Genomic DNA, 144,179 nt, shown 5'->3' with positions numbered 1-144,179 from the left:
GGCTGTGGCTACTCAGACATCACAAGTGCATTGCTCTGAGCAGGAAGAACATGACCCTATGCCTTTATGGTGATTTCTAAGAATTCCTGCATGTCTTCCCTAACATTTATCTGGCAAAACCTTGTCCATGGTCACAGAGGTATCAACTGAGTCTGGGAGAATGTGGGATTGATTTTGTACTAGCATAACACAACAGAAGAACGGATCACTGATAGAGGAGGCAGCTAGTGGTCAGTACCACATGATCAACTTAGCATATCACTTGGGTTATTTTCTTACAGGAATCTTGCTTTCTAGACTGTGAGGACCTTAAGGACACTATTTTTAGTGTCAGTGGAGTCTAATTCAATGCCTTGGCACCTAGGAGACACTCCATTTACTGAAGGAGTGATTAAGGATGAATAAATAATTTAATCAACAAACAGATGTTTGAAACTTAAAAAAAAAAACACTTTGCAAGTGTCCTTCAGTAGTCTCATAATACCTGAGATATTTTCAATTATTGAGTCCAATATTTATTACCATCAAAAGCTTAACAAAGTGTTTAACAGAAGATCTGAGACTCTTCTGACATTTCAAATGAGAGAGATTTTTTTTTTCTTTGCCACTATTACAGGGCTATAAATTTTCATTAGTTAAGTTTGCCCATTCCCTAATGTGAATGTGGCTTTTTTCATTTTCAAAGGTTAATTGTGTTTTCAAATATCTACTTTTTCCCTAACTCACAGAGTACAATATTTAAGCACAGTGACCTCATTCTTTTTCATATTTTACTAGCATTTATTCTAATCTTGTTACTGAGAGTTAAACATAATGTTCCCCAAATCTAACTCAGCTGCTTTCAAATGATATTGACTTAGATTTATTTTGAGATTCTAAAGCTTTGCAAGAATATGCTATTTCCCTTCTAATATAAACAGGTTCTCTTTGTTCAAATTCTCAGCTATAAATAAAATGGTAAAGGCAAGTTACAGACTCTTCTAAATCTTTAGGTTTCTGAAAAATGCAAGTGTAAATGCTAAATTTCAAACACATTTTTATTTGAAATTAATTGCTGACTTATATCCCAGTGCTTTTATCATCTGTGCATATTTAGCTGGAAATGCACTTGGAAATGTGACAAATTTCATGCATCATTAAGCACTTTAAATAATTAATAGTTGATTATTTTCTCTTTTAAGATGGCCTCATTTATAAATCTGCCTCAGCAATGAGATTGGCCTTTAGGTTAAAATGAAGCTGCATTTCTATTTAGAAAACCATCCTTTATTTAGAGAGGATAACGAATGACACTGTCAAGATTTATGCTTTGTCAAGGGCGAAAGGCTCGGCCAATGTTACACAAACATTAAGTGAAGAGATCAGTGATGATTGTATTAATGCAACATTGAAGTTGGTGTTTTTAGTGGCTGACCCCTGGGACTCACTGCTAAGCCACCGATTATCATTTATAAACAAGACGTACCCATTGTGCAGTGCTCTCCTCTGAGCAGGGTGATAGCAGTGGCCACTGAAACTGGAGGACCGCCCTTCCACCCCCTGTTCATCAACGGGAGGTTTGATTTCCTTTCTTTGTGCTGTCCTTCCTGGGAGTTGAGTCAGACCTGGGGAGCTTTTAGGGCAGGCTTTTGCTGGTGGTTCAGATGGTTAAGATTCTGCCTGCAATGCAGGAGACCCAGGTTTGATTCCTGGGTCTGGAAGATCCCCTGGAGGGAGGAATGGCTATTCCCTCCCACATTCTTGTCTAGAGAATCCCATGGACAGAGGAGGGCTGAGCGACTTTCACTTTTTTACTGAGAGGGGTTGACATTCTCCAGATTGTGAATATAATTCTCCAGTTTCATGATAAACTTTCCAAGTTGTATCCATCTTGAAAGGAGTTTTCAATAAAACACCATGTAAGCTTCTGTGATTAATCAGGTTCATACTTCAGAGGAAAGGACAAGAAAGTAAGTTGTTCTTAGAAAGAAGTCCTAATGTCACAGTGCACATGTAGCTAAATAAGATCTTAGGAAGCCCCAAACCCAGGCCCCTCTCCACAGTAAGGCATTAAACAAAGTTTCCATTTAAGCAAGACACTAACCTCAGAAGTCCCCAAGTTAGTAGGACAAAAGGTCAAAACCCAATTCAGAACAGCCAAACAAATCTTCCACTAGATTAACGAAAATAAAATGTTGCTTACTAGTCTGACTTCTAGTTCATTTCATAAGAACCTGCCCATCACCCTTTAAATGTATCTGAAAATGTAGAGTCCAGCTTCAGGGAACATTGTAGGTAATCAGCAGGGTGGTGGTGATTTAGGGTCCAGACAAAGAGCAGAAACTCCAGGCCTGGAATTGACACCCAGAGTTGTTGCACAGGCTTCCCCACAAGTGAAAGGAGAAAGAAACTGACTTGCAGATTTTGACAGTCCAAGCTCATTTGATCCTCTTAACAGTCCAATAGGGTAAATACAGTCCTTTCCAAATTGGAGTATAGTGGCTTAGAAACATTTTAAATTAACAATTGCAATATCTGTCTGAGTAAATGGCAACGGCTGTGTATTTCCAAGGATTTGGGAAAGATAGATGGAGAAGAAAGGGAAAAAATGTGACTTAAGAATTAAAACAACTACACAGACTGCATCGCTTGTAGTAAGCAGATGTTAAGATAGTGGAATAAAATATAGAAAGTCATGAAATGCCAACTTCAGCTTATGTTTCTTAGAGAAAATTTTTCAGTTTCGGAATCAGAAGTGGTCCCACCCACTTCTCAAAGAATTTGAAAGTGTACTTCAACTTGCAAATTATGAAACACTGTTCTAATAATGTAGATGTTTCACTTTATTATAGATTCTTCCTATAGAGATAGTTAGCTGAAAGGCTAATAAAAATGTAGCTTGTGCTTAAAACCTTGGCCCTTCTGGACTTGTTCTGCTCTGTGAGTGGGCTGACTCTCCTCCAGTTATGTAGGAAATATATAAATCTTGGAGCAGTGAAACTCTTCAGGGAGGTATTGACTTTTTATGTATGTAATTATTTTATGAATGATCACAATGTTTTAAGCCTTAGAGTGATATTTCACAGAGAGTTATGGTGTTTCACTGCATTTATATTTTCCTGGATCCTTCAGTGCCCAGAAAGTTCCAGAGCAGAGAGAGCAGGCTTCATAATTTCAGGACTGAGCCCAGGGAAACCTGATATTAAGTAAGTAGAGATGCCATTGGGAATGTGTATATGGACTCTTTCTTAACCCAACTAAGGCCTGGAAATGCAAAATGGATGGATTTATTATAACGGTAAGAATGTGTCTCAGAACACCAGCCGCTGAAAGGCCACAAGAACTCTAACAGCTTCCCCTGTCTTATCCTTACCTCCTCACCTCTGCTTCTTTCTGTGTATCTGATTATTCCATCCTTCTTGAGAATAGTTTTGGGTTTTTTTTTTTAGTGAATAATATTCTTTTGATCCACACCATTCAGTGGAAAATTTGAAGGCTACATTTTATGCATTTCTATGCAAACAATAAAAAATGCCAGCTCAGACTGAGGTTGCAAACTGCAGCCTACAGATCATGGTCCCAGGCAGGGATTCTGATGCGGCTACCTCCAGTGAGGAGTCCAGTCCTAAGCTTAACCCCCACTATGGACTTCGGAGGTGGAGGAGACTTGCACTATCACCCTGCATCCACTTATATCCCAGAAACAAACATTGTGACCACAAAGTGAGCTCATTACTCCAGAAGCTCACTTACAAAAATACAAATATAAATTGCCTCTGCAAAAGATGGAGACCTGTATGATGAGACTCAGTTTTTCTCTTCTCCTCTAACATAAAACAATTGAAATGAAGAATGAAAATCAGAAATAGGAGGAAGCTCACTAAGAACTGAAATGATGAAAGGATATGTTAAACATCAATATATAATTTCCTCTGGTGGTAATCACAGATGTGACCATGGGACTAAGTTTTTATAGTGAATTTTGAGAGGAAATCCTGGTGAAATCCCAAGTTTCAAAGACCAGGGTTGGAAACAGAAGACACGTTTAAAATGATTCCTTTACATGAACTCAATGTGTTCTCCAAAGATCATCAATAGTTAGAAATGGCTGTATGATGTCAAGGTGTGCCTGAACCAACAGAAAGCATGTGAGACTGGAAGATATTCTCGGATAGAACCTCACCAGCACAGGGAGGCTCTTCTCAATTGAAAAGTGTCAAATGTCATGACAGTCCACCTGACTCCTGTGGCCAGTGGCAGGAGCAGAAGCAGGCAGGTAAATAAAGATGATGTCCAAGAAGAACCCATCCATATGATAATGGGACCAGTGGGAGAGGGGACATGAAGAAAGAAGTACCTTTGTTTTAGAATTATTACACTCAAAAAATTTCTTTATGGTATCTATGAAACCTGGGAATCATAAAAGAAAGATAAATAGATCATTATTATTACTTAATGGAAGGCACAAAGAGCAGTAAAAAGAACTATGCCACATGTCACGGCTTAAACAGTAAGCATTTATTCAGCACATGAGTCTCGTGGGTCAATGAGAAAGACTAGACTCTGTCTCTACATTTAGAGGGTGCATTCGCTGATCTAGAAGTTGGTTGGCTGTCATTTGGGATGCCATATGCAACTTGCCGTGTATACCAAACCACCTGTGTGCTTAGTTGCTCAGCTGTGTCCTACTCTTTGCAACCCCATGGACTGTAGCCCACCAGGCTCCTCTGTCCATGAGAATTCTCCAGGCAAGAATACTGGAGTGGGTTGCCATGCCTTCCTCCAGGGGATCTTCCCAACCTAGGGATCAAACCCAGGTCTCCCTCCTTGCAGGTGGATTCCTTGTATCTGAGCCACCAAGGAACTACAGTGAGCCTTTACCCTGGAAGAAGCAGAACTTCTGGGGGAGAAGTCCAGGGCCTCTTGGAGCATAGACTTAGAACAACACAAGCTGCTTTTGCTTTCCCTTCTACTCAGGAATGCAATTGACAGACTCGATCCAGATTCAAAGGGTAGAATATATATCTTTTAATGGTAAGAGTTACAAGGTAATATTGCAAAGGGTGTGCACACAGGAAAAGGTGGAAAATTGAAATGAGTTTTGCAATTAGTATATCAGAACATACAAAAATTAAAATGAAATTTTAAAAATAATTATTTTAAGAATTAATTGATAGAAAGTATCTACTTGTTCTCTGAAGGAATATTTAAAAATGTGAGAGTAAAAATAGGTGAATGAGATTTTAAGTCAAGAGAAAAGAGGAGGTTAACTTAAGAAAAAATAGGTGTTACCACACCATAATTTAAGATGTCTGTAAAAATGATACAAATTATAATTGGTGATGCAAACAAGTGAATCTGAAGGAGTCATGTCTGAGAGTTTTTTACTGAATAGAGACGAAGAGCAGATATGAATATCAATTAGAAAAGAAATGATGAAAACAAGCCCTGAAGTCAGAGCTGTAAACTCCTCATGGCTTCTCTGAAAGTACATGACACAAATGGAGGGAAACACTAATAAAGATTTAATAAAAAGAAAATATTTTGAAGCTGAGGAAAGATCTAAACAGGCTAATCCAAACAAGTCACTGAGTGTCAAGAAAAATTTAATAAAAGCAACAGAAACAAACTACTATATAATATTTGGTTGTATGTATATGCAATTTTTTATCCATTCACCTGCTGACGGAAACTCCCATTGTGTCCATGTCTTGACAACTGTGAATAATGCTGCAGTGAATGTAGGGGAACAGGTATCTATTCCAAATATCGATTTCAATTCTATTGGATAAATAAAAGGAAGTGAGATTACAGGATCATATGGTAGTGCTATTTTTAATTTTTTAATCTCCATAATATTTTCCAAAGTGGCTGCGCCATTTTATGTTCCCATCAGCAGTGCACAGAGCTTCATTTTCTCTACACCCTCACCAAGACTTATCTTTTTATTCCTTTTTTAAACAAATAGTACCCATTCTAACAGATGAAATGGTATCCCAATGTGGTTTTGATGTGCATTTCTCTGATCATCAGTGGTCTTGAGCAGCATTTTGTGTATCCTTTGGCCATTTGTATGTCTATACAAGTTTTTTGCCCATTTTTAAATCAACCTATTTTTTTATTTTTACTTTTTGGTGTTGAATCCTATGAGTTCCCTGTATCAGAGAAGGCAATGGCACCCCATTCCAGTACTCTTGCCTGGAAAAATCCCATGGACAGAGGAGCCTGGTAGGCTGCAGTCCATGAGGTCGCTAGGAGTTGGACACGACTGAGAGACTTCACTTTCACTTTTCACTTTCCCTGTATATTTTGGAAATTAACCCCTTATGAAACATTTGATTTGCAAATACTTTTTTCCCTTTCTGTAGGTTTCCTTTTACTCTATGGATTGTTTCCTTTGCTCTAAGGAAATCCTGCAATTTGTGACAACATTGATGCATGTGGAGGAGGTTATGCTCAGTGCAATGTGAGTCACAAACGGATGAAGACTGTGTGATTCCACTGATATGAGATATTTAATGTAGCTAAACTTATAGAAACAGAACACAGAACGATGGCTGCTAGGGAAAGGGCTGGGGAGCTAGGGGGAGGCGAAGAAATGGAGAGTTGTTGTTCAGTGGGAACAGAGTTATAGTTACACCAGATAACTATAAGAATGACTCAAGAGGTCTGCTGTACAGCAGGGTGCCCAGAGTTAACTACAATATTGTGCACTTCAAAATGTGTTAAAATGATAGATACATGCTGTGTTCTTAGCAGAAAAAAGTAGCAAAGAGACACAGGAACTTTTCGGTCATGTGGGGGACATTTATTACCTTGATTGTGGAGATAATATCATGGGGGGATTGATTTATCCAGACTAACCAGACTTGTATATATTAAATATATGCAGTTTATCATATACCAATTATACTTCAATAAAACTGTGAAAAATATTTCAATAAAATAGAGCAACATGCAGCCATAAAAGACAAATTAGAGAAAATATGAAATTAATGACTTTAAAAATTTAGAACGTTCTAATTATCAACTTTCATTTATTTAAATAAACACTTTAATATAAAGGCCAGGCTCCCCAGGTGGTGCTAGTGGTAAGGAACCTGCCTGCCAATGCAGGTGACATAAGAGACACGGGTTTGATCCCTGGATCGGGAAGATTCCCTGAGGAGGGGATGGCAACCCACTCCAGTATTCCTGTCTAGAGAATCCCATGGGCAGAGGAGCCTGGTGGGTTACGATCCATAGAGTTGCAAAGAGGTGGACACACTGAGGCAACTTAGCACACACACACACTCTTAAAACAGTCACTAACAAAAAAAAATTGAACGCAAGTACATGAAAAGGCAGAAAATCTATAGTGAAGTTAAAGACAAGTCCTTTCAAACTTAAAAAGAATAGATGATTCTTATTCTAAGTCATGAAAGGGAATTAAAAAATAGAAAGTTGAATGTCCTCCATTTGCTTTTATAAATTCAGCATAAGGCTGGGATTGGACCTAGTCAAAGCAATTCAAAGAACACTGTATCTTCAAATGTACATGCTGACATCCTGACTATAATTTAAACAGATTTATTTTAACTTTATTTAAAAACTTTTTATTGTGACCATGATATAACAATTCAAGAACATTTAATATTAACAGAAAAGTAATACTATACACCATTAGACTGATAATGAGAGGGAGAAAAAAGTGTATTGATGTTTTGAGTAATTCTAAAACAGATCTCATGAAACTAGAAGTCTACTTGCAAATATTTACTAAATCAGTAATAAAATTATACAACCTGAACATAATAAATAAAACTCATGTAGAAACAATGGAAATTATAATAAATATAGGTGTCATGTACAAGTCTTAGAAAGCCCAAAAATATTTTTACCGTTTCTGTTGACCAACACTGTTTGGGACATCTATCTCTCTAGAAGGTAAAATGTAAATAAGAGACATAAATATTAAGAAAGATAAACAATAACCATTACTTATGGATTTTCGCACATCAAAAGAACAAACAGAGGGCTCTTGATATAATGGCAGCTCACTAATAAGGCAATATACAAAGCAAATGTTAAAGTAATTCTTCTTCTACAGCAAGATGCATTTTGCAAATACAAAAGTTGCTTTTCAAAGTTTCCAAAAATTATAAAGTACTTACCAATAGAATTCAGTTGGAAATGTAAGAGCTTATGCAAGCAAATTTATATAACATTGCTGAGGGAAATAAAAGTAGATTAGACGGAGAGACATATCGTGTTCCAAATTGGGATTTTTCCATAGAGTAAGGATTTTCAATGCTGTAATTTTAACAAAACTTTGACAAAATCATGTTAAGATCATTCTGGAATGTGTCAAGGTTGTTCTCAATGTCATCTGGAAGAAAGATTGAAGGGGATGGAATAAGAGTCAGGTTTTGTTTGTGTAGAATGAATCAGAGGTAGGCACAGAACTCCTTTGTTCCATAATAAAATTAACAACAACAATAGCAAGGACAAAGGGCAAGTGATTAAAGCACCTCAATCTTTCATTTAAATTGAAAGGAGGGCATTAATCTCACCTATTCACATGTTAATTTGTCACTTGAATATTAAAACTTAGATAAAACACTTTTCAAGAATACAGCAGCTCATCTCAAAAATGCTCATATAAAAAATCAGTTTTCAAAAACTGTATACATAAATTTTGGAACCATTCATGAAACTTCTTCTTTTAGGCTTGAAACACAACCTTCTACATTGATTTGGGACCTTGGATGAGTTACTGCACCTCTTTGCACATGTGCTAAGTTGCTTCAGTTATGTCTGACTGTTCACAACCCTGTGGTCTGTAGCCCACAAGGCTCCTCTGTCCACGGGATTCTCCAGACAGGAATACCTAAGTGGTGTGCCATGCCCTCCTCCAGGGTATCTTGCTGATCCAGGGATTGAACCCACGTGTCCCTCACCTCCTGCACTGGTAGTCATGTTCTTTACCACTAGCGCCATCTGGGAAGCTCAAATTTATTTATCAAAGAAAAAAACAATAATCCCAACTTCCTATGGTTAACATAGATGTTTAATGTGGCTAGGAGCTTCCTGTGTGGCTCAGCTGGTAAAGAATCTATCTGCAATGCGGGAGACCGTTCTATCCCTGGGTTGGGAAGATCTCCTAGAGAAGGGAAAGACTACCCATTCCAGTATTCTGGCCTAGAGAATTCCATGGACAGTCCATGGGGTTGCAGAGTCAGACACAACAGAGTGACTTTCACTTTCACTAATGTGGCTAGAATAGATTTTTTTTTAATTATGAATCTCTCATCTGAATTTGGAGGTAAACATATTAAATATCAAGGGGCTTCCCCAGTGACTCAGCGGTAATGAATCCTCCTGCAATGCAGGAGACACAGAAGACATGGGTTCAATAGGAGTCTGGAAGATGCCCTGAAGGAGGGCATGGCGACCCATTCCAGTATACTTAACTGGAGAATCTGGTGGATAGAGGAGCCCAGCAGGCCCCAGTTCACGGGATCACAAAGAGCTGGACACAACTGAAGCAACTTGAAAGCATGTGTGCATGCATATTAAATACCAGTGGCCTAAAATATTTCCATCATTTTTTAAAGTTTTACTGGAGTATAGTTAATTTAGAATGTTGTATTAATTTCAGGTGTATGGCAAAATGAATCAGTTATACATATGTACACACTGCTCTTTTTTTTCCCAAATAGGCCATTACAAGAGTATTGAGTAGAGTTCTCTGTGTGACAGAGTAGGTCCTTCAGTTCAGTTCAGTCGCTCAGTCGTGTCCGACTCTTTGTGACCCCATGGACTGAAGCGTTCCAATCCTCCCTGTCCATCACCAACTCCCGGAGTTTACTCACACTCATGTCCATTGAGTCAGTGATGCCATCCAACCATCTCATCCTCTGTTGTCCCCTTCTCACACCTTCAATCTTTCCCGGCATCAGGATGTTTTCGAATGAGTCAGTTCTTCGCATCAGGTGGCCAGAGTATTGGAGTTTCAGCTTCAGCATCAGTCCTTCCAGTGAATATTCAGGACTGATTTCCTTTAGAATGGACTGGTTGGATCTCCTTGCAGTCCAAGGGACTCTTGTTATCTATTTCATGTATAGTGGTGTGTATGTCTCAATCTCAATTTCCAGTTTATCCCTCACCTTGCCAGAGAATGTGACTGTAGCACATTTTTCTTCACATGTCTCTCACACGCCTACTGTGTAGGGTGAGGAACACTATCTGTGCAAGTAGTAAAAGAATAAGAATCTCTTTCCTTCTCCAAAGTTAAGATTTACTAAAAAGAGCCCACTATGCAATTGTGCCAACATAAGTAATTTGGAGAAAGTTAACAAGGTTTCTAAAGGGGAACATGGTGCATTAATCTACCTAGGATCTACCTGAAAATGAGTAAATAAGCATGGTGACAAAATTGTGTTTTCCCTTGGCAAAATTTCAACTGGAAAGCTATAAAATAAATTATCATTAAGGTTGGGAGCAATGTTTTATCATGAATAAGGAACTGGAAATTGAAATATGCCCCTGCCACTAGATTAATCTTCCTGTGGTATTTGATTTTATTCCTCTACTCAAAAATCAATGCATTCCCAACACCTATCAAATATTATGTGAATTACTTAGTCAGGTATTTAATGCCCATAATGTACTAACTCGAATTTCTCTCTGCTTAAAACCCCCTCTGCTCCCCTTGAGCACTGCTCAGTGGATATATAAGCCACATATGTCATTTTTAACATTCTAGTAGGCACATTAAAAAAGTAAAGAGAAACTGATTACATAGATTTTAAACACTTTTATTTAACCCAGTATATTCAAAATAGAATTGCTTCATCATTGGATTAGTATAAAAATTAATCACCTAACTTAAATTGCTTGTGGTGAATCTTCTATACCTCATATGTGCTTAACATTTACAACACAACTCAGTGTAGACCAGTCATGTTGTGAGTATTCTGTAGCACGTGTGGGCCAGTGGTTGCCGTGCTGAGCAATGGAAATCCGGTTGAACTGTTGCTGACAGTGGGTTCTGGCTGCTTGCCCCTCATAAACCAATAAAGCAGCAAGGTTGTTGGGGAAGACTCTTGTTCAATGGCCTACTCTCCCCACCTGTGGACAGTCAATGGGCAGTAACTGGGGGAGGGGCTACACATGGAAACAGCACTCAGCTCTGGTGGTCATCTTGAAACTGGTCATGTGGTAGTCTGACTGGAGTCATCTTGATTAAGTGCAGTCAGTCTTCAGTTGCAGGATCAGTTTGTTCCCATTTGCTGGAGGCCAGTTCTCGGAACTGTGGCAGGTTATGTCATGGCTATAGCCTGGTCATCCATCACACAGTTAACTTCTTCCACCTGGTGGCACTTTCAGTCTCTACAAAACATCTCAAATAATATAGCTTAGAATATTACCTATAGCTCTTGAGAAGGAAATACAGGCCCTTGGCTTTGCTTATCAACTATGACTATTTTGTCCTGTTTGACATCATTCCTTTGCTTCTATATTTTCTCACTTCTCTGATTAAAATTATTGGCTCAACTTTTTCTACTGACAAAAGGCAGATGGAGGATTTAAGAGAGGGAATCATAGGGAATTAAATCACTAATTTGATTCTTCATCTCTCCAATATATGGGCTTCCCTCATAGCTCAGGCAGTAAAGAATCTGCCTGCAATGCAGAAGACCCTGGTTTGATTCCTGGGTTGGGAAGATCCCCTGGAGAAGGGATAGGCTACACACTCCAGTGTTCTTGGGCTTCCCTTTTGGCTAAGCTGGTAAAGAAACTGCCTGTAATGAGGGAGACCTGGGTTCACCCTGGGTTGGGAAGATTCCCTGGAGAAGGGAAAGGCTACCCACTTCAGTATTCTGGCCTGGAGAATTCCATGGACTGTATAGTCCATGGGGTTGCAAAGAGTCAGACACGACTGAGCGACTTTCACTTTCACTCACGCTCAATATATTAGTTAATGCGATACATCCTGTGCCTTCAAGGCATATATTATCTATGGTAGACCAGCAACCAACATCTTCCACAGCCTCTTCGATAAGAATTCCCTTTGTATCATATTCAGTGGTCCCCCAACAAAAAGTCCTCGACATACAGTGTGAGAGGTAGGGAAGGGCCTTTTCAATGTTCTAGCTCATCTTGGCTCACAATCAGATGGATGATAACTGGCACAGCTGCCTCTGAGCTGTGCTCCCCGCTGGTCATGCTCATCACCCCAAGTAAAGCAGCCATCACAGACACTGTTGGTACCTTCTCTTTCAGAGGCAGGAACTCTGGATCCTTCATCTTTATAACAATAGCTGTCACCATCCTCTCCTCACCACACACTCATCTAACATACCATGCATTTTTCACATTTTTAATATTTTTTCTTGGAACATCAGATAAATAAAAGTGAATGGTTTGATCTCTCCCACAATGCTGCTAGACCTAGCTTTCACACCTTTATAAATGGTATAAAATGGAATATGCCATGAAATAGCCTATTTTGCAGATCTCAGAGGTAGTGAAATGCCAAGCAGACAGGGATAAATTGCAGGAAAAAGGAAACTCACAAGGCTCTGTGAGTGAGTGAAATCTCACAAATGATCTCCACTGGGAAGGAGGGGAAGAAAATGCATCTGTAAAGAAAATCTATGCTATTTATAAAATGATGTGCTCTGAACTCTCATTTTCAGGGCAATAATGGAAGTAGAAAGAGACAGGCTGAATCTTAAGCACCACAGGGCCATGAGTTGCTAAGTTAGCTTAAGAAACCCAGTAAAACTGACCCCAAATCAGCCAAGACTTGGAAAAGTGCTATTACACTGGCCAAAGTCTCAGTTTGAACTTAAGACCAGCCAGTTTCAAAGGGGTTAACAGATATAGTTCACAGGAGAGACTAGTAGTCGGAAATTCAGAAACAGATGTGTGTTCTGGGATGGGGTCAACCCTGGAGAATGGAAGAGTGAACACAGATCACGAAAAGGTGGCAAGTCCTGCAGAGAGAAAGCAGAAAAGCGGCCAGGAGCTGGGCTGATCTCCTGACAAGCAAAGTCATCAATGCTCAGAGAAGATTTGAATGCGTGACACCTTCCACAAGGCCCAGCAAAGTAGGTCTGGGGCTTGTTGGACTTTGTTTGGTGCCATGGAAAGAGTGGACAATGCCCTATTCTCTTAACCAGGTTATCATCCTAATTGTTGGTCTTCAGGAGAAAGACAAAAGTCCAAGGGAACAGAAGGAGCTCCAAAGTGGATGTTCAGACACAGGAATGAGAAGCCAAATCGTCAGGAAACAAGCCGAGCCAGAGCTCAGGGGCTCATGTGGAACCATCTCAGCCGATGGTGTACAGACTGACATCCACAGGAGTCTAGTGCCAGCACGTGTCTGAAGCTGCAGGTGGCAGCTGTGTGGGTTTGCTTGTGAAGACGCATGGTTTTTGAGACACAAGGGGTCAAACAATTTGGTAGTAAATGCCATCTATACCTAGACTACTTCAATTCTAACCAACTGAGTAATATAGTAGATACAGTTAGAGGAAAAGGCAGTAAAATACACGCAAATCATCCTTTGGAGTGAAATTGCATGTGGGCACAGCCAATTAACTCCTCCTTGTCTATTCCTCTTGCTAGTGGCAAAATCCCAATTCTCTACCCAGTTTTGAAGGCAAAATCAAAGCATAGTACATCTAAGTATAAGGTATCCAGAACTCTTCAAGCTTTCGGAATTGAAATAATCTGAAAGCAGCCATGCTGGAAGGCTCCACATCCCCTGACATAGCTGCCCCAAAAAGTCAGGTCGTAGGGCTTCTCACCATCACTTTAGGCATCTAGTATGCAAAAATGACCTTGGCTAGCTACACTGGAAGCGGCACATAAAAGCTAGTCTAAAGAGTGTTTTGCCTATGTTCTCCTCTAGGAGTTTTATAGTTTCTGGTCTTATGTTTAGATCTTTAATCCATTTTGAGTTTATTTTTGTGTATGGTGTTAGAAAGTGGTCCAGTTTCATTCTTTTACAAGTGGTTGACCAGATTTCCCAGCACCACTTGTTAAAGAGATTGTCTTTAATCCATTGTATATTCTTGCCTCCTTTGTCAAAGATAAGGTGTCCATATGTGCGTGGATTTATCTCTGGGCTTTCTATTTTATTCCATTGATCCATATTTCTGTCTTTGTGCCAGTACCATACTGTCTTGATAACTGTGGCTTTGTAGTAGAGCCTGAAGTCAGGTAGGTTGATTCCTCCAGTTCCATTCTTCTTTCTCAAGATTGCTTTGGTTATTCGAGGTTTTTTGTATTTCCATACAAATTGTGAAATTATTTGTTCTAGCTCTGTGAAGAATACTGTTGGTAGCTTGATAGGGATTGCGTTGAATCTATAAATTGCTTTGGGTAGTATACTCATTTTCACTATATTGATTCTTCCAATCCATGAACATGGTATATTTCTCCATCTATTAGTGTCCTCTTTGATTTCTTTCACCAGTGTTTTATAGTTTTCTATATATAGGTCTTTAGTTTCTTTAGGTAGATATATCCCTAAGTATTTTATTCTTTCCGTTGCAATGGTGAATGGAATTGTTTCCTTAATTTCTCTTTCTGTTTTCTCATTATTAGTGTATAGGAATGCAAGGGATTTCTGTGTGTTGATTTTATATCCTGCAACTTTACTATAGTCATTGATTATTTCTAGTAATTTTCTGGTGGAATCTTTAGGGTTTTCTATGTAGAGGATCATGTCATCTGCAAATAGTGAGAGTTTTACTTCTTCTTTTCCAATTTGGATTCCTTTTATTTCTTTTTCTGCTCTGATTGCTGTGGCCAAAACTTCCAAAACTATGTTGAATATTAATGGTGAAAGTGGGCACCCTTGTCTTGTTCCTGACTTTAGAGGAAATGCTTTCAATTTTTCACCATTGAGGATAATGTTTGCTGTGGGTTTGAGTTGCCAGTCCAGGTTCGATGCACGATGCTGGATGCTTGGGGCTGGTGCGCTGGGACGGCCCAGAGGGATGGTGTGGGGAGGGAGGAGGGAGGAGGGTTCGGGATGGGGAACACATGTATACCTGTGGCGGATTCATTTTGATATTTGGCAAAACTAATACAATTATGTAAAGTTTAAAAATAAAATAAAATTAGAAAAAAAAAAAAAAAAAGCTAGTCTAAATATAAACTATGAACAGAAATCTAGCTTCCTAGATGCCTTCCACCATACTTGTGACAAAGAATAAACTACAGTAGTCCCTTTGTATCCCTGAGGGATTAGTTCCAGGACATCAGCAGATAACAAAATATGTGGATGCTCAAATCATTTATATGAAACAGCATACTTTTACATATAACCGATGCACAACCTCCGATACATTTTAACTCATTTCTAGATTACTTATAATGTCTATTACAATGTCAGTGCTATGTAAATAATGGCCAGCAAGCAACAATTTTCTCAAATTTATTTTTCAAATATTTTGACCCATAGTTGGTTATACCCATGGATGCAGAACTTAAACATTGTACATAATGTTTAAGTTACCCACTAGGAAAACCATTGTTTCTATAATATATTCTTAATTCTGTAAGACTAGGAGAAGACTAAATAAATTACATAAACATAACTCATCTATCATTTTAACTGACATAGAATAAAAGGTATCAAATATAAATAAAGTTGATATGAAGAAATTCGAAAGAATGTGCCCTCTCTTTTCACGATCATACAGTCTTTTATTCAAGAATAATTAAAAATTTAGCTGTAACCAATTTCTTAATGTATTTGCAATATAAAATAGTTAAAACTCATACTCAATATATAACATTAAAATATGTTTCAGTCATCCAAATGTCCAGAATACAAACCAAAATTATTTCACATACAAAGAAAATCTCAACTTACATGGGATAGGATACCAGATCTCAAACTAAAATTAAGACACTGAAATTATCTAACAATCAATTTTCAGAACTCTTAAACAAATGGAAATATAGAAATGAAACAGAAGTTAGAAAGAAGAACCAAATGGAAAGATTGGAGCTGAAAAATATAATAATCAAGATAAGTCAATTAATTAAAATACATAAACAAGAGATATGAAAAATTATAATACAGATTGAAGAATCAAACTCTGATTTACTGTAAATCCACAATGTGTCATTGGAAAAGAGATAAAAATGGATCTGTGGAGCAGACTAGCACTCAGAAATTATGAGTAAAACCTGTACACAACTGCTTTTAATAACTTTATTTGTGAAAGCTAAAAACTGGAAACTATTCAAATTCCTTCATTATGTGAATGGATAAAATATCTGGGATATAACCATACAATGGAATAGTCAGCAATAAAAATGAACCAACTACTGAATGTTGAAATATCCTTTAGATGTGAAGGAAATCTAGTTGATTATTGGTATTGTTCAACTATCAATACTGATCTGCCCACTGGATCTATTATGGATGCAAGATGTTGAGATCTCCAACTGTATGAGTAGTTACAACTCCTTTATCACAGTGTCATGTCTCTCTATATCCTTGATAATTTTCCTTGGTCTTAATTCTGTTCTGTCTGAAATTAGTGTAACTCTCTTTCTATGAGTATTATCGTGCTATATTTTTCCCCAACCTTTTTCAGCTATCTGAGTCTTTATATTTCAAATTAGACTCTTGCAGACAACATATAGTTTAAACTTGTTTTCTGAATTTATTCTGACAACCCTTACTTTTTAATTGATGTATTTAGACTCTTGATCTTTAAAAGAATATTTGATAAGGCTGGATTAATATCTACATATTTATTACTATTTTTAAATTATTTGCTTTTGGCCTTTGTTTCCTTGTGTGTGTGTGTTTGTGTGTGTGTGTGTTTTGATCTTTTTCTATATTCTCTAATTTTAATTCAAAATTTTGTCTTTTTCCATCTTCTCTCCTATCTTAGCATATCAACTACTTAAAACAAAAACTTTTTAGTTTTAGTTGTTTCTGAGTTTGATATATACATTTAAAACTAATCCAAACCCCCTTTCAAATTACCTACCTCCTGGGCAGTTCAAGTACCTGATAAAAAAGTATTCCCAATTCCACCCTCTCCTTTTGTATAACATTACTATAATTCATTTTACTTATCCATAAGTTATAATCACAGAATATATTTTTGCTATTATTTTTAACAAAGTTATATTCAGCTTAGTTCAGTTCACTTGCTCAGTCATGTCCAACTATTTGCAAACCCATGGATTGCAGCACGCCCAGCTTCCCTGTCTGCCACTAACTCCTGGAACTTGCTCAAGCTCATGTCCATTGAGTCAGTGATGCCATCCAACCGTCTCATCCTCTGTCACCCCATTTTCCTCCTGCCTTCAAATTTTCCAAACATCAGGGTTTTTTCCAATGAGTCAGTTCTTCGCATCAGGTGGCCAAAGTATTGAAGCTTCAGCTTCAATGGTAGTCCTTCCAACGAACACCCAGAACTGATCTCCTTTAAGATGGACTGGTTGGATCTCCTTGCATTCCAAGGGACTCTCAAGAGTCTTCTCCAACACCACAGTTTAAAAGCATCAATTCTTCAGTGTCCAGCCTTCTTTATGGCCCAACTCGCACATTCATATGAAAGGTTGTTGTTGAATCACGCAAAGACACCAGGATTCTTGGCCTCCGGAGAAGAATTCAATCCGGGGCCAGAGACGAGGTTTGATCGCTCAGAGCTTTTGTGTAATAAAGTTTTACTAAAGTATAAAGGAGATAGAGAAAGCTTCTGACATAGACATCAGAAGAGGGTAGAAAGAGTACCCCCTTGCTAGTGTTAGCAATGGAGTTATATACTCTCCAATGAATCCAAAGAATGTCTGGAGGTTGTAAAGACCTCACCAGACCTACTCCCATAATTTACATTTTAAGATAACAGAATTAGCCAGAGACTGTCCTCAGGCAGGATACATTATTGTTATATAATCCTAAGGAAAGTAGAGTAAAAAAAGGTTTATCCTTTCTTCCTCCTTGAGAATTCCAGACCCCTCTCTCCTTGGGGAACCCTAGACTTCTTATCAACCTGCCTAGGAAATGACTCTCTCACATACATGAGTACTGGAAAACCATAGCTTCTACCATACAGACATTTGTTGGCAAAGTAATGTCTCTGCTTTTTAATATGCTGTCTAGGTTGGTCATAGCTTTTCTTCCAAGGAGCAAGTGTCTCAATTTCATGGCAGCAGTCACCATCTGCAGTGATTTTGGAGCCCCCCAAAAATAAAGACTGTCACAGTTTCCCTTGTTTCCTCATTTATTTGCCAGAAAGTGTAGGGACCAGATGCCATGATCTTAGTTTTTTGAATGTTGAGTTGTAAGCCAGCTTTCTCACTTTCCTCTCTCACTTTCATCAAGAGGCTCTTCACTTCCTCTTCGCTTTCACCCATAAGGGTGGTAACATCTGCATATCTGAGATGGTTGATATTTCTCCCGTCAATCTTGATTCCAGCTTGTGATTCATCCAGCCTGGCATTTCACATGATGAACTCTGCATATAAGTTAAATAAGCAGGGTGACATTATACAGCCTTGACATACTCCTTTCCCAATTTGGAACCAGACCATTGTTCCATGTACACTTCTAACTGTTGCTTCTTGACCTACATACAGATTTCTCAGGAGACAGGTAAGGTGGTCTGGTATTCCCATCTCTTGAAGAATTTTCCACAGTTTGTTGTGATGTGATCCACATAGTCAAAGGCTTTGGCATATTCAATAAATCAAAAGCAGATTTTTTTTGGAACTCTCTTGCCTTTTATATAATCCAACGGATGTTGAAATTGGATCTCTGGTTCCTCTGCTTTTTCTAAATTCAGCTTAAACATCTGGAAGCTCTCAGTTCATGTACTGTTGAAGCCTCACTTGGAGAATTTTGAGCATTACTTTGCTAGCTTGTGAGATGATGCAATTGTGTGGTGGTTTGAACATTCTTTGGCATTGCCTTTCTTTGGAATTGAAATGAAAACTGACTTTCTCCAGTCCTGTGGCTACTGTTGTGTTTTCCAAATTTGCTGGCATATTGAGTGCAACACTTTCAAGGCATCATCTTTTAGAATTTGAAACAGCTCAACTGGCATTCCATCACCTCCACTAGTTTTGTTCGTAGTAATGCTTCCTAAGGCCCATTTGACTTTGCATCCCAGGATGTCTGGCTCTAGGTGGGTGATCACACCATGGTGGTTATGTGGATCATGAAGATCTTTTTTGTATATTTCTTCTGTGTATTCTTACCACCTCTTCTTAATATTCTGCTTCTGTTAGGTCCATACCATTTCTGTTCTTTATTTAGCCCATCTTTGCATGAAATGTTCCCTTGGTATCTCTAATTTTCTTGAAGAGATCTCTAGTCTTTCCCATTCTATTATTTTCCTCTATTTCTTTGCACTGATCACTTAGGAAGGCTTTCTTATCTCCTTGCTATTCTTTGGAACTTTGCAATCAGATGGATATATCTTTCCTTTTCTCCTTTGCCTTTAGCTTCTCTTATTTTTCAGCTATTTGTAAGGCCTCCTCAGACAAACATTTTGCCATGTTGCATTTGTTTTTCTTGGGAATGGTCTTAATAACCAGCTCCCGAACAATGTCATGAACCTCCATCCATAGTTCTTCAGGCACTCTATCAGATCTAAACCTTTGAATATATTTGTCACTTTCACTGTATAATCTTAAGGGGTTTTATTTAGGTCATATCTGAATGGTCTAGTGGTTTTCCCTACTTTCTTCAATTTCAGTCTGAATTGTGTAATAAGGATTTCATGATCTGAGCCACAGGTCCTGGTCTTCTTTGTGCTAACTATATAGAGCTTCTCCATCTTTGGCTGAAGAGAATATAATCAATCTGATTTTGGTGTTGACCATCTAGTAATGTACATGTGCAGAGTCTTCTCTTATGTTCTTGGAAGAGGGTGTATGCTGTGACCAGTGTGTTCTCTTGGCAAAGCTCTGCTAGCCTTTGCCCTACTTCATTCTGTAGTCCAAGGCCAAACTTGCCTGTTACTTCAGGTATCTCTTGACTTCCTACTTTTGCATTCAAGTCCCCTGTGATGAAAAGGACCTCTTTTTTTGGTGTTAGTTCTAGAAGATCTTATGAGTCATAATAGAATCATTCAACCTCAGCTTTTTCACCATTAGTGGTTGGGGCATAGACTTAGATTACTGTGATAGTGAATGCTTTGCCTTGAAAACGAACAGAGATCATTCTGTCATTTTTGAGAATGCACCTAAATACTGCATTTCAGACTGTTTTATTGACTATGATGGCTACTCCATTTCTTGTAAAGGGTTCTTGCCCACAGTAGTAGATATGATGGTCGTCTGTATTGAATTTGCCCATTCTGGTTCATTTTAGTTCACAAAGTGTCAATGTTTACTCTTGCCATCTCCTGTTTGACCATTTCCAGTTTACCTTGATTAACCTAGATAGCATATTGAAAAGCAGAGACATTACTTTGCTAACAAAGGTCCATCTAGTCAAGGCTATGGTTTTTCCAGTGGTCATGTATGCATGTGAGAGTTGGACTGTAAAGAACGCTGAGCACCGAAGAATTGATGCTTTTGAACTGTGGTGTTGGAGAAGACTCTTGAGAGTCCCTTGGACTGCAAGGAGATCCAACCAGTCCATTCTAAAGGAGATCAGTCCTGGGTGTTCTTTGGAAGGAATGATGCTAAAGCTGAAACTCCAGTACTTTGGCCACCTCATGTGAAGAGTTGACTCATTGGAAAAGACTCTGATGCTGGCAGGGATTGGGGGCAGGAGGAAAAGGGGACAACAGCAGATGATGGCATCACCGACTCGATGGACATGAGTCTGAGTGAATTCTGGGAGTTGGTGAAGGACAGGGCGACCTGGCTTGCTGCGATTCATGGGGTCGCAAAGAGTCGGACACAACTGAGCAACTGAACTGAACTGATGGACCTAACATTCCAGTTTCCTATGGGATATTGTTCTTTATAGCATTGAACTTTACTTCCATCACCAGTCACATCCACAACTGGGCATTGTTTTCACTTTGGTTCTGTCTCTCCATTCTTTCTGGAGTTATTTCTTCACTCTTCTCCAGTAGCATATTGGGCACCTACCAATCTGGGGAGTTCATCTTTCAGTGTCCTATCTTTTTTCCTTTTCAAACTGTTCATGAGGTTCTCAAGGCAAGGATACTGAAGCAGCTTCTCATTCCCTTCTCCAGTGGACCATGTTTTGTCAGAACTCTCCACCAAGACCCATCCATCTTGGGTGGCCCTACATGGAGTAGCTCATAGTTTCATTGAGTTAGACAAGGCTATGATCCATGTGATCAGTTTGGTTAGTTTTCTGTGATTGTGGTTTTCATTCTGCCTGGCCTCTGATGAAAAGGAAAAGGAATAAATTTTCTTTATTTATTTCTTTATGATAAGGAAAAGGATAAATTTATATTAGATCAATTAATAAGAAAAATAGTTGTTTTATTGTCATTTATTTTTTTCTAACACTTCTACTGTATTATGTATATCAGACCTATAGTTTTCCTTCCTTCTGAAGAATTTATTTGAGAATTTTATTCAAATCAAGTCTATTGGTGACAAATTTTCTTAAGTTTTGTTCATCTGAGAAAGCCTCTATTTCTCCTTCACTTTTGAAGAATAATTGTGTTGGATATAAAATTCTAGGTTGGTGGTTCTTTTCTTTCAACACGTTAAATATTTTACTGCACTCTCTTATTTCTTACATAATTTCTAATAAGAAGTCTGATGTAATTCTTATTAATGCTGCTCTGTGGGTGCAGTGTTTTCCCCTCTGCATTTGTTGAGGACATTATTTTTTATTTTATGCAGCTTGAATTTGGTATACTTCAGCATAGGTTTTATATGTATTTTTATCCTGTGGTGTTCTCTGAGCTTCTTGCATCTGTGTTTTTGTATCTATCGTTTATTTGGAGAAATTATCAATCATTACTACTTCAAGTACGTTTCATGTTCCTTTCTCTATTCTCCTGGTATTCCCATTACACATAGTTCCACCTTTTGTTGTCATTCCACAGTTCTTGGATAGTCTATTATTTTTCATTCAATGCATGTCAATTTTGAAAGCTTCTATTGACATTTTTTCAAGCACTGATTCTTTCCTCAACTGTGCCCAATCCTAGGATGAGCCCACCTGAACCATTCTTCATTTCTCATTCTTGTAGCAGAGTTTTTGATTTTTTATGGGTTCCTTTTGACTCTTTCTTAGAGGTTACATCACTCTGCCTAATTACCCATCTGGTTCTTGCATGTTGTCCATTTTTTTACATTGTGGCCCTTAGCTTACAATAACAGCTGCTTCAAATTGCAATCTGATAATTCCAAAATCTCTGCCATATCTGAATCTGGTTTTCATACTTATTCCTTCCCTTCAAGCTGTGTGTTTGTTTTGTTTTGTTTTTTGTTTTTGTCTTTTAGTATGTTTTGCAATTATCTGTTGTAATCTGAACATGAGTTACTGGGTAAGAGAAACTGAGGTCTCTTGGTGGGCTACAGTCCATGGGTTGCAAAGAGTCAGACATGACTGAGCGACTTCACTTTCACTTTACTTAACATGGGCTTCCTTGGTGGCTCAGGTGGTAAAGAATCTGCCTGCAATGCAGGAGACCTGGGTTTGACCCCTGGGTTGGGAAGATCCCCTGGAGGCGGGCACAGAACCCACTCCAGTGTTCTCGCCTAGAGATTACTTTACATGGTGGGGATAGGCTGTGTTTACTGCCTGGCCTGCCTGTATGTGTTGGAGCCTAATGTTTCCCTTGAACCCTTATTTTTGTCTCTTCTATTGTTCTCAGATTGCCTCTAAATACTTTCTTCTTTAAAGTGTTTGAGATGCACAACTCTGCTCACTGTGTCACATGGGGTCTATTTATACGCTGATATGGCAGATTTCTTCCAAAGTCTTTTCAATACTGTATCTTCCCTTTGGATTTGTAAAAAAAAAAAAAATCACTTCAACAATCACAAAATTCTTTTCCTCCAATGTTACAAATTGCATTTCAAGTGAAAGAACTGGTACTGATGCTTATCAAAACAGACAAGATGATTGATGTTTTATATAAAACCACTTTATATGTTAACTTGCCCTCCAAAACCATTTTTTTTGGGGGGGGGGGCGGGGGCTGGCTGAAGAAGAGCAATCAGGGAACCTATATTTCTATCACAGTGTATCAGTCTTTTAATGCACCTATGCTTCTCTTATTTAGGTTTTTGTTTGCTTATTTGTTTTTCTTAGTTGAGATAGGACATCTAGAACAGGCTGGGGCTGGAGATTTCCCTTCAGAAAGATGGTTGGTTAGGTTCTGGTGAAATAGTTTCTCTGAGATCAGACCTTGTTAAGAAAATCAGAATGTGCTTCAGAACAGCTACTTTTCCCACACTCCATCCCCACCCTCACCCTGCCCCCAGCAAAAGGATGAAGGGAGTTTTCTTGGCCTCTTACTTGGAAAACCTGATTGAGTTCCTGAGATAAAACCTCACCAAATTGTGGAGGCTCTCCTCACACTGGGCCTCTGGGTTTTCAGCCCAAACTTTCCCATGCAGCCCTCCAGCAATTTATTAATCACAGTTTACATTCTGCCCCTGGGCTTTTATACTGTGAGTTGTGATTCTTTGTTCCATCAGCCAAACTCTTCAATTTCAAGGGCAGTCATCTGCCCTGTGTCCTCAGATCTCTAAAGATCTAAGAAGAGTTATTGATTTTCAAAGTGTTCAGCTTATTTCTTTTCCTTTTTTTCTTTTTTTTCCTTTTTTGTGGAATAGGAGTGATGACCAACCAGTTCCTCACCTGTGGCACCAAGACCCAGAAATCCCCATGTACTTCTTTAAATGCAGGGAAAAGACAAGATGCCTGATATCATTGCTGTTCTGCATGACAGGGGAAGTGCTGGATATTTACAGACCAGCAAAGAAAACAACAGCTGGTAAAGAATCCGCCTGCAATGCAGGAGACCTGGGTTCTAATCCCTGGGTTGGGAAGACCCCTGGAGAATGGAAAGGCTACCCACTCCAGTATTCTTGCCTGGAGAATTCCATGGACTGTATAGTCTACAGGGTCACAAAGAGTCAGACACAATGAGTGACTTTCACACTCAAAGGAAACAAGCCACATATTTTTAATTGAGTAGAATGTTCATCATTTCATAGATTTTTATGGGCAAGTATATAAAACATATCAGAATTGTAATATACTACTAAAAAGAAAAAGAGTACAACAAATTTGCCAGCATAGATTTTATTTTTTTTAATTTAATTTTATTTTTAAACTTTACATAATTGTATTAGTTTTGCCAAATATCAAAATGAATCTGCCACAGGTATACATGTGTTCCCCATCCTGAACCCACCTCCCTCCTCCCTCCCCATACCATCCCTCTGGGTCGTTCCAGTGCTCTAGCCCCAAGCATCCAGTATCGTGCATCGAACCTGGACTGGCATCTCGTTTCATACATGATATTTTACATCAGGACCATCCCTCTACATCAGCAAGAGCAAATCAAAAATATATGCCTAGGAACTAAGCTCACAAGGAAACAAACTACCCTCTAAAGAAACTTCTTAAAACCTTAAAGCACAAAAAAAAAGAAAAGAAAAATATATTATTTAACCACAAATTAACATATAAATTTATAATTTAATGTAATCAAATTTAAAACTCTTAATTTTTTTCAAGGGATTTTGGAAAAAAATTCTTTATAAATTTATAGGAAAGAATTAATTTTCATGAATAAATATCTTAAGAAAATGGGAAAATTGCCATGTGAGAATTTAAGATAGAATATATAACAATGTAACAATAATACCATTAATGTTAATAATACTAAAATAGCATGATACTGTGGTACCAATTAAAAATATAAATTCTTGGAACAGAAAAGCAAACTCAGAAATAAGTCCTCATAAAACAAATAAAATTTGATATACATAAAAGTGGTACCAACAAATCAATAATAAAGGAAAATCATTAAATAACTTGTTTGGGGAAGACTGTTCACCTCACATGAAAATTAAACTGGGTCTATTTCACTGACTACAAGATGCATGCAGAAGTAAGGACTTAAAAGTGAAAGATAGCATACAGCTAAAAGATGAAAATGTAGAAGAATAACTTTTTGATCTGGAAGTAAGGAATTACTTCTTCGATAATATTAAAAATTCACAAACCATGGAGATCAAAAACCTACTGGAACTTCCTGTACCAAAATTTGAAATGCCTGTTCAACCAAAAATAGGAAGCCACCTGATAAATGGTAGACTGAGAGAAGATAAACTGAAATGTAAAAACTTGAAAAGACTAATATTAAGAATATATGAGTCTTAAAAGTATAAACAAATACAGGAAAACTAATAAAAATGCAAATCAGTAAAGGTAGGAAATAGGCAAATAATAAAAGAGAAATCTAAAAATTAATAAGTTCATAATGTTTAAATGTACTAGTAGGTAGCCATTTTCAAAGAAAAGCAACAGTAAGATATCATTCTACCAACCACTTAGATCATACCTTGGTAGCCAAAACAAGTTGGCTGCCTGTTTTTCTGCAGTCCACAAGCTAAGAATGATTTTGTGTTTGGGGAAAAATCAAATGAAGAATAATGCTTCATAATATGTGAAAACCACTGAAATCTGTGCCCATATTAAGTGGTATGAACATAAATTTTTTTAATATATTAAAAAAAAATATGTTCTACACCAATCAGTTTAACAAAAGCAAGGAAGGAATTATAAATTTGATGGAATATATAGTGAAATGGAAGTATCCAAATACCTTAGGTGAGACTGCCAACTTGTACATTACTTTTGGGAAGCAGTTTGGCCGTACTTATTACGTATAGATTACATAGGTGTATAACCTATGATTCACAAGTCCTTCTCCTAAGCATACCCTCCCAGAGAAATTCACAGGTTCACAAGGTAAAATTCATGGAAGTAATCTTGGTTTTATCATTTGTTGTATCCCAAGCTGGGAGCAACTTAAATGTTAATTCTATGAAAATAGGCAAATAAAATGTGATGCTTACATGAAGAGAATACCATGCAAAAATTTAAAGCAATATATTTGAGAGGGTAACAGGCAGGAAGGCCAGGGGTCTCCAAATAGAGGAAATAGCCTGCAAGTGTCAGACATTTTTATCTCTCTTAAGCGGCAGGAGGAAACAAACTAGCAATATTTTTTCCTTCTCTATACAAATTTAAAGGGAGGTTTCTCTTAAAATATTGTGTTGCCATAATGACACCCGGCTTCGCCTGAAGTTAGCTATTCTCGAGTCTAGAGATAACCAATGCCTTTTTCTTATGGAAATGTTTGTCTTAAGCTATGTTAATGTACTATGCCTTTACCCCAAACTCTGTCTCCAAGTCGGTTCCGCCTCTTGGCCCAGAACCTACTTGACAAACCAGTATGGATATTGTTCCCCTAATCTATGTAAATGAAACTATTTGTATGGTGGTCTGCCCTTCTTCAAGATTCAAGTTAATCATTTTATGGCCCAGGATAAACCATTTGGTGCCAAGATTATCCCAAAATGCATCTTATGGGTGAGGGGCCTGGTGCCATTCTGAATTTTAAGACATTCCTTTCTTTCATTAACAGACTGCTAGTGACTATATAACATCCAGCTAAAGACTAGCAGGGGGGTACTCTTTCTGCCCCCTTCTGATGCCTATGTCAGAAGCTTTCTCTATCTCCTTTATACTTCAATAAAACTTTATTACACAAAAGCTCTGAGCGATCAAGCCTCGTCTCTGGCCCCGGATTGAATTCTTCTCCTCCGGGGGCCAAGAATCCTGGTGTATTCACATGATTCAACAACAACCTTTCATATTTTACCTACATATAGCAACACTGATGGTCTTAAATGCTTAGGGTTATGCTTAAACAAAGAGAGAAGATCATCTGTAACACAATAGCATTTATATAATTTTGAAACACATACATCCAAGACACTATGGCATTCATTCAACAAAGCACTGAGTGACTATTATAGACCACATACTGTTCTAAGTGCTGGAGATTACCAAGGGGCAAAAAAGAATGAAAATATCCTTGTCCTGGTAGAAACTGACAATAAACTAACTAAATTAGATAATAACAGAAAGTATAATGATTACAGGAAATAAAAGAATAGGCAAGGGCTGAACAAGCAAAGGCAATTGAGCACCAGCTGTCAATGAGATGAGAGGAAAATCGGAATTTGAGGGGAGCTTTTCATAAAGAAGGTTAGTGATGCCAAAAGCTGCTGAATGAACAAGAGGAGAACCAAAGAACTGACATCAGCAGTGAACTCTGACATCACAGTAACCCATCAAGAGCAGATTCCCTGGGGATGTGGGAACCAATGCCCAGAGGAATGACTGTGAGGAGATGAGGTTAAATGGATACAGCAAACAAGCACAACCCTTTCAAGGTGTGCTGTGCAGAGAAGCGGAAAAATGAGGCATCAGCAACTGAGAACCCTTGCTCGGGAGCAGGTGTGCCATGGAGTTTCAATGTAGAGTGTTACATCGGTGACTGCAAGAAAGAGAGGGAGCAGTGATGAAGGGGAAGAGAGAAGAGTTGCAGCTGCAAAATATTCACCAAAATGAGCAGGATTGGTACCCCAAGTAGGAGAGCAGGCATCACCTTTGCATGGAGAAGGCACTCTGCCATCATCAGAATGGAGCATCCAGCCTGTGGATACAGATGTGTGGAGTCAGGGGACTTGATGGCAGGAAGATGAGCTTCTTCCCATCATTTCTCTCCATAAAATGTGAGGCAGGACTCTCAGCTGCAACATAGAGTATCTAAAAAGTTGTATACAAGTAGTTTCACCCCCTTGAGCTATGTATCCTGGGTTCCGAGCCCAAATGTGTTCAGATGAAGTTTTCAGAGGCTCCTTTTCCCCACCCCATCCCAGAAGGTGAGCCTTGGGAGATACAACGTGGATTTATCCACATATGGCTCATAGACCTGCCCTTACTTTTAGATAGACACAGTGGAATTCCAAAGATAAAGGTGGAAAATGTTTCTGATTCACGAAAGGGGAAAATGAACTTTAAAAGGGGGAAAGAAAAGGAACCAAAAGCCAAATCATCACATGATCATTAATTTATGGTGAGCAGTAAATTTGTCAATGTGGGCAGCATAGTAGTGGATTTTGAGATCAGTGTAGTGGGGTCAAGATTAGCATTTTAAAAATGAAAGAAAATGGAAGAGAAGAGACAAAATGAAAATTTGAGCATGCATCTCATGGAGTCACATGTCTATGTGAGCATTGTGTCATGATGTAAGATATATTCACACTGTCAGTTGTTTAAACAATAGTGTGGGAGGAGAAACAAACACTTAGAGAAGTTGTTTCTAATTTCTTGGAAATACAGTGTCCCTTAGAGTGCTAGGCTATGGATGAAATCAAATATGGCATCCATAAGGTGTGAATTTTTTTATGCCTCCAATGGCTGGAAGCCTTTATTTTATAATTTTTTTATTGGTGTGCAGTTGCTTTACAATATTGTGTTAGTTTCTCTGTACAATGAATTGAATCAGCTATATGTATACATATATCCCCTCCCTGTTGAACCTCCTTCCCACTACTGTCCCCATTTCACCCCTCTAGGTCATCACACAGAGAAGGCAATGGCACCCCGCTCCAGTACTCTTGCCTGGAAAATCCTATGGATGAGGAGCCTGGTAGGCCACAGTCCAAGGGATCGCTAAGAGTCGGACAAGACTCAGAGACTTCACTTTCACTTTTCACTTTCATGCATTGGAGAAGGAAATGGAAACCCACTCCAGTGTTCTTGCCTGGAGAATCCCAGGGATGGGGGAGCCTGTTGGGCTGCCGTCTATGGGGTCACACAGAGTTGGACACGACTGAAGCGACTTAGCAGCAGCTGCAGCAGCAGCAGGTCATCACAGAGCACCGAACTGAGCTCCCTGTGCTGTACAGCAGGTTTCTACTAGCTCTCTATTTTACTCATGGTAGTGTATATATGTCAATCCCAATCTCCCAGTTCATCCTACTCATCCCCCATGTCCACAAATCCATTCTCTACATCTGCATTTCTATTCATACCCTGAGAATAGTTTCATCTGAACCAAAAATGATATAGATGAGCATTTGTTTTTACTTCTCATCCTATAAATATTGCATTTTCAGTTGTTTTTAAACCTTGTCTGAATTTTCTCTGGAGTCCATTTTATGATTAGAAAATACTTCTTGAAATGTAGTATATGAGAGTTTTTTCTTCTTCTTGCACATATTAGCTAGCAGTCAGCTTGCGCAAGCTGTGTTGAGGTGAAAAGGTAGCCGTGAAGGATGCTGTCTTGTACTGTCTACAGGACACTGTGGGCTAGTTTTCTCATCACCCTAACACTTTGTTCTTCACTGTCCTTCAAACTGCATTTCAATATCCTCTGGGTTTGTCTGAATTGAAGTGGACATATTCACAAGTAAGATTTAGAAAAAAACTAGAATAAAATGTGCAGATTCTCCAAGACTTTTTGCCATTCAAAGTATTTCATGAGAGAAGTAATAGAAGTTTAACCATAATTCCTCCCCTTTTGCAAGGTGATAATATTTTCTGGAGAACCATTATCTCTCTTTATATGCTCATATTTTCCATTTGAAACACTACAGAATTGTGTGTATTGAATCACATTTATTATTTTCCTTAATTATATATGAATTTTATTTCCTCTTCTTTGAGACAGAAAATGCAGAAGCTGTGTTCTGTAACCTATTTCTGCAAATCTCTATCCTGGTTACTTCTTCCAAGACATTTTAAGGACTCTGATCACTTTTGTTGAGTTCTAAATTACTAAACAATATGCAATGCAGATTTTACTTTTATATCACAGCAGAAGCAAAGCACCCAGTCATTTACCCGTGCCCACCCAGCCTGACACTGCCAAAGTACCTGATTGACTTATTCCCAGTGTTTTGCTACCTAATGAACAGTCAGCCATGCAACATTTCCAGGCTCAGGACAGAGACTTATTTTAGCCACAACTGTCTTTGAAAGAACATTGTCTTACTAGAAATAGAAATAATCTTGAGAGCAGTAGGAGCACCATTGAAAAAGGGAAAAAAAAGGAAAAAAAAAAAAAAGCTTAGGTAAATTCTTGATGCTCTTCAAAAGGCAGAGGGAGAGAGAGTCCTTCAGGAGCTAAACTCATCCTAAGGGCATTAGGTTCTGGGGACTGGTGCTGGAATCCCAGTGCATTCAAATGCACTCTTTCCTCCTGCTAAACTTCACAAGTGGCTGCCTTTTGCCTGAGGAAGGTGGTTGCTAAATATTTGAAGAAGTAATTGATAAAAATTTTCCAAAATGAATGACAGACACGCAACAACACACCCAGGAAGTTCAGAGCGCACCAAGCAAGATAAATACCAAAAAGATGTTCACTGGGGCATATCATAGTCAAACTACAGAAAACAAAAACCAAGACAAAGTCTTGAAAGAAGCCCAGATGAAAAAAATCTCACCTATAGAGGATCAAGGGTAAGTACTAAAGCAGACTTCTCATCAGGAATTATGCAAACAAGAGGAGAATGGAGAGAAATAGTTACTGTTGAAAGAAGAAATCCAAAGCTGGAAAATTAGATTTCAAAAGGATATATTAATTTTATTGGAGGGGGAAGTATCATTTTAACAAATTTTTGATATATAATTGATCTGTAACAAACTGTACATGTCCAAATTATATAATTTAATACATTTTGACATGTGTATACACCTGTGAAGCCATTACTGCAACCAAGATGATGAATAAATCAGCCACCCTCCTGAAGACTTTTTGTGCCTGTCTGTAATTCCTGGGCCACCTTGCCCTTCCTCCCCAGGCAATCTGCACTCTGCTTTCCTCCTTCACTACTGTAACTTCAGGTAAATGGATTCAAGCAGTATATTCTTTTATGTTTGTTTTTTTCTACTCAGCATAATTATTTTGAGAATTATCCACATTGTAGTATCTAAGTTGATTCCTTATTATTATGGTGGTAGATTTCATTCATGGATATTCCATGATTTGTTTACCTATTCACCTATTATCTAGCTATTTGGGTTGTTTCCAGTTTAGAGCTTTTATGAATAAAGGAGCTGTGAACATTAAAAAAAGAAAAAAAGAGTGAATTCCCTGAAAGTCCAGTGGTTAGGACTCTATCCATGCTTCCACTGCGGGTGACATGGGTTTGATCCATGGTCAAAGAACCAAGATCCCACAAGCTGCACTGTGTAGCCAAAAACACGAACAGATATAGAAGAAAGAGGAGGAGGAGGGAAGTCATTCTCCCACAGACCCCTCCAGCTGAGCCAATGAGACTACTGCAAAGGATTTTCAGACTACAGAAACATGACCTTCCCAGTTCTCTTTTTCCCTCTGCTGAGATTCATTACAGACACATGCATTCTCACTCCCTGGCCCCATCTCTCCGCTCGCCCCTACTCCCAGTTTTCCTCTCTACTACGACTCCCAAAATCACACTAGAAGAGTTTAAAATCTCTGCAAACTAGCACACCAACTAACGTGAGCATGGCTCCCTGCCACCCTGTGCTCCAGCGACCCTCTGACGCACAGCACAGGGGTCACCCATCGGCTGGGGACTTGTCGTCACCCACACTGAAGCGTCATCTTGAGTCCCGAGACCCCGTGCTGTGTTCCCACACTCTGGACTTCCAGCTTGTTCACTTGCATGCTCCCACAGCTTCTCCTCTCCAGGTTCACATCTGCCAGCCCCTGACCCTTCCGTGTTTGCAGTCTCTCCAGGCCTCACCAGCCTCACCTTGCCCTCATTGTCCATGCTGTGAACAACACTCGGGCTGACATTTTGCTGTTTTCCTCTTGTCCTCCTGCCTCGTGCCTTCACCTTCACAGTTGAATCATCCACTGTTTGCCCTACAGCTCAGATGCTTGACTTGGTTGACACAGTTGCAGATGCTGTCACAAGACACCCTGTTCTTCCATCATTCACTGTATCTTCCTAATAAGGTACCACTCCTATTTGACTCACTGGTTATTTTAAATAAACATTAGTTCCCTCCAATTGACTATCAATGTATTTACCTGAGAGGCAGAGCCGTATTTTTAATTTTAAAAATAAAATAGAGTTTCTAGGAGTTGCTGCATACACATGTTCATATGTACACTTCACTGCTGAGGGGCAGAATGTAAACCGATTGTCTGGACTGAGGCACGTGGCTTCCACATTTTGGATAATTTGTTCTATGTAAGAAACAGTTCTTTGGCAATTTGTCCACCCAGAGGAGATGTCTTTTTTTTTAATTCAAGCAATTCTGGTATAATTTTTTTCCAGCATTAATTTCTTCTCACCTCCCTCCAATACACACACATACACACAGACACTCACATCCACACACACACATCCACACACACTTCATCATTTCCACCAATGCCTTCTCTTTATCTCATGAGGGTCAAACTTCTCTTATTGTTTAGGTTTTCCTACATTAATGCATTCTTCACCTAACCACCTTGATCTTTCTTTGGAATTTTCCTCCAACTTGCTCTCTCTTACATCATCAAGCTTTCTAGCATTACTAATCTGCAAAACAGTCAGAACTAGGAAAAGACTTGCAGAGTAACTTTTGCAACAGAATGAATCCCTGAGCCAGGGATTTTCTGGAATATCAACTAGGTTAGGGAAATTGAAAAATTAATTGAAATACATGCTATTACAAATAAAAAAATTGTCAATCAATTTGCTTTTAAAAATGTGTCAACATAATGGGCATAGTATATCATTCTGTTTCTTTGTGATGCCATCAGTTTCTTTCATTAATGTCTTACAGTTTTCAGAGTACAGGTCATTCACTTCCTTGGTTAAATGTATTCCTTAGTGAAAGTGAAAGTGAAGTCACTCAGTTGTGTCTGACTCTTTGTAACCCTCGGACTGTAGCCTACCAGGCTCTTCCATCCGTGGGATTTTCCAGGCGAGAATACTGGAGTGGATTGCCATTTCCTTCTCCAGGAGATTTTCCCAACCCAGGGATTGAACCCAGGTGTCCCACATTGTAGGCAGACGCTTTACCGTCTGAGCCACTGTCCTCAGTATCTTATTATTTTTATGTAATTGTAAATGGATTTTTTTTCTCAATTTCTCTTTCTGATAGTCCATTGTTAATGTGTAGAAATGCAACAGATTTCTATATATTAATTTTGTGTCATTCAACTTTACTGAATTCACATATTACTTCTAATAATTTCCTGGCAGCATCTTTAGGATTTTGTATATATAGTATTCATTTGCAAACAGTGACAGTTTTATTTCTTCCCTTCTGGTTTGAATTATTTTTATTTCTTTTTCCTCTCTGATTGCTGTGGCTAGGATTTTCAATACTATGTTCAATAAAGTGGTGAGAGTGGGCATCCTATTTTTTATTTGCTTGTTTCAGTGATTGAATTCTTTAGCTCTGTGTAGTTCTTTATACTTTCTCTTTGGCAAACTTCTCACTGTGTTTATCCATTCTTCTCTCAAATTCTCTGAGCACCCTTAGGATCATTATCTTGAACTCTTTATTGGGTAAGATTGCTTCTCTCCACTTCACTTAGTTCTTCTTACCTTATTTCTTCATTTGAAACATATTGCTGTATCACCTCATTTTGCTTAATTATTTTTTGTTTTATTTTATTTTTATTAGATAGGGTGACTATAAAGATGACTGAGTGCCAAAGAACTGATGCTTTTGAACTTTGGTGCTGGAGAAGACTCTTGAGAGTTCCTTGGACTGCAAGGAGATCAAACCAGTCAATCCTAAAGGAAATCAGTCCTGAATATTCTTTGGAAGGGCTAATGCTGAAGCTGAAGCTCCAATACTTCGGCCATCTGATGCAAAGAGCTGACTTATTGGAAAAGACCCTGATGCTAGGAAAGATTGAAGGCAGAAGGAGAAAAGGATAACAGAGGATGAGATGATTGGATGGCATCATCGACTCAATGGACATGAGTTTGAGCAAACTCTAGGAAACAGTGATAGACAGGGAAGCCTGGAGTGCTGCAGTCCATGGGGTCACAAAAAGTTAGACACGACTAATCCACTGAACAACAACAAAGGTGGCTATGTTTCCCAAACTTAGAGAAGTAGCCTGACACAGGCGACATCCTGCAGATCACTCCCCTCTGCTTGCCAGAGCTATATCTGCTGAGGGTGCCTCCCATTTGGATTGCACGTACCCCTCTGTTGTGCCCGGGCTGACTACGGGCACACCGGTGGATGGGGCCAGTCCCTTGCCTGATTGGCTGCTAGGCCCTGCCTTGTACAGAGGTTACTGGCCCACTTCCTTGGCTGGCTGTACAACCTGGTGAGCCCAGGACTGGCACCACCCTGCTAGTGCATGGAACCAGGTCCCAGAGAGGCTACTTGAAGGACTAGGGAGGTTCCAGAGCTGGTGCCAGCACACTGTGGGTGTGACTGGGTGCCCATGTGGCTTGCTGCTCTGGCTGGTGTGTCCTGGACCTGGTACTGACTGCATAATGAGAGGGTGAGCCCTCATCACTAATAGACTGAAAGGAGAATTCCAAAATGGTGCTAGCTAACACCAGTGTCCTTGAGGCAAAACAAACTCCCAAATTTGGCTACCACCAGCGTTTACATTCCCAGAGGGAGTCCCAGTTACCTCCTGCCTCTCCAGGAGGCTCTCCAAGGTCAACAAGACTGATCCGATTATCTCTCAAAACACTGCATCTCTATTGGATCTTGAAGCAGGTGAGATTCTGTGTGAGCCTTTCAAGAGCAAACTTTTGTTTCCTACAACCCTCTAGCTCTCCCATATGCAGATCCCACTGGCTTTCAAAGCCAAATTTTCTTGGTGCAGAATCCCCAGTCTAGGGAGCTCAGAGTGGGACTTAGACACTCACTCCTTAGGAAGAACCTCTGAAGTTTTGATTATCCTCCTGTGTGTGAGTTTCCCACCTGGGGATATGGAACTTTATTTCATCTCCATCACTCCTACTCATCTCATTGTCGTTCTTTCATTATATCTTCAGCTGTGAAAAGTCTTTTCTCTTAGTTTCCAGGTCATTCTTATAGTTGCTTTGTAATTACTGTGTGATTGTGATGTGTGTATGGGAGGTAAGCTCAGGGCTTTCTTATTCCACCATCTTGGCCACACTCCCTCATCCCTGAATTCTGAGTAGCAAAAGAAAATGCTGGGTCAGTCCCTCTATATAGCTGAATCTGCGATATAAATGCTCAAGTAGGCTGGAAATTGACACTGAATTAGGTTATCAACTTCATGAGTGTTACTTGAAGGATATTTAACACAGGACAGAAATAATGAATACTACCAGTTTTTGCTTCTGTGTTTAAAAAAGAAAAAGTTTAAAATGGGGCTGTTTCATCATTTTTTTAATCCTCATATGGTACCACATAATTAGTTATATTATAGATCACTTGTATCATCTCAGCATTTGCCTGGACATCAATGAAGTGGGAAACATCCATTATCATTTTCTAATTCCATTCCAATTGTTAAAAATCTATAGTGTGCAAGGCACTGGGCGAACAGAGATGCACGGTACAAGTGTTTCATGCACAAAAAGTGTACAACTGGAAAATTAAGACAATCATCCCTCCATTCCCTTCAGCATCTGGGTTCATCAAAGAATGGAATTTTCCTGGGAGGATCATGTCTGAAAAAAGTTATGCATTGGCAATTCTTATTTACCTGTTTCCTGTAGAAAGTTGGGATTCCCTTGTAGCTCAGTTGGTAAAGAATCTGCCTAAAGTGCAGAAGACCCGAGTTCGATCCCTGGGTTGGGAAGATCCCCGGGAGAAGGAAATGGCAACCCACTGCAGTATCCTTGCCTGGAAAATCTCATGGACAGAGGAACCTGGTGGGCTGCAGTCCATGGTGTCGTGAAGAGTCGGGCACAACTGAGCGCCTAACACTTACTTACTTACTGTAGAAAGTTAAAAAGAAAAGAAAAAAGTGGTATACAGGAAAAAGATAACAGCAAGTGTATCATGAATATTTCTGCCATTAATTGAAATTATTCAGTAACTCCAAACATCTGAAAGATCATATCTAATCTCAAGCTTTTAAAAATTCAAATATTTCCAATTGTTTAGTTTTGGATTCTTCATCTGCTATGTGTGGGTATCTATCTGGAAACCAATTGAGGCAGAGCAGTGAAATGTTATACATTAATCTGCTGAGAGCTCCAGGCCTGTTACTGCTTTATGAAATCTGAGTTTTCCCTCAGGAAAGTAGGCATCAAAACAAAAGGGAGAACTTTTGAATCAAAGCACCAACTCACATGGGAAATATTTAACTTCATAATTAAACATATTTTCTCCTCTTCCATTGATTCCCTCAGAGTAAAGAAGAGAGGAGAGATTTCCCTTTCTTTTCAGTTACCAGCTGTTACATCTTTATCATCTCTGATGACCAGCTCCAATTCGTTTCACAGCCCTGACCTCTATGTTTAGCAGGGGTCCATCCAGGCATTGGTTCCTGGACAATTATCTACAAATAAGATAGCTAGATAGATATCAACGGAGATATGAGTACAGCTGTGGCCTGCTAAAAATGTAAGATCAGAACGCAGACCCCTTCCTGTGGGGTAACCACAGAGCTCCTGTAACAGCCCCTCCCGGGATCTTAGAAAGGATCCACGTCTATTTCAGAATGCAAGAGTGGGCTGCATGCACAGTATACCCACATAGCTCCTGCGATGGGTGCTGACAGATGGAACAGATGATAATGGGCAGAGCCGTAGCCCAGCCAGGATAAGAGAAGAGAAAGGATTACATTCCAAGTAAGCACTTCTAATTATCTGCTTCTTTTTAATATGGGTAATGTATCTGTCTTCTAAATATTGAATATAAAGCATACTGTATTTCCATCTAGGACTTCAAGATGCTATCCATCCTGTGCCAAAAGACACCCACCATCTCAATTTCTACTATTATTAGAATATTAATATCATTAGAATGTGCTTGGTTCTAGAAAGTTTGGTTAAAACTTATCCATTCCAATCATTTCTTCTTCAACTCCTGCTCCATGGATAAAACAGAAATACAATTTTGATTGTAAATCATACTTGAGTAAACTACATTTTAAAAATAGGAAAATAGAAATGGAACTTTGAAAGAAGCTGTTATTTTTCCAGGTGAATTTCGTTATTAGCTTGTATTTCACAGCATTATTCCTAATGCACAGTAGAATAGTGGAAAAAAATCCAAAAACAATGGATTTTTTTTAACTTTTTATTTTATATTGGACTATAGACAATTAACAGTATAATAATTTCAGATGCACAACAAAGCGACTCAGCTATACAAATACATGTATCCTTTCTCCCCCAAACTCCCCTCCCATCCAGCCTGCCACATACCATTTAGCAGAGTTCCCTGGGCTGTACAGTAGGTCCTTACTGGTTATCCATTTTAAATACAGCAGTGTGTACATGTCGATGCCAAACTCCCTAACTATCCCTTCCCCCACCCTTCTTCCCTGGCAACCATAAGAGAAAACAATGAATTTTAAGCATAGCCCTGTATGTAATATTGAAGAGCATTTATTTAACCTCTCTGAGATGCACTTTAAGAAAAAAATCAAGGAATGGCATTAGTTCTCTTACAAACTTATTTTGAGGATTAAATACAATCATGATTAATGTTAACCTTCCAACAGTAAGACAGTTAACAAGTATTAAGTATTTGTCAAATGTAATATATTTGTCAAATATAAGAATAGATCATCTTATTACCATTATAATGTTTATCATCTCTACTTCTATTAAGAGTGCTTTAGGCAATGGATGTGGCTCTTTCTTCACTGCACTCATTTTCCTCTCTGATGACTGAAGACCATGACACCATGGATTAGGTATGCAGTCAAGTTGGACCAAATCCAGCTCAAAGTACTATCCCCGCAACATCATGGCCTTGTAACTCCACTGCTCTGAGTTTCTACTTCCTTAAATGTTCTCTGGGGAATAGTGAGAACCACCACCGAAGTTTCTCGATGAATAACCTATATTAAAATTCTAGCATAAAGGACTTCCATGCTGGCCCAGAGGTTAAGACTTCACCTTCTAATGCAGGAGGGGTAGGTTTGATCCCTGGTTGAGGAGAGAAGATCCCACATGCCTTAGGGCCAAAAAAACAGAGCATCAAACAGAAGCAATATTGTAACACATTCAATAAAGACCTTAAAAATGATCCACATCAAAAAAACCTTTAATAAAAAAAATTTCTAGCTTAAAGCCTAGTTTCCTAAGTCCGCAATCCATGCTAGTCATTGTTATTGCTGACTATGCTCATCTCAGGTTTGTGTGTGCGTGTGTGTGTGTGTGTGTGTTGAAAATCAGTTTCACTGTAGGTCTTCCCCTTCTGTATCTACAGACACACCCTACAAACACACACATGTACACACCCAGACACATCCCATATACAACATACACACCTAACTCATGACAGTTTCACACCCAAGCTTTCTGTGAGCAAGTCTGGTATATTGAGCCATTCCATCAGACTAGGGCGCATCCATGCCATACGCAAGGCCCAGCCCACGATGCCCCAGGAGACAAAGCCTGGGCACTCGTGTTCCCCAAGCTGCAGACACTCCTCAGCGTCAGAGAACTGTGCGTGCACCATCCATGCAGGTTTCCTGGTGCTCCCGCTTCTTCCGGGTCTGAAAGTTTGTGGCTAAAACACCCTGCTGCCATGTGAGAATTTCAATGGCTCTCCTCTAAACAGGAGCTTCACCCCTGTATCTCAGCTTAGGGTTTGGAATCCTGCCCCCTTGGACAAACCCCCTGGGTGGAGATCTGATTAAGTCATGGAGATCTCGCTCCTGGATTTCCCAAATATCCAATTTGACGGTGGGCGTGGGGATTCCAAATGACCCCACTGCAATCTCTGGAGGTCGCATCTCAGATTCTTTTGTGGGAGATGCTGAGCAGAAAATTTTGGCAGAGAGGATGAGGTTGTTGTATTTATATTGATGGAACAATTTTTTTTTAATGGGGCTACTCAATTTGTCCCAAAGTTGATTATGTCTATGAAAATATAAATTTTACTGAGACACTTATTAATTGTATTTATTCACATATAACAAGTCTACTGAATATAAATGTCCCAGTATTTACCTAAACTTCTCTATCCCCAGAAGCAATGGATTCTGTTTGAATTATAAAATATATACAAGTATACCTTATTTTATTGTGCTGTACTTTACTGAGCTTCACAGATATTGCCTTCTTTACAAACTGAATTTGTGACAACACTGTTTAGGACAAGTCCACCAGTATTTGCTCGCTTCATGTCTGTGCATCACATTCCTGAAATTCTTTCAATATCTCAAACTTTTTCACTATTATTATATTTTTATGGTGATCTGTCATTAGTGATCTTTGACGTTCCTTTATAATTTGGGGACTCCACAAACCACACCCAATAAGTGTGCTAAGTCACTTCAGTTGTGTCCACCTCTTTGCGACCCCATGTACTGTAGCCCATCAGGCTCCTCTGTCCATGGGATTCTGCATGCCAGAATACTGGAGTGGGTTGTCATTTCCTTCTACAGGTGATCTTCCCAACCCAGGGATTGAATCCTCATCTCTTATTTTTCCTGCATTGGCAGAAAGGTTCTTTACCACTAGCGCCACCTGGGAAGTCCCATATAAGGCAGTGAACTCAATTGATAAATGTTCTGACTACTCCACCCCACGGTTGCTTCCCACCTCTCTCTTTCTGTAGTCCTCCCTATTTCCCTGAGACACAACAAGGTAGAAATTAGGCCAATTAATAACCCACAACATCCTCTAAGTTTTCAAGTGAAAGGCAGAGTCAAAAGCTAGAAATGACTAATCTTAGTGAGGAGGGCATGTAGATAGCTGAGAGAGGCTGAAAGGGAGGCTTCTTGCACCAAAGAGTTAGCCAAGCTGTGAATGCAAAGGGCAAGTTCTCGAGGGAAATTAAAAGTGTTACTCAAGTGATTACACTAATGGTAAGAAATCAAAACAGCTTTATTGCTGATAAGGAGAAAGTTGTTATGGTCTGGACAGAAGATCAAATCAGCCACAACATTCTGTTAAGCCAAAGCTTAATCCAGAGCAAGGCCCTAACTCTCTTCAATTCTATGAAGTCTGAAAGATGAGGAAGTTGAAGAAGAAAAGCTTGAAATCAACAGAAGTTATTTCATAAAGTTTAAGGAAAGAAGTTGTCTGCATAACAGCTGTCTGTGTAATAAAAGAGCAAGGGAAGGCAGCGAGTGCTGATACAGAAGCTGCAGCGAGTTATCCAGATCTAGCTCAGACCATTGATGAAACTGGCTGCACTAAACAATAGATGTTCAGTGTAGAGAAAATAACCTCATTTTTGAAGAGCATACCATCTAGGATTTTCAAAGCAAGAGGGCAAAAGTCCATGCCTGTCTTCAAAGCTTCAAAAGATAGCCTTTTATGTTAGGGGTTAATGTAGCTGGTGATGTATATAAAGTTGAAGTCAATGCTGACTTACTATTTTGAATTATACTCTGACAGAGATATACTCAGACACCAATTCTGCTTTCATGCTCTCCAATATAACATTCATTTTGCAGCCCATGGATCAAGGAGTAATTTTGGCTTTCAAGTCTTATTATTAAGAAATGCATTTTACAAGGTTTCTGCTGCCATACATAGTGATTCCTGTGATGGATCTTTGCAAAGTCAATTAAAAGCCTTCTAGAAAGGATTCACCATTATAGACACGATTAAGAACATTCATGTTTTGTAAGACTAGGTCAAAATGTCAACATGACCAGGAGTTTGCAAGAAGTTGATTCCAACACTCATGAATGACTTTGAGGGATCCAAGACTTCAGTGGAGGAAGGAACTGCAGACATGGTGGGAATAGAAAAGAACTGGAATTAGAAGTGAAGTCTCACCCTGTGACTGAATATGCAATCTCATATTAAAAGTTGATCAAATGGGACATTGATTCCTATGGATGAGAAAAGAAAGTATTTTCTTGAGGTGGATTCTACTCCTAGTGAAGATGCTATGAAGACTACAGAAATGCCATTGAAAGGATATAAAGTATGGCATAAGCTTAATCAGTAAAGCAGTGACAGGGTCAGAGGATTGATTCCATGTTGAAAGAAGTTTCAATGCAGGTAAAATGATGTCAGACAGCATTGCATGCTGCAGAGAAATCATTAGTTAAAGCGGGAATCAATCAAAGCAGCAAACTTCATTATTGTCTTATTTTAAGAAACTACCACAGACACTCCAGCCTTCAGCAGCCACCACCATCAGTCTTCAGTAGCCATCAACACTGAGACAAGATCCCACACCAGTGAAAAGGTTACGACTCACTAAAAGCTCAGATGATGGTTAGCAATAATTACCTATAAAGTATTTTTTTTATTTAAGGTACTTACATTGCTTTTTTTAGACATAATGGCACTGTACACTCTATTAAAGACTACAGTGTAGTGGGAAGAAACTTTTACTGAGAAACCAAAAACTTCAATTTAGTCAGTTTATTTTGATATTCATTTTATTGCCATGGTCTGAGCCAAGGCTGCGATATCTCCCAGCTGTGTCTATAATCATGTTTTAAACTCCTTCTCATTTTTTATTTACTAAAAATGATACATAAGGTTTACATATTTACTATGTGCCATGCCCAGAAGAACTTAGCCTTACACGAATTACCACATTTACTCTTTATAAGAAATACTTGAGAGAAATATAATATAGTCCCCATTTTACAGATGAGCAAACCTTTGCTAACACAAGGTTTAATTCTTTCGCTAATTATAATTTAATATATATCTACTCTACTTTGAGTTCATCACCTATAACAGGCATTCATTTAATTGACAGATTTTTATTTCTTCTAACGGTTGATATTCACATGTATACAAATGACTACGCAGAACTTCATTCTGCTCTTAACACCAGAATTCCCATATTTTATATCTAAAGGTTGTTGAAAACATAGGCCTGAAAAATGCATTGTTCAAAATTTTATAGCAGGGAAAGTGAAATGGACAAATTCTGGCGAGTAATAAAGGTATGAGAACAACTCTTTTTGGACCAAGAAGAGGTTTCATCTGGAAGCGGAGACTGTAAGTGCAGGACATGCAGCCAGTAAGTGGTAAAGCTGAGTTCAGGGACTTTTACCTGCTCTGTGGGGCTTCCCTGGTGGCTCAGGGGTTAAGAAGCTGCCTGCAATGCCGGAGACTCAGGGGATGGGGGTTCAATCTCTGTGTTGGGAAGATCCCCTGGAGGAGAGCATGGAAACCCACACCAGTGTTCTTGCCTGGAGAATCTCCATGGACAGAGGAGCCTGGATGGCTGCAGCCCGTAGGGTCACAAAAAGTCAGACACGACTGATGCAACTTAGCATGCTCACATGCACACCTGCTTCATGGCTGGAAGCCCATCAAGCAAATCACACATACTCCCTGAAGCCAAAAAGCTTTCCTGGTGGCAATTCACTCCAGTATTCTTGCCTGGAGAATTCCATGGATAGAGGAGCCTGGTGGGTGCAATCCATGGGGATGCATAGAGTCAGACAGGACTGAGCAACTAACACTTTCACCTTTCACCTGAAGCCAGACTCTACTGACCACATGGGGACATGATGACCATCACCTCAAGGGAAATATGTTGAGAGAAGGAAAGATGACAGATCACTGGCAACATTTCCATTTCTCTTGGTTTCCAAAAAGATTCACAGTCTGGATGAATAAAAAGGAAAATGGAAGTGAACAGAGTTATAAATACTGTGTTACTGAAAGGTTTGTTTTTCTGGCTGATGCTTCAGATACAGCAATAAATGGCTTCCCACGGGCAGGCATCTCACACAAACAGAGCAAAATTTTTTACCTGGAGACCCCTTGATTTGATCAAGTGATTTGAAAAATCAGCCTGGAGACAATAAGGGTGGGGAAGCTGCAACAAAACAACTAAGGCAGGCAAGATAGACTTTATCTTCTTAGAAATTTAATTGAGATATGAGAGATGCCCAGTATTCTAGACAAAAACATTAAAGACTGCTACAGAGGACTCCAAATGTCCATACAGCATGCACAAAATAAGCACAGAGATCCTAGAGCTTCACAAAGATGTAATTAGACCACATCACCTAAGCAGTGAGAAGAGATTTATAAGTGGGAAAAAATGAGGGAGGAAGAGGGAGATTTTAAAGTCATAATCTTGTTGGATAAAAAGCAAATTGGTTCCATATTTCAAGAAATACATGAGCATGAAAATGAATGGCCTGAAAACATTTCTCAGTGTGGGCAGATGTAAGGACAGAGAAGCAGAGAATCAGTGGTTTGTTCTACACACTGTCCCAGTGTGAGACACAGCGAGGATGCCGGAGTGTCTGTGCAGACCTGGGAGAGTAACATAAACTCCCATCAGCAGGCTTAATACGAAACACCTGATTTTTAAAAATCACACATTCCTAGCTTAAAATCATATGGGGAGTGCTTTGACTGCCCTTCCCATCATGTGTGATGCCATAGAAGCCCATCATTGTTTCCATCCACCTGCTCCAGCCACCTTACTCTCATAACATGGGAGGCACCCTTTATGTATGCCCTGGCACTCTGCAGATCCTCCAGGAAAGATAAATGCAGGACACTCTAGTGGAAAGCACTTCAGGAGTCCATTTCTTGAGCTTGGCATCCAGATGGACAAGAGTATTCATCAGAGGAGAAGCAGAACCAAGACCATTAAAAAAGAACAGATTGCATCGTCTGAGGGGTGCCTCCAAATACAAAGCCTAAACACATGTGAAAACGAAAGTGCAGAATAAATCAAGTAGTTCAAGGTTATGCATTCAGCTGAAACCTCTTGAACATTTCAAGTTTCTTTTCTTTAAGTTCAAAGAGTTCATGCATTTGAAATTTGAAGAAAAGATCAAACTTTACATTTTCACAGAAGGTGGCACGTCTCTGGAGTAATTGTTATTCGGGATTACGTGCCTAGTACCATTTATTCAGAAAACTTTATTTTTATTTTACTTTGTCCCAGGACTGGTGGGAAGACGGAACTGTGATCCAGAGCTCATAATGTGATGCATGTCCGTCTCTTTGGGACACTTGAATCAAGTCTTTCTTGTATTAAGTTCAGTCTCACGTCACATTCCCTTTTGATTTATCTTGACTTGTTCTTTTATGTGAAAGGCAGCTTGAGCACAGAGGCAGGATAAATGTTCCTCTTTGGACAGAGTCAAAGACTCTCCAAGCCAAAACCTCTCCCCTGGCTGTGTTTCTGATAAATGCAAAAGCACTTCCTGAGAAGATCGTGTCTCTAGCATCTTTCATCCACTGTCATCTCACACAGGTGAGGCTATCAGAACAGTGATACCTGAAGCAAGAGCATCTCAATAAGAAGCAGAGGTGAGGCTTCTTTGGAAGAGAGAGGGGATCAGGGGATGCAGTGTGCATTTTGCTCACTCCTGAGAGGGCTGGCTCTGCAAGAAATTACACAGTTTTTTCTATTGAGAGTGAATGGTCGAGGCTACATCTTCTGGAGATGGAGTGCCTGTTTTCTCATCTGTAGAATGAGTAATATTTCACCTCTCTTCAAGGGTTGTCTTGAGGAATAGCTAAGTTGTAAAGCACTGAAAATAGTAACAGGCACATGATCAAAAGCTACCTAAAGACTGCCATCCTATCACCTTCATCCTCCTCATCCTCATTCACATTGAAATCAGTACAGACACTCTTAAGAAGATCCTTAATGTGAATATTAAAATCCAAAATGGTCAACCAATTCACAACCATAAAGGCAGCCAAAAAGAAAATGACAACAATTCCAGAGGGGTAAAGTGATGCGAAATCAGCTAGAGACAGAAGTACCATTTTGAGAAACTAGATTTTTTTTTTTTAACTTGAAAGACCACACATTGGGGTTTAGTAGACCTGGGGTGTCAGCCTGTGCTGCCAGAGCTCAATGCATAAAGGTGACCTAAGGCTCAACTTCTTGTCCTCAGCTTGTTCACCTCTGAAATGCTTTTCTGTCTCATAGAATCGTCACAAGGATTTACCAATATAATAAATGAGAGATACTCTGAAAATTATAAAGCACTATGGAAATAATTATAATAGCTTATATTTATTGTGAGCTTAATTTCCAAAGAGCTTGGTATTTTTCTAAACTCTTTTCCCATGTTAATTAATTTCATGTTCGCAACATCATGAGGAAACAGGACTGTTACTCTTCCCATTAAACAGATGAGCCCCAAGGAGTGAATGGCACATCCAAGGCCACAAGGGTAACAGGAGTTCCACCTGGACAATCAGTGAAGTCTATATCCAGGCCCTGGACCACAACCACTGAACACACTGCATGTAAAATCGATTGGTTTATTGACTGTCCAATAGATTAATTGATTCAACAGATGTGCATTGAAGCAGCATGTGCCAGGTACCATCGCAGGCCCTGGGATTAAATAGTGGCCAAAGTTGCAGCCCCCAAGGATGCTGCTTTATAATGTAAGAAACTGACAGGCAAATAGCTACAATGTCAGATGGCAAGAGTGGTAGGAAGGAAAATAAAGCAAGCAAAAGGGGTGAAATATTGTAGGTATAAGAAAGAGACAGGTCTGAAGAGGACTTCCTAGGTGAGATGATCTGGTGACTCAGGTTGAACTGCCAGGGGTGGGAAGGGGAGAGGTAGGAAGACCACGAAGCTGACAATAACCACCTCTTTGTGTATATGTGGTCCCTGGGAGGTAGTTGGATAAAACACAGAATAAGAAGAGCAAGAATGTTCTAAGGAGGGGAAGCAGCTAGTGAAGGTGCTATCGGATTAAGAAAGCCAGTGGTGCTGGAGTTTTGTGAGCCAGAAATAAAGTGATGGTCAGAGGCAGCCAGGGTCCTGATTCAGCACAATTCATACCAGCACCCAGGGTATCAGAGATAATGGATTACAGTGTCAGCACCTTAAATCAAAGTTCATGAAAAAAAAAGTCACTTATCCAAATCAATCCATCAGGAAGGACACCAGTCAGAGAGGCTGGAGTTAGTAGACACACTTAGTACCAAACAAGACCACTGAGTCACCAGCCCATTTGACTGAAACCCCATGCTGCCCCTGGCAGACACCATTCACCTACAAAATGATCTTCTGAAGTGTGATTTCAACATCCAAACAACTCTCAAAATGTATCAATAAACAAGCATTCCCACCTTGATATGATTTCTAAACAGCTTTGTACAGAAACAATCAGAGTCACAGAAATTTAAGTTTGTTGGTGAATTAACAAACTTTTATCCATTTTTCTACTGTGTGCAGTTGTCAAGTGAAAATAGCTCATCATTTATCAAAGACTCAGAAAAACGTTTCCAATAAAATTGATTTACTTTCTCAGTAAGAAAGGTCAGTGTCCTTGGATTCTAATAACATCTGAAAGTATCCATCTAATTAGACCTTTAAAATCCATGAAAAGAATTCATTTTTACCTACCTGTCATCTGAGTTTCAATTGTTGAACTTTCTAACAAATGAAAAGCAACTGATGAAGTTACTCAGCAAACGAGACAAACATAATGTCAGATGCTGACTCCATCACTGGGAAACAGCAGAAAGTATCAGCCAGAATTAATGCATCAATAAAACAAAGGGGCTTTACTCAGTGGGGTCCAGGGTCTAAGCCTGCGGGGTGTGTACTGCTCTATGCTTTCACTTTAGCATTCAGGCAAATGAGTCCAGCTTCACATTCTGGAAAAATCATAGCAAACTTGAAGCACAAAGGCTGCTCAATTATACCATAAAATGTTCCAATAGGACTTCCTGCGCAAAGTGGTTACTTTCACAGCACAGGTTGAACAGAGGTTAACATGGTGAGCAGAGGACAGGGATTATCATGACAAGAGCATCCTTGTGTGTGTGGTGTCTATTGGAAGTGTTGGGCAAAATCATTCACCCAACAGAGAGAAAGGGACATAAAGGGCTTCAGAGCTTCATTATCGTCCTATGGTCGGTGTGTGCTTGAGTGAGGTGGAGGCGAGTGGGGAGAGCACAGTCCATTGCCTCATTAATATTCCTGGCTTCTCTTGGCATTGAGGACCCAGTGTTAGTGCTGTGCTCTGGCTCCAGTGCCAGAACAGGCTGCCTGGGTTCAAGTCTCAACTCTGCGCCTTCTGAGCTGTGACTTTCAGCACATGAGCCACCTTTCCACACCACAGCTTCCCCATCTATAAAAAGCGTCAATAAGAAGTGTAAGAGCTTCTCAGGGTTGTTGGAAGAATTAGATAAGTTAAAACATTTAAACCAATCAGATTATTCCTGGCACATAGTAAATGCTCAATAAATGTTAGATTTACAATCATATAAAAAGGAGCTACAGTCAAGCTGGCTGAAATCATAGCTACAATGCAAAACAAACTGCAAGACTATCTTGAAAAAGATGAGTGGATATAATTAAGATCAGTTTCCAGCTGAAGGTAGCAGAGACATCTTCAATATTTGAGCTAAGCCTTAAAGGATTTTTAGACTTAGGCCATCTTGGGTAGAAGAAAGGCTTTCATGGGCCTTTCAGAGTCCAGGGGACATTTCAGATCGCATCTGGCTTGATTCAATTGTGGGATTTATTATCATAGAAATAGGAAATAAAAACTGTCAGAGAGGTTGACAGGTCTTTTTCTAACTGCTTTACATACATTAATCTGTTTAATCATCAAACTGCCCTGTATATGTATGTACAATTATTACCTCCATTTTATACATTAGGAGGAGAAGGCAATGGCAACCCACTCCAGTACTCTTGCCTGGAAAATCCCATGGACGGAGGAGCCTGGTAGGCTGCAGCCCATGGGGTCGCTAAGAGTCAGACACAACTGAGCGACTTCACTTTCACTTTTCACTTTCACTTTTCACTTTCATGCACTGGAGAAGGAAATGGCAACCCACTCCAGTGTTCTTGCCTGGAGAATCCCAGGGACGGGGGAGCCTGGTGGGCTGCCATCTATGGGGTTGCACAGAGTCGGACACGACTGAAGCGACTTAGCAGCAGCAGCAGCATACATTAGGACCTAGAACACAGAAAGATTTAATGAATTACCAAAAATTACAGCTATCATTGGGCAGAGCTGGAATTCTAAAGAAAGGAGGCCTAATCCAGCCTCTGTGTTCTTCCCCATTACACTCAACTACCTCTGAAAAAGCAAGTGGCAACACTGAAATTCTCCACAATCTGCATCTTCTGATCATTTGTCTACCAAGACCCTCTTATCTGGGATGGAAAAAAAGGATACAAAAGGATCCCCTGGAAAAGTCCTGAGAATGGAATGTATGTTTGTTTAGACTTTGAAATGAGGGTGTGGCTCTTAAAATTTTGTCTTTCTTCTTACTCAGATCTATTCTGCATAAAGAATAATGGTTACAAAAGGATACACGCACCCCAATGTTCATTGCAGCACAGTTTACAATAGGCAAGATATGGAAGCAACCTAAATGTCAATCAACAGAGAATAGATAAAAAAAATGCAGTACATGAACACATTGGAATATTACCCAGCCATCAAAAAGAATGTCATCATGCCATTCACAGCAGTGTGAATGGACAAAGAGATTGTTATACTGAGTAAAGAAAATTGAGCAGAGGGGAAATATTGTATGACATCCCTTACATGTGAAATCTAAATATAAATGATACAAATGAACTTACAAAGCAGAAAGAGACTCACAGACTTAAAGAATGAACTCATGATTGTCAGGGGAGAAGGATGGGGGAGGGGACAGTTATGGAGTTTTAGATGACATGTACACACTGCTATATTTAAAATGGATAACCATCAAAGAGCTACTGGATAGCCCATGGAGATCTGCCTAATGTTATGTGGAAGCCTGGACAGAAGGGGAGTTTGGGAGAGAATGGATCCATGTTTAAGTATGGCTGAGTCCCTTTGCTGTGTATCTGAAACTATCACAACATTGTTAATCAGCTATACTCCAATATAAAATTAAAAGTTTAAAAAAATAAATATTGAATATCATGTGTTCTTGTACTTAGAGGATAGACTGTGCTCAGTGCTCAGTCATGTCTAACTCTTTGCTGCCTCCTGGACAGCAAAGGATCCTCCAGGATCCTGTAGCTCGCCAGGATCCTCTGTCCATGGAATTTTCCAGGCAAGAATATTGGAGTGGGTTGCCATTTCTTCTCCTGGTGATCTTCCCAACCCAGGGATCAAATCCACATCTCTTGTGTTTCCTGTATTGGCAGGTCGACTCTTTACCAATAGTGCCACCTGGAAAACAAAGGATATATTACTGTGGTCAAACTGAATATTTAAAAGGCGCTGAAAGATCACTGACTGAGTTATATTGAGTTTCAACTAAATAGTACTACCTTCCACCAACCCAGGCTATTGACTTGTGGGAAAGACTGCCCAACTGCACTACAAAATGCCCCACATCCTGGAGCTCTTAAAGTTTTACGCTGATGTTCTTTAACTTGTTTTTTTGTCTTTTATATTATGCTGTTAACTGAAAGCTACTTCTGAAGACTTGGCTAATGCATTTATATATTTTATGAAGAATCTTCATAGAAGGAGCTATCCACTTCATTTGTGTCACTCAGGAGGCATGTATAGTAACATTAGGTCACTGATGATGACGGTGAGATTAAGCTCTGAGTTAAACTGATGACAGACAGACCCCTGCATTGAAGTTACACTGCCGACCCTGGGATAATGTGATGTGATAATTTTGCATAATGTGAATTTTAATTTCTGACAAACTTTCAGATAATGATTCTATCACCTTTTGATAAGGATTATCTGAATCACTTTTTCCATTAGAATTTGTAAACTTGCTGTGATTAAAATTCAAAAATTCCTTTCACATAAAGAGCTTTTGCTTTAGAAATGGATGTGTTCGATTACCTTGAAATATAGCTATATTGGGAAGGCAGTTTAATACTTACTTCTTTCTTTTAATCTATTTTCAAAGACAGTATTCAGTGTAATTGTCATCCTCAATAACACCAAATATATTTTGCTAATTTATTTTTGTGTGTGGCTCTTCATTTAGTGAATATAATTATAGAATGAAGAAATACCAATATGTTTACTGTTTACATCAATTGCAGTTATCATTTTGAGGGCAAGTACTCTACGTGTTCCAATTTGTCCCACTGAATCTCCTTTAAACTAATTCCCAGGCCCTTTTGCTAGAATCCTATTTCATTTTGAAAACTTCTCTGCATTCCAGTTTGGCAAGATTCTTCTCTAGATTAAGAGGCAGAAGAGGCTATTGCTTCTGGGGGGAAAAAAAAAAAAGTGGAGCAGACATAGTTTTCCCTATCCCTCTACAGAATTTTTCATTAACCTTAAGTGAAACTATTAATAAAAGTCCTGGGAATCACCTACAAAACAAACATGCATGTGTGTGCATCCTCAGTCATGTCCAACTCTTTGTGACACCATGGATTGTAGCCCATCAGGCTCCTCTGTCCACTGGATTTTCCAGGCAAGAATCCCCTTCTCCAGGGGATCTTCCTGACCCAGGGATTGAACCCAAGTCTCTCATGTCTCCTTCATTAGCAGGAGGCTTCTTTACCACTAGTGCTACCTGGGTAGCCCAAGAAGACTCTAAAGGTGTAGAGAAGGTACAGTGGCCAAAGATCTTGGAACTCAATCAGCAGCAGTGATTTCTTTGGGCTTTCTTTCTGCTTCATATATGCCAGACTCAGAGCTGGAGAAGACAGAAAACCAGAAATGTTAAAATGCATGAGTAAAAACTGAAAATATGCTCCTTAAGAAAAATCTGCTCTCTGTATCCAAAGGAGTGGAAAAATGGCAACAAAGAACATTCTTACATAATAAACATTCTACCACAGAAATATGAAAAAGCTGTGCCCCACCCCCATCCACATCAGCAAAGGCCAAGTGGGGATCCTGGATGCCTGTCCTTGTGAGGCTGCAATGAGATTCCCAACGTCCAGGCCAGGATGGAGTCAGAAAGAGTCAAGTAGGGAGGCAGGGTTTTCAAAGCCCCACCTGATGGCAAGAAATGCTCTCTTCTCATGGTGTTACTGGAAACTACATGGGGAGACCTGATTTCTACATCCTTCCACATTGGGATGGTGGCAGAGTAGGCTGAAGAGAATGAGCTTTTGCCATCAAGCAGTACTAAAAGTGTGAGTGGAGCCTACATGGAGAGCAGGGACTCCCACCTGGCAGGAATGAGAAGAGACCCCTTGGATACAATGGAGATGAACTGAGGAGCCTGGAGTTCACTTACACATGGCAGCAATGAGGTAGCACCCTGTACCCCGCAGAGCCAAATAAAGCCATCTAAAACAGAAAGCTTAAATAAATTCAGCCTCTCATAACATAATAGGAGAATGTCCAAGTTTCGACTTAAAAATGTCACTCATCATGCAAGAAACAAAGGATCTCAAGCTGGATAAAAAATAAAAAGCAAATTAATATATGCCAACAGCAAGATGACTGAGATGGTAGAAATATTTAACAAAGCAGCTATCAAAAATAGCTTCAAAAATTACAAACACACTTAAATACAAAAGACAAAACCTCAGCAAAGAAACAGAAAATGTAAAGAAAGGTCAAATGGAACATTTAGAGTTGAAAAATACTAACTGCCGGGAGCCGGTGAGGCATTCCACTCGTGACAAAGGTCTCGAGGAAGGAGGCTCGGCATACGCAAAGGCGGGATCGAGCCTCAGGAGTCCGCCCGGATATTCTCGAGCATTTTCCCCCAAAAAACCAGAGTCTGCCTACTTTATTGCTTTGTGCTCTCACCTCTGACTTTACTGGGGGCTGTCCCCTACCACCATCTCGCTCTCTCTGTCAGAGTTAACTTACAGCTCCAATTAATAAAGTTCCTGGGCAATTAGGAGTGTTTAAATCCAAACCCCTCAGATGGCTCTCTAACTCGCCTGACAAGTTTACCCAGACTCCTGCAGCTATGCATACGATTGTTTACAGTCTCCCAGCCTGGAGAGGCACGGAAAGCTTAAGATATTCAAATAGCTTAGAGCCTCTCAGAGAGTTAGAAACTGTCAGAATAAACTAGTAAAGGATTTCATTGATGAGTCAATGTTTGTTGCCAAGCTTTCACATCCCCTGAATTGTATCCTTGAATGTGTATTAATTAATAGTTGGTATATAGAAAAAATAAGTAGTGGCCTTGGTGTTAGTAACTTTAGACCCTTAAGGTAATAAATTCTTTCCTTTGTTGTAAACCCATTACACATCCGCCCTATAGGAATGCAATTTTATCTTTGGAAGATGGCGCCAAACCTTAAAATAATTACTCTTAGAGAAAATAAGTCTTTGTTGATAAGTCCTTGTCAAGAGTCATAAAATGTTAGTAGGCCTTCTGTCCAGAAGATGATGTAAATCACCTAAACCATTTGTATACGATAAATTTGCAGGAAAGAAACCCTGGTTTTTGATAAGAATCAAAGACTGCTGACCTTGCATCCCCTATTATCCTCTATGTGTAACTTAGGGTATATAAGCCCCTGTTGAAAATAAAGCTACGGGCCTTGCTCACCAACGCTTGGTCTCCCCATGTCATTCTTCCCTTTAACTTCCAGCTGAGTCTCCATCTGGAGCGCGGAACCCACCACGCTTACTAATTATGCCTGGGCTTCTAAGACCCACTCGAGAAGGTGTCTAGGGTGAGGCACCTTCCGCTATTCGAGAGGGCGCCTGCGGCCTACGTAAGTGGTGCAAACTTCTTGTCTTGAAGTTTTATTGGTCTCCTGCGTAAACCAAGCTACTCAGCCTCTTTTCTCCACCGAATTTTCCTACTGAGCTATCCTCATACTATTATTCTTGATATCTCTGATTAGCATATAAATAGTCGCCTAGGCCATCTCTCCTTCGAATACCCTGGATCAGCTGGGGCTGGTCCCCAGCAACCAACAATAAAAGAAAAGGCTTAGTGGAAGAACTAAACAGCAGAATGGATGGGGACACAGAAGAAAAATCAATGAAGTGAAAAATAAACAAGAGAAATTATCAAGTCCAAACAACAGAGGAAAAATCTATCACTAAAAAGAAGAAAAAGGACTGTGAGAAGAATCTTAGGGACTTCTGGGACTATAGGTAAAGATGTAATGTTTGTATTATCAGATTCCCAGAAAGAGAGGAGAAAAAACTGAGGCTAAAAATAATACTCAAGGAAATATTGACTGAAAAATTTCCCAAGTTTGTTGAGTCATAAAACTACAGATTCAACAATCTACAAAAACCTCAAAGAGAATAAACCTCAAGAAATATACACCTTGACACTTCATAATCAAAATTCTGCAAAATAAAGACAACAAAACTATTTAAAGTAGCAATAAAATAAATAGCATTTTTCCATATGGAAAAACAATTTAAATGACAGTGAATTTCTTATCAGAAACCATGGAGACCAGAAGACACAATATTTTCAAAAGCTGAAAGAAAAGAACTCATACCTAGAAAAATATTCTTCAGGAAATCGATACATTCTAAGATGAAAGAAAAGTAAGAAAGTCTGTCATCAGCAGAACTAATGTAAAAGAATGGTTAAAGGGAGTTGTTTAAACAGAGCTAATAATGAAAGGAAGAATCTTGACAATCAAGAAAGAAGAAAGATTCTGGTAAGCAAAAATATCGGTAAATAAAATACATTTTCCTTCTTTTGAATTTTCTAAATGTTGCTTGATAGTTATAACAAAGGCATCACACTGTTTGACATGACTTCAAATGTTTATAAAGAACAGATTTAAAACAATTTTAAATTGGGGACCTTAAAGGAATGGAAAGGGAGGTAAGATTTCTATAATCCACTGGTTAAAAATATGATACCAGCAAATTATTAATGTATAAATTTATACCCAAAATAGTCACTAAAAATGCTGCACAAAGATATAAACTAAAAAAATATATGAAATAATAATGTTACTATAAAAATACTCAAAAAAGGTGCAAAATTAAAACATAAAAACAAAAAATAGAAAGAAAATAGAAAAAAAAGATAGAATGGATAATTTAAGCCCTAACATATTTAATTATATTAAAGATAAAAGATCTAAATAAACCAATAAAAAGACACAGATTTATAGAGTGAATTACATAACATAACCTCACCATATGCTGTTTTCAAAAAACTGACTTCAAATGTAATAGTTGAACATGCTGAAAGTTAAAAGATAGAAATATATTTATCACATATACATTAATCAAGTGAAATGTCAGATAAAGTAGACCACAGAGAAAAATTTACCAGAGACAATGAAGGACACACTATAATGAAAAAAGGGCTGGTACACCAAGAAGTAATAGCAATCCCATATGCACCAAACAAAGGAGCTTCAAAATGCATGAAATAAAACTAATAGAGCTGTGAACAGAAGCAGAAAAATCGACAGATATAACTGAAAATGTAACACTCCTCTCTTGAAAATCAACAAGCTAGAACATGGATCAACACAAGAACTCCAGTAACCAATAGAACTTGAACAATTCAGCAACTAAGAAATGACAAAACTGATTTTACAATATTGTAACAGAAAACAAAAGTAAACCACCCCCACACAGCATGTATGGGAAAAATGCTCTCAATTATTAACTCTACAGATGAGTATCTTTATTATATTTTCCTATATGCAAGTGCTGGCTTCCATAAAGACAGAACCCTCATGAACATATCTTCCCCACTTTGTCTGTTTTCCATTGTTCTTTTTTTTTTTTTTTTTTAAGTCTATTAGACCACCTGATCTGCCTCTTGAGAAATCTGTATGCAGGTCAGGAAGCAACAGTTAGAACTGGACATGGAACAACAGACTGGTTCCAAATAGGAAAAGGAGTACGTCAAGGCTGTATATTGTCACCCTGTTTATTTAACTTCTATGCAGAGTACATCATGAGAAACGCTGGACTGGAAGAAACACAATCTGGAATCAAGATTGCTGGGAGAAATATCAATAACCTCAGATATGCAGATGACACCACCCTTATGGCAGAAAGTGAAGAGGAACTCAAAAGTCTCTTGATGAAAGTGAAAGTGGAGAGTGAAAAAGTTAGCTTACAGCTCAACATTCAGAAAACGAAGATCATGGTGTCCGGTCCCACCACTTCATGGGAAATAGATGGGGAAACAGTGTCAGACTTTAATTTTTGGGCTCCAAAATCAATACAGATGGTGACTGCAGCCATGAAATTAAAAGACGCTTACTCCTTGGAAGGAAAGTTATGACCAACCTAGATAGCATATTCAAAAGCAGAGACATTACTGAGACATTACTTTGCCAACAAAGGTCCGTCTAGTCAAGGCTATGGTTTTTCCTGTGGTCATGTATGGATGTGAGAGTTGGACTGTGAAGAAGCCTGAGTGCTGAAGAACTGATGCTTTTGAACTGTGGTGTTGGAGAAGACTCTTGAGAGTCCCTTGGACTGCAAGGAGATCCAACCAGTCCATTCTGAAGGAGATCAGCCCTGGGATTTCTTTGGAAGGAATGATGCTAAAGCTGAAACTCCAGTACTTTGGCCACCTCATGCGAAGAGTTGACTCATTGGAAAAGACTCTGATGCTGGGAGGGACTGGAGGCAGGAGGAGAAGGGGATAACAGAGGATGAGATGGCTGGATGGCATCACTGAGTCAATGGACGTGATTTTGAGTGAACTCCGGGAATTGGCGATGGATAGGGAGGCCTGGTGTGCTGTGATTCATGGGGTCGCAGAGTCGGACATGACTGAGCGACTGATCTGATCTGATCTGATTGGACCTCAAATGATGAGTCATGCAATCATAAAGCTGAAACACTCTTGTCAACAAGTACAAAATACATTTCAATAATTTTATCCCAGAAAAAAAAGGAAATCATGAAATCATGGGAAGTTACTAAAATTAAGCAAAAATTAATTGTAGGAAAATCATCTTTGGCTGTGATGTAAGGAAGGGTTAGAGTAGCTGAGACTATCCTGGATATTTAAGTGATTTTTAAAAAGGGACGGAAAAGAGACATACACAGTGTGAGGTGAGAAGGTGACATGTTTCAAAGGTTCATAGAAGGTAGAAGAAATGAATCTCCTGGGTGGAATGAGAGAGGGGTAAAAGCATGATCCCCAAATTGAGGTTTAGAGGACAGGGTGTTGTCATCACTGTCAGTTATGACAGAAGGTATGGAAAGAAAATACTGGGGAGTAAAATCAAGATTTTTAAACATAGGTTCATTGAAAAAATGTGGTCCACTGGAGAAGGGAATGGCAAACCACTTCAGTATCCTTGCCTTGAGAACCCCATGAAAGTATGAAAAGGCAAAATGATAGGATACTGAAAGAGGAACACCCCAGGTCAGTAGGTGCCCAATATGCTACTGGAGGTCAGTGGAGAAATAGCTCCAGAAAGAATGAAGAGACAGAGCCAAAGCAAAAACAGCACCCAGTTGATGCAACTGGTGATAGAAGCAAGGTCTGATGCTGCAAAGAGCAATATTAAATAGGAACCTGGAATGTCAGGTCCATGAATCAAGGCAAATTGGAAGTGGTCAAATAGGAGATGACAAGAATGAACATCAACATTTTAGGAATCAGCGAATTAAAATGGACTGGAATGGGTGAATTTAACTCAGATGACCATTATATCTGCTACCATGGGCAAGAATCCCTTAGAAGAAATGGAGTAGCCATCATAGTCAACAAAAGAATCCGAAATGCAGTACTTGGATGCAATCTCAAAAATGACAGAATGATCGCTGTTCGTTTCCAAGGCAAACCATTCAATATGAAGGTAATCCAAGTCTATGCCCCAACCAGTAATGCTGAAGAAGCTGAAGTTGAACGGTTCTATGAAGACCTACAAGACCTTCTAGAACTAACACCCCAAAAAGATGTCCTTTTCATTATAGGGGACTGGAATGCAAAAGTAGGAAGTCAAGAAACACCTGGAGTAACAGGCAAATTTGGCCTGCCTTGGAGTACAGTTGGAGAAGGCAATGGCACCCCACTCCAGTACTCTTGCCTGGAAAATCCCATGGATGGAGGAGGCTGGTAGGCTGCAGTCCATTGGGTCGCTAAGAGTCAGACACAACTGAGCGACTTCCCTTTCACTTTTCACTTTCATGCACTGGAGAAGGAAATGGCAACCCACTCCGGTGTTCTTGCCTGGAGAATCCCAGGGATGGGGGAGACTGGTGGGCTGCCATCTCTGGGGTCACACAGAGTTGGACATGACTGAAGTGACTTAGCAGTTGGAGTACAGAATGAAGCTGTACAAAGGCTAATAGAGTTTTGCCAAGAGAACTCAGTGGTCATAGCAAACACTTACTTCCAACAACACAAAAGAATACTCTGCACATGGACATCACCAGATGGTCAACACCAAAATCAGATTGACTATATTACTTGCAGTCAAAGGTGGAGAAGATCTATATAGTCAGCAAAAACAAGACGGGGACCTGACTGTGGCTCAGATCATGAAATCTTTACTGCCAAATTCAGACTTAAACTGAAGAAAGTAGGGAAAACCACTAGGCTATTCAGTTATGACATAAATAAAATCCCTTACAATTATATGGTGGAAGTGAGAAATATATTTAAGGAACTAGATCTGATAGACAGAGTGCTGGATGAACTATGGACGGAGGTTCATGACATTGTACAGGAGACAGGGATCAAGACCATCCCCGAGAAAAAGAAATACAAAAAGGCAAAAAGGCAGTCTAAGGAGACCTTACAAACAGCTGTGAAAAGAAGAGAATCAAAAAACAAGGGAGAAAAGGAAAGATAGAACCATTAGAATGCAGAGTTCCAAAGAAAAGCAAGGAGCATAATAAAGTCTTCCTCGTAATCAGTGCAGAGAAATAGAGGAAAACACCAGCATGGGAAAGACTAGAGATCTCTTCAAGAAAATTAGAGATACCAAGGGAACATTTCATGCAAAGATGGGCTCAATAAAGGACAGAAATGGTATGGACCTAAAAGAAGTAGAAGATATTAAGAAGAGGTGGCAAGAATACACAAAAGAACTATACAAAAAAAGATCTTCATGACCAAGATAATCACAATGGTGTGATCACTCACCTAGAGCCAGACATCCTGTAATGTGAAGTCAAGTAGGCCTTAGGAAGCATCACTAAAAACAAAGCTAGTGGAGATAATGGAATTCCAGTTGAACTATTTCAAATCCTAAAAGATGATGCCATGAAAGTGTTGCACTCAATATGCCAGCAAATTTGGAAAACTCAGCAGTGGCCACAGGACTGGAAAAGGTCAGTTTTCATTCCAATTCCAAAGAAAGACAATGCCAAAGAATGCTCAAACTACCGCACAATTGCACTCATCTCATATGCTAGTAAGCTCAGTCACTCAGTCATGTCCAAATCTTTGTAACCCTATGAACCATAGCACGCCAGGCCTCCCTATCCATCACCAACTCCCAGAGTCCACCCAAACCCATGTCCATTGAATCGATGATGCCATCCAACCATCTCATCCTAGTAAGTAATGCTCAAAACTCTCCAAGACAGGCTTCAACAATATGTGAACCATGAACTTTCAGATGTTCAAGCTGGTTTTAGAAAAGTCAGAGGAACCAGAGATCAAATTGCCAACATCTGCTGAATCATCAAAAAAGCAAGAGAGTTCCAGAAAAACATCTATTTCTGCTTTATTGACTATGCCAAAGCCTTTGACTGTGTGGATCACAATAAACTGTGGAAAATTCTGAGAGATGGGAATATCAGACCACCTGATCTGCCTCTTGAGAAACCTGTATGCAAGTTAAAGAAGCAACAGTTAGAACTGGACATGGAACAGACTGGTTCCAAATAGGAAAAGGAGTACATCAAGGCTGTATATTGTCACCATGCTTATTTAAATTATATGCAGAGTACATTATGAGAAATGCTGGGCTGGAAGAAGCACAGCAGGAATCAAGATTGCCAGGAGAAATATCAATAACCTCAGATATGCAGATGACACCACACTTATATCAGAAAGCAAAGAAGAACTAAAGAGTCTCTTGAAGAAAGTGAAAGAGGAGAGTGAAAAAGTTGGCTTAAAGCTTAACATTCAGCAAACTAAGATCATGGCATCTGGTCCCATCAGTTCATAGCAAATAGATGGGGAACACCAGCAGACTTTATTTTAAGGGGCTCCAAAACCACTGCAGATGGTGACGGTGGCTGTGAAATTCAAAGACGCTCCTTGGAAGAAAGTTATGACCAACCTAGATAGCATATTAAAAACCAGAGACATTACTTTGCCAACAAATGTCCATCTAGTCAAGGCTACGGTTTTTCCAGTAGTCATGTGTTGATGTGAAAGTTGGACTATAAAGAAAGCTGAGCACTGAAGAATTGATGCTTTTGAACGTTGTGTTGGAGAAGACTCTTGAGAGCCCCTTGGACTCCAAGGAGATCCAACCAGTCCATCCTAAAGGAGATCAGTCCTGAGTGTTCATTGGAAGGACTGATGCTAAAGCTGAAACTCCAATACTTGGGCCCTGATGGGAAGAGCTGACTCATTTGAAAGACCCTGATGATTGGAAAGATTGAATGCGGGAGGAGAAGGGGATGACAGAGCATGAGATGGTTATTTGGCATCACCAACTCAATGAACATGAGTTTGGGTAAACTCCTGGAGTTTGTGATGGACAGGGGGGCCTGGCATGCTGAAGTCCATGGGGTCACAAAGAGTTGGACATGACTGAGAGACTGAACAAAACTGAAAATCAAGATTTTTAAACATAGGTTCATTGATAAACTCAGCAAAACTCAAGGGTGAGAAATGTTGGTGCTCAAAAGGGTGGTGGGGGAGGGTGATCTGTACTAAAGGCTTACTTTCAGAAGTCTTGAGCATGTAAGACATAGTAGACACCTGGTAATGACAAAACGGGAGAACTGAAGAACAAATGTTATTTGTAGTACAGGTATTTGGACATATCTGTTGGTAAATTCAAAAAGTTATAAGTATAGAACCGCTTCCATTGTATAAACTATTGTCAATAAGAAAACAGAATAAAATAGTGTGTGTGGTTTACAGCAGTGACACAAATGAGTAGTAACTAAAGAGAAATTTCACAGGAATTATATGATGCATTTAGAAGGAGTGTGACTTTATCAGGCAGCTCAGGCTAAGTTAGATGGTGATACTAAAGAATACCTAAAATCTCACCTATTTCTTGCTTATGCTACAGGTACATCACAGATCAGCTGGGATGCTATTCACTAGTCTTTATTTGAGGGCCAGGCTGAAAGAACAGACCCCGCAGAGATATTCTCAATACCATGATAGGACAAAAGAGGACACGGTAGAACCATCATCACATCCTAAACCTCTCTCTTGAATATGGCAGTGCCACTTCTGGTCACACTTTCTTAGCCAAATGGCAGGTCTAACATCAAAGGAGCAGGATCTGTGATTATTCCACAGAATTTAAACAATTAGACATTCCCACCCAAGTCAATTTTAAGCGGCATTGATAAATTTTATAGAGGAAAAAGTGATTTCATACAGCAAAGTCCAACTTCACATAAGCAAGATGAAAAGAAAATGGACAATTGTTTGGTAAATACGTAACATGAATGATCACTAAAGACTTACTAGACTTACTTCTACCTAGAAAGTGGGACTTCTCAGTCATTCTATCTAATGCATGCTCTCCTCTCTTAGATAAGAATTCATGGGAGAGGAAGCAGACTAGGCTGTTCTTTGTCTCCATGATAAGCAAGGCCAGGCCTTTGTACAGTCAGTGACTGCATCACACCTTTTCTCTACGCTTCTATACACATATTTATTGTTTTTGCAATTAGCACATACCTTTTTCACAAGAATTATAATGGTTCTAAAATTGTAAGCAAATTAGCAACACTCCAATAGACAGACGGGTGGTTATCATGAGTGAAACTATCCAAAATTAGGAAATAGACCCAACAAAGAAACATATGGAAAATATCCAAGAACATTTGTAATGAAAACACTAAAATTTAAGTAACAATGAAATTCAATTTTACATCTATTCAGTTTAGTCAGTTCAGTCTCTAAGTCATGTCCAACTCTGCAACCCCACGGACTGCAGCATGGCAGGCCTCCTTGTCCATCACCAACTCCTGGAGTTTACTCAAACTCAAGTCTATTGAGTTGGTGACGCCATCCAACCATCTCATCCTCTGTTATCCCCTTCTCCTCCTGATACAAATGTATTATGTCATAACACAAATACCTATTAGGATTTGTTCCAAAATGAGACATGCAGAATTGTGCTAATTCATCCGGGAACATTGCAGCCAATGTTGGAAAACATAATGGGAATACATTTCAAGAGATAAGAGAAAGTTGTTAATCTTTGACCCATTAATCTGACTCTTGGGTATTTATTCGTAAAGTATAATTCCATGCAAGAATTCTCCATAGAGTTTACACTATTTTGCCAACACAGAGATGAAATGATCCAGCTCAGAAAAATCTTTTCCATTCGGTCTTCCTGAGTAGAGGGACTCATCCCCTGGCACAGTCTAAAGATGGTGTAGGAGTGAGCAAGCCTCACTCCCTAAGGCTACATCAGGTCCCACGGACCCCAGGCTTAAACACAGCTAATTAGGAGGAAGCAATGCAGAAGGTGAGCCCTCAGTGACTACTTCCTGAGTGATTTAAGTAAGGATCTCACCACAGAGAAATTACCTTAATTACAAAACAGCACCCAAGAATATTAGCTGTGACATAATTGATAAAACTCTCAAAAATAAAGGAAAATTAGCTGAATAAAGAGTAATTTGAAAGGTCAAGATCATTTTCTTGCAGCCATCACTACAAGTGATAAAGTTATCCCCTAAGCAATCATTGAGAATTATTCTCCTGTTCAAAAGAAGAAACACACAGGTCTCTAGTCAAAGCTCTGCAGAAGAAGAGGGAAACATCTGTAAACTGCAGTATCACTGCTGTGTGTGTGTGTGTTTAATGTTCTCCGGAGTCATTGCCTCTGGAAATCGAAGCCAGAGTCGGGTAGGATCCTGGCAGGCAGCCGGCGTGGGTCCTACCCCCTGCTTCGTGAGCCTGTGCCTGACACTACTCCACACCCCGATACCTCCCACCCAAGATGCACACTGTGTTCGCCACCTCCTCACTGCACCTTCTGAAACATTCTGCATGCTGCACTTTTAAACTTTTGATCAATTACAGCCACACTCTACCTTGTACTCTTAATTGACTTAAATTCCAAGTATCATTAGTCCAAATTTTTGAAAAAATTATATTATCTGTACTCTATTTTTCATTTTCTTCACTTAAAGGAACTCGGGGCCTTATCTGAAAGTTGAACTCGGTTCCTTATCTGAAATGAGCTCTCTGGTCCTGAAGTCAGGTCTTTCTTCTTGGCGTCCTTGTTAGCTCCTTACACAAGCTGGTGTGCCTGACCCAGTAACTCTCTCTGGGTAAACGGGTCCTCCCCCGGGACCCCAGTCAGGCTGCCCACACAGTGATGATGTTCAAGAAAATGTCTGAATTATTCACTCTTTTTTCCCTTTGCTTGAAATTAGCTTTTCGCTTCCTTTTGTTTCCCATTTTCACAAAGGGTAGTTAGAAAGCCAGACGGATTACAGATGCCATGATGGGAGTACAGGACGCAGTTCTACTTTATGAGTCGATTCCTCTCTAAGCGACTTTTTCGGGGGAAGTGTTTGGTGAGTCTGCCTATAATGTGCCAAATTCGAGTAAACCTCAACAACTAAGTCAGATACTGCTCCAACTGACGCTGACTTTCTGAAACCTTTAAAACGCTAACATAATTTTGAAATGCTATACTGAAACCTAATGTGGAGACATTACTTTGCCAACAAAGGTCCGTCTAGTCAAGGCTATGGTTTTTCCAGTGGTCATGTATGGATGTGAGAGTTGGACTGTGAAGAAGGCTGAGCACTGAAGAACTGATGCTTTTGAATTGTGGTGTTGGAGAAGACTCTTGAGAGTCCCTTGAACTGCAAGGAGATCCAACCAGTCCATTCTAAAGGAGATCAGCCCTGGGATTTCTTTGGAAGGAATGATGCTAAAGCTGAAACTCCAGTACTTTGGCCACCTCATGCAAAGAGTTGACTCATTGGAAAAGACTCTGATGCTGGGAGGGATTGGGGGCAGGAGGAGAAGGGGACGACAGAGGATGAGATGGCTGGATGGCATCACTGACTCTATGGACGTGAGTCTGAGTGCACTCCAGGAGTTGGTGATGGACAGGGAGGCCTGGCGTGCTGCGATTCTTGGGGTCACAAAGAGTCGGACACGACTGAGCAACTGAACTGAATGTGTGCTATTAGATGAGCAATTACTAAAATGCACGATACTTTGTTTAAAACCAGCCTTCAGTTTTTATTTTGAGTGTCATATTTAATTCTCTAGGGGGTCTCTGATTTTTGGCTTGCAATTTCTGTATGCCCTTTCACCCCATCTTTTTTCTTGTTAATTTTTTTCCATCCCATTCATTTCTCCCCATCATAGTTTTACTTCTGCCACAACCCATGATTTCATCTCAAGATGCAGTCTGTTTGACCAGCCACGGAAAATAAAATGAAATGGCCACCAGTAAACTGTATTGGTCATGACAACACTTGTGGAGAGATTTATGTCCTTTACCTGCAAAAATTTGCCAATCCTGGGACAAAAGAAAGAAGTGGAGGGAATTTCCTCAAGGCTGAGGAACTTGAAATCCTGGCTTCTATTCTGTGGCAAGGATGGACAAGGAAGCAGCCAGCCCACGTCACACATCTCACTGGTCTGCCTGAAGTGCATGCCCAGGTCTCGGTACCAGCCAAAGCACGTGAGTTACCTTGATGAGAAAACAGGAATAGCATTAATAATAATAACATAAAAACTGAACATGGAGGGGGCAATGTAAATAATTCCAAATGTTTATGGAACACAACAGTTGCTTCAAAATTTATAACTAAATAACACCTAGATATTCCTTTGATTTTTGTTATATTTCACACAATGAACCTTATTTATGAACCACAGAAGCAGTATCACCTATTCATCTAATATGATATCTAGAATAGAAAAGTATGAGTTGAAGGCTACCAAATACTCATTTTATGCCAGACACTCTACTATGCACTTTCCTGAGAAAGTCATTTAGCCCTGAAAACCATCATAAAAAATTTAAATCGTAAGAACTAAAGCTCACACAGGTTAGGTACCTTCTCATGCCCTCTTGAGGTCCTTTAATGGACTGGAACCTCGTGGTCTGGAGTCAACCAATAAGACAGTAAAGAAGAGAGAAAGAGGCTGATATTCCTTGGTTTGCACAGAAAGCCAATAAAGCCCCTGCACAGGGCTTGCTCTGTTCACGAAGGCCTCAGGCACCCTCTCGATGGGGAGAAGGCGCAGAACAAGAGGGTCTTAGAAGCCCAGGCAGGAAAGTGAACTCAGAGAGCCTCTGCACTCCAGGGGATCAGCCTGAAAAAGAGAGAGAGGGAGAGAGAGAAAGAAAGACACAGGGACCAAAGCTCTGATGGAGCAAAGGTGTTTTAATCAACATGGTGTGGGCATATATACTGCAATTATTCTCAGCAAAGATAAAGATTAAAATTCTAGACTTACAAAACATAGGCGATCTATATTAAAGAGAGAGAGAGAGTTGTAAATAATCACTTTTACCGTATGGTTCATAAAAAGGAAGAGGGTACTTATCACTGTATAGAAAAACTAATGAAGGAAATGCCTGGATTCCTCAGCCCCAGGAGAGACTTGCCTTTCCTCTTATTTCCTGAATATTCAGGAATTAATAAGGAACAGAGAATTCCTGACAGATCCAAAACAGCATACAGGAAGCCTCCTGTTAAATGCTTCCTGACAATGCCCCATGTGACAAGTGGGAGTAATATGTGAGTGGAGGTTTACCCAACTCAGAAGTGTATCTTCTGTAGTGCCACAATTCTGCTTTTCATCATTTTAAGAGGAATAGCCATATACTGAAAGCATGACTTACTAGAATACATGTATTTTTCAATGGTACTTAATTTACCTTCAGGGAATTGTTTTTGTATTGAGAAAAATGCATATTTGTTGTAACTAGTCATGATTTATTTAAATGTTTTCTCCTTTTGTTCCTTCCATCTTCTTAATTTAATTCTTTAGCTTATTTTATTCTCTTCTTTTCAGTTTATTTACCAACACCTAATATTCCCATATGCAGATGACATCACCCTTATGGCAGAAAGTGAAGAGGAACTCAAAAGTCTCTTGATTAAAGTGAAAGTGGAGAGTGAAAAGTTGGCTTAAAGCTCAACATTCAGAAAATGAAGATCATGGCATCTGGTCCCATCACTTCATGGGAAATAGATGGAGAAACAGTGGAAACAGTGTCAGACTTTATTTTTTGGGGCTCCAAAATCAATGCAGATGGTGATTGCAGCAATGAAATTAAAAGACACTTACTCCTTGGAAGGAAAGTTATGACCAACCTAGATAGCATATTCAAAAGCAGAGACATTACTTTGCCAACAAAGGTCCATCTAGTCAAGGCTATGGTTTTTCCAGTGGTCATGTATGGATGTGAGAGTTGGACTGTGAAGAAGACAGAGCGCCGAAGAATTGATGCTTTTGAATTGTGGTGTTGGAGAAGACTCTTGAGAGTCCCTTGGACTGCAAGGAGATCCAACCAGTCCATTCTAAAGGAGATCAGCCCTGGGATTTCTTTGGAGGGAATCATGCTAAAGCTGAAACTCCAGTACTTTGGCCACCTCATGTGAAGAGTTGACTCATTGGAAAAGACTGATGCTGGGAGGGATTGGGGGCAGGAGGAGAAGGGGACGACAGAGGATGAGATGGCTGGATGGCATCATCACTGACTCGATGGACATGAGTCTGAGTGAACTCCGGGATTTGGTGATGGACAGGGAGGCCTGGAGTGCTGTGATTCATGGGGTTGCAAAGAGTCGGACACGACTGAGCGACTGAACTGAACTGAACTGAAGGTAACCTCAATCTCTGTCCTCTGGATGTTCAAGGGAGCAGCACTGACTACTGAATTGGCGAAGGAAAGAGAAAAAGCTTCTGCACATCTGCTGGCTCCACAGGTTGCCTTTCATCCGTTCTCATCTTCAAAAGGAAGTGCTTAAGCTCATCTCATTTTTTTACCCTTTTCAGAAAGTCAACACATTTTCTGAGTCTTACATTGTTGTTGTTTAGTTGTTAAGTCGTGTTCAACACTTCTGCAACCCTGTGGACTGTAGGTCAACAGATTCCTTTATCCAAGGGATTTCCCAGGTGAGAATACTGGACTGGGTTGCCATTTCCTTCTCCAGGGCATCCTCCCAACCCAGGGATCAAACCAGCATCTCCTGTATTGGCAGGTGGATTCTTTACCACTAAGTACCAGGGAGGTCCATGAGTCTTACTTTATTCACCTTGAAAATCAAGGATTCAGCTTGCTCTTAATATGTGTAAATATAACATAACCCAGAATTTCCTGTGAAGTATTATTTATAACCAACAAGGACCTACTGTATAACACAGGGAACTCTGCTCAATATCCTATAGTAATCTAAAAGTCAATCCTAAAGGAAATCAACCCTGAGTATTAATTGGAAGGCCTGATGCTAAAGCTGAAGCTCCAGTACTTTGGTCACTTGATGTGAAGAGCTGACTCATTGGCAAAGACCCTGATGCTGGGAAAGATTGAAGGCAGGAAAAGAAGGGGACAATAGAGGACGAGATGTGTGGATGGCATCACGAACTCAGTGGGCATGAGTTTGAGCAATGTCCCGGAGATGGTGAAGAACAGGGAAGCCTGGTGTGCTGCTGTCCATGGAGTCACAGAGTCAGATACGACTTAGCAACTGAACGATAACAAATGGGCAAAGAGTTTGGAGAAAAAAAAAAAAAAAAAAACAGATATACGTGTATGCTGCTGCTATGCCACTTTAGTCGTGTCCAACTCTGTGCGACCCCATAGACCCATAGACGGCAGCTCACCAGGCTCCCCTGTCCCTGGGATTCTCCAGGCAAGAATACTGGAGTGGGTTGCCATTTCCTTCTCCAATGCACGAAAGCGAAAACTGAAAGTGAAGTCGTTCAGTTGTGTCTGACTCTTAATGACCCCATGGACTGCAGCCTATCAGGCTCCTCCATCCATGGGATTTTCCAGGCAAGAGTACTGGAGTGGGGTGCCATTGCCTTCTCCAATATACGTGTATATGCAGAGCCAAATCCCTTTGCATCTACCTGAGACTAATGTTGCTTATTAAATATGCTCTAATACAAAATGAATATTTCAAAAGTATAATTGTTAAAAAATTTAAATCTGAATCTATTCAAGCTTCTAGATCATACTTAGCAGATACATGAAATCAAGAGATGGGGGAACGAAGTAGATGGAACTGTGGGGAAGCACTCAGACGAGTCCAGAATGGGAGGTGATCAGCACATTCAATAATCTCCACATTCAATACCCTGCAACTAAAACAGTAGGGTGGCTGTTCCAAAATAAATGAGGTTTAAGTATTCCAATTAGAAATTTATTTTTTTATTTAAAAGCATTCAGCTAAGGGCAGGAAAACATATAAATATAAGTAGGTTGATGGAAATATACATACAGAGAAATCACTACAAAATGTCCACAGTTGTTGAACCTAGATGGGTATAGTTTACAATTTTACTACTTTCTTCAAATTTCTGTATGTCTGAATTTTTTTCAAAATTCAATCTTGGTGAGAAATAGTAAAAATAAAGGGGGTTATATAGAAGTTGGAGAAGGCAATGGCACCCCACTCCAGCACTCTTGCCTGGAAAATCCCATGGACAGAGGAGCCTGGTGGGCTGCAGTCCATGGGGTCGCTAAGAGTCGGACACGACTGAGCAACTTCCCTTTTACTTTTCAGTTTCATGCATTGGAGAAGGAAATGGCAACCCACTCCAGTGTTCTTGCCTGGAGAATCTCAGGGACGGGGGAGCCTGGTGGGCTGCCGTCTACGGGGTCGCACAGAGTCAGACACGACTGAAGTGACTTAGCAGCAGAATATAGAAGTTTAAAAATCCCTCCTATGTCTGCCTCCCCAAGACCTCTATGAGTAAAGAAATCTGGGTAAACAAAAGAACACAGAGGCAATGCACATTTAATGAACTGTCTAATCTATTTCTTTACCTGTTTTTCTATAATAAGTGGACCAAAGCCCCTAAAACTGTCTCTTCAATTAGATCATGAGTCCAAGAGGTGAACAATTTAAAACATTGCAAAGATCATGGAGGCATTTTCCTAACCAACTGCCCTAATCCTGACTCCTCTTTTCTTCGGGGCGTCTCTTCCTCATATGTTCCTTCATATAAAAAATGAAATATAACAGGAAAAGTAAGGAGAAGAGAGCAAACAAGCTATGGGATCCTGGTAATGATTGACATAGACATGCATTAGAGACAGATCCCAGAGCAGGTGGCTGACAGCCTCTCTGGAAGTTCTGTGAAATAGTATTAAACTAACTTTTGACAATCAAATATGCAACTTCAAACTCTTAGAAAATGTTCTTTTCCAAGTGAGAACACTCCAAATATTTTGAGTCTTCATCCATAGGGACACAACTTCTACTAATATAAGTAACACAATGTCTCCCAAACCTTTGATATCACCCTCTTGGGACATTGCTTCATTTATGGACCCTTTAAATCAATTGTGTATTAGGAAGATGGTTTGTGACATTTTGCCTGTATGTTCACAGTTTTACTGAGTATTATCTCTCTACATCACAACACACAAATTAAAAATTATGTGAAGTGAAACAAAGAATGTATATAGACAGCGGTGACTCTGTGTGTGTGTGTACACAAACACAAGATGTGAGTGTGTCTGTGTGCACACATCTATGTGTGGGTACCAAATCGTCCTCTTCACCAGCTGTTGCTATTTATTAAATTGAAGGTCTGAGGAACAGAGATTCACTTAATGCCATAGATCTTGGATTGTAGTGTAATTTTGCTTCCTTTCTTTTTTGAAATTTCCCCCCATGCATTCATTATTTCCCTGAAATGGAGCAGATGAAGATGGCAAAATCACCAGATACTGTGCTATAGCTTCAGGAAATAACAGGGTACAGCTGCCTAGGCTTTGTCCCTGAGAGCAGAGAAAATAACAATCTTGAGATGAAAGCACAGAGAGTTGTTAATCACTTTCTAATATTCTGTGCACAGAAATATTGATGAGCTTTCTGAAACTGGATTCACAGTCCTGGGGTTTACTTTTGCATCTTGGCAGAATTATAATAGCCATGCAAACACTCAGCTGAGGCCCGGGGCCATGGGATTTCAACCCTACCAGCCCCTTTCCAAAGGCACACAAGTGTTAGTCGCTCAGTTGTGTCTGACTCTTTGCGACCCCATGGACTGTAGCCTGCCAGGCTCCTCTGTCCATGGGATTCTCCAGGCAAGGATACTGGCGTGCGTAGACATTCACTTCTCCAGGGGATCCTCCCAACCCAGGGATCAAACCCAGATCTCCTGAATTGCAGGCAGATTCTTTACCCTCTGATCCACCAGGGAAGCTCAGGCACACAAAGTCCTATTTTAATCTTATCTTCCAAGAATTAAGTTCCATGGGCCACCTGCTCTGGGTTTCGAATCTGCCTTTTAATATGTACTCATATCTCTAGTGTTTTTCTACTGTGGTTCCTCAGAAATATTCCAGGGAGGATTAATATAAATAGGCATATAGATCATGATTCTAGAAACTTTGCTTTGGGGTATAACTCAACGAATACTGTAGCACATTTTCCTGTGTCTGTATTTTTAAATTTTTGTCTGGTATTGTGATGAGACCCTAAAAACACGCCCAAAGACCTAAAAATCTGTCATTGTTTTTCACCAGCTAAAAGGATGCTGCATGTGGTTTGCTTAATGACAGGAAAAGACAGTTTAATTATTATCTCTTGCTGAGAAAAAGTTTGTTCCATAAGAAAACCTAATATATATTTGATATAAAACAGTCCATGTTTATTCAATTGATTTTAGGAGGAACATAGTTTATGCTTTAAATTTTGGTGCAATTTCTGATTCAGGGACTGAATTATGAACACACTGATTCAAATTTTGTGTTCTCCAATAAAATGGAAGATTCTGCAAGTTGGATTGATTCTTCCTTTTTTCTTGTCTAGGTATCCACACATTTCTGCTGGAATACAAAATTGCTAGAGTTAATACTTCAACCATGACACCAAATCGATAATAACTCCATTGATCAACTCATTTCAATCAGTTCTGAAAAAAATTTAACAAAATAATAAAGAAGGTGCTTAACCTATGATAGTATCCAGATAGGAATTTAATACTCAATTTCCTCCATTTTACCAAAATTACAATTACAAGCATGAATAATTTCCCAATAAATCATCAACGCACATTTCAAGCATGCTATATATCACCCCTGATAAATTATTTATAAATGTTATTTTAATTATAAACTTTATAAGATAGTTTCCAATTTTAAAGATAAGAAAGCTTATGAATGGAATTCTTTGTACATCATGTAGCCAGAAGGTTGGAGAACTGAAATTCATACTCAGGTCTTTCTCATCCCAGTTACAAAAAGTTTTGAATTGACCCAAAATGCTTCACATAACAATCCTGAAACTATTGCTAGACTCTGCCAGGAATTTCTATAAATTTCAATATATACAAAGCTGAAATGGACCTCTTTATAATTTGCAGGTTATAAATAATCTGATAATCTCTCACTGTTCTACCTGGGGGAGAACAAGGCCATCGATGGGAAGGATGATAATTTGGTCCATGTCTCAAGTCTTCTCGCTCAAATCTCAGAGCATTTCCGGTCAATCAACCATCTCCAGGGAACTGCCCCCTCCACCTCAAGACCCAGATCCCTTTATCAGTTTAAACCCTTGACCCTGTGCATCACCTCTTCAAACTGAAAGTCCACTGCTCTGAACACCTCCAGAGGTAGAAATGCATATCTTGTAGAGTTTTATATTCAAGGGTTAAGAGATAATCTACCACAAATTGGTTTACTAATAAGTTTTACAATCTAAGAATGATAGCTATGCATGCACTCTTTTCTATATGGGAAGAAATAAAGATATTTTCATATTCTCAAATAATGCATTTCTTACCTTCTTATACATGAGGGAATAAGCTTTCTCCTTGCCTCAGCTCTCACAGAAGGAAGTGAGAAACAGCAGGTATTTGAGCAGGAGCCTCACACACCAGAAGATTCAAACTTCATATAGAAAAGGATGGATTAAACAGCTAAGAGAATAATGAGACCCCCTGCCTCTCCATTTGGGCACAAGCAAAGAGCTGAATGGACCACTCCTCTTCCAGGAAAGTTGGGAGGTGATGAGAGTAAACAGAAATATCCTGGATGTACAGGAAATAAAAGATTATACTTGTGATAAATAGGAAGAGCCTTGCTCTTGGAAAGATGCACACACATACAAAAAATATTCCATTCAGGCTTTCAAAAAATTAACAAAATATAAATTCTGAAACATTATTATAAAAAGAGATGATGGGATGTACATAAATCAAGTTGAGTCCACTGAACCTGTGTGTAGGCAGCCTCCAGCCAGATGCTAAAAAAAAAAGAAGATATGTCCACGTCAATCAGAAGATGAAGGCTGGGAGAGGAAGAGAAAAAGGAGAATGGCCAGAGTTTTATGTGGTTTCATATTCATGGAATTAGTCTAATTTATATTTCTGCTATTATACCCAAATGGGTTTTTCTGTTCATCCAGCAATACACTGACAGCTTTGAAAGATGTTCTTCATGCAACTTTATATTTTTCACATTGCTAAACCAATTTCCCATAGCATATTGTAAGACAACATCTCTAATTTGTTTGAAAATTTTATAAAGTGCCATATGCCACTTACTGATCTTAGTCTCTGGAAATATGAATAAAACAGACTAAAATCTCCACCTTCATAGTGCATTTTGATGGGGTGGGAGGAGGAATAGAACACTGATAATTAGCAACTTAATAGATACTGGGGAGAAAAAATAAAGCAAAGAAAAAGACTAGGAAATATCATGAGTAAATTTTGCAAATTTTAAAATGGTCTTAATGAAGGCCTTCCTGGGAGGGTGACATTGAAGAAAATAGACAGGGTTTGGGGAGGAAAAAGCTCTAACTGGGGGAGGTCATCCCAAGGGGAAGAGTTTTGGAATGAGCCGATGCATGCCTTGTTCAAGAAATGGGATGGAGGCCATGCGGCTGCAGGACAGTGAGTGGGGACCATCTCAGGAGGAGGTTCAATGAGAGAGGTGGCAGGAGGCCAGTCTGGTGTCACCAAGGCCTCTGCAAAGACTTCGTGTATTATGGGGGCACAGTGGGTAAACACTGGAAGTCTGAAGGAGAGTGCTAGCATTTTGGGGGGATACTAAATGGTTCCCGAGATTGTGATAGACTGAGAATAGACTGGAATTGAGGCACACAGCAAGGCCAAAAGCAGGACGAGTTGGGGAATTATTACAAGATTTCAGTTCAGATATTGTGAGTTGCAACAGGGTCACAGGTATGATGGGAGAAATGGCCAAATTCTGGACATGCTTTGAAGGTAGAGGATTTGCTAATGGATTCTACATGGAGTATAAAAGAGAGACTAAATTGATTACAAGACTTTGGCCATATTACCAGGAAAAAAAATGGGGTTGCTACCAACTGGGAAAAGGAAAAAATGGAAGTTGAGGTACAGATTTGGAAGAGATGAATCTGGTAATGGTGTAGCTGAGATGCCAAATTAGATATTCAAGTGGAGGTGTCAACTGTGTGATTGGACTAAGATCTGGTGTGATATGGAGAGCTTCAGGCTTTCCAATGTCAAGCATCTGAAGAGATGAAGACACAGCAAACTATACAGACAATGTATTTGGGAAAGAAAAAATGAGCAAAGGAGAAGAAAATCAGTAGTGTGGTATCCTGGAAAACACTTAAAGAAAGATTTCCAAGTTGAGGGAACCAACACCTGATATCCAATGATTATTTAAGGGCAAGATGAAGGCATGACCTGTGGAGGTAACAGTAAGGAGGACTTCAGTGGCTTTGGCGATGGTGCTGGCGAATGCGATATTGCAAGAAGTTTGGAGGAGATATGGAGGAGATAATTCAGAGATGATGAGCACAGGCAACCTTTTAAAGAGCTGGAGGAGAAATTAGATGGAAGTGGGGAGTTAAAAGGAATAGTCCACTAGAGAGAGAAAAGATGCTGACAGCAGAAGGATAGGGCAGAATTGCTAGAGCAGCATCCTTGACCAGCTAATAGAGGAGGACATTCTTAAAGGTTCTGGTGAGATCACAAAGAAGGCATCACTTAGAGAATGGGACTCTCAAATGTCAACCCTTACGATAGTGAATGGCAGGTGCCAAGCGCTAGAAAGGAGCAGGAGGGGAGATGGGTGATGGCTATTTAGTGGACCGTTATCAGCATTTCTCACAATTAGCACATTTATTATTGTCATTGATATTATTATGAGGCCAATGAAAACAATGGGCCAACATCTAAGAGTATGGGGGGAACTGATAGGACTGCAGGCAACAAATTGTGCTTCCAGATGTCCAAAAGCCTGAGAAGTAAGATATCAGTGTACCCTTCATGGAGATAGACTTGAGGATATTTGAGCTTACAAATACTGGAATCAAGCTCAAAAGAAATACCTCAAGAATGGTTGCATTGCAATATAAAATGAGTAACAGTGACCATTACAAACTGAACAAATAATGACTAAATAATTGATTTGAGCATGCTTCCAAAAAATATAAGCAAAAAGTAATTCTTGAAAGAAGATACACATTTACTATTAGTAAGTAATGTCATCCCATCTTATACAAGCAAGCATTCGTGAGAGGTATAAGGAGGTAAAATTATCTTCTATTCTGTGCTTTAGTTTAGTTTTAACCTTGGTAATATGAAACAATAGTCATTCTGTGGGAATTACCTTATATTACTAGGCTGGTTTTAAAGTTGCCCATAAAATTTATTTATTTATCTGTCTATTGGCCATGACACTTGTGAAATCTTAGTTCCCCAACCAGGGACTGAGCCTGGGCCCCCACAATGAAAACAGAGAATCCTAACCACTCTACTGCCAAGGAATTCCCATCCACAATGATTTAAGTGAGAGTGTATGCTTTCTAAATTTCAAGGAAAAACAAAATAATTAAATTCTTAAAGAGATACTGAAGCAGATAAGAAATATAATAAAAAGAACTGAAAGGAACAAAATCTCCAAAAAGATAACAGAAATGTATTATATGCATTCTTTTCTCTTACATGATAGATGTGTTCCTTTAAAATATCCTCAAATATTAAGACTCTATCATTAAAAATCATGTTAACGAGAGATATAAGCCATGGGGAAAATCATGCTGACATTGAAGCAAATGTAGAATCTATTTCAAAACAGTATGATTCTAATTTTTTTTAATGTATAACCCATCTGTACCAGAAAATGAAAGCACTGATTTTTCTTTTAGTTGTAGGATTTCATGAAGATCTTATTCTCCTTACTTTTATTTTTTCAGGTAAAAACATTTACTTCAGTAAACTGGCAATAATTTTTTATTCAGGAAAGGGATGTGATTTTGTGAAACTTCTTTTCTACTGCCTATGGAGAACAAAATTTTAATTGTAATTGTTTAATAAGATAATAACTCTGAAACATGGTAATTTCAGTATAAAATTGGAATACATATTATTGTCAAAATTTCCTTTGTACTATATAAAATATATAAGTGGTGATAAAGTAATATTTTGACTCAGAGGTGAGTGGACTTGCTTTTGAGTCACATAGGAAATGTCAAAATGTGTAACATTTTGAGTTTTACTCTGGATTGAATTTGGACTAATTGGTATTAGTACTCTTTCAACTGTGAACTGACAAGGTTTCATTTTGATCCCTCTTCCTGCCCTTACATCTAACTTATAAAGAAGAAAATGACATCTGTAACAGCAAATCCTTATTGTAGAGACTACATTCTTGAGACAATAACAGCATTCACTCATCACTACACTTAAGCCAAGGTTTGCCTCTTAGGGTCTGGGAGCAGGGGCATGAGGACAGTAATCCATTAAACAGGAAGTCAGGTACCCAGAAATATAGAATAAATAAGCAAATGAGTAACACCAGAGGGCACAAAGTGGAAATACTAGAAAATTCAAGAATACTTATTTTTTCTCTATGATCAATCCAATCAGATTCTTCTATAAATGGAGAGGGTAATACTCATGCAAAGACTTCATTGACAAGAGCTTTAAAAGTTGCAATGAGAGAATCACTGTAACTTAGAGAAGACACATTCAACTAGGCCAGTCTGTTGGTCAAATCTGTGGTCTCCTCAAATTACTGAGCCCTTGGTAAAGATGTACTAAAAGCTCTTCTCCATGTATCCACCACAGCAAAGGAGGACATAGAGCTAAGACCCTTGCTGACTCATTTTGCTCTGTATAACAGGCTCTAGGTTCACCCACCTCATTAGAACTGACTCAAATTCAGTCTTTTTTTTAATGGCTGAGTAACATTGAGTTGTATATGTACCACATCTTTGTGTTGTTGAATGGCAGAAACCAGCACAACATTGTAAAGAAATTCTCCTCCAATTAAAAATAAATTATTTTAAAAAGCTAAGATTCTTAAAACAGAGAATGATGTGCATTCCAAGGAAAGGAATGACTCTATTTGAAAATTTGGAAGACAGACCAATTGAAAAATAAAAGAAAAACTGATGGCTAATGTTTATAAGGATTTTAGGAACACCCAAAAGTATCCTCATTTGAGGAAATACAATTATGATAGACTGGAATCAATCAATAACCTCCAGGCTGGAGAATGGTGGCAGTAGTTGAGTTGTACCCCTCATGGACGGTACTGTGAAGACACGTGCTATAAATGCCCACAGGAGGGTAGGGTGCCCAGCTGGACTCATCATGTGCAAATATAGACTCCAATGTCACTCTTTCTCTACACGACCTTGCAAGATTAGTGTTTTTTGAAAGACACCTTGAGCAGCATATATTGGGAGATTTTTTTAATGAATGCTGGCAAGCTATAATAACACAGTGTTGTAAATCAGCTATACTTCAATTAACAAAAATGAGAACAAAAGAAAATGAGACACTTAGTAAGTCAGTCAAGTGTAAAAATAAATAAATGAGTGATGGAAACAGAGAAAATGGCTAAATCAAATGTGATTTCTGTTCTTTCTTTCCATTTCTTACTCTAAGAAAATGCCACAGAAACCAATAAGAATTCACTCTTGTAAATGGAATAGCCTTCATTTCGAGCACTTTAATAAACACTGGATGAATTTCATCATTCTAAGTTTGCAATTTCAGTTGTCTGGCAGACAATTTCTTTGGGAAAGTGGACATAATGTCTATGATAAAATACCAGCCCTTGGGAACTATTTAACCTTTTACCTAACTCTTTCATAAAAATTTGCCTTAGAATATATGCCAGGGTAAATATATTTCTAAAAGCCCAGGTGTATAAATACTTTGAAATTTAATACAGGAGACTTTCCAACACATTATATTTCAAAGTGATACTAACAAAAAATAGTATTAGTCACACCAGTAGAAATCTTACAGTTATTGGAATAGTGATAATCCTAGTTCTGCTTGTTCTAATAAAAAACAAAGAGAAAACCACTCCAGTAATACATTTTAGTCCCTCCAGAAGTTCACAACAAAGAAAAATACTGGCTTCATTGTTTTCTTTTCTTTTTCTATCTCATCTTTCTTTGCATTGAAGTTAATTGTTGAAATCTATATTCTCAAAGACTACATCAGAGTCTAAATATAAAACAACAATAGTATAAGCCCGGCAAAGGCACATTTCCTCTTTTTCTCTATACCTCGCTGCATCTCCCTCTGTCCCTTGTTGCTTCTATGTCTTCAACTATTTCAAACAGAATTTGGAGAAATTTAAGGTATGAATACAATGAAATAAAAAATTAACACTTCATATATTAATGAATATATATATATCAGTTCAGTTCAGTCACTCAGTCGTGTCCAACTCTTTGCAACCCCATGAATCGCAGCACACCAGGCCTCCCTGTCCATCACCAACTCCCGGAGTTCACTCAGATTCACGTCCATCGAATCAGTGATGCCATCCAGCCATCTCATCCTCTGACGTCCCCTTCTCCTCTTGCCCCCAATCCCTCCCAGCATCAGGGTCTTTTCCAATGAGTCAACTCTTCGCATCAGGTGGCCAAAGTACTGGAGTTTCAGCTTTAGCATCATTCCTTCCAAAGAAATCCCAGGGCTGATCTCCTTCAAAATCGACTGGTTGGATCTCCTTGCAGTCCAAGGGACTCTCAAGAGTCTTCTCCAACACCACAGTTCAAAAGCATCAATTCTTCGGTGTTCAGCTTTCTTCACAGTCCAACTCTCACATCCATACATGACCACAGGAAAAACCATAGCCTTAACTAGATGGACCTTTGTTGGCAAAGTAATGTCTCAGTAATGTCTCTGCTTTTGAATATGCTATCTAGGTTGGTCATAACTTTCCTTCCAAGGAGTAAGCGTCTTTTAATTTCATGGCTGCAGTCACCATCTGCAGTGATTTTGGAGCCCAGAAAAATAAAGTCTGACACTGTTTCCACTGTTTGCCCATCTATTTCCCATGAAATGATGGGACCAGATGCCATGATCTTCTTTTTCTGAATGTTGAGCTTTAGGCCAACTTTTTCATTCTCCTCTTTCACCTTCATCAAGAGGCTTTTTAGTTCCTCTTCACTTTCTGCCATAAGGGTGATGTCATCTGCATATCTGAGGCTTTTGATATTTCTCCCGGCAATCTTGATTCCAGCTTGTGTTTCTTCCAGTCCAGCGTTTCTCATGATGTACTCTGCATAGAAGTTAAATAAGCAGGGTGACAATATACAGCCTTGACGTACTCCTTTTCCTATTTGGAACCAGTCTGTTGTTCTGTGTCCAGTTCTAACTGTTGCTTCCTGACCTGCATACAGACTTCTCAAGAGGCAGGTCAGGTGGTCTGGTATTCCCATCTCTTGAAGAATTTTCCACAGTTTATTGTGATCTACACAGTCAAAGGCTTTGGCATAGTCAATAAAGCAGAAGTAGATATTTTTCTGGAATTCTCTTGCTTTTTCCATGATACAGCAGATGTTGGCAATTTGATTTCTGGTTCCTCTGCCTTTTCTAAAATCAGCTTGAACATCTGGAAGTTCACGGTTTACGTATTACTGAAGCCTGGCTTGGAGAATTTTGAGCATTACTTTACTAGCATGTGAGATGAGTGCAATTGTGTGGTAGACTGAGCATTTTTTGCCATTGCCTTTCTTTGGGATTGGAATGAAAACTGACCTTTTCCAGTCCTGTGGCCACTGCTGAGTTTTCCAAATTTGCTGGCATATTGAGTGCAGCACTTTCACAGCATCATCTTTCAGGATTTGAAATAGCTCAACTGGAATTCCATCACCTCCACTAGCTTTGTTTGTAGTGATGCTTTCTAAGGCCCACTTGACTTCACATTTCAGGATGTCTGGCTCTAGGTGAGTGATCACACCATCATGATTATCTGGGTCGTGAAGATCTTTTTTGTACAGTTCTTCTGTGTATTCTTGCCACCTCTTCTTAATATCTTCTGCTTCTGTTAGGTCCATACCATTTCTGTCCTTTATCGAGCCCATCTTTGCATGAAATGTTCCCTTGGTATCTCTAATTGGCAAAGTAATATATCTGGTTTTTTTGTTTGTTTGTTTTTTAATATGCTATCTAGGTTTGTCATAACTTTCCTTCCAAGGAGTATGCATCTTTTAATTTCATGGCTGCAATCACCATCTGCAGTGATTTTGGAGCCCCCAAAAATAAAGTCTGACACTGTTTCCACTGTTCCCCCATCTGTTTCCCATGAAGTAATGGGACCAGATGCCATGATCTTCATCTTCTGAATGTTGAGTTTTAAGCCACTAATCATCAGGGAGATGCAAAACAAAACCACAGTCAGATACCACCTCACACCTGTTTGGGTGGCTGTTATCAGAAAAACAAAAGATTGTAAGTGTTGGCATAGAATGTAGAGAAGTTGGAACCTTGCTATATTGTTGAATATATATAGCTTCTATGCAAAACATTATGGAGGTGCCTCAAAAATTAATAGAACTAAAGACCTAAATAAACATTTCTCCAGAGAAGATGTATATATGGCCAACAGGAAAGCGAAAAGATGCTCAACAATACTAATTATTGTAAAAATGCATATCAAAACCACAATGAATTATTACCTCACATGAGTCAGAACAGCTATCTTTTAAAAGTCCATAAATACTAAATACAGCAGAGAGTGTGGAGAAAAACTCTACACTGTTGGTGGGAATGTAAATTAGTGTAGCCACATGAAAAACAGAATGAAACTTTCTTTAAAAACTAAAAATAGACCTGTCATATGAGCCAGCAATCCCACTTGTGTGCATGTATTCAGAAAAGACAAGAACTCTAATTCAAAAAGATTACATCCACCACAACATTCAGTGCAGCACTACTTACAATAGTTAATATATGGAAGAAACCTAAGAGTCCATCAATAGATGAATAGATAAAGAAGATGCCGTACATATACGCAATAGAATATTACTTGGTCATGAAAAAGAATGAAATATTGTCATTTGTAGCAATCAGGATGGATCTGGAGATTATCATACTGAGTGAAGTCAGACAGGGAAAGACAAATAAGATATCACACATATGTGCACTTTAAAAATAATACAGATGAACTTACTTACAAAATAGATTAGACACAGACTCACAGATGTAGAAAACAAATGTATGATTACAAAAGGAGATAGTGGTGGAGGTATAAATTGGAAATTTGGGCTTAACAGATGAATACTACTATATATAAAATAGATATACAATCATGATTTACTGTAAAATGCAGGAAACTATATTCAATATCTTCAGTTCAGTTCAGTTCATTCGCTCAGTCATGTCCAACTCTTTGCAACCCCATGAATTGCAGCACACCAGGCCTCCCTGTCCATCACCAACTCCCGGAGTTCACTCAAACTCATGTCCATCGAGTCGGTGATGCCATCCAGCCATCTCATCCTCTGTCGTCCTCTTCTCCTCCTGTCCCAATACCTCCCAGCATCAGGGTCTTTTCCAATGAGTCAACTCTTCGCATCAGGTGGCCAAACTAATGGAGTTTGATCTACTGGAGCTTTAGCATCAGTCCTTCCAATGAACACCCAGGACTGGTCCCCTTTAGGATGGACTGGTTGGATCTCCTTGCAGTCCAAGGGACTCTCAAGAGTCTTCTCCAACACCACAGTTCAAAAGCATCAATTCTTTGGCACTCAGCTTTCTTCACAGTCCAACTCTCACATCCATACATCACCACAGGAAAAACTATAGCCTTGACTAGATGGACCTTTGCTGGCAAAGTAATGTCTCTGCTTTTGAATATGCTATCTAGGTTGGTCAAACTTTCCTTCCAAGGAGTAAGTGTCTTTTAATTTCATGGCTGCAGTCACCATCTGCAGTGATTTTGGAGCCCCAAAAAATAAAGTCTGACACTGTTTCCACTGTTTCTCCATCTATTTCCCATGAAGTGATGGGACCAGATGCCATGATCTTAGTTTTCTGAATGTTTAGCTTTAGGCCAACTTTTTCACTCTCCAGTTTCACTTTCATCAAGAGGCTCCTTAGTTTCTCTTCATTTTCTGCCATAAGGGTGGTGTCATCTGCATATCTGACGTTATGGATATTTCTCCCAGCAATCTTGATTCCAGCTTGTGCTTCTTCCAGTCCAGCGTTTCTCATGATGTACTCTGCATATAATTTAAATAACCAGGGTGACAATACACAGCCTTGACGTAGTCCTTTTCCTATTTGGAACCAGTATGTTGTTCCATGTCCAGTTCTAACTGTTGTTTCCTGACCTGCATACAAATTTCTCAAGAGGCAGGTCAGGTGGTCTGGTATTCCCATCTCTTCCAGAATTTTCCACAGTTTATTGTGATCTACACAGTCAAAGGCTTTGGCATAGTCAATAAAGGAGAAATAGATGTTTTTCTGAAATTCTCTTTGCTTTTTCGATGATCCAGCCGATGTTGGCAATTTGATCTCTGGTTCCTTTGCCTTTTCTAAAACCAGTTTGAACATATCTTATAATACTCTATAATAGAAAAGAATTTGAAATATGTCTGAGTATAAGTGTGAGTATAGCCAAATCACTTTGCTGTATATCTGAACCTAACAAAAGACTAGAAATCCACTAAAACTTCAATTTAAAACATACAAAAACTAATGAAAATATCTGACGATCCAACAATTCCATTTCTTTGTATATAGGCCAAACAATTAAATTTGGGTCTTAAATGTATACCTGCTCCTCCCCCAATTTATTGCAGCATTATTCACAATAGATAAACTATGGAAACAATCAAATATTCATTAACAGATGAATGGATAAAGGAAATGTGGTATGTACATACAGTGGGATATTTCTCATCCTCATAAAAGAAAGATACCCTGCCATTTGTGATAACACAGATGAACCTTGTGAGAATTACGCTAAGTGAGTAAGTCTAGTTACAGAAGGCAAGTACTGCATGATTTCACTCACATGAGGTCCCCGAGATGTTCAAATTCACAGAAGCAGAGAATGGAGCAGAGATTATCAGGAGCAAGGGACAAGGTGAAATGGAAGTTTTTCAGTTGGTAAAGAGCTTCAGTTATGCAAGGTGGCTCACTTCTAGAGATCTGCTGTACAGTAGAGTGCCTACGGTCAAAAATCTTTAGGAGCTTGTTACCAGAGTAAATGTCTGCCCCTCTTTCTTTCATCCTGTCTTATAGACTTGAACTTGGTCAAATGGCCACACTTAGGAACAAGGGAGACTGTGAAATGCTGCCTTTATTCTATGCAGAATGAGCCCAGCTATTAAACTGAGAATTCTACCACTGTGAAGAGGTGAGAATCGTAACCCTGGGAGTGAGAGCTAACGCAATCCTCATTTTCATTTGAGCAAGATACAATCCAAAACAAGGACATCCAGTGCCTTGCATGTATGTGATGCCAAACAAATGTTTTTATTAAAAAGTGACAGTGATCCTTTTATAAGTCAGCACCTGATGCTCTTTTCTTGAGCTTTGACATTTTGTGATTGTACGCTGTGCCTACTACAAGTTGTTTACTGAATTTTTATTACTTTACAATTATACTGGAATCACATCTGTGTGACTTAAGCCAGTAAAACCACAAAAGAATTCAGAACTCAGTGAGAAAGTGGTTAGAGATGCCTGCACTGCAGCCAGCAGCAAGGCAGCAGTCCTCGACCCTGGCTTATGCACAATGAATGACCCTTTTATCTTAATACCAATTTGTTAAAATTTTGAACCTGCTATAACTGGATTTTTTTTTAAAAATTGGAAAATGGATGGATATTTAGAAATCAGATTTTATTATATTAATACAATTACCCCAAGAATTTTGATTTACTATTATTCTTCCCTTCATATCTCTCTTTATTCATAATTGCATTCAGAGTATTATGACATATATGAAAATTGAACACAGACATATAATAATGGTTCCTCATTGTATTACAGCTTGTAGTGCTGACCTCTTTGAATGCTGGGATACTGGGGCTTGGTAGATTCTGAGAGATTTTATTTAAAAATTGTGTACTCCATGGCACGGGAAGCAGGTATTGACTGACTCCAACAGAGAATGACTTTATAATAATTCCTTTCTTGTCAATCCCATTCCCACCCAACACAATGCTAGCATATCCCATATCCATAGACTACTCATTCAGTTCAGTTCAGCTCAGTCACTCAGTCGTGTCTGACTCTTTGCAACCCCATGGACTGCAGAATGCCAGACTTTTCTGTCCTTCACCAACTCCCTAGCTTACTCAAACTAATGTCCATTGAGTCAGTGATGCCATCAAACCACCTCATCCTCTGTCATTCCCTTCTCCTGCCTTCAATCTTTCCCAGCATCAGGGTCTCTTCAAATGAGTCAGTTTTTTACATCAGGTGGCCAAAGTATTGGAGTTTCAGCTTCAGCATAAGTCCTTCCAATGAATATTCAAGACTGATTTTCTTTAGGATTGACAGGTTGGATCTCCTCACAGTCCAAGGGACTCTCAAGAGTCTTCGCCAACACCACAGTTCAAAAGCATCAATTCTTCAGCGCTCAGCTTTCTTTATAGTCCAATTCTCACATCCATACATAAGTACTGGAAAAACCATAGCTTTGACTAGATGGACTTATATTGGTAAAGTAATGTTTCCGCTTTTTAAAGTACTGTCTAGATCCGTCATAGCTTTTATTTCAAGGAGCAAGTGTCTTTTAATTTCATGGCTGCAGTCACCATTGAAGTGATTTTATATCCTTTTAAATCATTATTTAAGAGAGAAGACAATTCAATGACATTTTCAAACAAAATCTTGGGGAAGTTTGGGGCCTGTACATAAAGAAAAACTTTTCCTTTACCTTCTCAGGTTTAAAGATTGGAGATTTGAAATTCTAAAGTTTAAATTGAAGCATTTACCTTAAGGGGAGGGAGGCAGAGTTTACTCATACACATGTAGAAGCATATGAAAGAAGTGGCTCTCTTAACAGAAAAAGATGGGGACCTCTATATCTAACTTAATGAAGCAGGAGAAAAAAGCTTATATGGGAAGAGCAAATGTGTTTCCAAGAGAAAAAATAGGAAGTAGGAAATTTGTGATAATGTTTGTTCATGCACATGTGAGTGGCTTCCTCTATTTTTCTTCTACCCTTCATGGATGTGATGCTCCTCTGGAGAAAGGATTATGGCAGCCTCATTCTGAGAAGTTTCTTCTTTTAGTGAGCTAGGAGCATCTCCCAGGATGTCACTTTTATATCTGTTGACTCTCAAATGTGTTCAGTTTAAAATAATCTTTATACATCAGTTTGGAGAGGCTGAATGGCCCCTACTCAATTCTCTGCCTGAAATTTCCCTAGAAGCTTCCATAAAAATTGGGTAGATTGCTATCGAGGAAACATTCCAGTTGGAAGTTGTGCGATAAGAGATATGCCAGGGAAAGAAGAATATGGGTTATAAAGAGGAAACAAAAGGAACAAAGACTACAGGTTAGAGCAGATTATAACCCCAGTTTCTACATCCAGAGGACAGCCAGATTTCTAGATGCTGGTCTCAAAATGTTTTTATTAAGATACTACTGGAAGCATCACAGTCATGGTTATTTCCTGGAAATAACCATGAAAGATGCTCAAAAATGATAAACAGGACTGAAATGTGAAAACTCACAAGGCTGTGCTACAGTTTTCTATAGAAACATAAAATTTCCCACCAAAATCATCTTTAATTTTTTGTCCAGGATAAGCAAAGTCAAATTCAACTTTACTTGTTTGTAAAATAACTCTAATCTCATTAAAATTTTCCCACTTATTTATATAAGTGCAGAAATAATGGTAATAAATCATATAAATATTTTAAAGAAAGTCTTATTGGAATTTTATAAGGGATCTTAGTTGAGACTTAAATTCTCTTGGGGCTATGAAGCCAAGTCAAGAAATTATCATCATCAGATTGACTCAGTGAAAAAGACTCTGATTCTGGGAAAGACTGAAGGCAGGAGGAAAAGGGGACAGCAGAGGATGAGATGGTTGGATGGTATCACCGACTCGATGGACAAGAGTTTGAGCAAGCTCTGGGAGTTGGTGATGGACAGGGAAGCCTGGTGTGCTGCAGTCCATGCGGTGGCAAAGTGTCAGACATGACTGAGCAACTGAACTGACTTGATCTGTTATAGCAGGCAGGTAGCTAGGTATGAGCAGAGAAGGGGGTCATGGGCCAAGTGGCAGGAAACCAGGCATCTCATAAACAGCAGGGGCTGTCCATGGGCAGACAAAGACTAACAGCAAACAACCCTTCTGGGTGATAAGTGTCCCAGAGGCACACAAGGAAAGGTGGGGAAAGGCAGGAATCTCCTGTTGCTCATTATGCTGAGCATTTTAACAAAATCATGCTCATTCTAACAAGCCTTGCAGACAAGAAGATCCTATCATGCACCAACACCAGGACAATTTCCATAAAATATGAATAAGAACAAAAATCCCTCTTTCCCTTGGGAAGGTGAAACTTGGATGAAAATCAGGGAATATGACCCCAGCCACCTTCTTCCCCAATGAAATATTCTGCCCCTTCATACGTATGTCACTCTTAACCAGCTTTGGGGATTCCCTAGTGGCTCAGTGGTAAAGAATCCACCTGCCAATACAGGAGATGCGGGTTCTTTCCCTAGGTTGGGAAGATCCCCTGGAGAAGGAAATGGCTACCCATTCTAGTTTTCTTATCTGGGAACTCCCATAAATAGAGGAGCCTGGCCGGCTACAGTCCATGGGGTTGCAAAAAGAATCGGTCGTGACTTAGCGACTAAAGGACAACATAAGTGGCTTTCCAAAGAATCCCAGGGCAGCAGCTCCAAACTTGTCTGCCCATTCTCCCTCTGAGAATGTTTGCTTGTGTGTGTGTGTGTGTGTGTGTGTGTGTGTGTGTGTGTGTGTGTGTAGCTACTGTGTATGTTAGTTGCTCAGTTGTGTCCGACTCTTTGCCACCCCATGGACTATAGCCCGCCAGGCTCCTCTGTCCATGCAGTTCTCCAGGCAAGAACATTCTCTTCATGAAACCAAGCAGAGCCCACCTGGGGCCCACACAAGGTACAGCTCCTTTCCGTTCTTGCTCTACTCTGTTTCTTGTTTATAGGAAATAGGCTCCATTCAGCCTCCTATTGGAGAAGGAAATGGCAAACCACTCCAGTACTCTTGCCTGGAAAATCCCATGGATGGAGAAGCCTGGTAGGCTGCAGTCCACGGGGTGGCTGAGGGTCGGACAGGACTGAGCGACTTCACTTTCACTTTTCACTTTCATGCATTGGAGAAGGAAATGGCAACCCACTCCAGTGTTCTTGCCTGGAGAATCCCAGGGACGGGGAAGCCTGGTGGGCTGCCGTCTATGGGGTTGCATAGAGTCGGACACGACTGAAGTGATTTAGCAGCAGCAACAGCAGCCTTTCCTAAATTCCATGGGGAAGATTCAAACAGTTGCTAAACAGAGAAGGGAGGGAATGCAGAAACAAAGGAGGAGCAGCTGAGAAACGATAGTGCGTCAATGGGGCAGTGTCTTTGTTCTCTCAAGGAGTGTATATAACAATGTATCTCTGACTTCTTCCACTGGAATTAAGGTCCGCACCCATATGCTGCTGCTGCTGCTGAATCGCTTCAGTCGTGTCCAACTCTGTGCGACCCCATAGATGGCAAACCACCAGGCTCCCCTGTCCCTGGGATTCTCCAGGCAAGAACACTGGAGTGGGTGGCCATTTCCTTCTCCAATGCATGAAAGTGAAAAGTGAAAGTGAAGTCACTCAGTTGTGTCCAACTCTTAGCGACCCCATGAACTGCAGCCCACCAGGCTCCTCGGTCCATGGGATTTTCCAGGCAAGAGTACTGGAGGATGCTAATTTCAGGCTGAGAACAAGATTCCTGGAGCTCTACTCTGTTACCTCACCCCCAACCAATTAGAAAAAAGTCACCAGTCCTGCAGCCCACACTTTAAGTTTTACCTGTAGAAACTCCCAGAAAGCTTTCAGGGAGTTAGACATGTTTGAGGGCAAGCCACCCATTTTTGCTTGACCCTGAATTAAACCCTCCTCTGCTCCAAACTCTGACATCTCTATTTCCTTGTTCTTGAAACAGAGCAAGACACTGTGGGTCTTCTGAGCACAGAAGACCTTCTGTCTCCCCTTTCCTGTTTGTAGAGAACAGAATCCAGCCTCTGTGACCTTTCCTGAATTTCAAACAGCAGATTTGAACTGTTGCCAATCAAGGGAGGAGCAGCCATTAAACCACCTGAGGCAAGATTAAAGGGGGTCAGAGAAGCTCATCAGTATTAGGACACTGAACACCTGAGACCCTGCACACACCCTTATCTTATCAGCAACCCGACCCTTAAACCATTGCTATAAAATTCCTCACCAAATTCTCCGAGGTTGGGACACAGTTTTCCAGGGCACAGGCCCTCTCTGTCCTCCTTTACCTGGTAAGGCAATAAAGCTATTATTTTCTACTTCACCCAAAACTCTGTCTTCAAGATCAGTTTGGTATCATTGCAGAGGGGTCGAGATTTTGGCATCAGCCTCTCTGTGCTCTGGGCACAGGAACTTGCCTTGAGGAACATTAACAACGTTCAAATATACAACAAAGTATTGTTGAGTACAGTAATGTTGTCGCGTATTCCCTGGATTTATTCATCTTATAGCTGAAGGTTTATACCTTTGACCGACATCACACCATTGCTTTTACCCTCAAGCCCCTGGGAGCCATTCATATATTCTCTGTTGCTGTGTGTTTGACTATTTCAGGTGCTACATATAAATCAGTTTTCTTTTTCTCACCTATTTTATTTAGCATACTGCCTATGGTCCAAATGGCAGAATGTCTTTCTTTTATAAGAACAAGTATACATACTTTCCTTCAGGTATACACTCAGAAGTTAGAAGTCTGAATCATAATGTCGTCTTATTTTTAATTTTTAGAGAAACTTCCACACAGTTTTCTATATAGCTATACCAGTTTACATTCCCACCAGCAATGCACAAGAGTTCCATTTAGGAGAACAAATTCTTATTGAGCTTATGCAAATAACTATGTTGCTACGAAAATAAGAATATTCACTAAGAGTTCTTAAATTCTGGAGAGATCAAGTAGAAATAAAAATAAATGTTTCATTTCTTGTTACATAAGTATAATCTTCTAAATTACTATAAGAGGTAGCTGAAGAGAAAAGAACAAAGTTGCTTTTTTAATCCAGAAAATAAAATATTAAAAAACCAATAACATTCCAAGTAAAAGTCATAAAAGAAATCCTAATCATTCTCTATCAGTCCACTCATTCCTATGTGGTTAATTTCAGTTCTATTTCAGTCCTTTTTGCTGTTGGGTTAGTAATTTCATAAACTCTTCAATTTCAAATTGTTGTTGAACCCAAGTTTGTGTGCCTGATGCACCCTGAAGCTAAACAAACTGAAATGTCAAAATTTGGAGCAAGGAAAGGTTTATTGCAGAGACCAAGCAAGAAGAATGAACAGGTCATTCTCAAAAACCCTCTGATACTGTGACTTTCTTCTGATTGGTTCGTGGTGACATAAAAAAGTTACCTTCCAGTTACCTTGTGCTCAGCCTGAGGTTACCAACCTCCACATGATTGGGAGCTTCTTTCCTGCAAAAAAACTCAGAGACACTGTTCCATACATCCCTTGAGGAGGAACCAGGACCATGCACTGTATTTTCTGATCCATTCCTCTTTTGTTTCTCATTCTCTCCCTTATGTAATTAGCAACTGTTTGAATCTGCCCTTTGGAACACAGGGATGGTCTAGGAGACTAAAGCCTGCAAACAAGAAGCAAGGGCAGGGAAAGACTTCTGTACCTGGGAAAACTCCACTGGGACCTGCTTTACTTCAATCACACTTGTTCCTCGATACTCTTCAACCATGAGAGGAAGAGATATTGGACAAGAAAGGGAATAATGACTTAGATTGAGAGGTTAGTCATAAATTCAGCAGAGGAGCTCAGTTTTAGGAGGACTTTGTTTCATTATTAGTTCTGGAAATCTTTACTCAAATCTGTAGTATGATCCCAAAGTAATTGATGCCCTGAATCCCAAAGAAACTGCTGCATTTCTTTACCTGAGTCTCTGAGACAATCTCCTTTGTTGAAAACAAGAGCTGTGGCCTGTAGCTGATTGAAAGAGTTCTCAGAGAAACATCAGAATAAAATAATAACTATCTGCTAATGACAAAAGATTTTAAATGGTTATGGATCTGATGAGAGTTCATTATAATTCAATTAACAAGAAAATTTAGTTGTCTCTGTGACATACAATATTTTAACATAATGATTACAATTATGACTGATAACATGTCAGGACATATCAAGGACAGCAAAAACATTGATAAATTTCTACAAACTTTATATAATTCCTGAAATACTCTAATAATATATTCATATAAATAGAACCTAGTAAAGTTTAGTTTTTTATTTTTATTTGACAATATAAAATATTAATTAAACTTAATTAGTTTAAGATGATAGAATAAATCCTTTGAGATTTTCCAGACAACCTCTGGGAAATTTCACTGTCAGTTCAAGGTCAGGAAGATTTCTTTTAGAATTTGATTTTGGAGAGCTCTCAAAACCATCATAAGTTTTTAATATTCAATGAACTAAGATCACAGGTTGAAGCCAAGCAGGACCCTGTGGGGCTCCTGGGCACAAAAGGTTTTCCACGCCCCCTGTGTCTTGTTCGCTGGGAGTAGACGCCAGCCACTATGACCTTCCCTGAGTTCCAAAGGGCAGATTCAAGCAGTGCTAATCAGAGAAGGGAGCACATGCAAATATAAAGGAGGAGAGGTCAAGAAACAATTAGTGCAGACCTGATGCCACTTCAAGGGATATACAGAACAAAATCTTTGAGTTCTTTTCCAAAACTAAGTTCAGTTCAGGTGCTTAGTTGTGTCCTACTCTTTACAACCCCATGGATTACAGCACGCCAGGCTTCCCTGTCTATCACCAACTCCTGGAGCTTACTCAAACTCATGTCCATCGAGTCAGTGATGCCATCCAACTATCATCCTCTGTTGTCCTCTTCTCCTCCTGCCTTCAATCTTTCCCAGCATCAGGGAAAGATTTCCAATGAATCAGTTCTTCACATCAGGTGACCAAGATATTGAAGTTTCAGCTTCAGCATCAGTCCTTCCAATGAATATTCAGGACTGATCTCCTTTAGGATGGACTGGATGGATCTCCTTGCAGTCCAAGGGACTCTCAAGAGTCTTCTCCAACATCAGAGTTCAAAAGCATCAATTCTTTGGTGCTCAGCTTTCTTTATAGTCCAACTCTCACATCCATACATGACTACTGAAAAAAACCATAGCTTTGACTAGACAGAAATTTGTTGGCAAAGTAATGTCTCTGCTTTTTAATATGCTCTCTAGGTTGGTCATAGCTTTTCTTCCAAGGAGCAAGTGACTTTTTATTTCATGGCTGCAATCACCATCTGCAGTGATTTTGGAGCCAAAGAAAATAAATTCTCCAACTCTGTACGTTGTTTCCCCATCTATTTGCCATGAAGTGATCGGACCAGATACCATGACCTTAGTTTTCTGAATGTTGAGTTTTAAGCCAACTTTTTCACAACCCCTCTTTCACTTTCATCAAGAGGCTCTTTAGTTCTTCTTCACTTTCTGCCATAAGGGTGGTGTCATCTGCATATCTGAGGTTATTGATATTTCTCCCAGCAATCTTGATTCCAGCCTGTGCTTCATCCAGCCCCACATTTCACATGATGTACTCTGTGCAGAAGTTAAATAAGCAGGGTGACAATATACAGCCTTGACGCAATCCTTTCCTGATTTGGAACCAGTCTGTTGTTCCATGTACAGTTCTAACTGTTGCTTCTTGCCCTGCATACAGATTTCTCAGGAGACAGGTCAGGTGGTCTGGTATTCCCATCTCTTGAAGAATTTTCCACAGTTTGTTGTGATCTACACAAAGGTTTTGGCTCTATCAATAAAGCAGAAGTAGATGTTTTTCTAGTATTCTATTGTTTTTTCAAAGATCCAGCAGATTTAGCAATTTGATCTCTGACTCCTCTGCCTTTTCTAAAACCAGCTTGAACATCTGGAAGTTTACGGTTCGTGTACTGTTGAAGCCTGGCTTGGAGAACTTTGACCGTTACTTTACTAGCGTGTGAGATGAGTGTAATTGTGTGGCAGTTTGAGTATTCTTTGGCATTGCCTTTCTTTGGGATTGGAATGAAAACTGACCTTTTCCAGTCCTGTGGCCACTGCTGAGTTTTCCAAATTTGCTGGCATATTGAGTGCAGCACTTTCACAGCATCATCTTTCAGGATTTGAAATAGCTCAACTGGAATTCCATCACCTCCACTAGCTTTGTTCAAAGTGATGCTTACTAAAGCTCAGTTGACTTCACATTCCAGGATGTCTGGCTCTAGGTGAGTGATCACATCATCATGATTATCTGGGTCATGAAGATCTGTTTTGTATAGTCTTCTGTGTAGTCTTGCCACCTCTTTTTAATATCTTCTGCTTCTGTTAGGTTCATACTATTTCTGTTCTTTATTTTGCCCATCTTTGCAAGAAATTTTCCCTTGGTATCTCTAATTTTCTTGAAGAGATCTCTAGTTTGTCCAATTCTATTGTTTCCTCTATTTCTTTGCACTGATCACTGAGGAAGGCTTTTTTATCTCTCCTTGCTATTCTTTGGAACTCTGCATTAAGATGGATATATCTTTCCTTTTCTCCTTTGCCTTTAGCTTCTCTTCTTTTCTTAGCTCTTTGTAAGGCCTCCTCAGGCAACCATTTTGCCTTTTGCATTTCTTTTTCTTGGGGATGGTCTTATTCACTGTATAATGTCACAAACCTCCATCCATACTTCTTCATGCACTCTGTCTATCAGATGTAATCCCTTGAATCTGTTTGTCACTTCCACTGTATAATTTTAAGGGATTTGATTAAGGTCATACCTGAATGGTCTGGTGGTCTTTCTTCAGTTTAAGTGTGAATTTGGCAAAAAGGAGTTCATGATCTAAGCCACAGTCAGCTCCTGGTCTTGTTTTTGCTGACTGTACAGATCTTCTCCATCTTTGGCTGCAAAGAATATAATCAATCTCATTTCGGTATTGACCATCTGGTGATGTCCATGCATAGAGTCTTCTCTTGTATTGTTGGAAGAGGGTGTTTGCTATGACCAGTGCGTTCTCTTGGCAAAACTCTGTTAGCAGTGGTCCTGCTTCTTTTTGTACTCCAAGGCTAAATTTGCCCTTTACTCCAGGTATCTCTTGACTTCCTACTTTTGTATTCCAGTTCCCTATAATGAAAATGACATCTTTTGGGGGTGTTAGTTTTAGAAGTTCTTGTAGGTCTTCATAGAACCATTCAACTTCAGTGTCTTCAGCATTACTGGTCGGGGCATAGACTTGGATTACCATGATATTGAGTGGTTTGTCTTGTAAATGAATAGAGATCATTGTGTCATTTTTGAGATTGTGCCCAAGTACTGCATTACAGGCTCTTTTGTTGGCTATGATGGCTCCTCCATTTCTTCAAAAGGATTCTTGCCCACAGTAGTAGATATAATGGTCATCTATTTGATGAAGGATTCTTCATTTCAGAGAGAAGGTCGTAGTTTGGTAACCTCAAGAACCACAGAAACCCATTATGAGACAAGCACAGGCCAGGTTAAAGGAATGCAGGCCCTGCAAGTACCCTGATCCTTATCAGTCACCCAGCCCTTGAGCCATTGCTATAAAACTCCTCACCAAATCCCCCCAGGTAGGGACACACAGTTTTGGAGGCCTTAGCCCATCATGTCCCTGTTTGTCTGGCAAAGCACTAAAGCTATTCTTTTCTGTTTCACTCAAAACTGTCTCATGATCTCATTCAACACTAATGCTAGAGGCCATGTTTCTGGCATCGGGATCACTGTGAAATGACAGATAATTTAGCCAAGTAACAGTAAAATACTTGAAAACTAAATATAAGAGGTAACATGAAGGAAAATATTTAGTTCTCTTATTATTGAAAAGACTAGTTTCCCTAAATTAAGACACAGTAAAGACTACATAAAACATAGAAATTATTTCGATAAGAAAAAGATCATTTCCTACACAGAGTACTAGGTAAAGTAAGGAAAAAATTATTTTACAGTCTCCTACTAAGAACAGACCTATATTCCAGGAAGATTTTTCTCATTTTAAAAGATAAAGAAAACCTAGCTCTAGTTTTGCATTGGTCATTTTTTATTTTGAAGCTCATTTAAAAACATAATAAAATTGAAATTGAGCAAGACCCAGTGGGACCCTCCTGGGTACAACTTTTTTCTATTCCCCTCCCCAGATCCTCATTTCTTGTTTGTAAGAAATAGGCTCAATTCAGCCTCCTAGACCTTCCCTGAGTTCCAAAGGGCATATTTAAACAGTTGCTAATCAATGAAGTAAGGGAATGCAGATACAAAGGAAGAGAAGTCAAGAAACCATAGTACAATAAAAGAGGTGTCTGGGTTCCTCCTGAAGGAATATACATAATAATATCTTTCATATCCTATATATTGAATACTTGTATTTATCATAACTTATCTTATTTCTCTTACATATTTTGCACAAGAAGTTATTTCTTTTCACTTTTATCATATTAGTAGTTTAGTTTACAAATGTTGATCTTAAATTTTAATTCTTAGTATTATTTATTTTCCAGAGAAAGTAGGAAGTACATAAATATGAATTGCTTGTCAGATATCAGCCTTTGGTAGTAGATAAATTTATTAATATACTATTTCATAATCTCAAGAAGCTATTCTTTACAGAAGAATTTACTAATGTGGGAAAGGAATGTGTGCATTAATGCATCCAAATATATTTAGTCTCTCTGGAAAAATTGAAAAGACAAAAGCATAAAAATTAAACTCATGTTCATTAACTACTGTCTCAGTATTTTATCTTATGTAGGAATGATGTAGATGTTCAGTGAATATCCATCATTTAACTTAATATAACTTTAAAGTTTCAAATTAGCGATAGATTTGCTGAACTACTTTTATGCAGACATATCATAAAACACAATTACTTTTGAGATAAAGTTTGTCAGAAAAAAATGACTCAATTTGATTAAATCAAATGTGTACTTACTAACCTTTAATATCTGGTAGATATAGTATTAGTTTATTTAATAAGAATGCCCAAGCAGAATTAAAATTTTTTGTCAGCATTGTATTTAATACTGACAACTCTGAAGACATACTTATTTTTATTAAGCCAACAATAATAAAGTAAGTCATGTGACCCTGGAAAGTATTTTGGTTGATTCCTATATTACTGGACTTTTTAAAAATGTTTGATTTATATGCACTTCTTTTACTGTAAGTCAATTTAGAATAGAACTGCTTTATTCATTTGGTAATATTATCTAGAGGTAAGAAAATATCATGTATTATATATGTGTGTGTGAAAAGAAAAAAGAATGTATGATATACATATATAAATATACAGACAAATGCAAATAGACATTGAAGGGGTTTTGTTCTAAGATTTTAGTCATAATTCAGATATAATTACAGAACTCATTAATTATATGTGTTTACATTTTGTCTCACTTGTTTTAAATCCAAATTATGTTTCTGACCAGTGGACCAGTCAATATTTCAATGTTTAATATTATTCAATATGTTCAGTATGTTCAATATGAGCTCTAAAGGTTTTCCCCAATATTTGTGGGGGTGACTTCAGTGTTTGTTTTTGTTTTTCTTGACAAATAACATTATGGAGGCTGTGGCTTTAGCTCCAGGTGGTTTTTTAGTCAACTAAGATGTTAAGGCAAGGTGCCCTTCTGATGGGAGCCTGAGTTATTATTATACCTCAGATGGTTACACTCCAAAAAGACGGCTCTCAGGTCCATGAGAAAACAGTTCTGAGTGACACAAGTTGTGGAACTCAAAGAAAGAGAGTAAGGTTACAATCTTTCTAAAATAGCTGCTCTAAAAGGAATTTTAGGGAAATATTTGCCTATTTCCAGTGTTTTTACTCTGACACACTAAATTCTCCTGGAAGCATTGTGCTTTTTCAAGACGATATTTTGAAACAATTAAGACATATTTGTGGAAGGTGCAGATTTTAATTTTTTTCTAAGTCCATATTTGATCATTAATTTTATTAAAGGAATATTTTAGGTGAACCATGATACTTTTTTTTTCCTTTTGTTTAATTTGACCCTCTCATAGGTTTCAACAACATATTTGTCTACTGAAACCATACTCACAGAAAACTAGTCAATCTAATCACACTAGGACCACAGCCCTGTCTAACTCAATGAAACTAAGCCATGCCCGTGGGGCAACCCAAGATGGGTGGGTCGTGGTGGAGAGGTCTGATAGAATGTGGTCCACTGGAGAAGGGAATGGCAAACCACTTCAGTATTCTTGCCTTGAGAACCCCATGAACAGTATGAAAAGGCAAAATGATAGGATACTGAAAGAGGAACTCCCCAGGTCAGTAGGTGCCCAATATGCTACTGGAGATCAGTGGAGAAATAACTCCAGAAAGAATGAAGGGATGGAGCCAAAGCAAAAAGAATACCCAGCTGTGGATGTGACCGGTGATAGAAGCAAGGTCCGATGCTGTAAAGAGCAATATTAAATAGGAACCTGGAATGTCAGGTCCACGAATCAAGGCAGATTGGAAGTGGTCAAACAGCTGTTGGCAAGAGTGAATGTTGACACTCTAGGAATCGGTGAACTCAAATGGACTGGAATGGGTGAATTTAACTCAGATGACCATTATATCTACTACTGCGGGCAGGAATCCCTCAGAAGAAATGGAGTGGCCATCATGATCAACAAAAGAATCCGAAATGCAGTACTTGGATGCAATCTCAAAAATGACAGAATGATTTCTGTTCGTTTCCAAGGCAAACCATTCAATATCACAGTAATCCAAGTCTATGCCCCAACCAGTAACACTGAAGAAGGTGAAGTTGAACCGTTCTATGAAGACTTACAAAACCTTTTAGAACTAACACCCAAGAAAGATGTCCTTTTCATTATAGGGGACTGGAATGCAAAAGTAGGAAGTCAAGAAACACCTGGAGTAACAGGCAAATTTGGCCTTGGAATACGGAATGAAGCAGGGCAAAGACTAATAGAGTTTTGCCAAGAAAATGCACTGGTCATAGCAAACACCCTCTTTCAACAACACAAGAGAAGATTCTACACATGGACATCACCAGATGGTCAACACCAAAATCAGATTGATTATGTTCTTTGCAGCCAAAGATGCAGAAGCTCTATATAGTCAACAGACCGGGAGCTGACTGTGGCTCAGATCCTGAACTCCTTATTACCAAATTCAGACTTAAATTGAAGAAAGTACGGAAAACCACTAGACCATTTGGGTATGACCTAAATCAAATCCCTTATGATTATACAGTGGAAGTGAGAAATAGATTTAAGGGCCTAGATCTGATAGATAGAGTGCCTGATGAACTATGGAATGAGGTTCATGACATTGTACAGGAGACAGGGATCAAGACCATTCCCATGGAAAAGAAATGCAAAAAAACAAAATGGCTGTCTGGGGAGGCCTTACAAATAGCTATAAAAAGAAGAGAAGTGAAAAGCAAAGGAGAAAAGGAAAAATATAAGCATCTAAATGCAGAGTTCCAAAGAATGGCAAGAAGAGATAGGAAAGCCTTCCTCAGTGATCAATGCAAAGAAATAGAGGAAAACAACAGAATGGGAAAGACTAGAGATCTCTTCAAGAAAATTAGAGATATTAAGGGAACATTTCATGCAAAGATGGGCTCGATAAAGGACAGAAATGGTATGGACCTAACAGAAGCAGAAGAAATTAAGAAGAGGTGGCAAGAATACACAGAAGAACTATACAAAAAAGATCTTCACGACCCAGATAATTACGATGGCATGATCACTGACCTAGAGCCAGACATCCTGGAATGTGAAGTCAAGTGGTCCTTAGAAAGCATCACTATGAACAAAGCTAGTGGAGGTGATGGAATTCCGGATGAGCTATTTCAAATCCTGAAAGATGATGCTGTGAAAGTGCTGCACTCAATATGCAAGTAAATTTGGAAAACTCAGCAGTGGCCACAGGACTGGAAAAGGTCAGTTTTCATTCCAATCCCAAAGAAAGGCAATGCCAAAGAATGCTCAATCTACCACACAGTTGCACTCATCTCACACGCTAGTGAGGTAATGCTCAAAATTCTCCAAGCCAGGCTTCAGCAATATGGGAACCATGAACTTCCTGATGTTCAAACTGGTTTTAGAAAAGGCAGAGGAACCAGAGATCAAATTGCCAACATCCGCTGGATCATGGAAAAAGCAAGAGAGTTCCAGAAAGACATCTATTTCTGCTTTATTGACTATGCCAAAGCCTTTGACTGTGTAGATCACAATAAACTGTGGAAAATTCTGAAAGAGATGGGAATACCAGACCACCTGATCTGCCTCTTGAGAAATCTGTATGCAGGTCAGGAAGCAACAGTTAGAACTGGACACGGAACAACAGACTGGTTCCAAATAGGAAAAGGAGTATGTCAAGGCTGTATATTGTCACCTGCTTATTTAACTTCTATACAGAGTACATCATGAGAAAAAGCTGGACTGGAAGAAACACAAGCTGGAATCAAGATTGCTGAGAGAAATATCAATAACCTCAGATATGCAGATAACAACACCCTTATGGCAGAAAGTGAAGAGGAACTCAAAAGCCTCTTGATGAAAGTGAAAGAGGAAAGTGAAAAAGTTGGCTTAAAGCTCAACATTCAGAAAACGAAGATCATGACATCCAGTCCCATCACTTCATGGGAAATAGATGGGGAAACAGTGGAAACAGTGTCAGACTTTATTTTTCTGGGCTCCAAAATCACTGCAGATGGTGATTGCAGCCATGAAATTAAGACACTTACTCCTTGGAAGAAAAGTTGTGACCAACCTAGATAGCATGTTCAAAAGCAGAGACATTACTTTGCCAACAAAGGTTTGTCTAATCAAGGCTATGGTTTTTTCCTGTGGTGATGTATGGATGTGAGAGTTGGACTGTGAAGAAGGCTGAGCACCGAAGAATTGATGCTTTTGAACTGTGATGTTGGAGAAGACTCTTGAGAGTTCCTTGGACTGCAAGGAGATTCAACCAGTCCATTCTGAAGGAGATCAGCCCTGGGATTTCTTTGGAGGGAATGATGCTGAAGCTGAGACTCCAGTACTTTGGCCACCTCATGCGAAGAGCTGACTCATTGGAAAAGACTCTGATACTGGGAGGGATTGCGGGCAGGAGGAGAAGGGGATGACAGAGGTTGAGATGGCTGGATGGCATCACTGACTCGATGGACTTGAGTCTGAGTGAACTCTGGGAGTTTGTGATGGACAGGGAGGCCTGGCGTGCTGTGATTCGTGGGGTTACAAAGAGTCAGACACGCCTGAGCGACTGAACTGAACTGAACTGAACTGAACTGAAGAGCTCTCTTAAAATCCTTTTAAATATAAAAACTTTCTCATTCCAGGATCTGTCACGTAGCCATTGCTAGTTTAGAATCACCAGAGGAATACCAGTTTCAAAATGTGGCTCAAATCCAGTAAACCTTTTTGTTACCACATCCTTTCCAGATTCTTAGACAGCAACATTATAGAAATGAATTTATCATTTCCCCAAGACTCTTAGGCTAGCAAAACTTTGTTTAATAGATAGCTTGTTCACAAGAGAGAAAGTGGGATAAAAAGGTGTCAGCTCCCCAAACAGAAGGGGCTTTTATAACAAAAGGGAGGCTTTATCTCATCAGCAGTGATTATTTCCTTGTCAAACTTACTTGATCAATAGCAGGTGGCTCCATGGGGGTAAGCAGGAATAAGGAGGGCTTCTGTGAGTTGAAAGGAGTGTATGTGAATTTTTCCCAAGAAAGCACAGGAGCAGATAAATTAAAATTTATGGTTGGGCTCCTTGTCTTGTGGCAACCAGGTGTACTCATTAGTGTAACAGGGATAAAGTTAATCTTTCACTCCTGCGATCCTGGTTTTTGTCTCTGGGACTCAGGCCCCCGGGGCCTTTATTCTTTAGTTCGCAACTCCTGTTTTGCCCAAGGCTGTCCCCCCACTAGTCTCCTCATCCTTTTCCAAAACAGCTGCCTTCCTGTCCTCCTGTCTCATTGTTATGGCTTAACAGTGGATGGAAGAGTTATCCTCAGAAGGGTACACAGAGGCAGCCCCATGATCTACTCACTCCCACAGGTAGTTGTAAGAAAAGAAACCAAGTCACCATGGGTAGCAAAGGCAACTAGAAAGGACACCGCTCAGACTTAGGAGTCCAGGGGCTGGTGCCAGTGAGCAGGAAAGGATCTCAGGCACGTAGTCAGATGCCCCGCCTGTAGATGCAGGTCTAACAACATGCACCCCTGTGTGGTGGAAAACGAGGAGACCATTCTTACTGTGTCCAAGCCAAGTTCTCAAGCTACCCATGGGAGGACATGGTTCTATAATGAAAGAAAAGTAAAAGTTAAAGCACTCAGTCTTGTCTGAATCTTTGTGACCATGGACTGTATAGGGGACTGAATTCTCCAGGCCAGACTACTGGAGTGGGTAGGCAGATAGCCATTCCCTTCTCCAGGGAATCTTCCCAACCCAGGAGTTGAACCCGGGTCTCCCACATTGCAGGCAGATTCTTTACCAGCTGAGCCACAAGGGTAAGCCTGAGAATACTGGAGTGGGTAGCCTATTCTTTCACCAGCGGATCTTCCTGACCCAGGAATCAAACCGGGGTCTCCTGCATTGCAGGCAGATTCTTTATCAACTGAGCTGGAAGCGCTGGGTCTATAATATAGATATTCAAATCAAAGTCACCCAAGAGTCATAATACCCAAAGAACTGGTTCCTACCTCATTTATCAGGAGCAATGGGCTGACTGGAGGTGCTTGGTCCTTGCAGTATAACACTGGGCCATGACACTAGTAACAGTGAAGCAGGAAGGAAGGAAGCAGGACACAACCTTTCAAAGAATGACAGAGACCAAGGACCTGACATAGAATGATTAGAACCAAATAGGTTCAAAAAGCCAGATAAGTTGGCTTCTGCTAGACTTTGAGCCTCAGTATACACTCACCACAGCACATCAGCATGCTAAGTGACACACCCTTAGGCACCATGACAGTTCTGAGGCTAACCATCAAAGACCAAAAGGTGGGCGGCAACCCAATTTCTTGAAATCTCCACTCCTTCCCCAAAAAGAGTTGGAATAATCCTCCCACTCATTTAGTTTATGAAATTACTGTCAACTACAAGTTGGTGCTTGCCAAGGGCATTTGCCATCTGCCCCTGCAGATATTGAATTCTGTGCTGTTGACCTTAGACATGGCTTTAAGGAAGTGCAGGGTGGAGAATGTGGCACTTTGTGATCCAAGGAAACATTTGGAACAGGTCTTTAGACAGATGTTTTCAGGAACCAATTTTATGATCCTAATTCTTTAAAAATTATCTAAAAAGCTATCTTATAAAAGCACAAAATCACTTCATGGTGACATCAGCTCCTAGTGACTAGCAGAAAACTTTTTGTAAAATAAGTGCTTGATGGCATTGAACCATCCCCTTTACCAAAATCATATATAGTGAACTTCACCTACTATTTCTTTGGAGCAGAGCAGTTTCTCAGAGGTATCTGAGGTGCAGAATCTTCAGAATCATCTGGGCTGCAGTTCTCATTTTACCCCAAATAAAATAACTCACAACCCTCACATTGTGTATCTTTTTTTAGTCAATACTACCTAGTCTATAAAAACTAACCAATTCATATTTTGAGGCCACTCTCTCCTTGGAGATGGCCACAATCTATCTGTGGAGTGTATTTCTCCCTAAATAAATCCACTTCTTACCTACCACTTTGTCTCTCACTGGTTCTTTCTGCAATGAGACATCAAGAACCTGAACTTCATTAAGTCCTGAAATCAGGTGTGTGATCTCAGCTGGAAGACCATAGGTTTGGGCTGGGTTCAAGTCCCAATCTGGAGAAGACAATGGCAATCCACTCCAGTACTCTTGCCTGGAAAATCCCACAGACAGAGGAGCCTGGTAGGCTGCATTCCATGGGGTCGTGAAATGTCAGACGCGACTGAGCAACTTCACTTTCACTTTCCTGCATTGGAGAAGGAAATGGCAACCCACTCCAGTGTCTTGCCTGGAGAATCCCAGGGATGGTGGAGCCTGGTGGGCTGCCATCTATGGGGTCACACAGAGTCGGACATGACTGAAGCGACTTAGCAGCAACAGCAGCAGCAGCAGCAAGTCCCAATCTCAGTTACATGACTTCAGCAGCCTATCTTTATTTAAAATTTTGATATTTAGTCACTGAAGTTAATCTGGCAAACACCAAGTTAAATCTCAAAGACAGTTTGGGGTGAACTAGAAAAGCACAGCTTTATTGCTTTACCAGGCAAAGGGAGCCACAGCCGATTAATACCCCCAAAACTGTGTGTTCTTACATGGAGTGGATAATGAGTTTTGCAGTAATGGTTCAAAGAAAGTGTGATTGAGGTTTAAAATCCTACTCAGTCAGTGTAGGAATCTGAAACCTCAGTCTTGTTTTCAATAAACATCTCGCTCCATTAACCTAAAGCTATATACCCTTGGTTCCTGACTTTCAGAGGAAGGCGTCCTTGGTTTGGTAGATCATAAAATGTTTAGATCCAGGACAGGACAACCATTAACTTCTGCCCCTCATATCTAAAAGGAAAACAACAGGTAGACCATCAACTTTTGGCCCGCATCCCATCCTTTTTAAAATGGCCAGGGGGCATGAAAAAGAGTGGCAGCTTAATCTGAGGATCAAGAAGTCATAAAGATGTTAAGTTAAACATTATGACCTTTCCAGGTTGACTAGAAATGACATATTTTAAGGACAGGAGCCAACTAAAACTGTACACATCAATACTGATAAGGATAGAAAAACTTATCTATCCTCAAAGATACTGTGTGCATCCCTTGATCTGCCAGGAGGACCTGCTCTAAGGCTGCAGCATTGCCTCTTGACTCTTCCTCCCTTTTCTCTGCATCCCCTTCCTTCTCTGATTCACAACTATTTGAACCTGCATTTGGAATCAGGAAAGGTCAGGTTGCCAAAAATCTTGGCTCTCTGTGCACCAATGCCAAGCAGAAATATGGAGACAGTTATGGAGAAAGAAAGAATGGCTTTATTACTTTGCCAAGCTAAGGAAGAACAGTAGGTGCGTGCCTCAAGAGCTGTGACCCCTTCCCTGGTGAGTAGGGAAAGGTTATAGCATCAAGCAGGAGTATGTGAAGTCACTCAGTCGTGTCCAATTTTTATGAGCCTCTCTGGTCCTTTAATCTTGCCTCAGGTGATTTCCTTTCTGTTCTTCCTTTGATTAGCAACTGTTCTGCCATTTAGAACTGAGAGAAGGTCACAGGGAGGCTGGAGTCTTGCTTACAAGAAATGAGGGACAAAAAGGCCTCCATGCACAGAAGTCCCACAGGGCCCTGCTTGGCATCAGTCATGAAGACTGAATGAAGCCTATTTCCTGTAATCAAGAAGTGGGGGACACAGAAAAGCTTTTGGGCCCAGGATCCCCACAAGGCCCTCCACAGTTTTTACGTTTTATATCATCAACATAAAAGTTTTCCACTAATTATGATTTTCCACATGTTGAATTAATATATTATTTATCTTGATTACTGAGTTTACTGTTACCCTCTTAAGACTCTGCCCAAGTTGAGTGCTGTAGGGGAGTAAAAATGTTCTCTTCTGCTCTTCCAGGTTTGTGGCTGATCTAAAAATTAAGTTAACGTAAGACAGATTAACAGGAGAGGGGGAAAAAATGAGTTATGCTTGTATGTACAGGAGCCCACAAAGATCTGAGACTCAAAAGGCCAACAGACCACTGAGGCTCAGGTAGCTTTCAGAGCTAAGGGAATGGGCAGGGGTCTGGGGCTTCAAAGGGGGAAGGGGCTCCAGAAGATGGGAAGAGGAAGTGTTTGGTGAGCAAAGATACGTCTCTGACTGCTATGGTGATATCTGTTCCTGGTTAAGTCCCCTTTTGTAATATAAACCTCCTGTACAAATGTAGGTTTCTCTTCCAGCCCAGTCCCTCAGTCATGTCCAGCTCTTTGCAACCCCATGGACTGCAGGATGCTAGGCCTCCCTGTCCATCACCAACACCTGGGCCTTGCTCAAACTCATGTCCATAGAGTCAGTGATGCCATCCAACCATCTCATCCTCAGTCATCCCTTTCTCCTACTGCCTTCAGTCTTTCCCAGCATCAGGGGCTTTTCCAGTGAGTCAGTTCTTCCCTTCAAGTGGCCAAATTATTGGATCTTCAGCTTTAGCATCAGTCCTTCCAATAAATATTCAGGACTGATTTCCTTTAGAATTGACTGTTTGATCTCTTTGCAGCCCAAGGGACTCTCAAGACTCTTCTCCAATACCACAGTTCAAAAGAATCCGTTCTTCAATGTCCAACTTTCCTTTTGGTCCAACTCTCACATCCATACATGACTACTGTAAGAACCATAGCTTTGACTAGATGGACCTTTGTTGGCAAAGTAATGTCTCTGCTTTTTAATATGCTCTCTAGATTGGTCATAGCTTTTCTTCCAAGGAGCATGCGTCTTTTAATTTCTTGGCTGCAGTCACCATCTGCAGTGATTTTGGAGCCAAAGAAAATAAAGTCTCCCACTCTTTTCATTGTTTCCCCATGCATTTGCCATGAAGTAATAGGGCCGGATGCCATGATCTTAGTTTTCTGAATGTTGAGTGTTAAGCCAATTTTTTCACTCTCCTCTTTCACTTTCATCAAGAGGTTCTTCAGGTGCTCTTCACCTTCTGCCATAAGAGTGGTGTCCTCTGCATATCTGAGGTTATTGATATTTCTCCCAGCCATCTTGATTCCAGCTTGTGCTTCATGCAGCCTGGCATTTTGCATGATGTACTTTGCATATGCATATAAGTTAAATAAACAGGGTGACAATATACAGCCTTGACAATTTGGAACCAGTCTGTTGTTCCATGTACACTTCTAACTTTTGCTTCTTGACCTGAATACAGATTTCTCAGGAGACAGCTAACGTGTTCTGGTATCCCCATCTCTTGAAGAATTTCCCACAGTTTGTTGTAATCCCCACAGTCAAAGACTTTGGCGTAGTCAATAAAGCAAAAGTAGATGTTTTTCTGGAACGCTCTTGCTTTTTTGATGATCCAACAGATGTTGGCAATTCGATCTCTTGCTCCTCTGCCTTTTCTAAAACCAGCTTGAACATCTGGAAGCTCTAGATTCATGTACTGTTGAAGCCTGGCTTGGAGAATTTTGAACATTACTTTGCTAGTGTGTGAAATGGGTACAATTGTGCAGTAGTTTGAACAATTCTTTCTCTTCCTACTGGGCTAATTCAGGCTTCACAGAGGAAGCGCGTGGAAATCAGAACTGGACAGAGCGCCTTCCTGCTAGGTAGGCTCCCAATGACTGCAGCTCTGGAGGCCCCAGTGAGAGCTCTGGCCCCTCTTCCCAGAGGTGCTCTGACCATGTGCCCCATCGCTCCTGGTCCTCCTGGGGCAGTCGATCCAGTTCTGAGCCTGACCAGTGCCACCAGCCTGGCCACCTCGAGTTGACCACAAAGTACTGCTGTGTCCCCAAGACAGAGCTCACAAAGGGGTAACTTCTACTTTCTTTTCAGAGCTTCTCCAGCATCTACAGTTGCTCAAAATAATCCTTATGCCAAAGAGGCATATTTGGAGGTTGCATATCCTCCTCGTTTTCAAAGACCCCCTTGCCTCACTCTAACCCCATCCCCCTTACTGAAGATTATACTTTGGCAAGAAGGAACTTGCACCAACATAAAGAGAGGGTATGCAAGGTGCCAGAGTAAGCAAACAAAGGATTGGTAAATATGTGAATAAATCTAGAATTGTTGATTATAAGGACTATAATAGCTAGAGTTACTATTTATTTATATAATATTAAAGATTTTTTTTTAATGTGGACCATTTTTTAAAGTTTTTATTGAATTTGTTACAACGTTGCTTCTGTTTTATGTTTGGGTTCTTCTGTCCACAAGGCCTGTGTCATCTCAGCTCCCTGACCAGGGATCAGATCTGCACCTCCTGCATTGGAAAGCAAAGTCAAAGCCTTTGGACCCCTAGAGAAGTCCTTAGAGTTAGTATTTAGAAAAGATTAAAAGCAAAGTAGTATTAAAATACTGTACCATATTGATATGAAAGATATGAAATGAGTAAAAATTGGGGGGATATTGCTTCACTTTAAATTGAATTTCAAAGTCAAGATGGTTTAAGTCTAAACCATTATAAGAATGTATAAGAAATAGAAACTTGAAGAGGTCCATTGTCCAGACAAGGTAGCTAGTTCTGAGGAGAAAAGTACTAACAGCTAAACTTGTGGACATAATAAAGTTGAGGCCTGGACTCTAGATAAAGTTAGAGTTGGGATAGGGAGATCAAACCAGATCCTAAAGAGATAGGACTCTACCCATTACCTGTGCCCCGGCTCTAAACTTGCCTAACAACTTGTGGACATGACATCCTTCATGCACCTGGAGGATCCCTAATCAAACTGGAGGTTGGGGGAAGGGATAAACTAGCAAGAAAGTCTTAGTTGAGAAATGCGGATGTAGCTAGTAAAGGGAGAAAGAAAGACACCATATGAGGAAATAGTGAAACATAGGCAATGCCTGGGAAGACCGTATATTCCATAGTACTCAGCCAGGGAGGGTCTGTGGAGGGGACCTGTGTGTCAGGGAAGAAATTGCTTGTTATAACCGCCCTGAGTGTGCCTGTCCACCAGACCGCCAATATTGCCAGACCATCATTAAAAGTCTCACTTTCGCTGTGCTTCGTGTCTCTGAGTCCATTCCTTGGTTTTGGGCTGGTTGAGTGTGTTTCTCACAGAATGAAAATAAAAGAGCAGTAGAAAGAAATAAAAGGTGTAGCAGGGGTGAAGAGATGAAAACTGATTAATTAAAGACAGGAAGGAAAAGCAAAACAGCACAGGAAAGAGATGGAAAATGGAAAACAGCATGTTAAAAACAAAGCCCGGGACGATGACCCCTCTGTGAGGCTCTGTTGTGGAACACAGCTGATCTGTGTGCCTGTGTCAGGGGCTCCGTGAGGGCACATTTGTATTATAATACTGCATCACAAGTCATCACAGTCGTAATGGAAGAACACCCACATGCCATCTCCCTCTCGCTGCACACGGGTTTGGAGTCTGGGCCTGGCGTACATGGGTTCTCCGCTCAGGGTCTCACCAGGCAAAAACCCTGGTGTCAGCCAGAGACGGGGACTCACCTGAGGCTCGGGGCCTTCCAGATCACTGCTTGGTGGCAAAACTCATTTCCTTGCTACTGTAGAACTAAGGCCCCCTATTCCTTCTTTTTTTTTAAATTAATTTTTACTGGAATATAGCTGCTTTACAATGTTTTGTTAGTTTCTGCAGTATAGCAAGGTGAATCAGTTATATATACACATATATCCCCTCTTTTTTAGATTTCCTTTCCATTTAGGTCACCACAGAGAATTGAGTGGAGCTCCCTGAGCTACACAGAAGGTTGTCATTGGTTATCTTTTTCCTACATGGTGTCAATAGACCATGTGTGTCAACCCCAATCTCTCGATCCATCCCACTCCTCCTTCCCCCTTGGTGTCCATAACGTTTGTTCTCTACATCTGTGTCTATATTTCTGTTTGGCAGACATTTCATCTGTATCAGTATCCTAGATTATACATATAAACATTAGTATACAAATTTGTTCTCCTCTTTCTCACTTACTTTAGTCAGTATGACAGTTTGTAGGTCCATCCATGTCTCTGCAAATTGCACTATTTCATTTCTCTCTTTATGGCTGAGTCATATTTCACTGCATATATGTACCACATCTTCTTTGTCCATTTCTATGTCGATGGACATTTTGGCTTCTTCCATGTCCTGGTTATGAGCCCCCCCCCCATAAGAGGTAAAACTATTATGTATAAAATAAATGTTACAGAATGTGATGTACAGCATGAAGAACATAACCAATATTTTAGAATAACTTTAAATGGATCATAATCTATAAAAACATAAAAAAATCTATAAAAATATGTGATCCTTTGCCTTCAACTTCTTTAAATTTGCATGTTTTTAGGGTTCACCCGGTTACACCATGTATCACTATTTCCTTCTTTTTAATTACTGGATGGTATTCAAAATATTTCCTTTACCTATGCACTAATTGTTGAACATTTGGATTGCTTTTACCTTTTTGTTATTATGAATAATCCTGTTATGAATATTCACAGGCAAGTCTTTTTATGAATATATATTGTGTTCCCCCACTTTAGGAAGATATTTCAGAGTGAAATTTCTTAGCAATCTGCTAAATTACCAAAAAAAAAAAAAAAAAAACCTCTCAAACTTTCTGAATCTCTGCTTATTTATCCAAGATTGGAGGTATATTAAATTATCAAGTACTGTGTCTCAATTAGTTAAAAGGGGGAATAAAACCTACTCTGTGGTTAATATGACTTCACAGCCATTGCCTTATAAACACTGGGGGATGTGTCACATGACAGATTTAAATTTTTCTGTGTTAATTTATAACTCTGTTTTAGTAATAGGCTTTCATTCCATTATTCTGCAGGATGTAATCTACTTGTTCAATTAACATAAAATCGTAAACATTTTCAAGGTTGCTATTTATTCTTGTAAATTGCTGCTTAAAATTCCAGTGAATAAACATGATATGTATTTATGTAATCATTCAACTATAGATGAGAAATTCATCTCTCTTAAACATTATGAAAAGAATGCTTCCAATATCTTTGTGCAAACAGCTTTCCCATGTTTTTGGACAATTTCCTTAGGGAAAAAAAGCATCCAAATGCAGTTTCTGAGTTAGAATAAATGTGCACTTAATGGCTTTTGACCCACACTGCCAAATTGCTTTCCGAAGGCCTATACCCATTTGTTCCTGCTGCCGGCAGCGCACAGATGTTAGTGTCATCACACCCTTCACATACTAAGTATTGCCTTTTCCAAGCATGGCTACTTATAGTTCTCTTTTTTCTAAATCACAAGAAATCAATGTAGAAAAACAATCTGAGGTCTGTCTCCTTTGCCTAATATATGTAAGGGACTTCCCTGGTCAGTGATTAAGACTCTACGCTTCTCACACAGGGTATGCAGGGTAGATCCCTGGTCAGTCAGGGAATTAAAATCCCACATGCTCTGCAGTGCAGCCAAAACACACACACACACACACACACACACAAAGGAAATTTTTATAAAACCCACAGCTGCCTTCTGGTTCTTAGCTCTCAAAAGGGCACATTTTCTTAGAAAACTTCAGGTTCTTTCTTAGATAAATCTTTTCTTCCTCTTTGCTCCGTCCTTCTCTCCTCTTCATTCTGAGCAGACTTGCATCTTAGATTGAAATCAACTACTCAGCTACCATCTTATCTTCCCAATCAGAGAGATTTTCCCAGACATCTACGCAAGAAGGAAAGGATGTACTCGGGAAGAAAATAACCAGAAGAGAAACAGTGTCCATACACTCTTCAGGATGCTAATCTGATAGCAGGCACACTGCTTCCTAAAGTTTGAGTCCCACATTGGCAATGGCTGTCCAGGAGCCACGGGAAGTAACAGGACCCCTCAGCTTCTGATCAAGGCAGCTCCTTGCCTTGGGTTTCAAGAACCCCAGCTCTGTGGCTATTTTTAAAGGCCACCGCAACTCATGGTGGTCTGTCTCAGTGGCTGCTGACATAGGATGGGGTCCAACCCAGAACAGTCTCTGAGCTGGAGAGATTGTGCGAATTCAGTGGTGCTCTCCAGCATCATGTCAAGGCCCTGACTAAGTGAACCCCACTCACAGTCTCTGCGGGGAGCTGGAGGGCTAAGCTGAACAGAAGGCTTAGCTGGACAACACACAGTGGGTTTTATTCTGCTCACTCAGCAAGTGCTGGTCCCACAGCTTTCCCTGCTCCCACCTGAGTGCTGCTGAGGCGGGTGGATGCTCTGACTTTCTCTTAGATTGAGGTCAATTTCATTCTCAAGCAGGCATGCCTCCCTTCTGGTTCCACCCGAACATAGCTGCCCAGGACAGTCAGAGCTTGGACACATCAGTCAGCAGAGGAGGACACTCAGCATGTTGGTTACCCAGGATTTCCAAGATAAAGAGAAAACAAATCACAATTTTTAAGGACTCACAAAATCCAACACTGAAATTAGAGGACAGAGGAATCTTAGGATATACTAGAAAAAGGAAAAGAGGAATGTGCATTAAGAAACTGTTATTTTTGAGCACCTTAAGAGATGGGCAGTGTTTATGAAACGTCTTCACGGTCACTGTATCTCTTTACACATAAGGAAGGCCCACCCCCTCGCTTGGCTCAGGTTCAGCGTCACTGCTCGTGCATGGGGTGCCTAGCTCAGTTGTCACTAGGCAGTGACAAGCCTTCATGCCCAAATGAAATGAGTAATGGGACTTGAAGTCAAGGATATTGGGTCTCAATTAATCAGAAGCAAGACCTCAGAGTCAGAGGGAACTGATGTGACATTAACAAAGTCCACGGCTCCAGGGCAACAGCCAGACATTAGTCAAACCAGGAGCCTCATCCAAGGAAGCTGGAAAAGATGAAAGGTAAATGTCAAGCCACCCTTTAGCCATTTAAATGTTCACCACGTTTGAGACAAAGAAAATATTTTGGACATTACTGCTATGCCTTCACAGCCAGCTCAAGGTTTCCTATGAAATATCAGGCCCTCTCCTCTTCTCCCAGGGCCTACACATCAGGTCCTATTCATAGCCACAGATAAGCAAGTAGATCAGAGTACCTGCTCGGCTGTCTCCCCAAACTGGAATTGAGCTTCCTTTCTCAGTCTCAGCACCTAAAGGCTATTTTGTGCGTCAGTTAGACGCAATCCTGGCATCCAAGTCTGTGTTCATCACCTCCTATTTGTGAGTCCTAGGGAAAGTTCATGGAGCCAAGGAATCCTTTACTTGTGACAACTGAGGATCTCATAGAGATGGTGGGTTAGAAAGTATAAACGTCCAGAACCTAGAGCTTCGAGACACTGGATAAATGAGAGGTGATGGAGTTGCGGTGTGGCAGGGTCACACTCTGCAGAGGGTTCTCATCTGCTTCTCTTCAAGTACCATAAAGTCAGTTCATGAATGAGGAAGCCAAGGTGCAGGGAAGGGAAATTACAGAGCTAACTGGTGAGAACCACAATAGAACAGAGTCAAAACTCATGCTTTGTTTATACATTCTGTGAGTCCCCTGAGAGCAGAACACAAATACTGGGGGTTTCTGCCAGCAAGTAATAGGTGTTGTGATTCTATTTTAACTTTTTAGTCATAAGTTATAAAACTAAGACTTAGAGAAAATAAAAATTTTATTTTTATAATTTGAGAAATGTTCTTATATTCTGTTTTCTCTTATGTAAAAACATAGAGTTTTGCTTTGATTTGAGGTAATGAAAATATTCTAAGGTTGACTCTGGTAATGGTTTCATGAGTCTATGAATGTACCAAATACCACTGTACTGTACAGTATGTGAATTGTATATGTCATAGCTCAGTAAAGCTGAGAAAAATATTTAGTAAGTGAAGGGTTTGAGGAGATAAAACCTTCACTGGAAGAACAACAGTTCTTCCAGCAACCTGAGAAAAACAAGGATTTAAACAGAGCAGGATGCTATGGTCCTCCTCTCCCCTCCCATGTCCCCAGCCTGCCTTTCGCCTGCAGAAAACCTTCAGCCAAAAATAAGTTTAATCAGAGAAGTGATAAAATTCAGAAGTAAAGGAAAGCAATCGAACAGGACAAAACAATAATAATTTAGTAATTAAGCAAAGTCAAGGACATTTAATTCTTCTGCAAGGGCTGTAGATAGTTTTCTGAGCCATATTCTCAGAGCTATCTTGTAGGTACTGAAATTCCACCATGGGAAGAAGTTAACTACACGACGCCCAGACCATACCAAGACATAAACTACCGCGACTCTGAGAACTAGCCTCAAAGAAATGGGAACAAATGACCAAAACAATCAACATGATGCCGGTCAGACCACCAACTACCGATCTCAAGATACCCGTCAGAGCCGACTGTGCCGACACGGCGGCCCCTCCCTCCACCTATGAAAGCTACGGCCCACTGATTGCTGGTGGCCGGGAGGGAGAGCTGGCCTTTGGACAGGCTTTCACCCTCCCCCTTGCACCGGTTGCCAGCCTCCAAAATAAAGCAAACGTTCCTTTTCACCAACCTCACCTCTTTATTAGCTTGTGAGCTGCAAGCAGCAGGACCCCACTCTCGGTAACAGGGTGAGCTGGAAGTTGGGAAGGTGAAATCTAACCTCGGATGGGCCTGCTTCTAGCTGCACCAATTACCTAACCCAGCTGGGCCTCGACATCATTTAAAATCCAATTAAAAATGGTGTGAAGGTGGTAAATAAAGACACAGCAGTTTTTTTGTGTGGTTTTTTTTTTTTTTTTTTCTTTTTCCAAGTATATGTGAACATGCCTGGTACTCAAACATTGTCTGCCTTCTTTACTATTACTGAAATTCTTTTTTTTTTTTTTTACCCAACCACTTATTTTTTTTTTATTTTTTAAATGTAAATTTATTTATTTTAATTGGAGGTTAATTACTTTACAATATTGTATTGGTTTTGCCTAAACTATTTGGGAGTTAGTTAAATTGCTATTTAAAAATGAAGGGTAATTCCTAAAAACTGGATCTTTCTGATCACTAGGGCACAAAGAAGCCAACCTATTATACCCAGAAACAACGCAGTACACACGGGTGATTGTATTTGCATCTATTCCACATCTATGCTCCCTGGGTAGCCTCAGGCAGATGGAGAACTTGGTCCAGGCCCAGAGAGAACTGCCTTCAGATGCACCATTCATTTTATCTCTTCACCATTAGGAGATTAGCTTGATTGCTGAGACTCCCATGCTTGTTTGTAAAATGTTGGTAACAATACCTAACTTATGAATGATGGGAGAAAATGAAAGAAGTGTTACATAAATACGGCCCAGCACTTTACAAAATGGCTATCGACATGTGCTTTCTTCCCCCTCAGTAAAAATTTCAAAGTTAGTCATCAGGTGTAGGGTACAAAAACTCCAGGTCGATGTGGCAGCGTACAAACCAAGCTGTCTAACGTTGGACTGGTTTTATTTCTCCCTCCAGGTGTGTGGAAGCTGATTTGAGGTTCCTGAATGGAAAATCACAGGAGCTGGGAAGGGACCAGCTGGCTGCCGGGGCTTCCCAGGTGCTGCTAAAGGTAAAGAACCTACCTACCAATGCAGGGGACTTAAGGGATGCCCCTTGGATCCTGGGGTTATGGGGGAGGGCACGGCAGCCCACTCCAGTGTTCCTGCCTGGAGAACCCCACAGACAGAGGAGCCTGGCGGGCTACCATCCATAGGGATGCAAAGAGTCGGACACGGCTGAGCGACTCAACGCACAGGCACAGCTGGGACGTCCATAGCTCCTACTGGCTTTTCAGTCTTGTGGGGAGTCTATGTGTAGATTATGGACCAAATTCAAAAAAGAATTTCCACTGCCACTCCAAGCATCTTTCTCCCTTTGGCTTTATTTTTCTTAAATTATCAGGGGAACCAAACTAAAACTTCCCAGACTCTTGAATCTCTACGTCTTTTACTGAGGGTGCTAAGCTGTCCTTTTTTTTTTTTTTTTTCCCTTTGTCTGTGTAGATATGAAAAAGATATGGTCTTGCCTCTGGTGATATTTGCTCTGTGGGAGAGAATCTGAAATAACCGTTGGAATGCAAATAGACTACCAATGACCAGGGCCCTCTGAGAACCACTCCCTATGTATTGATTTGCTCCAGAAAGAGACCCTGTCGGCCTGAGTGCAGCTAGCCCTGTGCAAACAGCCAGGGCTGCAGACTCCCCGCCAGAGGCAGGAACGTTCAGAAATCTTAGCTGCCACTGGGGCACTCAGCATCCTGACCAGCAGCCAGGCCTGCTATAAGTGTGTCCTAGCCTTTGAAAGTCTTCTAGTTTATTCTGAACATACCCTTTCCCATTTTCAGTTGACAAGTTTGGAAAGAAGAATGAGATCATTATTTAATACACAAGCTGTGATCAGCAAAGATATCAGGATACTGTGATTTTTTTTTAACTTTTCATTTTATTTTGGAGTATAGCTGATAATAGTGTTGTGATAGTTTCAGCAAACGGATTCAGCCACACATATACATGTCTCCATTCTCCCCCAAAATCCCTTCCCATCCAGTCTGCTACATAACTTTGAGTAGAGTTCCCTGTGCTATACAGTAGGAACTTGTCAGTTATCCATTTTAAATATAGTAGAGGGCACTGTGATTTCGTACTTTCAAAGCACTTGAATAACATTACTCTGTGTCAACTCTCTTGTGACCTGCAAGTTCCTCTCCACAGAGGGGGAGACTGAGCCTCTGGGACCCTCCTTGGGTTGCACAAAGCTGAGCATTGGACAAAATAGAGGGAGGATTTGACCCCCAGTCTCTGATACCTGCTTAAGATGATTGCACCTTTTCAGCAGCACTGGAAATGCACCAACTGCCCATCAATGCAGCAGTAGCAAATAAATTCTATTAGAGGCACAGTGGAAAACCACGAAGCCATTTGGAAGCATGAGCTAGAATTTGGCTCTGACATGGAAACAAGTCTATTGCTTCTCTTTGCGGGGCAGTGGTGGGGGGAGGGGGGAATCAGTGGATCATACAAAAGGAAGTAAGTATCATTCAATTTCAATTTCAGTTTGGAAAAATATTTCTAGGTATGGAATGTTTTTGCAGGGAGATCTTGAAGATGCAAAACACCTAAATGAATATGTGATTCCCTCCAACATGAAATACATGCCTGCTTTGGGGGTTTAGGAACAGAGAACTAGCAGCTGTCACTTTTTTCCTAAGTAGTCGAGGTATGGTACCAAGTCCCTTACAGCCTGTGCTCCAATGTAACCAGCCAATAAGATCAGAGTTCGGATGTCTGCTAGTTCATTCCAGTGTGTTCACTGAGGATTGATAACAACTCTAAATAAATAATGAGAAGTCTATCCTTGGGCTGACAGGGAGCTGCAGGCTCCAGGGAATCCAGGACCACTCTTCCCTCAGGTGTATCATGGTGCATTGGGCATTAACATGAACAATAACAGCTCTCAGTACAGGGGTACTGGAGAGACCCACGCACTGCAGGAGCTGACACTGAGTAGACTACCCTAGACCACCGGGGGCAGTCATCTCACTTCACAGTGCAGAATTGGGGGCTCAACCAAGGAGCATCCGGAGTCATCCAGCCTCTCCATGGCAGAGCCGCAACCCAGACCCAACTCTGCGGTCCACACTTGGGCTCCACCAAGGAGATGAGTACATAGAGGGAGGGGGATAGTGAAGAGAGACCTCAGCCAGGGTCTTCGTCTAAGAGTGGAGCAACAGCAGGATTAGAAGTGATAGTGAAGAGCCCCAACCTCCACCTGCTTACCAATCTGCTCACTGGAGGTGCTGGTGGTCATATGCCTGCTTTTAGGCCACCCTGCCTGGGAGCACTTTTATGGGTGAACTTTCCACCTTAGAGGGAGGCAGAGAACCACTGCCCTGTTCAAGATGTCAGACAATCCCTTCCCCAAAACAAACGCAGGTGGCCTGTCCCTACCCTGGCTGAGATTATGAAGCCAGTCATCCAAAGGAACAGATGTCAGACGCCCTGGGGGCAAGGGCTTACAGTGGGACTAACTGCCTCCCTTTTCCAGAGATGGCACTGGAAGTGATTCTAGAAATTCTATATCCTTTACCCAATACTTGGGTGTTTGTGGAACACACAAAAGTAAGAGATTTGAGTTCACACAGAGCAGGGAGTGGAATATTCACAAGACTTGGTTTGTAATGGGATTTTAGACCTTGGGTTTTGGTATGATCGTCAAGCATGGCTCTCCTGGAAAGCCGTTCAATATCTTATAATATATTACTCTTCTGCTGAGATTAGGCAGAACCCTTGCAGTAATTTACCACCTAGATTAGTCGCTCACTATAGATTTATTAAGTAAATGATAAATAGAAATCAATGGTCAATTGTCAAGTTCTTCTTAGTTTTTCTACCCCTTGTCAAAGTCAAATCAATTGCATAACATAAAACTAGGTTTATTTCCCTTCTGGGTTCCTGTTCCTTAAATCAGCAGCAGAAAATAATCTCGAAGCTCCTAGTAACACTGGTCATTGTTTTAAATCTCAGCTTCTTTCCAACACAAATTTTAACCCAATTTATGTATTACTCTGCCGAGTACTTTTCTTCTTTCCTTCGCTTTTCTTGTTATGGCTCCTAATTCCACAGAATCTTCAAATATTTATCACAAGGTGGCAACAGGGAAGGAGAGAAAGTCTACTTAGCTGAATGGGCACAATTTGGTAGAAAAAAGAAATATTCTCCATTGTGTACACAACTCAGCTCGGAGCTGATGTGGAGAGATGCTGAGGTCCTATGGGCCCCTCATTTGTGGTGCTGGCTCTGACATGCGCCATATTGGGAAGTCTCAGGTGCTAAGCTAGGCTCTCCTGGTGTGTGTTATCCTAACATTGTTTGACCAAACCCCCATCAATATTGCTGGAGGTCTCTGACCACCCACCACACACTGTGTGGCCCACGAGAGGGCAGTTCTAATGAGAACAGCCTTGATCCCATCATCCCAGAGCAGCTGCAGGACCTCATACAAACAAACTAGGTCCCTAGGAAACAGGTAGAAGTTATTGGCCCCTCTCCTGGTGGTAGAATTTCACTGTGTCTCTGCCATCCTCATGCCCAGGCAGTCCTGATGCTTTTCAAACTTCCACAGGAGACCTGGGTACTGGTCTTCTTTTGCTCAGAATCAAGGCCCAAGTTCCAAGGATATTCTTTGGGTCCTTCTTGCCTCCAGCTCTGCAGATAATCACCTGGGGAGTGGGTAGCAGCAACTTAAGTCAGTGATGCTCAAAGAGGGGTCACCACCCCAGCAGCATCTGCATCATCTGGACACTTAAAAGCACAAAACTTGCATTCCACCCCAACCTACAAACTCAGAAGCTCTGAGGGAGAGCCCAGCAGACTACTATTACAAGCCCCACAGGAGACGTTGTTTCTCCCTGATAAGTTGAGAACCACAGACACACGTCACGCCTCACCTGACTCTCTCCGTGTGCCTCTGCCACAAAGCCTCTTTTCCGGTTCCCACCTTTGTTGTTGCTGTTCAGTTGCTCAGTCATGTCCGACTCTTTGTGACCCCATGGACTGCAGCATGCCAGGCTTTCCTGTCCTTCACTGTCTTTCAGAGTTTGTTCAAATTCATGTCCACTGAGTCACTGATGCCATCCAACCATCTGTTGCCCCCTTCTCCTCCTGTCCTCAATCTTTCCCTGCATCAGGGTCTTTTCCAATGAGTCAGCTCTTTGCATCAGGTGGCCAAAGTATTGGAGCTTTAGATTCAGTTCTAATGAATTCTCATCTTCCCTGACCACAAAACTCCTTCTATTTTTTGCATCTTGGTGATAAGCAGTTCAGTTCCATTTGAAATTGGCTGTGTGGTATATTCATCATCACTGGTGTACATGCATATGTGTGGATGTGTGTGCATGTGTATGTCCTTACACATCCACCTATGTGTCACACGGTGCCAGAAAAGGTAGGGAAGCAGCACTCACTGTCTCACACTCTTGCCACAAATGTGAGACACTAACCTTCCCCATCTCATTTAGCTATGGCTTGTTAACCACACTGAAGAAGTCCTGCACCCCAACCTGACCGGGTCCACACAGGGTGTCCCAGGACAGTACCTGGACTCTTTGGAAGCTGTCAGAGCACCAGGAGGTCCCGGAGGAGGTTCTGGGACCTGAGAAGAGCCCCTTCCACTTTTCTCTCCAGGAGTCTCTCCAGTGGGATCTGTCCTTTCCTTCCTGTTGCAAAATTAGGGATGTGAGTGGGGACAGAGGTCAAGGAAGGAAAAAAGTGTCAGTGACAGAGGCTTTTCTGCGTCTTTCAGGCAAGTCTTCTAGAAGCAACATCCGAGCCTGATGAGGAATGGCGTGCTGGCCCCCCTGCCTCTCCTGTAGGACCACCCATTTCTGAGGGACTGATGATGGGGCAGAAGGAAAAGGCGGCCTAGAGGTGTTTCATGATGAGATTCAGAACTTGACCACTTGAAAGTGGGCAGAAGTTAGGTTAAACCCATTAAAAGAGGAAAGGGCTTCAGATGTGCATGGAGGGAGGGGCTGGAACAAGTCACCAAAGTCCTGGAGGTTGAAGCGTCATCTGGGAAAACCCCTGGTCCCACCCCAGGGTTCTGTGTGTACCCAAGACAAAGTTACATCGAAGTGACACAATAAATGGAAACAGAGAAAGTTGATATAAGCCATTTGGAACTCATAGCTGCTCAAAGCCATTGTGCATGGAAAGTACAGAGAAAAACAATTGGAATCATTTCAGGCTTTGAAAACTTATAATTACAGGTGAGTGGCTATTATGTTATTGGAGCAGCCATTATAACTGAAAGGTACAATTTAAGATAATATATGTGAGGACATTAATACAGCATCAGATTTTTACAGCATAAGCATCACAATGCATCCAATTTCAAATTAAAGGTTACCTTCCTGGGTTTTTTTTTTTCTTCATTCTTTGCCTCTATTTTTAAACAGAGTATTCATGTGAACTAATGGCATCATTTCTCCAAAAAAAAAAAAAAGTAATCACAATAATTTTTGGTTGTGCATTTTTCATTACCATTTAAAACTCTCCAGATCTTGAACATCTTAGGAAGATAACAAAAATCAAAATTACTCATCAGTACATTCCCCATGTGACTGTCACCTTTAAATTACTTCTGCTAATTAAGCAGAGCTATGGCACAGATAATCCAGATGGAGGGCAATACAGAAATCATCTTTATTTACACTTAGAATTTTCATTTAAATGGAAATGCATTTGGTGCTTTGAATACCCTTGGATACTGGACTGAGAGCTTCAACAAGCACTGAAGTAGAGTGAGAAACAGGAGTCAAAAGAACCAGTGGGATCCTACCTGGGACTCTAAGACCTCTTTGCTAGGCAACATCCTTGATATTCCTGAGCCCTGATGCCCTCTGGAGCGATATCTACTATGAGATTGTCCTGAGGATCAAAGTGATGGATGGTCTAGGTCTAGGCAATGGATGAAGGGCCGGGAGGGAACTCTAAGATGCCTGTGTGAAACAGGTGGTGTGGGAGCCCTCCCCACACCTGCACAAGAGGTAGATCCCTTCTATCGCATTCTCCTTGCAAGTGCTAAACTGCTGCTGTCCCAGTAAAGATCCAGGAAAGATCCCAGCATCAGATCCCGTGAGCAAATTCCTTTTGCTATTCCCATGGGCATCTGGTGCCCTTCTGGCCACTCTCCATCATCCTAGAATCCCTGGCTATGGGGTTACCTGTCTCCTCATGGGAAAAACTGAAAAATTAAAGCTAGAAACCCAACACTTGTCTGAGTCACTCAGCTTTGAGGCTGAGTGAATTACATGTCAATTTGCCAGGTACCCATCCCCTTGGGAGGTTTGCATCCCAGGTTACTGTGATAAAATCTAGCTCTGCTCAGTCCCTAGCTTGTTACAAATTTTTGATATGTTTGTTAGCTTCACATTTCATAATATTGCAAATATATCTCCTGTCAAGCTTGCTCTGTCAAAATCAAAAACAAAATTGCATATAAACTTTCGTGATTATGTAAACATTGGCCTGAATAAAGCCATCTGTTACTTCTGCATTTATTTTTCCTTTTTTGAGCTGATTGAAGTCTAGTTTTCCCTAGATTTAGCTGAGAGACTAACCCTCAGAAACTAACCAGGCTTTATCTAGAGGCTTTCCAGAGAGACTGATGGGTTATAGGTTGTTGAAAAGAGTAAAAGAGAATTGTGATTACAGCCAATTCCTCCCGTTACATAAGCCAGAGTGACAAGATACTGATCTAAATAAAAGCAGAAAGGGATTTGAGAATAGCACTAATCACAGATGATTAAGGATTAAAATGGTCTTTTGTCTTATTAAGATGCAAGTTTATTGCAATATATTTTTCTGTGTAAGATTTTAAAAAGCCTCAATTTGACTTATGATCATTTAATCTTTCTATCTGTGAAAACTGTCTTATACTCAGAAATATTAAAATTATATTGTGCATAGTTTTCTTGAAATATATCAAATGTCTGCAGAAGGGTAAGAATTTTCCTGAGATATAAACCACTTAAGCAAAGATCAATATATAAAGATCAAAGTCAGAGACAAAGACAGTCTAAAAAATAATTTAGGAAATCTCTATCAGATTATATTTTCCATAACGTCCACAGAGAACAATAGATATGTTGGCAACACATCAGTTAGCATGTTTGTTATTTGATGTAAGGATTTTTTTGTGAAATAATCAATCAAATATTTATCTCAAAATAGTTGCATATTGCATAAAAAGCATAGATTTCAAAACAAAAATGTTATAGCTCCCCTACAATGGGACACATCTGCTCATATCCAATACAAAGCCATAGCATGGAAGGAAATACATGTCCTGAACTAGTTACCAAGCCCCTTCTGTGCATGCAGTAAGTGACACACTCAATGAGAAATAGGTTGCTGCGCCAGCTGTTTGAGTTCTGCCAATGCAGTCCAGGTGCCTGGTCATTAATCCAAGTGTCTTAAGCATGTCCTCTATGTCAGGTGCTGTGAGATAGTGACCATGATGTTCCTTATTAATCCCCTATTAATTTAATGTGTCTTGGAAAAGACCTTGATGCTGGGTAAGATTGAAGGCAGGAGGAGAAGACAGTGACAGAGGATGATATGGCTGGATGCCATCGGTGATTCAATAGACATTAACTTGCGCGAAGTCTGGGAGATGGTGAGAAGCCAGCCATGCTGCCGTCCACGGGGTTGCAAGATTTGGACATGACTTGGCACCTGAACAAAAACAACAATTCAATGTGTAAGCTGGACTAGACAAAGGAGGCCCCAGTTAACCATGATTTCTCGGTGTGTCTGTAAAAGTGTTTCTAGATGAGACGAGCATTTGAATCTGTGGACTCAGTAAAGTGGATCGCCCTCCTCAATATGGGAAGGCATCGTCCAGTCCACTGAGGGCCTGAATAGAACAAGAGGTGGAGGGACGAAGAAGTCACCCTTTTTCTTGCTTCACAGCTCAAGTCGGGCCAACTCAACTCATCTGGCATTTACACCTTTGGCTTCCCTGGTTCTTAGGCCTTTGGACTCCAGGAGAACATGACAGATTTCCTTGGTGTCCAGCTTGCAGATAGCAAAGTGTGTGGTTCTCAGCCTCCAGAAGTCTGTAAGCCACCTTATCTATGCTTAGTTATCATTCACCCATACTTGCTCACTCCTGATGAAAGAATTTCTTAACTAGTATAAATAATTAAATGAGGTTGCTCAACTAATTCTAAATTGAAAGCATGAGTTGACAAATAATAAAAGTGTAAACTGAAAATACAGTCTTATTTGCAACCAAGAAACTAATTCTTTTCCAAATATATATATTCAATATGAGAAAAATTTGCTCTCAAAACCATTAAAAAAGGGAGAGTCGGTTTTCTAGTTACAGTTGTGTAAAAATAGCCTATAGAAGTGGGAAAGATTGCTCAGGAGGTCACACAGCTGTGACTCACATAGTCTTCCAACACCGACTTAGATTTACACAAGGCATTTCATTTTCAGAACGCATTTGATAGGCAATATGGCAAAGTTACAAAAATACTTTCAAAGCATGTGCACTCATCATGCACAAATAACTATGGTGCAAATTAGCTGAATTATTCATTGAGGCACAGTGTTAAACAGAATCTACACTTGAAGGCCTTACAGATTAAGTTCATTTCTCAAAAACTGGATTGAAAGTTCCTTACCCTGCCAGAGTTCACACTAAATCTGTGACCAGATCATGCTAAAGCATTTGTGGGAAAAATAAACCAGCTGGTCACTCCCACGTATTTCTCTACACAAAGCCAATTGAACCTGGATGAAGACTTTGAGCAAAAACATCCAACTTATTGACTACAATGTCAAAGTAAAACCTGAGAAACAGGATCTCTTTTTTAAAAATTGAAGTCTAGTTTCTTTATAAGATTGTGTTAGTTTCAGGTGTACAGTATGGCAATTCAATATATATATATATATATATGTACTGATAATGATTATTCTATATTATAGAATTCTATGTATGATAATGATAATTCTCTCTCTGTATATATTTATATATGTACACACATATATATTCTTTTTCAGATTCATTTCCCTTATAGATTATTACAATATGTTGAGTGCAGGATCCATTCTTGACAGTTTTATGGAATATAAGCCAAATCTCTTTACTTTCATATGTGAGGGGAAAAAAAAGACCAAGAGAAGTTCAGCTTACTCTGACTGCATCTCTGATGCCCAGAAGAGCCAGGCAAAGGGTACAGCAGAAACAGTGTCCTTACCCTGCACATATCACCAGCCTCTTCTTGCCTCAGGGTTTCTTTGTAGAAGGAAAACACTGGTTTGGGACAGGAAATTTCTTCAAAGTGAAGTCAGGTCCTCCTTCAAAAATATCAGGGAAAGCTTTTTGCAGCCAGTGCTTCCTATGTTTTGCGAGAAGCATCCAGCTAAAGAGGCATTCGATGAAGTGATATTGCAATGGTGTGGGCATAGTTCTTGTCCCAGCCTCTTTATGTGCAAGATTAAGGTAGTGTCTTCATACACACACAGACTGACACCTTGATCCACACTCTCATCCTGGGATTGAGAACTTCAGGACCCAGCAAAGGTATTCTGAAGAAGTGTCTGGAATGAACTGGAGTAAGGTTGATTGTCCTTAAATACAGCTTCCAACAACTGCTCCCTGACTTGTATGTGTGAACTCCTCCCCTGACCTTGAACCTGGTGAACTTGGATTTGACACCACTCCAGCTTTAGGTATAGCCCTTAATACACCTGGTGGCTTTCACTTTTACTCTCCTGGGTCCCAGTCTCCAGACTCTAACAAAGTGTGTCAACACTGTTGGAAGGTGTGAATTAAGACTGCTGGATGTGTGAATCAGGCCGCTTGGAAAGTTCCAGACCACCTGAGGCTCCAGCTGACTATGGAGGCGGGAGCAACCCTGCCAGTGCCAGGTGGACCAGAGGGACTGCCGAGCTGGGCTCAGCAAACTCACAGAAATATGAGAAATTATACATTGATATTGTTTTAATCCACTAAATTTGACATTATTGCTGGTGATTTTTACTTTGGGGCTTCTTCTATTCAGAATTGCTATGCCACATGAAAGACAGGATTTCTCCTTACAAGTATGTTGTAAGCATTCTGAGTCAGAGAAAGGAAGGGCTGCCCCTGAGAAACTAAGACATCCTCCTGTGTAGATAAGACAGAGGAAGGACATTTTAGGGAGAAATGCGGAGAACAGAAGAGAAAATCCTAGCGAAATAATCATCAGTACTTGCTGGATTCCAGCCTCACGATGCTGCAGATAATCAAATCAAGAGTACTTCCAGTGTCTCCAGCTTCTCATCGTCCCATACTAGGAAGTTACTAGCATAAGTGCCAAAATCCATCAAGTGCATTGTTTAGTTTGATTCCCCAAGGACTATGAGAAGCTCAAGAGTGCGTGCACCAATATTGACTACATGACCACCTGAAGAATCCAGTCCTGCATCCTTCACCATCTTGTTTCTCTTGACCAGTTCTAAGAGACGGGCTGGAGAGGGGGTCAGGCTCCTCACACCAGGCAATGAAGCAAGACTTCTGCTCCTTCTTATAGCCAGCGCCACTTGTCCCCAGCAGACAACATATGCCATGGCTCCAGTGATGTTTTCTTCGTCAGTGGTGTCCTTTCGCAGATCACTGGTTATATAGGAGGCCAAATTCTACAAAGGCTACTTATGCAAGTGTCAGAGAGTTAGAGATGATATTGAAATGTGATCTATATCAAGCTTAATGTCCCATTTCATAGCAATTTTAAATGGGAAAACTATATGTCCAGAGTCCCAATAATCTTGAACTCTCAGCTATCCCATAATATGACAGTCTTTTCTAATCAGTGAACAATGAGCAAATGAACCTGTCATATGAACCCCAGAGACACTCAGAAATAAATCTGGCCAGCATCCACATTGAAGGAAGCACAGTGACCAATGGAAGGCCTTCATTCAGGAAGCACATGCGCAGTGCCAAAGTTTTGAGCAGAGGGAGAAACGGGGCTGGGGTTTATTCTTTGATTCTTTATTTTTTTTTTTTTAGAAATATATATTTTATTTATTTTATTTTGTTTCATTTCAGTCTTTGATTCTTTAAACTTTTTAAACATTTCCATTGTGCTGTGTGTGTGTGTGTGTGTGTAAGACAAGCAATGAGAATTGTACTGAATTATACTGCCCTTGTCTTTGAAACTGTCACTAGCTGGGGCAGGTCATTTAAGTAGCTAAAGATGAAAGATTGTGTCAAATTCTATATAAATGCAGAAGACATATTTTCCTGCTACATGACCAGCTTGATTCTACCAGTGGGAATTTTAAAAGATTCTAAAAGATATGGACATTTTAAACATTTACAACACTCTCTGATATATGCTTAACTGAGGGGGACACCAAACGCAACTTCTAAATTAGCCTGAAGAATATCAAAAATTTTTCCTTGAGGAAGATATACACGTTCTGGATTTTAAAAGAAGATATGGAATTGGTGAATAGAGAATGAAGAAAGGTTACATTGTGAAGAGAAAACAGTGGATGAAAGGGCATGGAGCACACAGATTGGCAAAGGTTTCTCCTGGTTGTTGTACAGAATGAGTTTGGGAATGGCAGAATCTGAGTCTCATAGATAGTTATGAACTGTGAGGACTTGAATGCCACCCTAAAGAGTTTAAAATTAATGAAAAAAAGCAATAGGAAGAACAAACCAACTAGATCTCACACATATGGAACTCTATCCAACAACAACTGGACAAATGCACGTTTGTCCCACATGCACACAGGACATTCCCCAGGATAGATTCATGTCAGACCGCAGATTATATCTCTGTATATTAAAAAAGAGAGATATCATGCAAAGCATTTTCTCTGACAGCAATACAATAGTTAGAAATCAGTAACAGAAGGAAAAGTGGAAAATACACAAATTTGTGGAAATTGAATAAAACAACCAGTAAATCGAAGAAGAAATGAGAAGGGAAAATTGAAAAGTTCTTGAGACAATGAAGTGAAAATGAAAACACAACACATCAAAACTTATGGAAAGAAGCAAAACCAGTGCTAAGGGGATTTATAACTATAAATGTCTACGTTAAAAAATAAGAAAGATCTAAAATCAATAACCTAAATTCACAAGTTAAGAAACTAGAAAAAGAAGAATAAGCAAGACCCAAAGCCAGCAGAGGGAAAAATAGTAAGGATTACAACAGAGTGTTAGGGAAATTAAAAGGGAAGAAGTCTTGTTCAGGCTTCCCAAGCAGGAAAACAGACGCTGACCTGCCTGGATGCTGCCCAGATTCCATACCTGCCTGCAAGCACAGAAAGTCAGGTGGTACTCTGGATAAGAAAGGGAGTGGGTCTTGGAATTCTTGGTCCACTGGAGGTCTGGCCAACCCCCCAGGGTCTAAGAAGTCTTATGATTCATAAGATGAAACAAACAGCATTATAGAAGTTAAACCAGAGCTGCATTCTGCAGCACACAAACTGATGATGATATCAGTTTGCAGTCTAGGATTATAAGTGGGAGCTCCCAAAGCTGCAGTTTGAAGTTTCACCCATGGGATAAACATACCCCCAGGCCCTTTACACATTGGGACTCCAGATCACTGTTAACAGGGGACTTCCCAGTGCTGTTCAGGTCTGGATGTTTGCTGCTGGCCCAAGTTGGTGATGTATAAACTGTTATTTCTCTCTATTTCTATTTATTTTCTTTTAATAACTGTATATTGAGATTAAGTCAAATAATTTGCATTAAAATTAAATTGTTTATTTGTGTGTAATGAGTGGTTTCTTTTGTTAATGAACCCTTTGAAACTAAAATAAAAGTAAAAGTTTCCACAAAACACAGAAAGGAGTAGAATATAGACTAGAAACACAGTACAGGAACTCAACAAAACCAAATGTTGGTTCTTTGAAGAAAATTAATAAAAGTGAGTAACTTTCAGCTTAATGAACTAAGAAAGAAAAAGAGACAAGTCAAATTACTAAAAATTAGAAATGAAAGTGGAGATATTACCAATGCTACAGAAAAAAAGATTGTAAGATACCACTATAAACAACCCTACACCAATAAATTAGACAACCCCTATGAGATGGACAAATTCCTAGACACAAAACTTAACACACTGAATCATGAAGAAGTATAAACCTGGAATAGAACCAATAACTAGTAATAAGACTGATTCAGTAATCAAAAATATCCTAGCACAGAAAGTCCCGGATATGACAGCTTTATTAGGAAATTCTACTAAGCATATAAACAAATAACATTAAATGCTTAGTAGAATTCATTCTATGAGCATTGTCTTGATACAAAGCCAGACAAAGACACTACCAAAACAGAAAACTACAGGCCAATGTCCCTTACGGGCTTCCCTGGTGACTCAGATGATAAAGAATCCACCTGCAATGCGAGAGACCTAGGTTTGATCCTTGGGTTGGGAAGATCCTCTGGAGGAGAGCATAGCAACCCACCCCAGTATTCATGCCTACAGAATCCCTATGGAGAAAGGAGCCTGGTGGGCTATAGTCCATGGGATCACAGAGTCGGACATGATTAAGTGACTAAGCACACACAATGTCCCTTATAAACACTGTTGCAAAAATCCTCAGCAATATACTGGTACACTAAATTCATCATCATATAAAAAGGATTATACATCATGATTAAGTGTTAATTATTCTTGGAATGTAAGGGTGGTCTAGCATGTGAAAATTGATTAATGCAATACACTGCATTAACAGAATAAATGAAAAAACTTTAGGATCATCTTAATTGATGCAGATAAAGCATTTGAAAAAATTAAGCACTCTTTCATGATAAAACATTTAACAAACTAAGAATAGAAGGAAATTACCACAGTACAAAAAAAAAAAAAGAAAGAAAGAAAACTGTATATAAAAAACTCACAGCCAACATCAAACTCAAAAGTGCAATACTGAGTTTTTCCTATAAAATCAAGAAAAGGCAAAGATGCCACCTTCATCACGTATAATCAAGATGGTACGAAATTCTAGCCAGAGCAATGAATCAATAAAAATAAATAAAAGGAATGCAAATTGGATAGGAAGTAAAATCGTCTCTGTTCACAAATGACATGATCTTATATGTAGGAAATCCTAAAGATTACACACACACATACACATACATCTAATAAACAAATTCAACAAAGTAGCAGAACACCAGGGCTTCCCTGGTGGCTCAGATGGTAAAGAATCTGCCTGTGAATCAGGAGACCTGGTTCAATCCCTGGGTCGGGACATCCCCTGGAGGAAGTCATGGCAACCCACTCTAGTATTCTTATGTGGAGAATCCCCATGGACAGAGAAGCCTGGCAGGCTGCAGTCCATGAGGTTGAAAAGAGTCAGACACAACTGAGAGACTAAGCACAGCATAGCACAGTAGAATACAAAATCAACACATAAAAATCAGTAGGGTTTCTACACACTAAGGGTAAATGATCTGAAGAAGAAATGAAGAAAGCTATTTTACTTAAAAGAACATCCAAAAATGTAAAACTTTGGAGTTAATAAAGGAGGTAAAACTTTTACAGTGAAAACTATAAACCATTGCTGAAAGAAAATATAGCAGACATAAATGAAAAGATACCCACGTTATGGATTAAAAGACTTAATATTAATTGGTCTACTTATGCAAATTGATCACAAATTTGTGCAACCTCTATCAAAATCCCAATGACATGTTGACAGAATTGGAATCAATTTAAATTAAAAAAAAAAAAAAAAGAATCCATCCTAGAATGTATACGGAAATAGAGTGTCTCCAAATAGCCAAAACAAACTTGAAAAAGAATAACAAAGCTGGAAGACTCATACTTCCTGGTTTCAAAACTTGCAACAAATCTATTGTAATCAAAATGGTATGGCGCGGACATAAAGACAGACATATGGACCTATGAAACAGGATATATAGTCAAATTATCATCAAGAAGAATGCTAAAGACCATTCCATGGAGAAAGAAGAGTCTTTGCACCACCATCTTAGCTTTTTAGGACTGCCATAACAAAATACCATAAACCAGTAGGTTATACTGGTTTTTCATGATTCAAAGGCTGGGAAATCCTAGATCAAGGTGTCTGATGAGAACCCACTTCTTTATGACCATCTTGTCTCTGTAACTTCAGGTGACAGAAGGAGCAAGCTAATTCTCTGGATCCTCTTTTATATGAGCACTAATTTCAATCATGAGGACTCCCAAAGCACCTCCCAAAGGTCCTATCTCCTAACATCATTACCTTTGTGTTAAGATTTCAACATACAGTTTTAGGGGAAGCACTACTTTCAGTGTACAACAGATCTTTAACTAACACCATATATAAAAGTAACCAAAAATAGATCAAAGACCTAAAGATAAGAGCTACAATAATAAAATTGTTAGGACAAAGCTTTTCATGGGATTTGTCAGTGATTTGTTGAACATTATACTAAAGCCATGAGCAATAAAAATAATAGACAATGGTACTACATCAAAAATAAAAAGACAGAGGTGATGGAATTCCAGTTGAGCTATTCCAAATCCTGAAAGATGATGCTGTGAAAGTGCTGCACTTAATATGCCAGCAAATTTGGAAAACTCAGCAGTGGCCACAGGACTGGAAAAGGTCAGTTTTCATTCCAATCCCAAAGAAAGGCAATGCCAAAGAATGCTCAAACTACTGCACAATTGCACTCATCTCACACGCTAGTAAAGTAATGCTCAAAATTCTCCAAGCCAGGCTTCAGCAATATGTGAACCATGAACTTCCGGATCTTCAAGCTGGTTTTAGGAAAGGCAGAGGAACCAGAGATCAAATTGCCAATATCTGCTGGATCATGGAAAAAGCAAGAGAGTTCCAGAAAAACATCTATTTCTGCTTTAATGACTATGCCAAAGCCTTTGACTGTGTGGATCACAATAAACTGTGGAAAATTCTTTAAGAAATGGGAATACCAGACCACCTGATCTGCTTCTTGAGAAATTTGTATGCAGGTCAGGAAGCAACAGTTAGAACTGGACATGGAACAACAGACTGGTTCCAAATAGGAAAAGGAGTACGTCAAGGCTGTATATTGTCACCCTGTTTATTTAACTTATATGCAGAGTACATCATGAGAAACGCTGGACTAGAAGAAGCACAAGCTGGAATCAAGATTGCCGGAAGAAATATCAATAACCTCAGATATGCAGATGACATCATCCTTATGGCAGAAAGTGAAGAGGAACTCAAAAGCCTCTTGATGAAAGTGAAAGTGGAGAGTGAAAAGTTGGCTTAAAGCTCAACATTCAGAAAACGAAGATCTTGGCATCCGGTCCCACCACTTCATGGGAAATAGATGGGGAAACAGTGGAAACAGTGTCAGACTTTATTTTTCTGGGCTCCAAAATCACTACAGATGGTGACTGCAGCCATGAAATTAAAAGACGCTCACTCCTTGGAAGGAAAGTTATCACCAACCTAGATAGCATATTCAAAAGCAGAGACATTACTTTGCCAACAAAGGTTCGTCTAGTCAAGGCTATGGTTTTTCCAGTGGTCATGTATGGATGTGAGAGTTGGACTGTGAAGAAGGCTGAGGGCTGAAGAATTGATGCTTTTGAACTGTGGTGTTGGAGAAGACTATTGAGAGTCTCTTGGACTGCAAGGAGATCCAACCAGTCCATTCTGAAGGAGATCTCTTCAGAAGGAATGATGCTAAGGCTGAAACTCCAGTACTTTGGCCACCTCATGTGAAGAATTGATTCATTGGAAAAGACCCTGATGCTGGGAGGGATTGGGGGCAGGAGGAGGAGGGGATGACAGAGGATGAGATGGCTGGATAGCATCACTGACTCGATGGACGTGAGTCTGAGTGAAAACCGGGAGTTGGTGATGGACAGGGAGGCCTGGCATGCTGAGATTCATGGGGTCGCAAGAGTTGGACACGACCGAGCGACTGAACTGAACTGAACTGAACAATTAGTGATGTTAAGCATCTTTTCACATGCTTATTGGGCATTTTGTACATCTTTGGACAAGTGTCTGTGTAAGTCTTTAGCCCATGTTTAAATCAGATTGTGTTGATTTTTAGGTATTTTCTATATATTCTGGATATTAATGCTTTATCAGATATATGACTTGTGAATGTTTTCCCATCTACTGTGTTGCTGTTTTATTCTGTTAATCAGATCAGATCAGATCAGATCAGTTGCTCAGTCGTGTCCGACTCTTTGCGACCCCATGAATCGCAGCACGCCAGCCCTCCCTGTCCATCACCAACTCCTGGAGTTCACTCAGACTCACATCCATCAAGTCGGTGATGCCATCCAGCCATCTCATCCTCTGTCGTCCCCTTCTCCTCCTGCCCCCAGTCCCTCCCAGCATCAGAGGCTTTTCCAATGAGTCAAATCTTTGTATGCGGGCGCCAGAGTACTGGAGTTTCAGCTTTAGCATCATTCCTTCCAGAGAAATCCCAGGGCTGATCTCCTTCAGAATGGACTGGTTGGATCTCCTTGCAGTTAAGGGACTCTCAAGAGTCTTCTCCAACACCACAGTTCAAAAGCATCCATTCTTCAGTGCTCAGCTTTCTTCACTAGAGATTATCACACTAATGAAATAAGTTAGACAAAGACAAATATTATATGATATAACATATATGTAGAATAAAAAAGATGATACAAATGAACTTATAAGACAGAAACAAACTCATAGGTAAAGAAAACAAATTTATGGTTACCCAAGGGGAAAGGGCCAGCTCTCACATTTGTACATGACTACTGGAAAAACCATAGCTTTGACTATATGGACCTTTGTTGGCAAAGTGATGTCTCTGCTTTTAAATATACTTTTTAAATATGCTTTTAAATATGTCTACTTTTGTCATAGCTTTTCATCCAAGAAGCAAGCACCTTTTAATTTCATGGCCATGGTCCCTATCCACAGTGATTTTGGAGTCTAAGAAAATAAAGTCTGTCACTGTTTCCCCATCTATTTGCCATAAAGTGATGTGAACAGATGCCATGATCTTAGTTTTTTGAAAGTTGCTTTAAGCCAGCTTTTTCACTCTCCTCTTTCACCATCATCAAGAGGTTCTTTAGTTCCTCTTCACTTTCTGCCATTAGAATGGTATCATCTGAAGATCTGAGGTTGTTGATGTTTCTCCTGTCAAACTTGATTCCAGCCTGTGATTTATCCAGCCTGGCGTTTCACATGATGTACCCTGCATAGAAGTTAAATAAGCAGGATGACTATATACAGTCTTGACATACTCCTTTCCCAATTTGGAACCAGTTCATTATCCCATGTCTGATCCTATCTGTTGCTTCTTGGCCTACATACAGGTTTCTCAGGAGGCAGGTAAGATGGTCTGGTAGTCCCACCTCTTGAAGAATTTTCCACAGTTGTTGTGATCCACACAGTCAACGGCTTTAGTGCTGTCAATGAAGCAGAGGTAGATGTTTTCTGGAATTCCCTTGCTTCTCCATGATCCAGCAAATGTTGGCAATCTGATTTCTTATTCCTCTGCCTTTTCTAAATCCCACTTATACATTTAGTTCTCTATTCATGTACTGTTGAAGCTTAACTTTAAGGATTTTGTGTATTACCTTGCAAACATGTGAAATGAGCACAACTGTATGAACTCTGAACTTTTTCATTCTTTCTCTGGGGTTAAACAGAAAACTGATCTTTTCCAGTCCTGTGGCCACTGTTGAGTTTTCCAAATTTGCTGGCATATTAGTATAGCACTTCGACAGTATCATCTTTTAGGATTTGAAATAGCTCAGCTGGATTTTCATCACCTGCCCTAGGTTTGTTAATAGTAATGCTTCATAAGGCCCTCTTGACTTCACACTCCAGGATGTCTGGCTCTAGGTGAGTGACCACACAATCATGGTTATCTGGGTCATTAAGATCTTTTTTGTACAGTTCTATGTATTCTTGCCACCTCTTCTTAATCTCTTCTGCTTCTGTTTGGCCCATACAGTTTCTGTCCTTTCTTGTGCCCATCTTTGCATGAAATGTTCCCTTGGTATCTCTAATTTTCTTGAAGAGATCTCTAGTCTTTCCCATTCTGTTGTTTTCCTCTGTTTCTTTGCATTGTTCACGGAGGAAGGCTTTCTTATCTCTCCTTGCTCTTCTTTGGAACTCTGCATTCAGATGCTTATATTTTTGCTTTTCTCCTTTGCTTTTTGCTTCTCTTCTTTTCTCAGCTAAATGTAAGGCCTCCTCAGAAAACCACTTTTGATGCTTTTGAATTGTGGTGCTGGAAAAGACTCTTGAGAGTCCCTTGGACAGCAAAGAGATCAAGTCAGTCAATCCTAAAGGAAATCAGTCCTGAGTACTCATTGGAAGGACTGATGCTGAAGCTGAAGCTCCATTATGTGGTCACCTGATATGAACAGCTGACTCATTGGAAAAGACCCCGCTGCTGGGAAAGGTTGAGGGCTGAAGAAGAAGAGGGTGACATAGGATGAGATAGTTGGATGGCATCATTGACTCAATAGACATGAGTTTGCCCAAGCTCCAGGAGATAGTGAAGGACAGGGAAGCCTTACATGCTGCAGTCTATGGGGTCACAAAGAGTTGGACACGACTTAGCAACTGAAGAAAAACAAAAGTGAAATGTGGGAGAAGGAATAAACTAAGAGTTTGACATTAACAGATAATGCTACTACATATGAAATAAACAACAGGGACTTACTTTATAGCACTGCTGCTGCTAAGTTGCTTCAGTCGTGTCCAACTCTGTGTGACCCCGTAGACGGCATCCCACCAGGCTCCCCCATCCCTGGGATTCTCCAGGCAAGAATACTGGAGTGGGTTGCCATGTCCTTCTCCAGTGCATGAAAGTGAAAAGTGAAAGTGAAGTTGCTCAGTCGTGCCCGACTCTTAGCGACTCCATGGACTGCAGCCTATCAGGCTCCTCCATCCATGGGATTTTCCAGGCAAGAGTATTGGAGTGGGGTGCCATTGCCTTCTCCGACTTTATAGCACAGGGGACTATATTCAATATCTTGTCATAACCTATAATGGACAAGAACATGAAAAAGAGTATATATTGTTTTAATATAAATTTATATTTTGCTGTACACATGAAACTAACACAATATTGTAAATCAACTATATTTCAATTTTTAAAAGTTTCACCTTGAAATGAATACATGAAAATTTTGAACATACAGATGGTAAAGATCTGAACATGAGAGAAAGAGCCCACAGAGGTTTAGTTACTTACCTTAGATGGTCTGGAGAAGCCAGAAGGATGATGGTATCTCCTGGAGATATATATATATATATAGTAAAACTTTTCTTGTATATTCACTCGAATTAAATTTTTGACATGATTTGTTTAGTCATTAGACTAACCCTTTAAAAATTATTTTTAGTATACCAAATCAATAAGTTACAGTGATTTTGAGTGAAAAAACAAATCTTCTAAAGGGGCAAGAGTTATAACCTCAATTTTCCAAAGAAAATATTCCATTAACCTCTGTGGATATCACATATTTAGGAACAGAGCAACGATTACACCACACATACCCTTAGGAAACACAGACCTGGATAATTTTCCTAACCCTGTCTAGAATTTAATAGCTATAACCTTCAATTATTGAAAACATCTAATTCTATTAAACAGGTGAGAACTTGTAGAATCTTAGCTGTATCTATGACGAGGCATTGGACAACCTGGAGGCAGAGATACTGTGGGATACTTTTCCCAACTAAACCTTTGAGTGCTAGATTTCCCAGCAAGCTTTGGTGTGTTTCTCTCAGCAGAAACTCTCAAGTTGTAAGCTGTCAGCAAACATTCATGGATGATGTTAATTTTGAAAAATATTTATTGTTGAACACTTTGGGATGGTAGTGGTTTTCTTGTTTGCATCAGTTCAGTTCAGTTCAGTTCAGTTTAGTTGCTCAGTCATGTCCAACTCTTTGCAACCCCATGGACTGTAGCATGCCAGGCCTCCCTGTCCATTACCAATGCCCATAGTTTACTCAGACTCATGTCCATTGAGTTGGTGATGCCATCCAACCATCTCATCCTCTGTTGTCCCCTTCTCCTCCTGCCCCCAATCTTTCCCAGCATCAGGATTTCTTCAAATGAGTCAGCTCTTCACATTAGGTAGCCAAAGTACTGGAGTTTCAGCTTCAGCATCAGTCCATCCAACGAATATTCAGGACTGATTTCCTTTAGGATGGACTGGTTGGATCTCCTTGCAGTCCAAGAGACTCTCAAGAGTCTTCTCCAACACCACAGTTCAAAAGCATCAATTCTTAAGCACTCAACTTTCTTTATAGTCCAACTCTCACAACCATACATGACTGGTTAAAACCATACTGGAAAAACCACAGCTTTGACTAGATCAACCTTTGTTAGCAAAGTAATGTCTCTGCTTTTTAATAAGCTCTCTAGGAAGGTCATAACTTTCCTTCCAAGGAGTAAGCATCTTTTTATTTCATGGCTATAGTCACCATCGGCAGAGATTTTGGAACCCCCCCCCCGAAAAATAGTCAACCACTGTTTCCACTTTTTCCCCATCTATTTGCCATGAAGCGATGGGACCAGATGCCATGATTTTAGTTTTATGAATGTTGACCTTTAAGCCAACTTTTTCACTCTCCTCTTTCACTTTTAACAAGAGGCTCTTTAGTTCCTCTTCACTTTCTACCATAAGGGTGGTGCCATCTGCATATCTGAGGTTATTGATATCTCTCTCAGCAATCTTGATTCCAGCTTGTGTTTCCTCCAGCCCAGCATTTCTCATTATGTACTCTGCATAGAAGTTAAATAAGCACGGTGACAATATACAGCCTTGACATACTCCTTTTCCTATTTGGAACCAGTCTGTTGTTCCATTTCCAGTTCTAACTGTTGCTTCCTGACCTGCATACAGATTTCTCAAGAGGCAGGTCAGGTGGTCCAGTATTCCCATCTCTTTCAGAATTTTCCAGTTTATTGTGATCCACACAGTCAAAGGCTTTGGCATAGTCAATAAAGCAGAAATAGATGTTTTTCTGGAACTCTCTTGTTTTTTTGATGGTCTAGTGGATGTTGGCAATTTGATCTCTGGTTCCTCTGCCTTTTTTAAAATCAGCTTGAACATCTGGAAGTTTGCAGTTCACATATTGCTGAAGACTGGCTTGGAGAATTTTGAGCATTACTTTACTAGCATGTGAAATGAGTGTAATTGTGCCATAGTTTGAGCATTCTTTAGTATTGCCTTTCTTTGGGATTGGAATGAAAACTGACCTTTTCTAGTCCTGTGGCCACTGCTGAGTTTTCCAAATTTGCTGGCATATTGAGTGCAGCACTTTCACAGCATCATCTTTTAGGATTTGAAATAGCTCAACTGGAATTCCATCACCTCCACTAGCTTTGTTCGTAGTGATGCTTCCTAAGGCCTACTTGACTTCACATTCCAAGATGTCTGGCTCTAGTTATCACACCAGACACACCATCATGGTTATCTGGGTCATGAAAATCTTTTTTGTACAGTTCTGTGTATTCTTGCCTTGTTTGCGTAAGAGTTAACAATTAAGGAGCTGATAAATATTCTTGGAGTCAAACCTGCAGAAAGGTAATAAGCAGGACACACCCACAGTGTCATGATTGGTTCAGAACTCCGTGGTTTAGAGAGGATCATGCCAGCAGGGGGAGGGAATTACTTCTGAGCCTGGAGATGCAGAGATTGGCAAGTCATGTCAGCAAATATTATAGAGCACTCACCTCTTCCCTTAGGATTGCCTCCAGGGATAAATACTGTGTTGTTGATGTCACACACGACTTCCCAGAGAGGAGAACCAGTGTGCTGGTGTCCAGAAGAGAGACAGGCAAGACTTGGAAGCCCTAAAGTAGAATGGGATTGGCTCAAGGCCTTCAGATATTTAAAGACCAGGTATATGGAAGTACAGGAAGGAAGACATTTTCATTTATTGTAAGGCAGAATTTGAAGGCCAGGCATCCTACAGGTGAAGTGATTGTCTTATGGAGCAGTAACCACCTTTTGAAGATCAATTCAAATTCCAGCAAGGAGCCTGTGAGCAGACAAAGATCTTATCAACTGTTTGCATGACTCCTCCAGGAAAGAACCTAGTCCTTCACCCCACAAACACCTTTTGCAAGATTATATCAACAATATGATGCATCCTATGATAAGACTTTTTTAAAGGACTTTCTAAATTTACAGTTTGCTTTTTAAAAGGTCAACATTTGTGGTGGAAGATGATTTAGTAGTTGCAGTCAACAAATATTGAAAGACAAGGATTCTAATTATTCTTTTTTCTGATCTCAGATTTCCTGTTTCCCTCAAGGAAATGATCACACAATAGTATTTTATGAGCAATATTGCAGTGGAATAATAGAACTGCTGCAATTACAGTTCTGTCTCTTATCTCCTGTGTGATCTGAGCTGTAAGACTCTTAATCTCATTTGTAATTTGGGGATAATGTTTATGACTTGCTTACTATTAAAAAAATACTAAGAGCTATACAAACAAAAATTACTATTTTAAAGTGTGAATTTATACGTGTAAAATAAATGACTTTTCCCATTTAGTATGAGTGGAATTAAAAAATATATATTTGAGAGACTTATAAAAGTGCATACTTGGGACTTCCCTGGTGGTGCAATGAATAGGAATCCACCTACCAACTCAGGGGACATGGGTTTGATCCCTGGTCTGGGAAGATCTCACATGCCTCAGAGTACCTAAGCCCGTGCACCACCACTACTGAAGCCTGTGTGCCTCAAGCCTGTGCTCCACAAGAGCAGCACCATGATGAAAGCCCCATGCGCTGCAACGAAGAGCATCCTGCTGCTTGCCACAACCAGAGAAAGTCTTTGTACAGCAACAAAGACTCAGCACAACCACAAAAAAAAAGTGCATACATTAAGAGAATACATCCTGCTGCCTATAGAGTTGTCACAATCACAGATGCTGGAGTTCCAAAAGGTCAAGAAAACAATATTTTCAAATAGTTTCACTAATTGAAATTCTTAGTGGAGAAACTGGATGAGTTTTTACTTTTTCAAGAAATGACAAGTACAGTATATAAATTTTCAGTAGGGGGAAAAATGGCTTTTTTTAGACAAATTGGAGCTTTCAAATGAAAGGCATCCAGTTTGGAAATATACAGGGGATTTATTGGAATCTGTGAGTCAATTACTCAGTGGCTATCTGGGATTTACAAACAAGATTAAACCTAGAACTGTAGGGGAAGCAAAATCTGCCACCTCACAACATTTCTATGGCAAGTGAATTATTTCGAGCCCAAAACAACAAAGACTGAAAAGACTCAGGAAGAATCTATGACCTACAGCCATCTGCCTAGGGGCTCCCAGGTGGTGTTAGAGGGAAGGAATCCACCTGCCATTGCAGGAGAAGTAAGGGACACAAGTTTGATTCCTGGTTGGGAAGATCCCCTGGAAGAGGAAATGGCAACCCACTCCAATATTCTTGCCTGGAGGATAGCATAGACAGAAGAGCCTGGTAGGCTACAGTCTGCGGGGTCGCAAAGAGTCCAACATGACTGAACATACACACACATCTGCCAAAAGAATGAAGGTAAGAGGACCTGATCCAAGAAGAGAGGAATAATCATTAGTATGAACTAGTGTGTGGATGGGGGGAACCTAGCAAAGTCTGTTTTTTAAGTATTATTCTCTGTGTCCCATTGTCTCTGCCTGGCCTGGCAAAAATTTTTTACCAAACATATGCTTTCCATCTCCTTGTGAATTTTCTTCCTCCACTTTGAAGTCCCAAACAACTACCCCTCAAACTAACTCCTTTATTTTCAAGCTAAGTATAAAGTGAGGATTTCAGCCATTTTGGCGAGTGACTCAGTTTTCCCCGCACTCTCTCATGTATGTATAGTATTATACTTTTATTGATTTTCCCATGTTAATCTGCCTTGTGCCAATTTAATTCTTAGACCAGCCAGAAGAACCTAGAAGGGTTCTTTCTCCCTGGCCAAACAAAAGCCAGATGACAAAAGCCAGGGGCGTTACCTTTATCTTGGCTAAAATTTAGCATCACAGAAAAAGATATAATCCCAGAGTATCCCTGTGGAAGATAGAGCCACAATAGGGGAGGAGTTACAAAGGAGAACTTATTCATATTCAGATTCTAAGACAAGAATTTAGAAAGCAAACTAAGCACAGGCAGGAGTGAGGAGCCAGCTGGAAGCAGTGAGAGTATGCAAATATTTCAGGGCAATAAGATTGAGTCAGGTGCAAAACTGGAATAGATGGGAGATAAGTGATGTCACTCTTTAATAATAATCCTAAGCCCAGTATTTACATGTCTAGAGCTTCAGAGATTTCAATTTCTTGCAACAAAGTGCAGTAAATGTGAAATTAGAGAGTTAGAATTCCATGACAATTGGATAAAAGTTTCCCAAGTTTCTCATTCTTTTAAATATTGCTTTTTATATCCTTCACTTTAAACAAACATTTGAATATATAAATTTACTACGTACAAAATAATGTGAGTCATTTCTTATTATAACACTATATAAAATGCATGGCTATAGAACCTCCAATATATACCCACAATTTAGCACCAGACATGCCAAATTTCAGGCACCATACCCCTGAAGATTTCTAATTTCTGGAGGTTTTGCCCTGATTTATATCTTGCATGATCAGAAACTCTTATGGCCATATCTCTTTCATGACACTTATAATTTATTCCTCTGGAGTGGTCATTTAGTCAACAACCAGTCTCCACAAGGCTCAATACTCAAATAGGTGTAAAGACTCATACATACGGGAAGCGCTTTATTTTCCAGCAGTTTAATGTGGGAGATGAATTTCTAAGTATATAGTTAAAATGTTAAAGGGAGAAGTATTTATTTTTAAGATAATAATAATTACTATGAGAACATAGGGCATAGAGGTTAAGATTTCTAAAGCAAAGGGAGTAAAAACACAATATGTAATAACATTAGGTAGGATGGCGAAAGTAAGTGGGATGTGTTAATATCCAGTGGGTGAACCTGTGTAAGAGCTGACAGTTAAAGAATTGTTACCTGTTTGGTTTTGGCAAGTGACCTGAAGCCAACTGAGCTATTATGAAGAACAAAAGACGTAAAATGAAGTTAGAAACATAATTTCTGTATGTGTTAAGAATATTGGAAATGGTGAGTAGAGGAAGCATTAAAGAATATTGATGCAATCAGAATATTATTTTAGAAAGATGGATTGAAGCTTTATGTGCCCAGAGGAAAATAAACTAAAGAATAAACATTTGCAATGATTTGAGTGAGACTTAGAAACATTGGCAATGAGGAGAGAAAGGAAAGGTGATTCCATACGTGCAGTGTGAGGAATGTTAAGGAGTTAAATGCAGGGAGAAGGCAAGGAGAGCTTCTAAGATTCCGAAGAGGCAATGTGACGGGGAGGTGAACTTTCATATCTCATGTGCAGGGCCAGCACCAGGGTGAGGCAAGAAAAGAACTCATCTTCAGCACTAAAAACTCAGTAATCAAGATATATGATCGTTTACTATTTTTGAAAATCAATATTAATATTGATATATTATTATATATAATATAATATTTGGATTAATCAATATTAATCCAAAATTATAATGACTCAGCGTTCTCCAGAGAAACAGAATGAACAGGATATACATGGAAAGAGAATAAGAGTTATTATAAGGAATTGGCTCACAAAATTATGAGGGCTGACAAGTCCCAGCGTTTGCAGGCTGGAGATCTAGGAACACTGGTGTTACAGTTTCAGTCTGAGCTCACAGGACCGAGAGCCAAGAGCACTGATGCTGTAGTTCACGTGTGGAGGCCCCCGGACTTGACAGCAGAGAGAACGGATGTTCAGTTCCAGTTCACAGGCAGGAGAAAGCTGATGTTCCATTTTCGAAGGCAGTTTTGTTTATTTCTGCTCTGTTTATTCAGGCTTTCCACAGATTAGACGAGGCCCACCCACATTAGGGAGGGCATTCTGTTTTACTCAATCTAACGATTTAAATGTTAATGTCATCAAAAAACACCCTCATAGAAACACATAGAATAATGCTTGATCAACTATCTGGGCACCCTGTGCCCAATCAAGTTTCCACATAAAATTAATCATCATCATAAATGAAATATAAGTGTTTTATATATACTACTGAATTTTATTTCACCTCTGGCTCCAACATGACTTGGCATGGCACTGCTCATGTTCTCTTAATGTTCCCTACTTGGCACAATATCCCTTGAAGGAAAGTACCACAGAATATCAAACTCTGTTCCTTCAGTGTTTGCCATAGGCCATAAACAAAGTAAAGCTCAATACATGTGTATTTAATTGGTATTATGATGGTAGTCAATTGATGTGGGAAAGCAAGATTTTTCCATCATGCTATCAGCCACATAAATTTAATAACAAACAACTTAGAATACCTTTTTTCCTTTTGGATGTTTCAACCAACATTGTGTAACTATTTAATCATTAGTACTAGGTTTGCAAATGAATGGAGCCTAGTGATTTTCTTCTATTTTCTATGGATGTAAGTTCAGTAGCTGTAACCACAGAAATGTCAGTCTAGAATAACGGAAAGAGATTCCCCGATTACTGCATATCTTTCTACATGTTATGAAGATTGTTATCCATGCTATGCAAATTAGAAGACTAGGTCTCAAGGATTGTAATTAACTTGATCTTGATGCACGTTTCAAGGGCAATGGTGACATGACACGGTGCTAACTCTGTCCAAGTTCCAACCTTGACATAGTTCCATTACTGCCCCCATGGTAGTCTCCCTCAGACAGAAGCCTAAACCATCCAGCATCATTTTCTTGAAATGTAATATACACTTACTTTTAAGACATCTGTTAACTGTAAACAACTAGTTTCCAATTTTGATTTGTATACTTACACCAAAATGCCATGAAAATAATGACTTTTAAAATATCTGGATGCAAATCAAGTGCCTTTCTCCAATAAATTAAATGTTACCTGAAGTCAAGGTAAAATAACCAGCAATTCAATAGCATTGTTCTAGTCAGGAAAGGTAACCATAGCAACATAATTATCAACTTACACAGTTTCTCACCCCTCCATTTTGATTCTGAAAAGGCAATTTGATTGAATTCGTTTTTATGCATTTTTTACAATCTGGCTTTCTATTGATACATGTGTTAGCCTGCCAGGCTCCTCTGTCAACGGAATTCTTCAGGCAAGAATACTGAAGTGGGTTGCCATTCCCTTCTCTGGGGGATCTTCCCGGCTCAGTGATCGAACTTGAGTCTCACGCATTATAGGCAGACTCTTTACCATCTGAGCCACCAGGGAAGCCCCTTCTATTGATATTAGCTTTTTATTCAAGTCAGGAGTATCTTTTCCCCCATCCACATATATTCTGAAGTGAAAATTTTAAAATAAATTTCTCTCCAATCTGTCCCAGGACTCTGACTGCCTGACAGATAATTTGGTAAGATAAGATAATTTGAAAATAATGATTTTTTTAATTATTCCAGGTCTCTGGCTGCCTGACAGATAATTTGGTAAGCTTGCCCTCTTCATCCTCTTCATGTGTAAACATGGGGAAAAACGTGTCAATACAATTTTAGAATATTAACTGATGAATTTTCCTGCAGGATTCCTTGTTACCCTCTGACCTTCCTCTATTCAACAGCTAGGCCATGAGTCACACTTTGTTTCAAGGAAATATTTTTACAAAATGAACAGTGTGTAATAAGTGAAATTGTCAAATATCTGCCTTTAATCGTTTAAGTGGTAATTCAGGCATAAGACATAATGGATTATATAAGTGGGGTAAAAAGTAAGGCATCTCTAATTTTTGCCATGGCCAGAGATGGAGAAGGCAATGGCAACCCACTCCAGTGTTCTTGCTTAGAGAATTCAGTGGACAGAGGAGCCTGGTGGGCTGCTGTCCTTGGGGTCCCAAAGAGTAGGACACAACTCAGCGACTGAACTGAACTGACCGGTGGGTTTGATTCTATTACAGAATCTTTCTTCTGGTCCTGTTTCTAGATTTTTCATGTTAATACTCAGACACTGTGCATAAAGTTGCTGTAGTTTTGGGTGATGTCCTCTTCTCCCACAGAGCGTTGTCTCTATTCCCTTGGCAGGCAGCTGGAGTTACGGCAGGTCACTTTGATCCTATCAAGGAGTCTCTTGACCTAATATCAGTTTTCAGATTTTGAAAATCTCAGCCTACTTCTACTTCACCCCTGCTCTGAAAGCAGGGCTCAGGAGATAGTTTGGGGTATGTGCGAGGCCCCTCTTCCTGGGTAGCCCTGAAACCCAATTTTATGTCCTCAGAACCGTGAGATTTTTAAACCTCTAATCACATTTTTTTTTTTTTTTCACAACATTCTGCTAAATGTCTTCATCTGTCACTCAGGGTAGGTAAATAATCAGAAATTCATCAAGAGGAAACAAGCTGCCACTATGAAAAAAGTATGGAGGTTTCTCAAAATGCTAAAGATGGAACTTTGGAGAAGGAAATGGCAACCCACTCTAGTGTTCTTGCCTGGAGAATCCCAGGGACAGGGGAGCCTGGTGGGCTGCCGTCTGTGGGGTCGCACAGAGTCGGACACGACTGAAGTGACTTAGCAGCAGTAAAGATGGAACTACCGTATGGCTCAGCAATTCCACTCCTGAGTGTATATCCAGGAGAAATAAAAACACAGACTCAGAAAGATACATGTGCCCCAGTGTTCATGGAGGCAACCTAAGTGTCCATCAACAGATGAACGGATAAAGATGTGGTGTATATATATATGCTGCTCAACCATAAAAAAGGATGGAAAAACGCCATTGGAAGCAACATGAAAAAGATGACTCAGGGCATTATGCTAAGTGAAAGAAGTCAGAGCAAGACAAACACTGTGTGATATCACTTACAACGTGGAATCTAAAAAACACAACAAACTAATGAACATAACAAAAAAGAAGCAGACTCAAAAATAATGAGAACAAATCATTGGCTCCCTGTAGGGAGAGTGAAGGGAGAAGGGAAAATATAAGGTTGAGAGAGTAAGAGGTACAAACAGTTAGGTAAAAATTGAGCCACAGTGATATACTGCACAACACAGGAGATTTAGCAAATATTTTACCATAATCATAAATGGAGTATAACCTTTAAAAATTGGGAATCACTGTGTTGTATACCTGTAACATATGTACGGTGCATCAGCTGTACTTCAATGCAAAAGAGGAAACAAGTTCAAAAGATGCCATAATAACTCATAATTAGGGAAATAAAAATCTAAATGACACTTAGAACATGTTAACATCTGTCAGATCAGGAAAACTTTCAGAAGTTGTACAAAACTCATCATCAGGGTGTGGTTAAACAGGCACAGCCATGTATTGCAAAGTGGAATAAACCTTATAGAGGATATCTTGGCAATATCTCTGAAAATCACATATGCACACACACAAACACATCACATACTCATAAACACTTTGACCCAAAAATTTTCCTCTAGGAATAGAGCTTTATTTTATTTTATTTTCATTTATTTATTTATTTTTAGTTCTACCAGTTTATTGCTACCAATCCATCACCCTCCACCCTCATGCACACATGCTCAGTCTTGTAACTCCATGGACTGCAGCCTGCCAGGCTCCTCTGTCCATGGACTTTTCCAGGCAAGAATATTGGAGTGGGTTACCATTTCCTTCTCCATAGAGCTTGATTTTAAAACTCACAACTATGAAGCTTTGTGTGAACAAGGATATAATTTTTTAAGTGAAAAAGCCAGGTGCAAAACAGTGATTAATTCTTTATGTGTCATAATAGAAAGAAAAATACAAATATACCTATTTATTTTTGCAAAAATTAAGTTCTGTGTGGATAAAGAAGACAATAATAATGGGAGTCAGAAGGTAAATGATGAAAAGACTTCTCTGAATATACCATTTTTATATTTTTAATTTTTAAATGGAGTGAATATTCTACATAATCAAAAATTAGTAAATTAAAATCAAAAAGGAAAATACCATTGAAAAACAAACAAAACCAAAACATAACATCGAGTCTATATAGGTCAAATTGGTAACATAATTACATAAGAAATAATTATTTCAAGATGTTTTGTAATACAATGTTCTGACTTTGACATTCTTACATTCTTAGTGGGATACATTCAACAGACAAAGAGAACTACAAATAAAACGTAAAACCTCATTGAATGATTTCACTGATAGCAACAGTACTATGATATTTTTAGCATGTATATTTTCAGGAAAAGTAAATACATAAAAATACCAATTTGTTAAGAACCTAAGTATTTCACTGCAGACAAGAGATATCAAAACAAGGAAATTCTACAAAAATAAACTGTGTTGTTAAATTTAAATTAGGAATATAAATACATTATTTTTATGTTATATATGTATTTTTAACTAATCACAGAATGGGCCTAAAAGCAATGTCACCTACTGAATATCCCACACACACAGATCTTGGTTTGCAGATAAAATTCCCCACTGAAAGGAGCCAGGTCTGACTAGGAAAAGTGTAAGCTAAGCTTTGTACATAAATCTGAGAAATGCTAAAGACATAAATGAATATAGTCAAATGATAGCCTATCACTACTTCTTTTCTCATTAATATAAAATGCAGTTTATAGTATGTTTTAGTTATAGCAGTTATATAGTTGTAGCAGTTTATAACACAATTTCCTTGCCAAAAATGTTTAATTTGAGTGTAATACAGTCTTTTGACCTAATTCTAGTTTATAGGAAAGAGATGAGACATAATAAAAAATAAATGGCAGCCCAAACAATATATACACACAACAAGAATAAAGCAAATGCAGCAAAAATAATATTGTTAAATCTAAATGATTAGTGACTTTTTTAATTTATTGTTTTAATTAATTTATTGATTTTAATCAGAGGATAATTTCAATGCTGTGTTGGTTTCTGCTGTACAACAAGGCAAATCAGTCATATATGACGCTCCCTCTTCAACCTCCCTCCCACCCCCACATTCCATCCTGGATTTTTATCATTCATTTAATTTTTTTGCATTTGGGGAAAATCTTACAGTAAACATTTAGGGCACATAAATAAATTACCCTGGAATTATCTCTTGCAGATCTGAGCTCATTGTGACATTCAGCAGAAGTCACTGGCTACTGGTCTGGTGTTTCACTAAAGGAGACACTGTTACATCACAGGCACACGTGCTCCAGTGGCGGAGGGCCCCATTCAGACTTCCTTTTCTATACTTCAGTCCCAGGTCATGTTTTCAGTATCCAGAGAGAAAGCATCTTGGAATAGATACCCATACTGCTATGCTTCACTGAATCCCTGTCGCTTTCAGAACAAGGTCCTAACCTGGAACAGAAACAGCATGCATTCCTGGATTACATATTTCCTTGTGGCTACACTCTCCCCAAAACGGATGATGCTATAACCAGACTGAGCAGCTTTCTTGTCCCTGAAACACTTGCTCCTTCACACAGCGGTGACTCTGCTCATGCTTTCTGATCTAATGAAAAGTCCTTTCTTGCCCACAATGGATT

Source organism: Bos indicus x Bos taurus, chromosome 4, assembly GCF_003369695.1.
Source record: "Bos indicus x Bos taurus breed Angus x Brahman F1 hybrid chromosome 4, Bos_hybrid_MaternalHap_v2.0, whole genome shotgun sequence".
Taxonomy (NCBI): Eukaryota; Metazoa; Chordata; class Mammalia; order Artiodactyla; family Bovidae; genus Bos; species Bos indicus x Bos taurus.
Note: the sequence above shows the minus strand (reverse complement) of the source record.